Raw genomic sequence first — 144,179 nt, forward strand, 5'->3', positions numbered from 1 at the left:
ATAATGTTTTCTGCCACAAAACATTAGTACTGAGATGTGCTTTTTATTTGGAAACTATCCCACAGAGATATTGGAAGAGGGGGCTGTAGTTGATTTGATTTCATACTTAACAGGGGGCTCGTGTTGCAGTTGAGTTTTAGAAAATCTTTCTCTACCCAAAGTGTCTCCCTTTTGTTCTTGCAGTCTTGTATCACATTACAAGAGGTTTTACAACAAAGAAGACATTATGTAATAATGTACCACTTCAAATGAAACGTATTTCATATTCACTCTTCAGTACTATATATCCCTTTCATGTAGTCATATTTCAATAGTCATATTTCAGAGCCATCATAAATAAATTCAGGGTTAGATTGTACCTCTCAAGGTGACTTGTTCAGGATAAAGGCAGTTGTTATTGTGTTTCAGCTCTTTGTAATGCACGTACAAGGCAAGGAGGGCTTTATAAAAAGAAAAATGTTTTAGTTTTGTGCTTTTTCCTCGTAGCAGAAAGTCAGACAAACAGAGAGCTATTGAACTTGTACTTTCTCAAAGAAAACTTGCTGAACAATTGAGGAAGAATACCTTTTTACAAAACCAGTTTGTTTAGATTCCATTTGGTTATGTTTGCTTTTGTTTTTCCCTAACACATTTCACCCCATTAAATTTTTCCTTAGTTTAGTTGAAAATAATTTTTTTTCAGGGTCAGGCTTTTTCCAGTGTTTTTCCAATTTTTTTTTTGCACCTTCAAACTTTTCTGAAAATAATTTGTTTAAAGTCCATTCATTTTGGGTATTGGGGGTTGTTTTCTATTAGATTTTGGTGTTGATTGTTTTCCTGACATGTTTCATTCTAGTGAATTCCTTCTTAGCTTAGTGAAATTAATTTTCCCTTGGATTCAATACAAAACATCATATTTCTTTCTATAAAAGCATGAGAGTTTACAAGAGCATTTCTGAGTCTCCTATCTCCTCTCAAGCCCAAGGAAGATTACAATCAGTGCACCTCTTATTTCTGAGGCACTGAACTCTGGGGAAGAAACATTTTTGTTTACAGAAATTCTGCGTGCAATGGAGAGAAGTCAGGCAGAATACCAGGCAAACCTCAAGTACATAATACCCTTTGCAGATGGTTTGAAGGTATGAAGGCGTAAGCATTTATAATATATGTAAAGCCATAATCCTTTCCTTAGCTTCTCTGAATCATCTGAGAAATTCTGCCTGGTTCCTGTAGGCTGGCTCAGCCGCTGCTCAGGGAGGGGATGCTCAGAGGCTTTTGGAGCTGCAGATGGGTGCAAGGAGCACAGTGAGCCCCCTGCTCCTGCAGGGCAGCAAGGGCAGGGAGGGACTGCCACCTGCCAAGGTGTTTGCTGTCTCCACTTTTTCCCTTGCAAACTGACTTAAGACTGCACAGGACAGGATGCAGGTTGGTGTGACCCATCCTTTTGCAGCAGATGAGAGGGCTTGAGTAAGATAAAATACAGCAATGAAAGTTATCCCAAAAATCCATGGTGGAGAATTACAGTGAGTTTGCTGCCGACAGTGGGAAAACTTATCAAGACATCAAAGAGAACATGCAGTTAAGTCAAGCAGAGGATCCATATCATTAAATGTTTTTTTCCTACAGAAACCAAAATTTACTCAGAAAGGGCCTAGAGACAATTTGAACCCTTATTAATTCCCAGAAAATCCCATGTTAGCAGTCTATAATAAAAATGATGGAATGCATTTGTTATGTCAAGTGTCTTGGAAGCACATTTGGGAATAAAATTCCCTCTAGATGCATCAGATGTAAGCAATCACTTTACCTGGTGTATTTTGGCAAAGTAGCTTACTGTATTTTTTCCATTGAGAAGCAATTGAGATTGTTTAAGTATTGGAAAAATGTGGGAGAAAATCAGAATCGTAACAAGCGTTGAATAGCCCTAAAGGAGCTTCTTGGCTCAGTAAAAGCACAATATTTTTATAAGGGATATTTAACTTAAATTTATTTCAGATATTTCCTACCTCTTCCAACTCGCATGGTGTTTCAAATTATTACTGGAATTTTGTGTGGGAGCAAATATTAATTCTTGCATATTGGACTGATCCCCAGGGAATTCTCTTAAAGTAGATCACATTGTAGCTCTTGATAAAATACAGCTCAGAGTTTTACAATTTCCTTTGCTTCAGTATTTCCATTCCCAGTTCAGTTAGTATGAATTACATGAAAAATAATTTTATCTTGTTTTCCCTTTACTTTGCCTCACAAGAATTCTTCCCACATATTTTGCATGCACAAAGAGCACATCTGTACTTTCTTGTATGAGCAGGAAGACTGAAATTGTCCCATCACTTCCTTCTCTAGAAATAATAGCAAAGAAAGGTCAACCTCAAAGTCTCATTTCCTCAGATACCTTTTCTTAAGCTTGATTTTGAGATCTATGAAGCTTTTGCTAACCCAAGAGGCTCTTCCCTCCAACACTATAAACCTCCTAGGAGCCTGCAATGCAAGCCTGCTGCTTGTATTGCAGCCATGGAAGAGTAATTGCAGGACATTGTGCCACAAATAGAATCCCACAGTTCTGTTACATGTTTGTATTACTAGTAAATTTACCTAGACTGCTTGCTTGAATTTTAGTTGTGTTTTCATTGTCATGAGCATTTTATGTTAATTGGCAAAAGAACATTTCCAGCTCATTGTCTGTAAACACTTAATTGTTTTGTCAGAGTGTTAGGGCTGCTGCACAATACCCAGTCACCATAGCATCTTCAAGATGCTGTGTTTAAAGCCTAGCTGGTAACTTTGCAGTTAATTTTAAGTGAGAATGGTTTGTTTTCCACTAGAGAGGCCTTTGCACAGTCACAGGTAGAGCTGGGGGATGACTAAGCATTAGCTAAGCTCTGTGCTGCCTACTGTAAACAATAAGGGAGCACAAGAAGCCTTTTTTTATCCCAGACACTTTCATTTAGTGCATGAAAACAAGTTTGAGACATATATTAATACCAAGGTAGTGACTTTGCTCTGCAAGAGTTGTCTTTTAAAAGACTTGTTTGTCTCCTATAGTATCCAAGAGTTACTTTTTCCTAAAAGGACATTTCACACTTAGATGTCATTTCAGCCTTGAAGAACTACTACTTAAATCTGCTGAATCCTGGATCATCCCTAAGGGATTTCAGGACACCACATAAAGTCAGCTTTTATAGGTCTTTGATGCTTTATGACTAAGACAGTATTTTGAAGTAGAAAGAATGTCTACAAAGTAGATACAGGGGAAAAAATTAAAAATTATGCTTAGGCAATTCAGAATGGAGAAAGCAACAAGCAAGCACATTAATAATTTGCAGTATTTAATCACATGCTACTGTGTTACTCCTTTTAAAAGAAATTTCCTGAAGGTATTCTCCTTAAAAATTATTGATTTATGTTAGGATGCAGATTATTTAAGAACTCTGCAAAGGAATGAGACACATCAGAGAGATAAAAACATGGATTCTCTGGAAAGGACTTTTGCAAGCGTTATGTATTCAAAGAGGGCTGCAATATATTATCAAAAGAAGTGTTGTGGTATACAAAGTAGTTCGTTATCTTTTGGTAACTCTGTCTTGGCCTGACTGGCCATGATTTTTGTAAGGGATTTCAGAAGTTCTAGTCATGAGCATTTATCACTAATTTATAAATACTTATTTAAAAAAATAAAAACTTCTTTTATGTTTTATGTAGTATGTAGTTTCTACTAGTGAAAAATTATAATTATACCCAGACATCAAATATCTGAGGAATATTTTTCCAGTGTTATTTCCTCACAGAAAACTCTCAGAAATGTAATTTTAAATAGAAGTCTCCTGCAGACAGGAGGGAGTAGGACTTTCTGTGCAAAGGGAAGATTTTGATCTCAGGTGCTTCACAGGAACATTGGAAGAGGACCTGTAAGTGGAAAGGACAAACCCTCCAGCCAGACTTGCACCAAGATGGGATGACATATTCTTCTGCATTTGCAGCAACTAGAGCATGCAGGCATTCCAGAGAAGGACAGGAAGTCAAACAGTGTCAGTATGAGTGAATTTAGGGTACAGGTAACTTCTCTATGTGTGACACAGGGCTTCCAACTCCTGTGGTTTAGAAGAACCACTCAGTGCTGGCAGCTCGATAGTGCTGTGAAGGCTTGTGCTCCTCCTTGCTGCAGCTTGTGCCTTTACCTGAGCTGTCCCTGCTTGTTTCCAGAGCATCAGGGGAGTTGGGACAGCCTGTGGCAGAATTCCCACTATTCTCATTTTGATTGTCATGGCATCAAAAGTGATGAAACATACCTAATCACTAGGCCTTCATATATGCACAGCCTTTTGTTAAAAGAAGAGCTGTCCTATTAATTTGTCTATCATTACATTGGATGTATATGCAAAGAAGAATAAATAATACATGATATGTGCTATAAAACTTTAAAGAGCAGGGCATTCAAATGCCGTTAAGGGTAAGGTAGCAGACCAAATTCTTTGTGTAGTGTGTCTGGGCTAATGAAACACACACCTCATGCAAACTCAGGGATTTATTGTTAGTCCAATTAGAATATTAGAAATCTAATAAAATTTTATATTACCAATCTAGCTACAATTTTGCTAGCACATACAATTGAAATTAGCCAATTGAAAGAATTTCTCATTTAAAATACAATTGTTGAACACAGATTTCCTAGTCTCTTTTACACACACATCTATTATTCTGGGTCAGCATATAGATGGAGTTACTGATAAGCAGAATATAATAGATAATAGGGGAGCTTCGCTGTAGTGTGGATCCAGCATCTGAGCTGCTTCACTGATAGGAAAACGGTGGTTATAGTAGAACTCCTTTCTCATCATTTCTGATTTCACTTGGTGTTATATTTATGTGTTTGCTAATTAACTTACTTGCTCTTTCTTCAATGGTCTGCAAATTCTGTGTTATCATTAGGTTTTAGTATATATGGTGTGTTTTCCATGTCTTAGATACTTGAATTTTGCTGCCTTTGTTACCTCTACAGCCAGTACTACCCTGGCCTGTTGCCCTAAGAGTTCTGATGCCATCCTGCTCTTCAGTTTTAAGGCCCACTCTGCGTCTTGTGCTTGAATTTTTGGAGAGCACTGTTTTTCTTCAAAAGCCTGGAGCTCTTCTTTCCCAGTAATGTAGCATTATATTAGCACAACCCAGTCAAGCACACAGCCTCATTCAAGAGTAACTCAAGGGTTCATGCCACAAAGAGGAATGCTCTATGGGCACAACTATTTGTACACTGATATGTTTTGGTAACTACTTATTATTAAATATCTATTAGTTATGGCAGTATCACTGTTATAGAAAGTGCTTTACCAGAGGAGGGATTTCAGTCACTAGAAATGGAGTAGGAATTTTAAAAAGTTTACAGTGTGTTACTTTTGGTGTTAATAACTTGTCAGTATGAGTTAGTAGCTTCGGGAGCTGAGGGCAGATTTGAACATTTGAACTCAAATCCTTAGTGCACTTTGCACATTGTCAAAATTGTGTAGGATTAACTGTGGAGTAACTCTGTTTGAGTGCATTGCATGTGAAAAATTCATTGGTAGGTAGGACTGGGATGCCGTTTCTAACTCATTGATTCCAGCTTGTTTTTATTATAACCATGATTTAATTCTGGTGACAGACTTAACAGTTGTTTCAATCAATTTATGTTTTGAATATGTACTTACACTACCTTGAGCAGATTGGCAACAGAAAGAGGGCAGACCAACATGCTGAATACCCAGCCCTCTCCCATTCAGGATCAGACATTTTGACAGTTACATAGTTAAAATATTATTTGGAATTCCTTAGTGAAATCTGTGGACTGGCTGCATTAGAATAAAGACCTATAAAAACAAAGCTGATTTTTCAAAAGGGTATTTGAATCTGGCAAGGAGTTCAAAAAGATTTAATTAAAGTTTTAAAGGCATTAAAAGGTACTAAAACTTATAGCAACCGATGGAAAATTAGTGTCGCCAAGATCTCATGGCAGAACATTCCCCTGCTATTCTGAGAAATCAGCTCCGAAAAGTCAACCCTTCTTAAGACCTTCAGGTACCAACCATCAATTCTCTTAGTCCAGCAACCAAATGTTCAGGGTGGTGTTCAAAGCTAAAATTCTGATTGAGAGCCACATTGCAAATTGATCATTAAACCAACATACCTCATCTCCTACCTCCTGTAGTTCTTGAATGAGTGCTAAGTGCTCTTTGCTTTCAACTTGTCTGTTTGACAAATGCAACCATGGTAAATCTAAAGCAACTGCACTTAACCTCTACTTTGCTTGGAATTTTTCACAATTTTTTCAGACTTGTTGAAGACATGGTGTGCTTATAAAGCGTGGTGTAGTTATAAACTACCAGGATGACGAGGCAGGTGAAGTATTCTGTGAGCAGTTGGCTGATGTTTCATGATTGCTAACCCTTTCTCTTTTGGGAGACTTAAGGTGCTGGATGTCTTCTGGAAACTCAACACAGAGGAGAGGAGGCAGCCTGGGAGGTTCCTGGAGTGTGTGGAAGGTAATTTCCTGACACAGGTGGTGAGTTAGCCTGCTGGGGTGGAACCCCATTAGACCTGCTCTTCACAAGCAGAGAGGGGCTGGTGGTTGGGGCTGTATTTGATACAGAGACCATGAAATGAGGGAGTTCTCAGTTCTTGGTGAAGTAAGAAAAGTGGTCAGCAACACCTCTCCATTGGCCTTCCACAGGGTGGTCATTGGCATGTTCATGGTTGAGAGAGTCCCTTGGGAAACAGACCTTAACAACAAAGAGATCCAGGAAGGTGGGACATACTTTCAAAAGTAAATCTTAAAGGTGCAGGAGCAGGCTGTCCCTATGTGCCGAAACATAAACCATCATGGAAGAAGACTGGCCTGGTTGAACAGAGGGCTGCTGCTGTAACTCGATGGGAAATAAAGAGAATTTATGACTTTTGGAAGAAGGGGGAAGGCAACCCAGGAAGAGTACAAGGATGGTGCTAGGTCATGTAGAGGGAAAATTAGAAAGGCGAAAGCTCAACTAGAACTCAATCTGGCTACTGCTGTGAAAGATAATAAAGAATGGTTTTATGAATATATTAATGACAAAAGAAGGGAAAAGGAATATCTACATCTTTTTATTGGATGTGGAGGGCAACATGGTCATCAAAGATGAGGAAAAGGCATGAGGTACTTAGGTACTTCACACCTGTCACCAAGGATGAGGTACTTAATGCCTCCTTTACCTCAGTCTTTAACAGAGAGGCCAGCTATCCTCAGGACAACCAGTCTTCTCCCTTGGTAGACCAGGACAGGCATCCCCTGCAACCCAGGAGGAAGTAGCTAGTGACCTGTTGTTCTACTCAGACACAGATCTGTGGGACTGCATGGAATTCACCTGTGGGTACTGAAGGCACTGGCAATGTGATTTTCTCTTACTCTATAGGAAAATTACTGTTAAAAGCCACCATCACAATTTACAATGTGAGAGTAGTGCTTGTGTGTATAGTTGTGGGGGATAGAATGTAAGAGAATAGTGCAGAAGGCAGTCTCACACCTGAGGAGCTGCAGCTGTACCAATCACCAAAGATTAGGAACAGGCCTGCCCTTAACAGGCCACAGCTGTGTCCAATAAGGAGACGAGTGCTACAAAAGAGTGGGGTAGCTGGGTGAGGAGAGAGATGGAGTTTGTTGGTTGTACTGTGAAGATAAAGGTGTCAGTGCTGTGAGGAGCTGCCTGTGAGAAATCACCGAGGAGGTATGGTAGCCTTGCAGTAAGATGACAACATACAGTAGTTACTTTACTTTTTCAAACCCGTTCATTCTGCTAATGCTCTAGCAGTGCAGTCGTAACTCTGTACTTACAGCTGAGACAACAGGACCACTGCAACAGAGTGCTAGGGCATGTGTGTTAATAAAGAAATGTGGTAGCTTGAATGATTCAGGATAATACATCCATTTAATTTTATATTAGCACTTGGTTACTGAAAAAATTCAGCCTGTTCTCAGGACCATCTTTCAATTTGTAGACATTGATATTACTGAGATCAAGTTATGCCAGCCTGAAGGTAATCTATAACTTGGACTTAAGTACTTTGCTTTCCAAACACACATACCAGTAAACCATAGACGACTTCTGAAAGTGTTACTTTTTTTCCCCTACATGTAGATTAAAAAAGCAAGATTGTTTCAGTATAGTGATTTTTTTTTTACCAGACTGCTTCTCCAAGGAAAATTTGGTGTTATTTCAGGGAGCGTTCTTAGAGGATAAAAGCTTATTGTGCTATCTGGAAAAATCTCCAAACAAAAAAAAAAAAAAAAGCACTGAACACTAACAGATATAAGGTAAGATGACATTAGGTACATCTAATAACACATCCTGCTACTTTATGTTATCCAAACTCTATTTAGATGCAATTAAATCTTTGGATCTATTTTCAATACATTCTTAATCACCAATGGCTTGAACAGGATTATTCCTCATCTGTCCTCAACAGATGCAGTGTGTGAGGTCACAAGTTTTCACATGTTTCAAAGAGTTGCATACTTGTGATTAGGCTGCTTATTGTGAGTCCAATCAAGAAATAGGTGCTCCTGGCTAAGACATTCACATAGGTTCCAGCCAGAATACCTGCTGCTAGCAAAAGTCTTCATCATCCTGAAAATGGAATTTGTTTTCCTTTTTAAAGACAGTTAATTTTTACTCCTATGACAAAATTGTTCTGTGATACCAAATTTGACTGAGGACTACACCATTGCTATTGGAGAGTATTTTGCATTTGCAGTAGGCTCTGGCAATCCCTGCGTTTTGTACAGCCATGATTCACTTTATCTGGGCTTACACATGGACTACTGCTTGGCACAATGTGACTATGACCCAAAGCCAAGAGGTAGCAGGAATGTGTTTTGTCCATTGTTGCAACATGCATGCCTTGGTTCTGGCCAGGATGGGGATAATTTTTTGCAGTAGCTAGGAGAGAATATGGCCAGGGCCCTGATGTGTTTTGAAACCACATCACCTTGCTGCCCTGGGGGAAAGAGACTGTCTTTCCTCCCAGGAGAAGGGGATCCTCCATTTGACTAACCAGCATGGCCATGGAGTGGTCTGGTGTTTGTTTATTGTTGGGAGCTTTTCATGCTCCCAATTGTTTATTTTTCTTACACCTTTTTTCATTGCTATTGTTGCTGTTACTGTTTCCTTTCTCATCTCACTGCTGTTTCCAGTAAATTGCTCTTATCTCAGCCCATGACAGGGGTGGGAAGGGAAGCATTTAGTAAAAATGCTTAGTTGGAGAATACCATTTCTAAACAACAATCATTTATTACAAGGGGCAGATCCTATTTTGTTATAAACCCAGCATGTGGAGCTACAACAACAATGAGCAAAAGATAAGTTTCCCATTCTTGCCATGATTTCCCCAGAGAGCACAGCTGGACTTCAGGTAATGCTCACAACTGGGCTATAAATGTCAAAACCTGGAGGCAGGACTTTATCAGATGACAACACAACAATCTACTGGAAGCAATTTGTGGAACTAGTGAAGCCAAGGAAGGGTCATGATGGACACAGGCTCTGCAGAACAACAACACAGAAAAGACTGACTGCCTTTATACCTTCCTTTCTCTTTTTTTTGTTGTTTTTTTTTTAATAGGATTTTCCATTCAAACCCTACACTTTTAACTAAGTGGACTTTGTACAACTAGCTCAGAAATTTAATGACATATTTTAAGAAATTGTACAAAGTCTTTGATACTACATTGACTACTTTGAGAAATGTCTGGGATGAAAAAGATTCAAGCTGGAAAAATGGAAGTAGGAATATAGTCCTCTGAAAATAATATTTTCATTGCAGAAACAGTGTGGTGCAAGAAGAGCTGCAAATTCTACTGTAAATAGGTATCCAGATTCTGGTATTGATATCCAACTCATATTGATTATGAGTTGGAAGGGGCCCACAAGGATCATCGAGTCCAACTGGCCCTGCAGAGGGCATGCCCAGAAGTTACACCCTGTGCCTGAGAGCGTTCACTCACCAAACACTTCTGGAACTCTGTCAGGCTTGGTGCTGTGACCACTGCCCTGGGAGCCTGTTCCAGAGCACAACCACCCTCTGGGTGAGGAACCTTTTCCTTTATCTAAACTAATTTTCCCCCGGCTCAGCTTCAGGCCATTCCCTTGGGTCATGTCACTGGTCACCAGAGAGGAGATCAGTGCCTGCCCCTCCTCTTCCCCTTGTGAGGAAGCTGTAGATTGCAATGAGGTGTTCCCTCAGTCTCCTCTTCTCCAGGCTGAACAGACCAAGTGACCTCAGCTGTTCCTCATACAGCTTCCCCTCCAGACCCTTCATCATCCTCATGGCCACGTTTTGATGCTCTCTAATAGCTTTATGTCTTTTTTACATTGTGGTGCCCAACACTGCATGCTATGATAAAGATATATGGAAGACAGGTCATGGCAATTCCTCAGCTCTGGGACACTGGCAAACTGCACAAATGGAAGCTTCTGCTCACCACCTGTCATAAGCCTGTGGCACACTGAGACTGACAGCTATTAACATACTGCAGCCTTTGCAATACTTCCTAAAAAAGTCAAGGTGGGTCTCTGGGTGGATGATATTTTTCCAGAAGCTAAGGAGAATTTAATGGGGAGAAAAAAAAAAGATTAGTACTTTAGAAGAAAGAATTTAAAGTAAAGGAGATAAGAAACAAAATAAATGAGAAAATTAAATTACATATTATTTTATTAAATCAGACAAAATAAAGCTGTTTTACATGGCTAATACAGTGTGATCACTGAGGTGAATCTTTGCAAAAACATGCAATGCTTTTAACAACTATTAGGGAAATCAAAGACTCTGACATACAGAGTATCATTTGCAACATAGCTGAAGCAGAAGATAACTATCACCAGTCTTGTCAGTGGTATTATTTTAGGAGATACTTTCAAGAGAATGGTTGATTTACTCCAGAAAAGGATCATTCTTCAGAATAGTCATCAATGATGCAAATCAAAGCAGTTGTTTCATCAGTCTCCAATCAAAAGGGTGAGTTGGCATTGATAATCATAACTGATAATGTCCTTCCTGAGAGCATATGATAAACCACAGGATAATGTGTCCACTTTCAAAAATAGTTGATTTCTCTGTTATTCACTAGAATTATCTCTGCACAGCAACATTTTTGTCATGCTAGAATGATGAATTTTCATCACATGCAAATGCTAGAATATGCAAGTCAGTGATTAAAGACAACCACAGAAAAAAGAGTTTGTCTAGGAGCAACAGACCTAAGACTAAGGGTCTTCTACTCCTATTTTCTGGTATTGTTTGAGAGGGAAAACTATTCTTCTCTGGGACATGTTTAAAAAATATAAAAATCAAAGCACTTTCATCATACTGATGATGCAATGAAGTAGTTTTGAAAACATACCATGAAATATGTACTTAAAATTTTGCCAGACTTGTGCATTATGACACAGTGTAACATGTATGTATTCTTTAGCCTCCATGCTATACCAATGCTGTTAAATGTCTGTATGTTTGATATTGTCCACAAATGATTTTTTATAATCAACAGTATTTACCTTACACAATCTAGTGAGGATCAGTCATAATACACTATTTTTCTCTCAATAATTAAACTAGGGAGGAATGCTGGTTTTACAGGAATGCTGATGTATTCTGACATGATCCTACAAATGTAAATAAATCTATTTACCTGGCAGCTGAATTTACACCAAGGTATATTGTAGGGCAGTTCTATCTGATTATGTAGTGAATATCCAATAACAATTAAAATAATTTGAAGCTCAGACAGATCTCTGCTTTTTTCTCTTCTAAGCACAGGAGATACTTATGACTGTGATGTATTCAACTGGGTTATTAAACATTTGTTTCATAAAGTGTAGTATAGTAAACAATAACTGGAAGATGGAAGAGGAATCTTAAGAAAAATGGAGATGCAAAAGGATAAATTTAGTGAAACTTTAGAGAATGTTAAAGGAACAAAATACAATCTATTATACCAAAAAGCAATCTCTAAATATCTGAGACTTTTGTTACAATTGAGAGACCTAGAAGTCAATTAATAGCAATTGTAGAAGTTCAGCAAGTGACATAATATATTGCAGGCAGAGTGTTAATGTTCTGGACAGAATTACTTTGCTCTTCCTTTAGATTTGCTATGGGATACTGTTACCAAGAGTTTAAATTGTCATTCTGGAGAAAATGTTTTCCAATTATCAGACAGACCAGCCTTCTGAAGAGACCTTTTTATCTCTTGTGCTTTGCAGATTAAAAAATTTCTTATACACTAAGGAGGATTACTCAGGATAGGGTCTACTGAAAAGCCACTTTCAACTTTCAACAAAGGCTGGGGCAAGTATCAACTGAATCTTTTTGAAACTGGAAAAAGTACAGACCACAGTCTTTGCCTGCCCCATTATTTTTCATTTTCACATGTTTTTGTCCTCCTGATCTGGCTGGAACAGTAAGTGCTCACAGTAGTCGGGTAGAACAGCTGCCCTGTTAGCCTCTAACAAAATAAGACCAGACAGATAATCAAATAGTATTCTCCCTAGAGCATCCTATAAACCATGAAATTATTCTTATTCTTAACCATTTGAAGGGAGTTTTTGTCCTGGATAGAGACAAAAGAAATCAGCAAAAAGAAAAGATTTCTTTGCTATGGGGTTTTGAAGTATGGGTGAACATACACCAAACATACACTGGCATGCTGCTTTGCCATGATTCATGCCAGGGTGCTAGTCCTCTAATAATTTACTGTGCCTTTGGCCACACTGGCAAATACTGGAGTGAAATAGAACAGATCTTCAGAGACAGTCCACTGTACTGAGAACCCAGCAGCCACAGTGTGGTTTGGAGGGGATTTACTTTAGCCTAGTGCCAAGCTAGTTCCCTAGACAGATGATCCATTACTGTGCTGGAGCACAGTACATTCCAGCAGCCCTGGTAAGCATATTCAGAAAGTGCTGCAAGCACCTTCACGTACCTCATGGCCCACTTTAAATTGAATGCTCCTCATTTGCACTGCAGTGCCAATGTAAACTGTGCACTCCTTGTACATTTGTGCCACTGGGGTCCTCTGGTTGAACTGTGTCACTTCCTGACATGGAAAAGTGAGCACAGATTGAAGATGAGTTTGAATAGTTCCCACCTCCTGCACATGACTTTGGGGTATCCAAGCTGGATTTAACTTCCTCAATTAACTAGAGTGCACCTTGATGTGCAAGTCCCCTGAAAGACTCATTGCCTTGTCTGCATCATACATGTGCCTCACACTTGGAAGCACCCCTCTTCCCACTGGTCACCATATTCCCTATCAAAGTTGGCTTCTTTTGAGGATGTGTTTTGACAGATGGTAAATCCAGGCTCCCGAAAAATCCAGGTCCTAGTCTCTGTTTACTGGGAAATTGTCTGATAGGAGAAGGAGAAGCAAAGTTAAAAATGTGCTCTTAGGGTGGAGAAGAGTTAAGGATTGTGGACTTAGGCCTTGTAAAACAGGAAAGAACAAAAAGTATTTATTTGCTGTTTGTTGGCTTGTGTTGAGAATACTTGAAGGTCTAGTGAAAGGCAATGACAAAAGTAATAGACCGGGGAATGTTTGTGGTTTGAAGTTATCTTTCTGTACCTTGCCACTCCAGTCTAGTCACCACAGATCTGTTTACACTTCAATTTGTTTTTCGTTTCATCTTAACTTAAATGGAGAGGAAGTGTAGCATGCTAAATGTAAAGGAATATCATCTTACATACTGCAACACTTTCCCTTCCCCAGATGCAAAGATAGGCGCTATCTTCTTTCTTCATCAGTTCTTCTCTACTTGAGATTACTTCTCCTGCTTAATTTTTAAGTGTAACTGAAGATGTGTGCGTTCTTAATCATTTTAATGAGTAATTTGAGTGAGTAAAATCAATGTATCAGAATCAAAATCATTGAGTTAAATCAATCTATCAGAGATTATATCCTAATTAAAATAGTATTTAGTTATGAAAAGTGAGAATTTTATAATTTATTTTCTATTAAGATGTTGACTGTTTCACTGAAAGCAATTATTTTGTGGTTCAGATCACAATATGCGAGCTGCACTGAAGTTACATTTCTGCATCTTTCTCTTCTCCTCCTGGGGATATCCACCACCATCAAGTCTAAAGGCTCCTTTTAAAAAGGCCTATACCAAAATGTTTTCATTAGTTTTCTTTATTTTTTGAGGTGTTCTTTGCATTTATTGTAGTGCTAGGCTATTATGCTGTTTAAGATAGCTCATTAAGTTTACATTGGAGTAAGCATTCAGGTAGGATTAACCATGATGATGCATATTTAAAACCACATTTTCTGAACTTCCCTAAGAAGAGTGGAACTGTTTTCATTTGGGTTGCAGGTTTTCAATACCATGCACTTGACTCTGTTCTTATGTTTGTGCTTACTCAAATGCAAGCACACAAATTATATGTGTGTACATTTTGAAATTGTCCCTGCCCATGACAGGGAGACTGAACTAGATTACTTTTAAAGGTCTCTTACAACCTAAAGTATTCTCTGACACTATAAAACTAAGGTGTGAGGTGTGTTGTCCTTTTTTTTTAAGTTTTTCTAAGCCTTCTGATGTTTACCTTCCTGTAATGAACTTTTTATAACTTTATGCACTTTATGTAAATAACTTATTGTTTTGCATTCTTTTATGGAGGAAGAAAAATTTGATGGACTGTTGGTTTGTCCAGTGTCATTGGAGAGGTGGCACTGTCATACTCCAATCCATGATCACTTTTGGAAATCTGTAAACGTTGGAGTCAGAAATTAAACACTGTCTTTTTTACCTTGGAGAGTTGCTTATCTGCATTGTTTTATTTCATGTCCTACAGTGACAGAGGTGCACAAAGGAAATTGTTTTGTGAATACACAGTTAAGGTCTGCATATGCAATTTCATCAAAATATTGTTATGTAAACCTGGCCTTTTAAAGACATGACTGCAGTGGTCCTTGAGCTCCTGTTGTTCTGTGTGCTTTTTTTTGGTGGAGGACAGAACACCACAATAATTTGTTCTTCCGTCTCCACGCGCTGGATTCCTTTGCTTTCAGCAAGTAAGTGCTCCTTACAAAACCACATGAGAGCCATTACCTTCCCTCAAGCACAGTGAATGAAGATGGGCCACCCACTAAGTCTAGGTTTTCAGAGCTCTTATGCACTCAATATGGTATGCAGGCACACAAATCATGCATCAATTCTCATATGCTCCTCTCCGTATATCAGGATAGATGTTTCTCTCTATCCAAGAGAAATTCAGCAGATGTAGGATGTCAGCTCAGTAAAATTACATGTTGAGTGTTTTTAAGTTCCTCTGTGGTCCTGAGCAATTGAATTGTGAAGAATCAAAATGCTCTTCAATGCTAAGTGTGAAGCCTCCCAGGTGAAAAATACAGTGATATTTGCTTTTTATATATTATTGTGGAAGAGTTTTTCTCCTCCTTCTATTTGGACTTCAGCTTTAATAACGAAAATTCTTTCTCATGTCCTTTTAGATGAATCACAGATTTTAGGTACCTTGTGGTTGAGTAAGTGGCTTCCAGACTGGAAATCCAGTGTTTGTGCTAAGTGCCTTTGCTCCTTTTATAGTGCATGAGCTTAGGTGTATTATTATGGAATCCAAATCAATAATTACACGTTTAAGAAATTAGGGAACTAGTGATCTAGCCTGGCTGTGTTTTAGAGGTCTTTTACATTGGATTATCCTATCTTGCACTCCTTAAATCTGAAGTGTAGAGAAATTTTTCTAGCGAGTTTGGGCAGAGTTTAGTTGCTGAGCTGCTCAAATTAGAGCTCCTCCTGTTTGTATGGGTATTCCTCTACAGTCCTAGAGAAATTTCAGTTAATTATGAATATATGTCCTTAGATTTTCTACTACTAGGCAGCAGCAGAGCTGACATGTGGCATTTAGGTACTTACAATCTTTACCAAATTCAACCCATGAATTATTTTTGTTTTTCCATTTGCCAGCATGTTATCACTTCCCATTTTATAACTGATAATTCTATACTGTGATGATTTAACAATGTATTCACTTTTTTTTTTCTATAGACTTCACCAATCTGAAACTTTCATCAGAGAATTTTTTCTCTTTGAAACCATTAGTTCAATAAGTAATCAGTTGAATACAATAGTCTCAAGACCAGACCTGTAAGAACTCAACTTTTTAACATGGAAAGTTAATTGCTGACAGTAGTCTCAAGCAGTTTCTGAAAGATGGCCTTACTTTCCTACTGACCCCAGAACTATGCATCTTCTTTAACAAATTCCTGATAGACCTGAAATGGTTTTGAAAGACAGTGAATTATGAAGCTCTGTTCCTCTATTGATAGATTCATTAAATATGACTGAAGAAGATAGAGATGTGATTTTCCATTGCAGAACCTATTCTGGTTTGTTCCTCCTTAGTAATAGTAGTGATGTGAATCCTGCAGTTTTGCTTAACTTTGCTTAATTTGATGATTTTGAAATGATGCCTAGCAGGTCTGAAGAGACATGATTAACTTGTTTCTTCATCTTGGTTGTTTGCTTTTTTTTTAAAGATAGTCTTCTTACTTCCAGCATCAGAAGGTGTTTTTAACTGAGAATTTAAATACTGTTGTTGGTTTGCTGTGCTAGTAAAACCCAGGAGAAATATCTGCAGGTCTTAGTAATAACTCACTATCTTTTAGTGTTTTGTCCTGTATCAATATCTCCTTCTTTTGACACCCAACTAGGTGATATCTCCAGCTTTTCTTTGATATTCTCTTTTCTATTTTGCAGTTTTAAAATTCATTTATTGCTTCTTTTATTTTCTTCAGGAACACAGACAATCTGAGTTGATTTCTTTCCCTTCAGGTTTTCTTCTGATGGTGAAAGTTTTTTTTGTTATTTTCTGTTCCCCAATTGCTTTTCAAAACTTTTATACCTATTTCTCATCTAGTATTTTACTTAATTATGGAATAATTTCTTCTCTAGTTTTTAGAGGGATGGATTTCTATTTACATGAAAGTACAAGAAAAATTCAGATTTGGGACTACCTGAAACCAGCTTGTCCAGATGTCATCCTTAGTTTTGTCTCATTTGAGAAATAGCATTGGTGCTGCTTTTATTTTAATTTTTTTTTAACAGTACTTCTATATGCCTTAGTGTTCTCAACCCTGAAATCAAATGAAAAATTCCATTTTCTCACTATTCATGCTACATGTTATTTTAGCTGTTATCTTCCACCTCTTTCACTGTTAGCAAGCTGCTGGATCTTCACAGGGGTGAAATTAAGTTTTTAAGCAGATGCTCCAAACTGCTCATGTAGAAAGAAGATGTCTTGGAATCCTGTAAGTATGTTTAAACTTCTTATGTAAAATTTTTGCAGCAGTTACTTTAATTGCATGTTTTTCAGGGGCAGGGTGGAATTTTATAGACTGGTAAAGAGCTTTAATGATTCCAAAAACATCAGAATGCAAAGACATAAGCAATTACTGCATATTTTGCAAAATGTAGTCAATTTGACAGATAAATTTATAATAAACGTAAGGACCATGGCCATTTTCAGGGCAGAGGGACTTCCCAGAGAGAAAGGGACTTGGGTGTGCTCATTGTCTTGCTGAGAGGGACAGCAATCCTGCTTCTTGGAGCTAGTGCCACCAGCTGCAGCAGCGGAGCTGCTTCTGCACTTACTCTGTAATAAATGCATATGCTCTGAGCTCATGCCTTTGCCATCATGCTAGGATGCTGCCTGCTGTGTTAATCCACCAGTAAAGAGACCTCAGGTCATGCAATAATATGTGCCTTTACCGTCTGCCAGTACCCCCAGGACTGGCTATTAATTTTCAAGTTGTTGAATTTTCATTTAATGTACTGCAGCTCTCTGAAGCATGGTGAGTTTCTTTAACCATTAAAGCTGTAAGCTGTATATATAAAATAACAAGCAGATGATGATGTGTAAAGAAGACATAACACTGCCTTTCATAGGAAGAACCACTGGATGGGGGATTATTTACATTTCAGTACAAAGGACAAATTATTTACATTTCTGTACATTGACTCAAAGGATGATCATAATGATGGCTGTAAAACGGTTTGCTACTTCCACCGAGAACTCGGTGCGCAGGTTACTCCGTAAGTGCCCTGTAGAGAGCTGCGAACAAGGGCATCGCCGGGGACGGTGATTTGGGTTGGTGACAGCCTGAAGCCGAGAGGAGGAATACGCGTTATCCAGGCGCTGGTCCCGCCGGGACGTGCCCACTCGCCCCTACCGCCGGTCAAAGCCTGCGGGCGCGGAACCTGCGCTCTCTGCCGCGGCGCTTTTCTGCCTGGGGTTCGGGGGCGTGTGTGCGGGTTCAGGGGCGTGTGTGCGGGCTTGCTGGGAGCACGTCTGGCTGCCTTCCCGCCTACGTCTCCGGAGGGAGACCGGGAGGAGGAAGCAGCCGAGAGGAGACACGAAGGAATAAAGAAGAAACCCCCCGTAATACCCTTGCGGTTTGCATGCCCCGGCGCATTTCGCAGCGCAGCGCCTCCCGCCCGTCCCCGCGGGGCGCTCCGCGGCCGCGCAGAGCCGCCCGCAGCCGCCGAGCCTGCGCGCCCCTCCCGCGCTGCCCCTGCGCGCCCGGCACGCCTCCAGCGCGGCTCTCGGGACTGCGGCTGCAGGGCTGCGCTCCCTCTCCTGGGGACCAACGAGGGGATGGCGGATGCCCCCTTCCCGCTAGGGCCGCCCCCCGCAAATCTCCATCGTGCCAGACGTGGAGGCGCGCAGTCCCCGCGGGTGTCCCTGCACGTCCCCCGGGGTCTCAGCTCCCGGCTGCGGGTCTCCGCTAGGCAGGGAGGACCGAACCGGCTGCCCCTCGGAGAGTCGCCCTCAGAATACCTTCAAAAATAGAAATATTTAAATGTATATGTGTAGCTTTAAGCATGCATTTAACATTTTGTACATTTTGCCTATTTATATTTACATGTATATGTACATACGTAAGGTCTATTTCATTTCCCTCTTTGGAGAAAAATACCAAATCAATGCCACCCTTTCTCGCATGCATGTTTCCCTTCTAGTAAAGGAGGCTCCACCTCTGCTAGGGATTGATTCGTCCAGCAGTTTTTAGGATAATTTATGAAGCAACCTGATGAGCCTATTGGGCGAGTTGCTCGGTCCTTGCAGAGTGGGTTTCTACCTGTTTGGGTGTTTTATTTTATTTTTTTTCCCCCTTCCCTTCCCCTCCCCTCCCTGCCGTGTGTCGGGGGGTGGTGGGATCGGTAGGGTCGCAATTTCCCAGGCTCTCCGGAGAAAACTCGGGCAGGGGAGAGCTCCTTCTCGCTCATGGATGCGTGGGGGGGCCCCGCGCCCCGCTGGATCCGCCGCCGCGGGGCCCGGCTGCTGCTGCTGCTGCTGACCGTGCGCCTGGGCAGCGGGTGAGTACGGCGGGAGCCGCGCTGCCCCCGCCCGCCGGGACCGCTACCTGCGCATCGCGCCCCACCTGAGCCGGGGGCTCCGGGCGGGGGCAGGGGCGGGAGGGGCGGCGTGTTGTGCCGCCAAACTTCAACCAAAACCGTGTCGGTGCTGCCGCTGTGGCTCCCGCGGGCGGCTGCGGCGGGAGGCGGCTCCGGCAAAGTAAAACTTCAGCCGCATCCCACTTGTTCGCTGGGCGGGTTGGTGACTGCAGGCTCGGCTCGGCGCTGGAAGAGTCCTCCCGTGCCGAGGGCGGCCCGGAGCCCCGAGCTCTCCGCGCGGTGCCGCCCGTTCCCGCCGGCGGCTGCGGGGAGAGGGCCCGGGAGCGCGGCCAGCGCTGCCGCTCCTGCGGCTGCTGGTGCGGGGCGGCCGCGGAACCCGTGGGGGGCACCCAGCCCGGCAATGGGACCCGTGCGGGGCACCCGGCCCGGCAATGGGACCCGTGCGGGGCACCCACAGCAGCAATGGGACCCGTGCGGAGCACCCACAGCAGCAATGGGACCCGTGCGGGGCACCCGGCCCGGCAGTGGGACCCGTGCGGGGCACCCGGCCCGGCAATGGGACCCGTGCGGAGCACCCACAGCAGCACCCACAGCAGCAATGGGACCCGTGCGGGGCACCCACAGCAGCAATGGGACCCGTGCGGGGCACCCAGCGCGGCACCGGCTCCTGCCGCTGGGAGAATGATCGGGCTCACATGTGGAATGGAGCAGGGCAGCTGCTCAAGTCCCCGAAGTTGGAAGGTGCGTTTTGAGGGAGAGTTAGAAAATTGAGCTGGAGACCTCTGAAGAAACAACAGTTTGGTACAGCTGTGTACATGTGTTATTAGTACCCATAACAACGAAGAGGAATGTGATAATTCAACTCCATTGATGATGCAGTACTAATGTGAACAATTCCACAGGTTACACTCATAAAAATCACAAAACAGCACTTCAGGTATAAATAAAGGGTATTTGACTGTTGCTCAGTGTGTGTTTCTTTTAAATGAAAGATGAAGTTATCATTCTAGAGGATATAAAAATATGTAAAGGCTAGCAAAAAAGAGGAAAAAAGGGAAAAAATCTATTAAACATTTTTAAAGTCCATCTAGACCCCTTCACCACACTGAATGATGTGTGAGGTATGTTGATCTCATCGCATCTCTCATCTTCAGAAGGCTGCTGTGTTATCCTAGTAGAAAAACCCCTGATTATACTTTTCTCAACCTGTGTCTTTTAAAACCTTGATAAATTATGGAAATGTTTTTCAAAGGCATTGATGAAAATGATACCAGTGCAGCTGTGCGTCTTCAGAATGTTTCTTAATGATCATAGTGTACCTCAGGTGTGAAAGAAATTATCAAGTGGTTTGAGAGAAAAGAATATGCATGCTAATTTATCAGTTCAAAGACTTTGTAACAAAGGAGGAGAACTAGCCAAAAAAAAAAAATTATTTTGCTTTGCTTGTCAAACTGTGGTTGGGATTATAAAATTGGGTGTAGATTACCATGGATGCATCTCATTAGCATTATAATCTATATATAAGTTGATAAGAAGTGAGAAAAAGAGGTAACTTACATGCATTGTTTTTTTCTGTGTTCCAGGACATCTCAGATAGAGGGAACCTTTGGTATGAATATCTGTGTATCTGAATCAACTGTTTTCAGCCTCGACTTTTTTTTTCAGAGGCTACATGGAAAAATGGTGTTTGAAAGATTTCTCCCCCCTCCTTTTTTTCCCTTTTAAGTGACCTCAAATGGACATGTGTTGCAGATCATGGTTCTCTGGTATGTAGTGCACTGCAATTCATGGACCTTTGGCACTCTTTAAAGTCTGCTACAAAGTAGGATGGAAATACTATTTTTCTGCTTCTTTGGATGCCTCTCTATAGTTTCAGCCCAAGATTTTCCTTGAAGCTCAAACTAAAACACAGGAGTAATGCTTTTTCTCAATAGTAAACCAGGCTGCACGAACTTTGCCAGTTTTTCTAAAACTATCTTGCAGGAGCCAGTCTGCCTTTCCAACAGATATTTTTAAAAGGATGCAAATTGCATCATTTTTAGTACACATACTCTTTGTGCTGAGTATGAATAAAGTTGCTTCAGCTGCAACAAATGGAGCTAAAGCCTAAGCAAAGGCACTGGAAGTTGAGCCCAACCAAGAGTTTATTCTATTAAGATACTGCCCCAAAAGCTGTTCCATGACATTACACCAAACTTCCCACACCACAGTGTGGGAACTCTTTCCCATGAAGAAGTTGTTTACCTCCAGTTCCTCACCCTCAGCACTAACAGATCAGAATGACCAATGCACTTGATTTAATTCCAGGGGTCCATATTTTGAAGGACTACTTTTGTCAATTGGAGATGTCTCTTCTGTAGCAGAATTGGGCTGTGAGCCTTTCTACAAAATATGTGCAGGGAAAGAATACTTACCCAGCAGTTACTGCAGTCCTCAATGTCTGACAAACCCATTTTTCTTGTTGAATTCAAATAAACAGATAATTGATAGGCAGAGCATAAGAACTGACAATATAATTAATGTTATTTTCTCAGTTCCACCCATACAAGTACACCATAACTGTAACTTTTCTTCCAATTTATACTTCTTTAAATGGTATGTGCTGGTCAGCATGCCTAAAGGTATATTTTAAGCTTAACTTAATTTTGGACATATCTTCCTTTCAATTTGTAATCTGATGTTTTAAAAGCAATTATAAATGCTCTATTGAAATGCAACTGTCAGCAAGTACAAATGTCAAGTGATATTTTCTTTTCAAAGTATCTGTTAGGAAAATATATGATACAGCCTAGGTATTTCTCTCATATAAATTCCTGGATCAGAGTTAAGCCTGTCATAACAATGTTGGTTTCTTAGTGCTTGATAATAGTGATTTACTGTTTCATTTGAACATCTGTGATGTTTATTCATTATTATCCTCACTCTTATGTGCTTTGTTCATGATGTGACAACAAAGAACTTGTTATTCAGCAGTCCCAGATTTAAAATACAGTTTATTTTATTGAAAGTTTGTTAATATTTTCTTTTGTTGGTATAAAGTTTAAAGAGACCTAAATATTGAGAAATACTTACAGTCTTTGCACATAATCTTCTTACAGTGGTTTCAAGGAAACCTTCAAACTATGTCAAACTGTTAAGTAAAGAAAAGGATCTCATCAAATTGAAACAAATTTTCATTTATTCTTAACTTTCTGTTTGTTAAATCTGCCTGATGTTAAAAAAGGCACCTTTGCTGCAAATTCAAGCCTTTTTGAGCTGGACAGAAAAGTTTACAGGTGAGCACTTGTTGAGCCTGTTCTTTTTCTGAATACAGAAGTCTATCCACAGAGCAGATTACAAGGGGATCATGAGAATAGTGAGGTGTTTTTTTTCTTTGAAGCTCTAGACAGATTGTATTAATCTGGTTAAAACAGAACACCTAATACGTAGGACCACTTAAATGGACTAGGTATATGCACTGTTTGAAAGTGAGTTGCTTTGGTTTGGGCTGTCATACATGTATTATAAACTAAAAGAGTCATATGTCTTGAATTCACAGAAAACCAAAAGTGATTGTCTCAAACCCCTTTTTTGTAGTACCATTTATGGTAGAAGAGAGTAGCACTTTTTGAATTACCTGCATAACTTTCTTGCACTGCACACTGAATTGGTCATGTGCATGAGTAAAATAACAATATCATAACTTAGCTGGTAAAGAGCAGCAGAGACAAGTACAAATTACAAATGACTGTAACACACTGACAGGAACCTTTAAAGGTTGGTGGATGACAATGACACTAACTTTTATTTCTTAACAATTTCTCTGAATAGTAATAATTTGTACAGAGTAATTCAGATGCAACTGAATTAATCTGAAGATGACACAAAAGTCCAGATTTTGAATTTTTCCACATGCAAACATTACTTAAGACTGAAAATAATGTGGTGAGTTCAGTGGCCTACAGGCCTATGTAAAAAATTGATTTATATATATATATATATATATATATATATATATATATATATATATTTATTTATTTATTTATTTATAAAACTAAAATGGTAAATCATGGAGCAACACTGAACTAATAGAGGTAACTAGAGAGATTAGGAAGGTCATCGGAGTTCATTAGAACAGAACTTATTTTAAAGAAGAGGGCAATTTCAGTTATATGGATATGATGGTAATAAATAGTTTCTAAAATATGCTTTAATTGGGGATTTTCCAGTCAGTAGGATCTGTTAGGATAATCTGGTCTTATATAAGAATGTATAAGAGGCTAAACAAAACTGGAGAATTTACCCTGGTGCCTCTATTAGGTCTGCTCCTTCAGTTTAATTAAGTCCCTGCTTACAGACTTGGTGAGGAGGCATCTGATGAAATATTACACAGTATTTCTAATCTGAGGTTTCTCTGGCTTCCAAGCCAGTGGATCTCCTGTTCCCAGTGTAACCTGCTACACCTGACTTAGCCACTGGGTTACCATGTCCATCTCTTTGTGGGGAAATCCACATCTTCTTTTATACTTCTGGTTCTGCAGGGTAGCCTCAAGGCATAGACCAATGGCTGCAGCTGCTCTTCAGGAGCAGAGTGTGATCTGCATCCATCTGCTCTTTGACAAGATTACCAGTCATCAAAGCTCCTCCTTGTTCTGATTGCCTCTGCCAAGTTTTGCCCTGACAAGAACTCAGAGCATCTCAAGTGAATCTTGAAAATTCCTAAAGGAATCAGTATTTTGGTCAGAAAACATCCTGGTGTCTTTCTCTTTCCAGACTAGTCTTCCATAATATGTTGGAGAAACCTCCTCACCTTAGAAGCTCCAGTGTGGTTAGATTCCAAGGAGTTGTTGCACGATGAATGATCTAGTTCAAAATGAAACTTGTGTACAAATGTGTCACAATTGGAGACACTCTGCAGTGTGGAAATGTCCACTGAATTGGGTTTAGCCATGCTGCAGTCATATGAATTAATCTTTGAAGCACATCCCTGGTAGGTGTAGTTTAAGAGATGACTTGATAGCCACTTACATTCTTCTCTCACATGAGTAAACTGAGATACCTGCATTTCTTCAGAAAATATTTAATTATTTGCTTGACCACTTTTAAGCGCTTTCCATTTTTTTGTCTGAAGAAGAGATACACACAGAATATTGCTTCACTGCTGCTTCATACTGCTCAGATCCTGTCTCACAGGATTAGCTCCAATATTGTTCAGGTGTAACTCATGTTCTTTTGCCTTGGTTGTCAAATCCTTTTCTGTGTCACTGCATTCGTGTCTGGTAAGGTGGGAATGGCTAATTCTGTGTTTCTAAATTTATATGCTGCAATTTTTCTTTGTTTTAAGGAAGACAGACAGTGGATAGGAAAAATCTGAGGTAGAACAAAGGGGATACATCCTCTTTGGATTAAATTATTTGATGTCTCAAATAGATTGTTAGTCCTTTCCTTTAGTATGGTTATCTTCTTGTTTAAGGCAGTGTACCATGAGGGATTAAGTGTTATTATTAGTAGTGTAATGCAGTATTATTGTCCAATTTTTCTTTCTAAATAAAGTTTGACTGGATAGAATTTATACTAGTAAAAAAATGTAGCATTCAGTGTCCATTTAGGTGGTAAACTGTCAATGTAAGTCACGAATTTTTTTTTATTTCATTGTCCAATGTTAAATTTGCATGACAGAATAAATTATGTGCATATTTTTTTTTTTAATAAAGTGTCCTCACTGTTTTCTCTGGAGGAGAACAGTTCTTAATATCATCACCATACAGCCATTGGATATGGATTGGGTTGTGTTAGACCTGCTGCAGGTGACCTATGGACCTGTACCTTAGGTTCTTTGCCAGTGAGAGCCATACAGCTGATGGCCTGTGGGTTGTGTCCAGCAGGGGACAACTCCGACTACCATAAATTTTAGTTACCATCTAACAAGAGGTGTAATTCTTCTGTTTGAAAGAGATGTGTAATGTAATGCACAACATCAGAGAAGACAATTTTGTGCATAGAGACAGCAAGCTTTTGATTACATGGTTTAGGTATTTCCATTAGTCCTTACAGAGTATATTCATCTCTCTATACAATTATTCATTAACTTAACTGACCTTTGGATTAGTCTATAATTTCCTAATTTTACACTAAAATTTCAGTAGAGCCTATAAATTATATTTCTAGTGGGTACATGTTGTCATTGCCTAGTTATTGTAGTTGCATGGCTTTTTCTGTAATTTCAAGCTGAATTTACTTATATGCTGCAATTACAGTGTGCAATTCAATGCAAGTCTCTGGTTCTGTTGCTGCTTCAGTCCATGCATATTTATTTGGCTCTTGTGGGAGGAGGATGGCACCTGCTCACATGTGTAGCACAATTTGGAACTATTTCACAGAAGTTTGGTTTTGTGAAGGGTTGTAGTGGATTTCTTGTCACCTGAAGATTTTGCAGGAAATATATGATGAATTGTGTTAGATCAAATATTCAAATGGATGTGCTGAAATACCATCAGCTTAAATGACTGAAAAAACCTTATAAAGGATTGCTCATTTGATATATTTTTTGAGATGCTGGTGATATCTTAAGGTAGAAAATTGACTTTGCAATTTGGTGAATTTTATAGTTAGTGTGGGATTTCATTTAATTAGGTTAACATCTTTTTTTGAGGTTATAGTTCTCAGCATTCATTTATCAAAAGTTTGTTTTAAGTTTAGTTTAACTATGGAAAGTGTATCTTAGATCAAAGCACTTAGCCCATCAACAGTGTATTTGCTCATTTTGAATTTGATGGCAATTAACCTTTCATGAGTCAAGTGTAGATAATGTGTGAATGGTGTGCTGATGTGTGACACATGGATTTATGTGTTCCTGTCTTTGTGTCTTAGTGTGGTGATCAGTCTGAAACTTCCAGGAGATCTGGTACTGCCATGGTTAGTACGTGTTTCACATAACCAGTGATGTTATCAACACTGGGTCCTTCCTTAGCACTTTGGGGATATTTTGACCTTTATATAATACCTGTTGTCCCTCTTCAGTTATATCTACTTGTCCTGGGTTGACTATATGATGCTTTTATCCCCAGTCGTCTCATTCTGTTTATGTTGAATAATAAGTTTTGCACCTTTAAGAGTATTCCAGAGAGTGAAGGGTGGGGAGAGAAGAAGTGCGCAGTTTGTGTTCAGACACTGCACTCCACTCCCCCACATTCCTCCTCCTGGACTCCTCCATGGATAGACAGCAGGACAGACCTCTCCTTTGCTTTTAGTTAGTGTTAGCTAGCTGAGGCAAAGAAGTTCCCTGGACTGTGTTTTTTTTTATTTTCTTTGGACCTCTTGAAACCTGCTCTGGACTGAACACCCGGGAGAGCACCGGAGCTCACATCTCTGGCCCACCAGGCCAGGCCTGGCCTGCGACAATTCCAGCACCAGAGGGACTGATCAGAGACTGAGTGAGCTGCAACCCAGGGACGGGGTTTTCTCAGTTTGTCATCTCTTTTCGAGTGGCAAGGGGTCTCATTGTTTGATATTGTTTTGGTTTTATTGTTTAATAACTAGTTTTTTTCCACCTTTCTCCAAGGAGGTATTTTTTCCCTCCCGGACCAGTGGGGGGCAGGGGCCGATTGGATCTCTTTTTCCCACTGGAGCTCCTTTGAGGGATTCTTCCCCAAATTTGCTCTAAACCTGGACACTACTTAGGTTCTATAATTTGCTTTGGTTATCCTCGTACTTTCTTTTCAAGTCTTCATTTGTTTCCTGCTGCTTTGTCTAGATGAACAGTGCACTATGGGTGTTTACATTCTGGTTATTTGATTGCGTGCTTTGGCCAAAACCCACAAAGAAGGTAAAACTTGCCGACTGAGAAAACAAGATTCCACCTCAAGTCCTGTGTTCAGTTCCAGGCCCCTTCATTATCAGAAAAAAGGTGAGGTGTTGGAGTGTGTCCTAAGTAGGGCAATGGAGCTGGTGAAAGATCTAGAGGTTAAGTCCTGTGAGGAGTGGCTGAGGGAGCTGGGGTTGTTTAGCCTGGAGAAAAGGAGGCTCAGGGGGCCCTTATCACTCACTCTCTACAACTGCCTGAAAGGAAGTTGTAAAGGTGGGGTCAACCTCTTCTCTGAGGCAAATAGAGACAGGACAAGAGGAAATGGCCTCAGGCTGTGACAGGGGATGTTCAAGTCGGACATTGGGATGCATTTGTTCCCAGAAAGCATTGGAGGGGGCTGAGCTGGATCATGGTAGAGTCACTATCCCTGGAGGTGTTCAAGAAACAACTCTGTGGCACTTGATGCCGTAGTCTGGTTGACAAGGTGATGATCAGTCAAAGGTTGGACTTGATGATCTCAGAGGTCTTTTCCAAACTAAATGGTTCCATGATTCTGTGAAAAGACATCATACAACATGTTCTTCAAGTTTGTAATCAGAAGACAAAATAATTGCTGCAAGGGAAGAGAAGTGAGAACTGTGCCCTGTTTCCTCCTTTGTCTGGGGTGGAGCAAGAACTCCTCAGAGCATCAGGAATAATGATTTTAGCATAATGTTTCTTAAAGACATTTTTTTCCATTTTGAAATATTACTATTTTACCAAATTTGTATGTTTGCAGACAGGGCTGCTGTTCTGAGAGAGCAGGAGAGCCGGGGTTAATGTGTTGACAGGAACATTATAAAAGTCATCAAGGATGAGTTCTAAAATCCTGCACCTGAATGGAAAATCCCCCTCAGCAGGACTGGAGCTAGCTAGCTGGGGAGCAGCTCTTCCAGAAGGACCTGGAGTTGCTGTTGGAGAGCATGGCACCTTGGCACAGCAGACTCCTGGGCTGTGGGATCAGGTACACATTCAGGAAGGTGTGGAAATTGACTGTCTCCCTCTGCTCAACCCTTGTGAAACTGCATGTCGATACTGCATCCAGTTCAGGGCTTAAACTGGAGGGAGCTCAGGAGAGGATACCAAGCTGGTCAAGCAGGAACACCTGTCCCTAAGAGGCAAGGGCTGATCTGACTGGAGAAAAGATAACTTTTTTGATGTGGATTCAGCATCAGTCCCCAGCATTTACTGGGAGGCAATCCAGAAAACAGAGGTTGGCACTTCCTAGTGGTGCATGGTAAGAAAATGAGAAACAATGGTGATGAATTGCAACAGGGAAATCTCAACTAGATATAAAGAAAAAATTACTAGCAAGATAATTAAACAGCAGAACAAGATATCCAGTGAAGGTTTGGGATGTCTTTCCATGGAATTTTATATACCAGCTGGATTAGGCAAGCACCCTAGTCTAAATTCAGATTTGGCCCTTTGACTAGAAGTAAACTTCTTAAGATTCCTTCTAAATTTTATGTGAAAACTAGTAATTTCTCTGGAAAATTGCAGAAATCAGCTTGCATTTTTTGTTTTGTTTTGCTCTGTGTGCAAAATCCTTGCTCTCTATTGTGTGGCACAAAAAGAGAATTGTAGAAACAAGTGGTTTTCTGCCTCAGGTCTCCACAACTGAGGATTTTTGTCATCACATATGGAGATAAAGACATGGTCAAAGTAAGATTGCTATATTAATCAAGCTGAATATGTTTGAGAATCCAGCAGCTCTGAAGTGGTACAGAGAATTACCTGTACTTGGCTACAGAGATGTGAGAAAAATTGTCAATTGATTTCTGGGCTGCAGCTTGATAGGAGTAGAGGCAGCACTTGTACTGGTCTGACCATATCGGTCTTTGGATGAACTTTCAAGGAGATAAACTTTGTATTATGTTAGAAGACTGATGGATAAAGAATATCTGAGATACTTTGGGTCTTTATGACAATTTAGTGAGATCTCTCAAATCCATTTGAATTAATAGCATTTGACCAGTGTTATTTCAAACAGCATGCAGCATTATGTGAAAATTGACTTGGAGAAGAGCAATTTGTGTGGATCTCAGAACAAAATTGTTCTCTCAGAAGATAGCTTTAATAGTATCTGTTGCTCCTCTTGTTAAAAATCCACGTTTCTATAAATATTTTTGTCAGATTGTACCTTTATTCAGTGCTCAGAGTTAAGTCTGGTTGTATTGTTCAGTAATTTTGAATTAGTTTTTGATATGTAAGTGTCACAAAGATGTTGAAGATTTTATGAGAAATGTGATAATGCTTTTAAGTGAAGGTATCACTGAGATTAAAATTAGTTGGACTGAAGTTATTATGTGTTGGAGAAAATGTTTAATAATATCTCTGAGATGTGCTTCAAAGATGTAATGACTCAAACGATCTTAATCATCCAGTACTTGTGATATGTATGAAGATATCACAAGGTTAATACTCTGAGCACTCAGATACATAGGCAGCACTTTTTTACAGGGAGTGAACACCAGAGGTGCATGTTTTTATTCTGTTATTGCTATGATTGTTCATTCTTTTTGCAAAAAAGCTTATTTAATACCAAGTGAACTTCCCTATGTAGCTTATACTTCTAATCTAGTGTTCAAATATTTCTGTGTAGGAATTCCGAATATTTTTTTCCACACTTTTCCCTGATAATTAATGTCCAAATTAATCCCTTTACTAAACAACAAAGAAGAAGAACGGAAAGAAGAAGCAGGACAGAAAATTATAAACAGCCAGACAAATATGAAATAAAACAAATAGCACAAGGGACTATGTGTATTCAGAAGAAGAATCAACCTAACAGTATGTGGTAGGTGTACTGGAGAAAAGATATAGGGAATAAGCAAAACATACTTCAGTGGGAGAGAGAAATACATTTTGACACACGAAAGGATATGGCCAAGTCTAGCAAGGCAAAAAGGGGGGGAAATTGGTGAAAACGTTGGAGATGGAATAGATGGGGGGAAAAGAGATTTTTGTCAAGAGAATGTCTAAACCACTTGGGGAAGGATAAAGAGGAAGGACTTTAATATCAGTGGCTGTATATCCCACAGGATTACCAGGAGTAAATAGTGCTTTTTCCAAAAAAGCCTATTTTCAATAGCTGTATTTTTTTTGCTTGCAGTTACTTTTATTTTCCCAGAAAATTTCTGTGACACATAAACCATATCAGTGAAGATGCTGATGATGAAATGCAAGAGTTCACTTCCACAGAATTGTAACGGAACGGATGACTATGAAGTCAGCCATAAAGTCTGAAAGATAAGTCTTGAGAGATGAGCCTTGAGAGTGAATGCTTTATACCATTCACTACTGACAGCTAGCAGTGATAGTGAGCTTCCAAGTCTTTTCTAGAAAAATGAAATTGAGTTCTATTTTATGAGTCATGATTATGTGGCCCTAATTATTTTTTCTATTTGAGAGTAGTATTTGCATACCTGAAGGAGTGCCGCTAAATTCTCAGCTTCTGAGGATACTATGAGTCTATCTGACATCCATCCATGTTTTATCTTAAGAAGATACAAGAACATATGCAAATATATAATTTAAATTTCTGACATGAGAGTAATTATTCATTCCACATTGAAGTTGCATTTTTCTCTGTATTTAAGGAACTTTGCTCTGCTTCAGGCATTTCTTAAACTTATCAACCTGCCAGAGTTCCGATTTTCATCTACGCCTGGTCCTATGCCCTGGTCATTCACATGGCACAATTAAGTACTTACATTTGTGTCTTCTGAGCTAGAATCATCACCAGCCTCTTTACAAATGTCTGACTCTGGACATAGGTGTGTCAGTGACCACGTTTAGCTTTTCAGCAGAGCTTTAGGTCTTTTTTCATGTGTGGAATTTGGCTAGTTCAGGTGAGCTCTGACTTCACATTGATGGGGCCATGAAATAAATACACTTTACCACATACCAGCATACAGTGCTTGGTGTTCTGGAGCAAGCTAGTGTCTGGTTAGATGATCTGTTGGAAAACTTCCCTGGGAACCTTACCTGTCTTGACTGACTTGTTATGAAGGCCAGTATTATTGTTTACAAAGTAATCTGTAGTATTAACACTTCAAGAAATTTTTTTTTGTTTGTTTTTTGGGGTTTTTTAAGTAATACAAAATAAAGGTTAAATTGCACTATATTTAGACAAAGGATGTATCCTGGGGAGCACAGCCAGTGAATAACAGCTGTCTTATGTCATATTTCATCATTTAGGTAAGTGTTACTGTGCCCTACCCCTGTGTTGGTGAAACTCCTGAAGCAACTGAAGATCCTCACGTAAATGAAGTAACTCAACTAACCTTACTGTTTTCATTCACATATGTAAGGCAACAAGGAAAGAAGTGTATTTGTTTTAGCTCTCTCAGCATGGAAATTATCTGAAACACTCACTTTCCTCCTTATTTATTTATTAAATAATCATCAGAGTATTTCTTGTACGGAAGGATCACTATCTCCAAATAGACGAGGCCCCTGTGAAGGTTGTCTAAACCTCACAGATACCAAGAGCTTGACTGAGTTGCTTCTGCACAAACTTAAAGCTTCAGCAGAGATAACTCAGATTCCTTGACAAGTGTCTACTTTTCCAGAGGCCTACAGGTTCCCTATAAATCAGCCCATCTTGGAAGACTGGATATCCTTCTGTGTGCTGGATAGGAATAGGAGCCTGGGAATGGACAACTAAATTGATGCTTAGCTATATTTAAATTCTCTCACTTATGCCATACATGTACTTCTGTGCGTAATACTTTGACATGCATGATGCAAGGAGCAGTCAGAACAGTTTCCCTATATTAGTTTTTCTTCCAGTTCATTGCATAACTTGACAGATGTTAATTGCAGCACAAAGGTCACCTGACTGATTTTTCTCGTATTTAAAGGAGAACAAAAACCTATGATATTAGTGTCTGAAGAGAAGCACGTTGCCTGATGTTGAAAAGACTTATTTAGTCTTTAGTCACTTGTGCCCAGAGATTTATTAGTCATGGTAATGTCTCCAATTAGTTGAAGGACAGAGAGCAAAATGGGGGCACTTTTTGCCTAATTGCTGGTAGCTGTGTACATGCAGTTTACTGTTGAGTTTATGAGGGTAGCTGAAGTGTTGTAACAACAAACATCTTGAGAGGTGAGGTCTCTTTCTTATTTATAAAATCATTAAAATCAGAATTAGCACCTGCATTATTAGACATAAAGTAGCACTGTGCCATGGAACAGAAATGTTTCAATGTTTGATGATGTATTTTTGTTCTAAATCATAATCTCTCTAGACATTCTGAAAAAGATAGTGAGTGAACTTAGCTGGAACAAATACATTTTACACTAAATGGAGAGATGATCAAGTATTATGTTCTGTGTATAGTGAAATAACCTTTAGATGAACTTGGAAAGGAAAAGAATTCCTCTTTAATTAAGTTTGCCTTTCTTCTTGGGGTTGTGAAAGAGACAGGATAGTGCTACCATTAAAATGGGAGTGGAGTTAATTGGCATTAATCTTCATGGGTTTTTCAGATTTATTTTAATGGCAAAGAAGTAAAAAGGTCCTCTGCCCAAGTTAACTGTCATTAAATAATTGAATGGCATACCTGAATTTAACATTTTATTTTCTGCTTTAGAATGAAGTTTGCTGCCTTCTGTTTTTCCTTCTATCCATTCCAAATCCTGGAGAAAATGCTGGAGATACACAAAAACTTGGTAAAAGATTAATAGTTTTGACCCATCTTGTTTTCTAAAGTGAAAGTTTCTTTATAGCACATGGCCTAGCAAGGTCAATTAAGTGATAATACCATCTCAACTGATCCTGCAGACTTTTTACATCTGAAGGGATTTCTATCTTTAAAACAAACTAATTAAAATCTCTTTAGCATGACAAATGTTTAGCATGACAAATCTGTTTAGCATATTGGTAATTCAGATTGCTGGAGATGAATATGGACACAGTGCCTGTCCTGTTGCCTTCACATGACTAGGTGCTCTTTTGAGGGAGCTTTGTTCAACTCCCCCCAAACCGACTGGGTTGACAATTCAAGTTGGCAGGTGGTGTGCTCTGTTTCACTGAAGGGTTTACAAAAGACTTTCTGTAGATTCTGGTCACTTCCTCCTTCCATCCAGTGTCATTCATTCTTACCACAGTCTTGTTGCTGCATGTCAGTGGCTGTGATTTAGGAATCAGAACTGTAGAACCGGGTTCCATCAGCATTTCAGAGATATTACAGTCTCTACTGCACACTTGGTGACCTTGGGCACATGTTAAGGACAAGTTTAAAAGATGGTAGTCAGGTAGTGAGATGGGTTAATCTCAGTCAAGCACCTCTGAAAAGGCTGGTAAGAGAGGAATAGAGTGAGAATAGCTGTTTTCACCTTGAAGAACAGCAATAATTCAGGTATTCTACATTTGGTTACATTATTATCTGATTCATGTTGGTTTCTTTGCCGTTTTACCAAATGGGTTCGTGAGTCACAAGCTCTTGTTGGCCTTGTGTACTAGTGTAGAAAACAATTGTTTATTTTTGTGCAGTTGGCACTTTTTTCAGTGTACAGTATTTCGAAGATAAAATCAATTAGTTCTGTGTAAATAGTCAGAAATGCGCATTTTAAACCAATACTTGTCAGACACCAAGTAAAGAAATGTTGCCTCTAATAAAACTGTCTTCTTATATGGATTTATTTACTGGTGCCTGGAAAATCGCTCAGATGTTGGGATGGAATTTTTCCCTTTCCTGTGGAATTGCATTAATAGCTTTCTGTAAGCTGTCATTGTATACCTATTCGTAGTTCAGAGTTTTAAAATTGGAGGAGGACCAGAGATACTCCAATTAAGTAAGACAAAAAGTGAAAAAATGAAAAGTGAAAATCTGAAATCTGTTTTTATTTGCATTGTTTCTTCTTGTTAATTTCCAGTTTATTTAAATATATTAAATTATAGAAAAGAGCCAAGTGGAGATCAGGTTGCTCAGAGAGTTGTGCAGCTTCCATTTTTGAGTGTCTGCAATAGCCAACCTGATCAAGCCATGAGCAACATGCTGTGACCTCAGAGCAAGCCCTGCTTTGAGCAGGAGGCTGGACTAGAGAGACCTCTCATGATCTCTTTCTGACGTGATTTGTCCTGTGAATCTATAAATAAAATTAAGGACTCTTTGAAATGTCAAGATATTCAAGTGACTGTGAGTTGAGGTGTTGTGGTTGTAACTCCTATTTGGTTTAGGTGGTCATGGCATGACCTCTTGTACTTTCCATTTTGGCTGTTCTTAATAGCATTGTGGAAAAAACTTTAAAGAAGAACAAAGTAGAGTCATAATCACTTCAGATTTTCTGCAAATAATTGGGCTGACCCAGAGAATCAGGTGCCCTGTATATGTAAGGAACTCTATTAATTTCACTATACTTTCTACTGTTTATGGGATGGAAGACAAAAAAAGAAGGTCAGTTTTGTGGCGGTTATGTGTCTTTCCTTAGAGAGCTAGTTATAAATTAACTTTTAACTCCTCATCATCTTAATGCCTCTGGGAAAAGTCTGGGATTGCCTTTTCACTCTGAGCAACTGTAAGCTAATTTATAAAGTAATTAGATGCCAAAAAGTGCAAGCAGATCATAAATAGATATAATAATAATAAAAAAAAAGCTGTATGGCAACAATGCATGAAAGAAACAGGTAGCTCTGAGGGAGAAAGAGTGTACATTTATGAAACTTAACTTCCTAGTTTTAGTGCTCCCATTAGTGGGATCCTGCTAATGGGAAACGTTAAATATTTAATATCTGACATTTCTCTATGTAGTGCAGTAAAGATTAAGTATTTTATGGTGCATTTCAATTTAAAAGAATGAAAGCACTTTTCAGGCTGTTACAGGGAAGCTGTCAGTGAGCCTTGTATTTAGACTGCGTATTACTTTCTGCTATAATAGACTCTTTCAACTTGTTTGCAGCAAGCTAGGTATGAAAGCTCTGATATCTGAACAGTGCTTTTTGTTCATCCTCTGCAAACCTATTGAGCTGTGGCAAGGTTTCCTTTCCCAAATTAAGCAGGCATGCCAAAACCACTGAGAGTTTCCACGGCCATGACAGTTTTGATTTTCAGTGAGACTTGCTAGTGCTATCCAAGAGGTGATGCAAGGCCTTTCTATTACAGACTGGTTTGAGGCATTTCCACAAAGGGCTGCAATAAAAGGCAGGCATGCCTTATCTCACTCTGTCCTTTCCTGACTTTTTCTGTCCTTTCTTCACATGGAACATACTGGTGGTCTTCTTTCCTGTGGTAAATTTGCTGAAAATTTCCGCTCTGTGTTTCGAGGGCAGCATATGTCCGTGTAATTTAGAAGCCCTTAATAAAGCAGTAACATTTTTAATTTTGGTATACAATGGGAATTGTAGCAAGGATAGTAATTCAATTCTTTTCTTTTACTGGAATATTGTGCTTGTGTTAACATTGGATCTGATTTATAGGGGCTGCATATTTTCTGTAATTGCTAGCCAGTGCCCATTTGTGAAGGTAAGTTGTGTGACTGTTAGTAACTGCTGTCAGTCTCAAGCAGTTTGCTTGACCTCAAGCCCATAGCATTTCCTTGAAATAAACTAGATGAGTAATAGAGATAGCAGTTTTTAGCACTGGAGGAATATTGAAGTCCATACTCATTTGATTGAAATGGAAAGAAAACTACTTTCATGCATTCTTTGACCTTTTGGTGATATCTGAGTGAATTTGCAGATACAACCAAGGTAATGCAATTTTTTTTAATGATCTAGGGATTCACTATCTATTGCTGCTTATCTAATTAAAAGATAGGTAATAAATGAATATGTAATTATTTTCCTTGTACAATTGTTTCATCTTGATAAAATAGGTAGCTAATAAATGATCTGAAAATGGAGTACCATTCCTTTGAGTTAACTATACCATGTATACATTCAGAGATGTAATTGGCATATGTCTGCAGCTTCTGCTTCTCCTAATGCTTAGTTGTAGCACATGGATGTAATGTTTGCTTGCTTAAAATGTGAATGGAGTTTAATCAGAATGCAAGTCTTATTTTTTTACATCATATAACAGAGTCTACTAGGAAGGAGATTCTGTTGATGCTTTTTAAAATAGCATACAATAGATATGCTATTATGAAGATTAAGCATCTCTTAGAAATATCAGCAGCATTGCTTGAGAAAGAAATGCATGTAGGGAAAAGCTTTGGAATTATACTTTTGTTTTAAAACAGGAAAAGGCTGACAGTAAGCTGATGGCTGCTGCTGCCTTTGTGGGTTTGACTCATGGCTTGAGTTTTTCTATATGGGTGATGTGTGGATGCCTCTATTAACACTTACACTCTCCACCATCGTAAAACAAAATGTTGGTAAATATTTATATATATATATATTGTAAATAAGGGCCTGCTTCTTTCTTCTGGCACGAGAATGCATTTATGTTTGCACAAACTATTCTAAATGGTGTTCAATATTTTTATCTCTTTCTTCTCCAACTCTTGTGTATTCAGTTTCACCGTGACTTGTGTTTTTCCCAATTTTGATTTCCTTTTTTTTTTTTTAATCACACATAGAGCTGATAAAGCAGATGATGAGGATGATGAAGATCTAATGGTGAATAAAACATGGGTCCTTGCACCAAAGATTCATGGTGGTGATGTAACTCACATCCTGGACTCCTTACTTCAAGGATATGACAATAAGCTTCGGCCAGATATTGGGGGTAAGCTCATAAAATGATTCGGTTTACTAGAAAATGTGAACTAGAGATGGTGTGCATTTTGTCAAAGATGGCAAAACTATGCTTGTTGCAATATTTAAAACTCAATATAGCAAGCTAAATATAAGAGTAATAAAATGCAGTCATTTTTCTGGAACTAGTAAAAAATTGTTCTATGCAAGATAAGACCTCATCTTCTATTTATAATATTTTTTTCTTATGGAAGGTACTAGTTTTGGGGGACAGTGAGCAATCTGTAATTAATCACTGAAAAGCAATTATAATTTTCTTTGTTTAACAAAGATCTTCTGTCAGAAAGAACTACAGATATAAACCAGCCATGGCCATTTCAAGAATTGATCTTAAGTCTTTAGGACTTCATTAAAGCATTATCCCTAGAAATTTTATTCTTACTCTGTGAAATTCGTTGTGTCTATTTTGAGCAAATATAGCTCAACTCAATTGTCTTCTTCCCTTAGCTAAGATTTTGAAAAAAAACCCAGGAGTCTAAAAATATAACTTAGCACCCATTTTTAAGTGGAATATAGGAAGGAAAACTGCATTGCTATAGATCAAACTTTGCAGCTATATGAAGGCAATTTTGTCTTTCAATAGTCAAAGCATCAATTTTCATATAACTATTAAGCAAAAATATTTGGAAGAATCATGTTTTGAAAACATGTAGTACATGAAACCTTGCCAGCTCCTTGCATGCAGGATCAAATAAAAAAGCAATATATTTTCTCTGAGTTTGTTTCCTGAAATGTGAAGGAAGAGGTGGAGGACATAAGTATTTGTGATGTACCTGGCACTCCTTATCAAAGGAATGCCATGTAAGTCTGTAAGCTGTTTATACTTTAAACAACAATCTAGACCTGTTTCATTTATGTAGGGGAAGAAAAAGACACAATCTCAAATTATGCATCTTCCTTTGAAAGCTTCTGACAAATTGTTTTCTTTCCCAAACTTATTAGTTCTGTTTTTGTTATCTTAGAGGTGTTGAAAGGCAATAATTCTCTCCCTGTCATAATATAATCGCATATGAATCTCATAAAGTTTGGTTTGAGTCTTTTCCTTCATGTTCATTTAATTGAATTACTAAAAACATTTAGGCAACACGAAAAGTCCTCCAGCATGTTTTTCCTTAAATTCTCAATGTGTGACAAATGTATAGCTTACTGTTGGTTTTCCCCATTTGATGCAACAGACAGAAAAGTGAGTGTGAGGAAATAAATTGTCTCTTCTAGGATTCCTTCTAATGATTAGCTTGTAGGTGGGGATGAAAGAAAAGAGAATTCTCTTTCTCTTCTCTCCCCATAAAACTTACAAGTAAATGGAACAAATACAGAGGAGGAATTTATTCTGACATGTCAAATGCATTTAGATGGGCATGGAAGAATTTTGATGTTATTCTTAACTTTATTTTCATGGCTATGTTCTGAGTCTTCATAGGACAAGAATTGTCTTTCTGCGAGTAACTCAATGTGCAGCTTCTTGGATTCAAAATATCAGTTCCCAAAAGAAGACACTTAGTTCTAACTTCTCTCTCATAAATGTACCTCTTCTCAAAAGTTCTGTACCTATATGACATTGCTATCTGGGCCCTGCATCCATCCACTATACTAGAACATAAAGTTCATGAATAATCAGCCAGAGTAATGAAAAAAGGAAACATTTGGGGGTATTTGAAGAAATGTTAAGCATGATTCTGCCACAAGGAAGAAATTTTGGACAACATAAGATGAAATTTCTGACTTCAGTTGAAAGCTCTGCATTCTGTCCAGTTGTTTGGAAACTGAAGCAGATATTTGACAGACAGAAAAACAAAATCAGACTATAGTTTATTCATCTTAATCTGCTTCAAGTATGTGGATAAAATCTGGTGTCAGATTCCTTTCTTCAGAGTGTATGTCAGTTCTTGTACAACAAGGTTATTGAACTGGAATTTTCATTATCTTTCAAAACATTAGAATCCCACTGAACGTTCTTATGATTGAATTACAAAGCTCATTTACAATAGCAACATTTTTTTTGTTTTGAACTTGGATTTTTGGGTTTGAATCCCAGGGCAGAATTTAGTTTTCTTCCTGGTGTTGACACAGAATTTCAGCATCTCGCAGTGAGATAAGAGTTTCATTGTTAAACATGCAGTTAGTTGAGGGACATGCTAAAGGAGAGCCAAATGAAAATTGGCGTTTTGGACGCAATACTGAAATTTAATAGGGGAAAACCATTCTGTAATTTTCTGCTTGTCTCATTCAAATAACTATGAGTTGTAGTAATTTCTTCTACCCTTTGCTATGTTTAGTAATCTTACTAGCCTTTAATTCAAGTTATGTAGTAGGCTTGAAGTGTTTGGAGCATAAATGTTCTATCATTCTTCTACTCAGTATGAAGTAATAGTAGTTATCAGATAAAGTCTCCTATCTGTGGTATAAATATGTTTAATTACAGATACAATATTGGAGTGTTGATATACTAATGAAGCAGTATTATTCTCACTGTAACATTACCTTCTGGGTGCATGATTTTATAACCATACTGTTTCAGCTCTAGCCCTGCATCAACGTCACTATTGTTTTTGAACTTTCCTTTTTAAAGGAAAGAATTCTGGCTTCTCAATTTTTTACCCCTCTCATCCTAGGGGCACTGATCTATTAATATTAGCCTATCAATGTACAGATAATTTTTTCCAGCAGTGATGCGTATATGTGTGAAATACAACTGCACTATCTGAAATATTAATTAAAAATAGGAAACAGTCATCACATATCTACAACTTTAGTGAGTGTTTTCATTAACAGTTTAAGACAACTCATCATTGATGGAAATCTTATGAATTTGGGATAATTGTGAGGGAATTTAAGGATAAATGCTCATGGATGTAGAAAAATTGGATACCTAGAGAAATGTGGATCGTCGTTATTGCCCCATAAGCAGAACACGGGTAAATAATTACATCTCTCAAGTGCACTAATATGAATAGTCATGTTCTAAGAGACATCAGGAATACATGGAAAATACAGGGCTTTCAAACTGAAGTGCTAATTCTCAAAAAATAAATGTATTAGAAAGTATTCTGTTGAACAGGTGCTCCTAGTGTAGCAGTGATGAAAGTATGAAATAAGCAGAAAAGTAATAAGCTCAAAATGATGCCTAAAGATTTTTATATATTTTTCATATATTTGTAACTTTGCAGACTGTTAATGCATAGTTATAAGTTTTAGTACTTTTCCTGACTTCTCCCATCTTTCAACAAACTCTTAGTAATACATTCTTGGAATTCTGTTTATTAGTCTAGCAAGGACACTTTGTTTTGCACCATACATTGTAGATACAATAATGTAGAGGGTTAAAAGATCAAGGAGCTCCAATGGGGCAGGACCTGGGGGAAATTACCTAGCCAACTGTGCTTCTAATTAGACAATATTTCTCAGATATACTAGTTAAATAACCTTATAAAAATTGTAGAAATACTGTAGCACATGTGCATATTGCCATATTGTGCCACTGTGAATGCTTTGCATTAAGGACTTGCTTTTGCATTCTCATTATAACACTCTTTGGAAAGTTTTTTAATTTTATTCCAGACAGCAAAACAAGCAGGAAAATACCAAGGAAAGTTAGAGAGAGATGTATTTTTAGAATATTTTCCAAGAATTGAAGAAAATCAAAATACAAGAGCAAAATGTAGAAGCACATATTCAGGGAATGTTGAAGGTATTGGACGTGTGCACTGCATAGAAAATCATGGAAATTATAAAAATGGTGGGGTAGGAGTATCTGCAAAAGATGAATTTCTTTTAAGTAGAAGTATAAAAAGTTTAGAGAACAGAGCTCTGCCTTCATCAAAATCACTTTGAAAAAATTCTTCAGAGGTTGACCTGGAAGCCTGCTGTAGACACTTGAGACTAAATTTTCAATATAAGTAGCCATTTAAGTAATAATCTTAGATAGCTGATTCTTAGAATTGTATTGTTCCATTAAAAGCTATTACAAATTGAAGGACTCTGTTATTTCTGCATAGGGTACCCACCGAATTTATTTGCTGAATAAATACCTTATCACTATAGGGGATGCTTCTTTAGGCAAGTATTGAGGAGTTACAGAAAACATGCTCAAAGAAAATAAGCCAGGATGAAGTTACAAAAGTGGTCTTAGTTAAAGAGCATAAGAAGTATTAATTAAAAACAAAAGTGATGTGACTTAAACCTTCATTAGAAAATGAGGGAATTGTGGTAAACTATGGGGTTAGTGAATTTAGGTGGACTACCATGCTCTAGGTTAATGTATTGAATGGATTGGAGGAGTGAAAATAGCAGAATTAAGGAATAAAAAGTGCAATGTTCTAGACTTTTACAATAATGATTATTATTTGTGTCAGGAAATAGATGTTTATAGAATGAGAATAGCTGATAAGAAAAGCTCTTAAGTGTAGCAAGAAGAGATATATCAAATATTAAAAGCTGAAAATTGAGCCCGCAAAAGTATAGGCTAAAAACCAGGCACTTTAAATATCAGGGTCAATTACTAAAATAATTTGTCAATTATTGAGATAGATCTTTATTGCTATGATTTTTCTTATGAGGAATAAACATTTTCCAAAACTTTTTAAACCCAGAAGAAGTTTAGTCTAGTGAAAAAAAAAGTCAAAGCAGGAAATCAGAAAGTGAGTATATCTCTCTAGACTGGGCTTGCCAAACAGGTTCCCTGTGTGCTGCAGCTGCATTAGAAGCTGACCTTATGTTCGGCTGCTCCTTTGTGCTCTTCTTTCTCTGTCTCCCCCTTCCTCTTGAATATGCACTCTCACCTTCTTGCTTTACTCTAGCCTGCATCATACTGTCTTTCAGTTTAAATATTTAAAGTGTTCAAGCCCTTTCTCCCCTTGTTTAGAACACTGCTGCTCTGCACTTCATGCAGGATGTGTTAAATAGCCTTCTTCTTACTTGTGTTTTCAGGGCTGATAGCAAGTTTTAGAGTAAAATAGGAAGCAGCCAGGGTCAGAAAATCTTCTCAATTTGTTCTTCTCAAAGTATCAAGAAGGTATTTTCCTTCAGCATTTGTCATTTTTATGAACTGTTACCACATCTAGTTCAAGAACACAAGAAGTATTAGTTAATCCTTCTAAATCAGAAGTACATTTCTCTGTACCATAAGAAGAACTAAGGTAACAAAATAAGCTTCTTCCAATCCTCAAATTGAGTTTCTCTCTCTGGATCATTTATGTCAATTAAAATAATTTTAACAGAGGCAGATTTTTAAACTGTTCTCTGGCTCTTAATACTTCTTATAATCTTACTCAGAGCAGTATGGAAAAGGCAAAATTAGCTGAGTAGCTCACTACAGGAAACCCCTTGTGGCAGGTGAAGTACTGCACGATGCAAGTTGGAATTTCTTAAAATTGACACAGCCTCCATTAAAAACTGTGTCACTGACAGAGCTTGACATTTAGTTGTTAATAAACATCCCAGTGGCTGGGATATCTATAGTGTGGTCTCATGGGAAATTTTTGATCAAGAATAATGATATTTTGAATTATTTTAGTAATTCATTTCTATAGTAAAGCTGGCAGATGACACAAAGACTGTTGGAAAGGGGGTGGCTGCACCTGCAGAGTATTTAGCTCCTTCAGTATAACTGGAATTGAGAGGGTAAAAAAAGGAGGGGGAGGAGAAGGAATCCTGTGAGTTGTATTTCAATGAAGTATTCAACATTACTTGAGGAATAAGGCAAGATACACTTTGATCCACCTCCTTGTGTTCTGCTCTAGCAGTGGGGCTGCTGTTGTAAAAATAAATAGGATTGAAAATTAAAGGAAGAGGATATCCATTTGCAGAATGTGATATATGTCTAAAGGATTTCATCATACATATGACTAAATACATACATTATGAACTTTCTTCTTACTCTGATATTTCAGTCTGTGTGTATGGGTCCTTGTGTTGTCTCCCTTCCTTTATGAGCTCTGCAGAAATTGGAAACATTTGCAGCTCAGAATCAAAGAATAACAGAATTACAGAATATTTTGAGTTGGAAGGGACCATAAGTATCATTGCAGGAAGTACTTATTTTTTCTCCTAGGAGATAAATTGGTTTCCAGAATCTGTTTAAACTTTCTCTGAAGCATGCTGGGGATGGTATGGTGATCAAGTGACTCTGTGCTCTGTGGTCATACAGAAAATCCTTTGTGCAGCCTCACTAGTGTGTCTTTCTGTCAAGCTTATGTTCACACCATTAACCAGATTTGGAATCAGGGCAAATTTCCTCTCAAGTGAGCTTGGCAGGGAAAAAGTATCTTGGGATATTTAGGAAATGCATCTTGCCTGTCATTGTAGTTGGCAAGGATGTCACTGTTACAGTCTTGCTTTCTGTATGTCCGTTAAAGTTTTCAGATATTAGGTTTATTGTTAAACCCTTGGCTTTTGCTGTATAAAAAAGTTAAATCTGATGACTGAGGCTCCCTCTCCTATGAAATCAAAATGCCTTTTTGTTTGTACCTTCCCATTTTTTTTATCTGCAGCTTGAAAGAGATGCTTCTTTATTGTGCCATACCATAAAAGGACTAGTAGAGCTCTATTATTATTATCCCTCTTCATTCCGTTGGGTACAAGGACATAAATTCTCTTGTGTCCACATTCTGGTTCTGCAGCACAAACCAGAAGATGCTTGGTAAAATGATGAAATTAGAATGCGTCCTCTCCTCTTTCATTTGTGCCCTTTTTTTCTGTATAAACCAGTTAGGAGGAAAAAAATGAGCTATGAGAGCTTCCTGTACTTCAGGTGTGCCTTTTATGGACACTCTTAGACTTTGCATCCTTCTGAAAATGCACAGAGTAAAGAGTATATTCTGAACTGGAATACATTTTTAAAAGTTTTTGGTTTTTTGTTTGCACAGTGAGAGTGTTTTCCCTGTTTTTAAAGAAAAATAATTTTGGTAATGTTTACCTTTTAAATAACTTTAATTGATGAGCTTTCAATTTGGTCTTTTAACCAATGTAATAATCAAGCTGATGAAAGAGCATTAGTAATCCCTATGTGTGCTGTAGCTTTATGACTTGAAGAAGCCTGTGGTGAAAAGTTATTTTTTATCTGTTACATATTCTCAGAAACTGATAGAAGGCACTTCATATTTATTCCTTGCAGCTGATAAACACATTTGTCCCAGACCTCATGGTTTGTTTTATGAAAAGAATGTTCCAAACTTGTTTTCTTTTTAGGACTGCATTTTTATGTTGGAAGAGAGTCTTGGGGTTTTTTATTTAATTTCTTTTCTTTTCTTTGCCTTTTTTATCTATCTTATATTGATCAAAAAGCACAGGTGGAGATTGCATTATGAACTAAAATGTTCAAGTTGATATTTCTAAAAAGTCATATGAAATAAGACAGCCAAGTCATATATGATCCTTCACAAAATGAACAAACCAGAAATTAAATTGTTCTGAATCTAATAAAAAAATACCAGATGCACTGTTTTTAGTTAAATAAATTAAATTGCGCTAACAATGCACAGAATTAATGAAATATGTAATTATTTTGGTTACTATTTTGTTTAGTGAGAACTACGGTGATTGAAACAGATGTCTATGTTAACAGCATTGGTCCAGTTGACCCAATCAATATGGTAAGTTCTGAATATTGACACAAAATATCATCTACATGTTGCTATGGGTTAATATTATGAAATAATTCTAATCTCATTCAAATTTTTCTTTATTTCTTACTATGTATTCTTATGCTGTCGGATATGATTGTAGTTATTGCAGAGATACATTAAGTTGCACTGAAATTTTTGTAGTTTTAAAAATAGTTTTTCTTTTAGAAATGTGAGGTCACACAGAGTCCATTGTATCAGGTCCTTATTTTAGTTTGTGTTGAACATTTCCACAATATTTGTGCATGTCTGGTTTGTCTCTGGCCTGGTTTGATTTCCTGGAGCTACTCTTCAGAGTCTAAGAAAAATAAGAATTGACACAGTATTTGAACAAAAATATTTTTTTGTGATTTTGTGATTTTTTTGTTTGTTTGGTTTTTCTTCAAATTCATAGAAATCAAAATTTGAATTAACTCTTTTGTCCTTCTTTTTCCATTTAGTCTTCTGTATCCTTTTCAACGTGTGTATGTATACATGACTGGTTTCCTAGAAGTTAAGAAATACATCTCACCTAGTTTGTGGTACACCTTTGAGATCTGACCCATCTGTTCAGTACCAACACTGAAGTAACAGCACCTATGAGGAAGTTGGGGATGTAGGATTGTCTTAGTTCTCTTAGGTTGTGTGTTGTATGAAATGGGGGAGGCTTTAGAAACGCCTTTTGGCATGACTTCCATCCAGGACTAAGAAGGGGCCTTGTCTTTGGGTGATTTTGAGTTTACCTCCTTTACTTCCTACCGAATTGCTGACAGTATTGAATTTGCATGACAGAGAAAAGTTTTGTTCAGAGGCTAGAGCATGCCAGTGCAGAGGGCTTCTGAGCATTTCCTGAGAGTGCAGTAGTTCTCAATTATTATTAAGAATCTTGTGGTTTAGACATGTGGGGGTAGAGAACAGCAACTTTCAGTGATGGGAAGCCAAGCAAGAAAATCCAGTGGTACTTTGATACTTTAAACAAGTTTCTGGATCACTAGAGTATTTAGGCTTGTAATACTAAGTCTAAAGATTTTTGAATCTGTCTTTTAGAGCTAGTCTGTGCTATGTATTGTGCAACAGCCATGTAAAATGCAGCTAAGTGCTGTTACATGGCACATTCAGGCCTACCAGGGCATCAAGCCCAGCCAACATGGACTTGTGAAAGTAAGGTCCAGGCTGACCAAACAAATCTCCTTCTATGACAAAGTGACCAGTTTAGTAAATGAGGGAAAGGCTGTGTTCTATCTAGACTTCAGTAAAATATTTGACACCATCTCCCACACCATCTTCCTGGGAAAATTGGCAGCTTCCTGAATGAAAGGAAGATCATGAAGGATGCACTTTGGCCCATACATGAGAATTTGTGAGGTTTTCTAAAGGTTGTGTGGATTCAGTGTGCAAGCAATGGAATTTTTAGAAAGTTAAGTATATATACTTTATGCAATTTGGCTTGATTCTCTTTCAAATGGCAGGAATTCTGTGATCAATTTGTTCATAAGACAGGACAAAAGTACCAACGGGTCTTTGAATATTACCTGTTTTTTATTGTACTGTATCTTCTTTGAGAGAAGTTAGAATTATATTATTTTTCCCAGTGTACATTTTTAGTTCAGTAGGGAAGATGATAGATTCCAATCATTGTGGTGCCTGTCAGCACTGCAAGTGATCATGGTTAATTGGCTTACTCAGATGACTGTTTGAGATTGATGGATGCTGTTCATGTACAGCAGCTGAGTAAATATTTTTTTCAGTAGCCTTGAGCATTGTGGGATTTTTTTATGGAATATACTTAAAAGTCAAACCAAATATTTCTACTAGCATTTCTTGTGTTACCAACTCTAGAAATTGAGTAATACTTCACAAGTACTATTTAATGATTGTTCTCTCTTTTTTTTATTCTCCAAAAAAATTAGCTTTAATTGATTAATCTGGTTCTTGCAGTTTGATTACTGCAATTGGAAAATACCTCTAAGATTTTCTTGTTCAGGGAGAATTGACCAAATACATGCAGTATTCTGCTCATACTGGGACAGCATAGCAGTTCCTTTTCAGCAGCTGGTCCCAATTCCTGTGATCAATTTGAAGAAAATGGTGAGGGGTGAGGGAAAATGCAGTTACTGTACAATTAATGTGCTGAACAGTTACTGTACAGAAAATACAGGTACGGTACTGTACTGTACTCACAAGCGTTGCTGTAGCCTTCTGAAACCAAAGCAGACAACAGACATCTTTTCAGTCCTCACTTTAAACAGCATTCAGTGTTTTTCCTGTTTTCACCTGCAGTTTACCCATTGTCCCTTAATAAGTGTGAAGCCAGGAGAGGTACTGAAAGTTCCACACAAGTCACTAGGAAAATTTATGCTCTTTGCTGCAAAGTATGGCCTTCTATGAGCCATGTAATAGCATTGCTATGTAAGGCTGCAGTCTTTTTGTGCTGTGGTTTGTTCTGAAATCTTAGATTAGTTCATGCTTTAGGAAATACTGGTTTTGTATTGTACCACTGCATCACTTAAGCCACAGCTGGCATGGTGGCAGTAATGATAATAATCAATATAGTAGTGGTAGTACTACTACTACAACTCCTGCTTATTTTTACTTCACTCCTCTGATTTCAGTAGAGTGTGCCAGCATACTGTTTGGAAATACTGTTTGTTTCTTCTCAGATTCATAGCATTCACAGCCAGAGCAATAACCAAACTGCCTCTGAAGTGCCTGAGCTTTCAGACATAAGTGCTCTGTAGTTGCACGGGGCTAATCTGTGATTCTGTAACTTGTTAAAGAAATGGCAGGGGTGCTGAGCTGTGGACATGCATAGGGCCAGACAACAATTCTGAAAAAGCTTCCTTTTTACCTGTGGTCAGTCTGTCAGTGTGTTGTGATAAAGTCTCTTAGTTTCTTGTGTTTGTACCACTTGATCTGTTTAAGTATTGATGTGAATGTATTTCCTACAGCTGTTCCTTTGTTGCTTCTGCACAGTATGTCTTCCACAGTCACCTTTTCTTCTCCTGTGCTGTTTCTTCTTGGAAGTTTCATGCACAAATTTAGACACCTTTCTTTGTCAATAGCCTGTTATTCTCTGTCTCCTTTTGTTCTAAGGAATCTAAATTCTGTCCTGTGTCACTCATATGTGTTCACAGTTGTTTTGTTAGCTCAATATGACTGAATTACAGCTTTAAAGCTTACAAATTTTCACCTCTTATTCACTCTCAGTTGCTGTGAATAATCATTAATTTATGGCATTGAGGACTGGAATCTAAAAATTTTCTATGATGTGATGGGTCTTAGAACCAGGAGTAGTCTCAATTTTGTCTTGCAAATTCTGAATACAAAGGGATTTTATATTTCTTTATTTTTTAACCCATTACATAAAAACTCTTGTCCAAATCCTCATTGTTACGCTACGTATTTCTGTAACCTTTCCAGTTGCAGCTTGGCTCCACTCATTGCATCTAGAGATGTCCTACAGGTAGAATTTTCCACTTTTCCTACTGACTGATCTCTTGTTCAGGTTCTTCTTTTGTCTTCTCTTTCATTGGATTTCACACATAAACTGTTCCCTTTCACTTTCAAGGTACTTCAAAACCTGTCCTCAGCGATTTTTAGTTGTTTTTTTTTCCTCAAGAGGCCATTTCCTGCCTCAGATCTTGCTAGTTTCTGCTCCCATACTTTCAACTTTTTACATCAGTTTCTCCCAAGCTGCCCTTTATGCTTGAAAGAAACTTCCTATAAATGTCTGCAAAGCAACTTCATTGTTTCTCATTTTGTTTCTGTTTAAACTTACTTTTCCTTTTGCTCATTTCCCATTTTTCCCCCTCTGTGAAGGTTACAAAATATCACAAAAAATTCGGCTCATGTTGTGCTAAAGTTGCTGTCTGTAATTATGCCCCCGTTGGCTTTCCAAATCTTGCCTTTTATGTTAAATTCAGGCCATCAGCTGCTTGCAGAGGTTATGTGTCCTGTATAAGCAATATTGAGTGCCTGTATAGTTCAGTTATGATCTGAGATGATCTAAACCAAGAGTAATGTTAGTGTAAGTATTACATAGCACTTCACTGAGAAGGTAAGGGTATTTACTGGTGTTAAAGATAACTCAAACAGCACTTTACTCTTTCTTTTCACCCTAAAGCTGCACAGACTATGTCTCTGTTCTGATGTATAGTTTATCTTTACTTGCTGTGCCCTGATATCCTCTCCAAATACTTTCTGTCTTCTTCAGCTGTGTTGTGTCCTTTGTGTCTGCGGCTAAGACAAGATCCATTTAATTTTTTGTCTGTACCTCTTATCTCTGTGTCAGCTGTAAAATAAATATTTTGAGGAGCATTACACACCTGTTCTTTAATTCCTTATCTGTCTGTCTGTATGGACATACGTTGTGCTGCATTCCAGTTGTGTGAATAATTCTGCTGGCCTGCATTTGAGCTGGGTTTTGGAGAAGAGGCAGAGGGTGTGCTTTGATTGTTGCAGTGGTTGTGATAGGGGTTGTACAACATCTTGTTGTGATAGGGGCTGACCTCAGCAGGGGCTCTTATCACAGGGGTTTCCACGGCTGCCTCAGGGCCACGCACCAAGGAGAGCTGCTGTAATTCACTGGCCCTACAAGGGGGCTGACACTACAGAACCTCCTTCTCTCTAAAGCCAGGCAGATACAGCTGGGTTTCTCTCCTCACGGTGTGTGCTACAGAAAGTTCACTTTGCTGACAGGGGAATGCTCTGGAAGCCTTGTCCTGCAGCAGCACCTGCAAACTGTTTACCAAAGAAAGTAATCCTACCCCTGGAGAGAGCGTTCCTTGTTCCCTTGGCGGCAGGGCTGACTGAACTGACCAAGTTTTTAGGAATGGAATATGCTTTTGCTGTTAAGTGAGTGCAGCTTCACTGCCTGTTGACCTTGGCTTCTATTTTATTCTGGTTTTGCCCGATTTTAAATTTCACTGAGTCTTTCACGTGTGGGTGCTTATTTATACCACCATGGAGAATGCACATTTAAAACACTTTTTCTTGGGCTATATTGAAGTGTGTCATTCACAAGCATACAGAAAATGCTGATTGAGATGTTGCCTTTTTGAATAACACATGGTGTCTCAAGTGTAGAGTTTTATCCCCACAACAGGTTATGTTCTTAAGACCAGTAAGGCCAGTAAGGAAGTAGACACTCCTTTTATGAAGTTCTTCATGCCTATACATGCTCTTATATATTATTTATCTTGTATAGTGTAGCAGATGATTGGTGTTTGAAGGTGATTCCTGCCCCATCAAACAGAAAACCAAATAGATATACTGTATTCCATGTGGGATCATGTATTTTACAGGAGTTGCAGAGTAGAAACCAAGCCACAGATAAGTCTGTTTGCCATCAATGTTGGGGTTTTTAACCATGGCAGGAAAACCATGTACGTTAAAGACCAAACAGTAGGTGTGCAGTTAGCCTTGCTTTGAAAACAGTTGCACCATACTGAATGGTGAAGTATTCCCTTTGCTTATAAAGAGAAATGACAAAACCATGTATGCCTGAGTAATGTAAGGCTTTGCTTTTAAAGTTGCCTGTGAGTCCAGTTTGGGCTAGAGTGTCTCTAATTACAGCAAGGTAAATGTAGCTGCTTACTTTAGAAGGTACAGTCAATGGAGCAGATAAATCACTATTGACAATCTCTAAGCCAAATCCTTAATCCATTTATTCATGTGGTTTTATATATATATATGTATTTACATGTTTGGTGGTTGGTTTCTATTTTTTGGGGGTTTTTTTTTGTTTAGTTGTGTTTTTTTTTTTTTGTTTCAGTTTGGTTTTTTGTTTCAGTTTTTGGGTGTTTTTTGGTAGTTGTTGTCGTTTTTAGTTTTGTTTTGTTCTGAGTTCTCTAGTTTTTTCTAGAGTTTAATGTTTGTTCATGAAAGCTACTGGCTGAAATATTCAATATTCTGTTGAAAAGTAAATCAATTTTTTAAATATAATTTTTACCATGAGAACGTATATAGATTATGTATATAACTTGTCTACTTCCTCTCCTTATGCTTTCTTCAAATGACCAAATCTGATGAACTAAAAAGCGTAGATTTTGCTGTAGTGCTTAAGTTTCTTTTCTAGCTAATCCTTTCACTATTGGCAAGATTTTAATGATAGTTCATAGTCTACTAAACATTGAAATAAGTCTTGCCTTTGTTGTTTGCATCTGTCAATTTGCATGTTCAAAATGAGGACTAGATTAGCACAGATGCCAAATTATGATGTGAAGAGTGAGATTTTTTCCTGAATTGTGACTATGTAGGTCTTGCTGTACTCCCTCACCTTCTGTAGATATGATTTGCCATATTTCCACTTACCCTGTGCATATGTTCTCATAGCATCCTCCAGTGTGATTATCTATACAGTTACAGCAATCTGACTGATTAAAACTCTGGAAGCAGACACAATGCACTTCTGTTCACTGCATGAATTCTGTTCATTGCATGGCTGCAGCATTATTAATGTAATATTACAGGTACGTGTCAGAACCACTGTGGTTTGTTGGATCTGTTAGGTTTCACCCTAAGGTCAGTAAGTTCAGATTGCTTTAGAGACCAAACAAAAATGGTTTAATAAACCAAAAAAATTTTACTTTTTCTTTGATCTCAGCCATGGGGACTAAGTTCTGAAACCATTGTTGGCCCTGAAGCAGCTAAACAAAAACTCTTTAAAGGGCTTTTAAAGTAACCGACCATGCAGAGTAGCCACATTTTCAACATTTTGTTAAGAAAGGTTATACATCAAGGATAGGTTAAGTATTTTAATAAATTACTTTATAGCCCCTTATTGATGTTCAAAGAAATTTGGGTGAGGGAAAAGGTAAAGGTTACAAGTGTTTATTGGCACCACCCTGGGCAGATGAAGATAAATTGACTAATGCTTGATGCTTTATTTTGTGCTTGCCTCTTAGGAAAGCATGTGGTTACTGGTTTTGTTTATGACGTTTTTTGTTTTTAAAATCTTTTCATCGGAGTATTAAATTGGTATTTAGTATTAAATCACATCTCTTATTGTGAAAACATTTAGGCTGGTAGAATGCTTTCTTTAGTTTCTCTTTCTTTTTTTTTTTTTTTTCTGAAAAATTCCCTTCCTCACTGACATTGAATTCCAGTTTAAGAAATTAGAATGCTGAATAGAATGATACAACACCTGACTAAAGTCATATCAAGTTGTTAGTTCAACTGCTTTGAGATGCTCCATATGAAGCAGATTTCAAAATGTGCCATTACAGGAACAGGGAGGTGCCCTTCACACAAAATTTTGGATCTGGTAGAAAAGCTGGGGTGGGTTTCTGAGCAAAGATGAAATGATAGGAATATGGATTTTTTTATTTTTCTATTAAATTCGCTGGTAATTAGCTGTATTGTAAGTCGGTAGTTTGCAAAAAACTTTTTTAATTCTGAGTTTGGTTTTGGAACTCTTCCTTGATTTTCTGTTTCTGAAAACAGAACTAGGCAACTTTCTTCTGTTCTCAGACAAAATGTGTTGCATTTAACATAATCCAGCCAACAATTTAGCTACTTGTTACTTGCCTTCTCCATTATTTTTTTATTCTGGAATATCAAATCAGTTGTTGGACTGTCAGGAAAAATATACAAGATTTCTTTTTTTCTTTTTGCTACGTTTTTTTCCTATCCTTATTGATATTATATTAGAATTTGTGTGCTGCAGTTTATAAAGAGAAACAATTGTATTAGATGATGTCTGCCTCTCTTTCTTTCACAGCTTTCCAGTAAATAAAAAAAGCAATCCACTGACCTTTTTGAAAGTCTGACTAATTGAACCGTTCATGACAATGAAACATATTGAGGATTTTATTTATCCCCCTTCAGTAGCTGTTCCTGCTTTGTTTGAAGTACTTGTTTTTTTATATTAAATGACTATCACTCAGGCCATGAATCTGTTTGTCAGCAGCCACAGTTTGTGCCCTGCCTGGCCCTTTAATGGTAATCTCTGATTAGTCACACTGTTCCCAGCCTTTGGAGTTTGCTAAGATCTTTTAGAGAGGAAAGAGATGGAGGAGGATTGAAGTTATCTGCAAATAATTAGGCAGGTGGGCACTTCATGCCAGCTGTGAATAAAAAGTACTCAGAGATTTAATCAAATGCCAAATAGGAGCCAATATGTGCCATTGTTCTTGGACCCTGTGAGGTTAAATATGAATAAGCTGTGACTAACACAGCCATAGATGGATTCCACTTTATTCTGCATGCCTATTTTGCCATTAGTTTAATTTGAAAGAGAGGATACTAAACCAATTTTTATAGTTGCACAGTGGCATTAAATGTTGAGTTTCATCAAAGACTAGTAGAAGTGATAGGAGTGTTAATTTTAAATTTTGTAAGAAAACAAGGAAAGCAAGATAGTTGGCTAGAAAGATTTGTTGCACTAAAAGAATATTGCATTAATCTCATTGCTGTTATGCTTGCTTATGCAATCTCTGAAAAAAGATAGGGCTTTTATTCATCTTGTTTCAGAAATAAAGTACTCTGAGAAAAGACAGTATGGTGATTTTTCTGCCTTATTAAAAATAACTTTTAGGGACCCAGATTTCCCCTTCTTAAAAGGAAGTAGTAAATATTTTGGGGTAAGAATGTGATCACATGTAAGATGCATTTTGTGAAGAATATGTGCTGCCTCAATATGTGTTATGCACCCTCAGAGAGGTCTTAGGGAGGCATAGGATAAATAGATACACTGAAGAAGTAGGTAGTAATGTCACCAAGGCAGATGGTAGACGTGGAATAAATGTTCTTGGGTGAAATCAGAGCACTGTCTCTGGGTCCCTGCTGAAGAGCAGGGTGAGCTGCTGCTGCCACCCACCATGAGGCTGCAAGTCCATGTCTTTCAGGTGGGATGCATGGTAGGATTATGCCTGTAGTTGGCTGATTCCAGGAGCGGGAGAAGGATGTGTCTGAGTGCAGAAGTGTGAGCTTTTACAAGGAGGACAAGTCTCTTCAGGTGTGTTACAAGAGGCTAGCACTTGGATCTCCTTTGACATTCAGCAAGATGCTTGGAAACAAGACATTACTAATTTTCTGACGTTAAATTATTGTGTACTGGGTTATTTTTGAACAGTTATAAATTTATCATGAAGAATTATTCTTGGTTTTTTTTTTTTTGGTTTTTTTTTTTTTTTTTTTTTTTTTTGGTTGGTTTTTTCTGTTTTTTGTTTTCCCCAAGGATTTTTTAAACAGCTCCTCTAATACATGCTGGTTTAATCTGAGATAGAACTAATTTTCTGCTTAGTAGCTGGCAGAGTGCTGCTGTTTGGAGTTAGCAGGATACAAACCTGCACATTTAAAACTGAAAGGCAAAAGAATACAAGCATCTGAGTCTGCTGAGGCCATTCCCTTGTTCTTTGTGTTCAAAATAATCTTCCTCTTTTAGTCTAATTTATTAGGATGGCTGGTATTCTATAACAAGCTGTGTTTTCTTGCTTGGGTGGATTTGACTATAATGACTTAGATAATTTTTTTTTTTCAAACCAGGCATTGCTACTGTGAAGTGGCTGCAAAGAGTAGCACCTTCAAACTCAGATGGTCTTCACTTTTCATACATTTCATCATGTCTGTTGATTCTGCTCACTTCTTTTTTCATTTCTCCTATTTGTATTGTAAAGGCAATGCATAAATCTTTGTTCATTCTGTCCCATTAAAGCCCATTAAAACACTTGTGCACTGCCTTGGGCTCTCCTTTATACTACAGCAAGACAAGTTTCATTTTCAGTTGTAACTACAAATGAGCACAGAAAGTTGAATTTCAAGGTTAAACAGTTCCAGGGTTTTCACAGGTACCTGGAATTCTGTTTGCAGAAGAAGAAATAAGTCAAGGACTTGTTTTGACCTTCAGAATCTTCCTCTGCTGGCAGTGACTCTCAAGAAATACGCAAAGTTTTAGAACAAAGTCACCTTAAAACTACATTTTTATAGTATTTTTGTTCTCTCTGTCTCTCCACTGTTTGCCTCATGCATTACTTGTTCATAACCTTTGGAAAACACTGAGTTACCAGGTGGTAATTCATCTGCCATACATCACAGAGCAAGAGGAAACCTCCCTCTAGCATATCTGTTTCCTGAATTTGTACTTCTCCCATCTGGAGAGGTGGGAAAATCAAGAGAGATTAAGATAGTCCTGGAATATCTGCCCTGGAACTTCTCAAGGATGAAGTGCCAAATTTCTCAAACTTTCCTAAGAGATGGGTGTTATCAGTTGCTGAAGCTAGTGAGGAATCTGTAACTTATACAGTTGGCCGCTGTGATTGCTTAAAAGGAAAATGAACAAAAAAAATCCACTCCAATCAATAAAGCCTTTAGCTTTCATTTAAAAACAGAATTGATTGACTACACTATGGATTTTTATTGACCAAGTAAACAAGTGCTAACCCCTTTGGCTCAAGCAAGAGTGTGGACACCATCTCTTCCTCGCTTTCTCCTGTCCATTCAACCCATAACTGAGAGGTGAACAACCAGCACCAAGTGTTTCAGCTTGGCCTGCAGCTCTTTCCCTGCAGGGGAGCTGCCCAGTTCTCATTGAAGCCCTCATGGAGCAGCCGTGCAGGAAAGATCACATCTGCTATGGGGTACTGAGAATGTTGCCATTAAGGTCAGAGTATGGTCTGGAGCTCTGACAACACACAGAGCTGCTGAAGTGCAGAAACAACTGGCTGCATTCTTCAAAAAGAAAAATTCTTTTATGCATCTGTATTGATATCCCTCTCAAGTTTTACTGTGTCAAGAATTATTTCATAAGATGGGGTTACCTTTTATCTATTTATTTTGTTTTTCACCTTTCTTTTCTGTCCATAAGTCTACAGAGGAATTTGATTTTCTATTACAGAAGGACCTTCCTTGAGGCTTTAACAAGTAAAGTCGAATTTCTTTAGGGAAATTTCCTTCTTGATTATGATTATGTATACTTTTGTGTGTATGTTGGTAGGTGTACAAGGCAGATGGTAACAGATAGTTCTGCAAACTGGCATGTTTGATTTCCACATATTAATGAATTTCTTCATAATCTGAAATTTCTTGAAAAATGTTAACTTCTGTGTTGAAAAGTTTGGAGGAAAACATAGAAAGCTTGCTTTGTTTGGTTCTTAAAAGTATAGAATATCTCTCTTAACATAGTCTAACCTTGAAGTACTAAGGTTGCCCTTAAATTTCTGTCCAGGGCCCCCAGAGGTGATTGCAGTATGCGGGAACCTCCAAGTTACACTCCCATCACATACCTTCTTCCTGAAGTAATCAGTGTGTGTCAGGGGAGAGGAGGTAGCGACAGAAGGCTGTGTGCATCTTTTGTCTCTCATTCTGGGTTCACTGGCTGCTGTCTGCTATGCAAATGGTAATACAAAAGAGAATAGAGCAAGTGGCTTCGGATTTGTATATGAGTCAGGAAACAGTTGGCTTGCAGACATTGGGAAACGTAAACATAGATATGGTTGTTTCTCTGTTTTTAGGAATACACTATAGATATAATTTTTGCCCAGACTTGGTATGACAGTCGTCTAAAATTTAACAGCTCAATGAAGGTGCTTATGCTTAATAGCAATATGGTTGGAAAAATCTGGATTCCAGACACTTTCTTCCGGAACTCAAGGAAATCTGATGCTCACTGGATTACAACTCCAAACCGTTTGCTTCGAATCTGGAGCGATGGAAGAGTATTGTACACTCTAAGGTGGGTTTTTATTATTTGGGTAGAAAAATAATCAAAACATATTCCTTTTATGATCAGGAATATGAAAATAATGAATATGAATCAAATTCCTGCCATCTCTTTTGTTATGGACAATAGGAATTTGCAAGGAATTGATTAAACAAGGAAAAAAAAAGATCATTTGATAATGAAAAAATTAAATTAAGAGTATTGAAATATAATGCGGAGATTATTGACTAAGGACAAGTGAAGGTAATATCAAATTTTGATCTCATTTAGGTACAGGCAAGATTTAAAAAAGGATGCTACATAGTATATAGCATCTAGGCGGTCTGTCACTAATATATTGCAGATAAATTATTTTTGGTTGAAATACTTTAAAATCTAATTTCCACCAAATGATATTCTGTAAATAAAATATTAAATGCTTCAAATAATGTTTGATTGAAAGTTTGATTAAAGATAAGGCCCCAGCCCTGTATGTACTACTTAACATATGTACGCTTGTAAGCAATTAAAATCAGCAGATCTATTCATCCAGAATAGGCATAAACAAACATGTTGGTGATAATTCTACTTGGCAAATGGGAGATACTTGTGCTTCTTTTAACCTTAAGGTTATCTGTACTGCTTTTTGAGTCACTTTTCAAACAGTTTGTGAAAGGCTGTAGTCTACAGAAAGTATTTTAGGGTCATCTCTGTCATATTTTCTAAATATGCTGAACAAATCCTATAATAAGTCAGGGGCTGATCAAGAAGTAGTCTATGCAGAGGATGCCATAAATATGATTTTGCTCTTAAGAGTTTGTTTATTTAGTTATCTATTTAAAACAGAAAGTGGCACTTTACTTTCTTCTCAATCATTTATGCTCTGTTCATATGCAGTATATGTTGTATGAACAATGTATAAATTTCTCATGTATCAAATGTAAGAATTAGAATGCATTACAAGGATTCTCTTCACTTAATTTTTTCTTATTGTACTTATTTGGGAGCATACAGACATCCCTGAAGAGCACTTTTTAAATGGTTTATTATGCCAGTTGGTGTTTATAAAAGTCTCTAGAGAGCCTCTTCTGTTGACATGCTTTTTTTTTTCTTTTTCTAATTGGCAATTGTAGAGTCATACTTGGACTTTACCCTTCCATTGTCCATTCATTTTCAATGAAAAAAATTCTTCTAAAGAGATTCAAAGTAAAAAATCATGTGAGCCCTCAAAGAGCAATAGGTTAGAATTATTGTGTCAGAGCATGAGAAATAAAGTGCAATGAGCTGGTAACAGAACAGCAGAACACACTGTTACCCTGCACTGCAACACACAAACATCCGTATGGGTGAAGATACGGCCTGAATTTGACCTAAGGTAAAACAACATTTGAGAGCTTCATATCTGGCTTGTTAAGGAACAATAATAGGATCTGACAGTTCTCCAGGTCCGTGGGCTGTCCTGTATCACCACTCTTTCCTTGTTGGTAATTAAGGGGGCAGATGTGGTGAAAATATGAACCAGCCTTACTGAATCTCCTCTGAGGGTGTCCCATGGTCTGTCCATTGCACCATCTGTGATTCCAGATCTAGTTGTGGTGCTTTGAACACAAGGCTCAGCTTGTTTTCTTTTTCTTTGAGTGTTTAACTATGCAAAAATTGAAAGTGGAAAGTAAAGGCAATAAATGCATAGATCATAGCTGACAAATTTGAAAAGCATCTCCATAGTGATGCAAGTATTCTGCTTGAAAGTGTGGGGAAGGGTCTTTCTTCCTGTCTCTCACAGGTTCCTTGTAAACATTTGGTCAGGTCATAGTGGCAGTTTGTGTAGAATAAATACTTTGTTCAGAGACTTGTAAAACTATCTGGCAGCATGTCTCAGAGCCTTTTCCTATCTCCTGTCTAATATGTAAGCATTGCACACATTAAAGTATGTGAGCATTATGGCAATTTTTAAAGTTGATTTTAGAAGACATTCTGCCTTTCTATACAGTGTTGCCAACAAAGGAGGAGGTATTTTAAATGCAAAGAAGTCAGTTTGAAGTCTAGCCCCTTGCTTTGGCTTACTAGTGAAAGGTAGCAGGACTGGGTTTTGCACTTATTCCTTGCAAGTCATGTGGAAATTCGTGATAGCATTTTCAAAAGCAGAAAGGGATTTAGTCCAGACAGTTATGAGTCCTAAATCAATTCTAAAATGTTTATAAGTTGTAAATTATTTGAATGCCTTATACATTAAATAGGTAGAAACATAGTTTGCTTTTCCTATCCAAATGCTTTTTTCACCAGAGCTGCTTCCATGATTATAGAGCAAGTCCAGTGTGCCCCACAATGTTTCTCTTATGCAAAGCCACCAGATACAATGATGGCAAATGCAATGTGACTTCATAAATGTGTTCTACAAAAACTTCCTTTTTGTGCTATCATAATCTTCTCTCTTTCCCGTCTTCAGACCTTAATTTTTATCCCCTATCTTTTGTAGAGCTGAGAGGTGCCTCAAAATCAATTGAAATTTTGGAAATGGCTTGAAATACCACTTGAAACAACACAGATTCTCAAGTTGCATGCAATAATAATTCCTGTTTTGTTCTTTGGTACTAATACTGGATGTTGTTTTTCTGATACACAGGAGGCTATTCATAATATCCATTAATTGGCATAATTTATTTCAGTGTATGTTATTTACTATGTAGTATAAAGTATCTGAATTCTTGAATATAACCTATTTTCTTCTTCCCCTTCCTTTTCTAATTAGGTTGACAATTAATGCTGAATGTTATCTTCAGCTTCATAATTTTCCTATGGATGAACATTCTTGTCCTCTGGAGTTTTCAAGCTGTACGTGGTAAAATACTTTCATCCTCTTTACATTCAGCTTTATATTTACTTAAATTTTGTCATCAGGAGAGCAAATGTTTCCTTTTTAAAGCCTTGAGGCAAAATAAAGAACCGACCATTCATGTTTTGACTGGATTTATTGTATTATTTAATACACTAATTAATTACTTGAATCACATGTATTTTTTGCAACTTTAAAAATAGTCTTTTTACTTAGGAGTCTAATACAGTGGCTATTACAGTTAATGGAAATGCACTGTCCTGGAAAAACTTTGTTTCCTTATGCCTGCAACTTTGAATTAGTTCCATATGGTGTACTTAAAGGGAAGAATAAGATATGTCTTGTTCAACTTGCTTCTATAAATGCTGAATCAGTAGAAGTCCTTTTCCTTTCAGTGGAACTTAGTTTATATGAGCAAAACCACTACCTTCAGGCTCTATTTTTGATGCAACCTATGTTAAAAAAAATCCTAGAGAATTGTGCTATTATAATCACACAGTCATTAATGTTGGAGAAAAACTACATCAAGTCCAACCTATGACTGAACACCAACATCTCAACTAAACCGTAGCATGAAGTGCCGTGTTCAGTTGTTTCTTGAGCACCTCCAGGGAAGGTGACTCCACCATTTCCCTGGGCAGCCCATTCCAATGCTTCACAACATTTCAGTGAAGAAATTCTTCCAAATATCCAGCCTGAACCTCCCTGATGCAGACATGAGGCCATGTCCTCTCACCCTGTTGCATGGGAGAAGAGGCCAGCTCCTGTATTGCTACAGCCTTCTATCAGGTGGTCTTCCCTAAACAATCAAATTATGTACTAAGAAGTGTACTTTTGAGCTCTTTCTGATAATTTAATGATAATGTAATGACATTTATGTTTTAATAGTGATGATTCTGAGCCAGTTTTTATTATTGGAGTTTGAGAATACCATGTAGATATTTTATAAACATTTGTATTTACACAGTTTTTGGTTGATTGTACATTTACCTCGACTTAAAATTGAGACGATTTATTTTGTGGTTAAATTTTAAGTGGATCAAAAGGAATATAGATGGTCTCAAATCCACTTAATGTACAGCTCTGTTTTAATTTATAAGAAACTTCAGAGATCATCAAATGGGCTTTCTGTGTACATTCTATGGCTTAGTGTTTGATTTTTTTGTTTCATTCTAGATGGATATCCCAGGAATGAAATTGAATACAAATGGAAGAAAACCTCTGTTGAAGTGGCAGATCCAAAATACTGGAGATTGTATCAGTTTGCATTTGTAGGGCTACGAAATACAACTGAAATTTCTCATACCTTGTCTGGTAATGCAAAGTGTTGAGTTTTATTTTGTGAATATCTATTTAGATCCAAACTAACATATGAAGATAAAACTGAAAACCATATTATATATCAGATAAATATATTTTATTATTTTTTTCAATTTTTAGGTGATTATATTATTATGACAATATTCTTTGATCTCAGCAGACGTATGGGATATTTTACTATTCAGACATACATTCCTTGTATACTCACAGTTGTTCTTTCATGGGTGTCATTTTGGATCAATAAGGATGCAGTTCCTGCAAGGACTTCTCTGGGTAAGAATGTCTTTTTTCAGCCTTGAAGGATCTGGTGCTCCTAAAGAAAACAAATGTGTAGCACATTTATTTTCCCACAATTATTCCCCTTCTGATTGTGACCATTGGTCATTCTCTCTTGAACTGCAACATTGGGAGTAGGAGAATCCTGCTGTAGTTGTGTGGCAGAGTTTAAGGAAGCAAAGCTGAGCATGGAAATCATGATCCAAGTTTGTCAGTCTGCTGTTGTTCACATAAATATGTTTTTTCTTCTTTATGTTTTTTTATCATCTCCGAGGACTGCCATGAGGCAATTATTAATCTGACACTTAGCGTCATGGAACAAATTGAAGTCATTACTACATGACCAAAAATGGCAAAAATCTGGTTTAGTTTTTATGTTGCTTTTTTTGTGTTCTTGGCATTGGTTTTTGGTTGGATTTTGTTTGTTTGTTTTGGGGGCTTGTTTGTTTTTGTTTGTTTGGGTTTTTTTTTTTAGTAGAATGATTCAATTATTCTTTTAGACCGAGGACAGAAAACTTGCAACCAAAGTTACACTTCAAGAAGTTAGGTCTATAATTCACAAAAACTCCTGTTTTTACTACAGACAGTCTGAAGTGTTTGCAAGTTCTAATACGAAGATAATTATGTGTTAGTGCCATCTTGGCTGACCTGTTTAGCACAGCATCAGTCTGCTAAGTTTGACTATTTAGGATTCCTGTGCTGCCTTGGAGAAAAGTTGCAGTCCCCACATAAAGCCTAATAAACGGGTACACAGAGTGCACAGGACACAGCTTTGAGCTTAGCAGGGACAGATAGTTGTAGCAGAGCTAGTGACAGCAATCTGACCTATTTTGGGGTCAAGAGCTGAGAGTTCTATCTTAGGAAGTTAGAGATGTGAGTTAATTTTCCTGATCAGCTGTATTGCTGTGAGCACACCATTCCCACCCTACAAGATCATTTGCTACCAGAAGCATGAGCCCACACTTTAACTCCCTGCCTTTCCCACTGAAACTGGACCACCAGCATGCCTGCCAGATTAATGAGTCAAGAGAGAAAGCAAGCAAGAACAAGCATGGCTCAGTAGCCTAATGAAAAGGTAAGGGAAGAAAATCTCAGTCTAGAACTCTATGTTGTTTGAAAGTGCTGAAAAATTTAGTGAAGAGAGTCTAAAGTCTTGAATAAATAAGTGAAAATTGCTTTTGATAGTTTTAAAACTTGATGCAGAAATTTCATCAGATTTCTTTGACTCATTGAACATCTTTGTGGATTCTGTTGGTATCCTTCTAGTTCTGTATCCAGTTTTTTGTTTTCACAAAGTACTTTTTATATGCCATGAAACCGATGTCACAGTTAAGCTGAAGAGTTCAAGCTCTCAGTTCAGCATTACTAGCCTTCATCTACTCGAGATGGAATACAAACTTTTGTAATATGTTATTTACAGCTCCCTGCAGGTAACTCTGAACTCCTTTCTTGTAAACATGTAAAATCCATCACTTGACAGCTTGTAGGATGACTTTTCTTACATGCAAATGTTCTGGAGAAGGAGAAAGAGAGTACCTGTCAAATAGACACGATTCTATGGAAAGAGAAATCAATACAAGAAAGCCAAACCTAAGCCAGGTTTATTATGGCAGGTAGCTGTTTTGCTGTTGAAGGTTTGCTCCCTGTGACAGCCCCCTATGCATTTCACATAGCAGACACGGCTGGAAAAATTTGTCTCTTTTTGTCCTCTCTGAATGGATGTTGGTACAGGGAATGGTGGGTGCCATTTCCCACCTGTAAGGTGTGCTGGGTTCTGGTACACTGAAAAGGCTGGACCTTTTTTTCTCATATCTGTTGGAAGATCCTGGAAGATTGTGGTTTCCCAGAGCAAAAGATTTGGGGTGATTACAGATATTTAAATATTTAGTTATACAGAGGAAATGCCAAATCAGTTTTCAAAAGTATCTGGTGGGAGTGAAGCATTTTTGAAGAACACTGGTTATCTGTTTGCCCCTTTAGGCATATAATTTCATTGGGAAATCTCTTGGAAAAATACTATTGCCTTCCTGCTGCAGGAGCAGTCCATAGTGACCAGTGATTCCATGCTTTGATTTGTGAGCCATAGACAGTTTTTGCCTGCTGTAATGCTTTTTTTTTTGTTTATTTGTTTTGTTTTGGTTGTTTTTGTTTTAGTTTTAAATAATCTTGTGCATGTAAATAACAAATTATTTGTGTGTTCAAGTATTGCTCTTCAAAGGAAAGGTCACACTTAATTTTAGACTACTGTGTAAATGGATTTGCATCTCCCTGAAGCATCAAATATAAGAAGAAAGTGTTAAAACCTTGTAAATGATAAACTAATGAAGAGTAGTACAATTGAGCATATATTTTGAACACATAGTTATTAAGGCCAGTTTGTTCTTTTAATTAGCTTGTATGTAAGAGAATCAGGGGAAACATTTTTTATTACTTAGGACACAGTGTTGAAAGCATATCTGGTAACTTAGACAACGAGACCAGAAAGCTATGAATGTCATCAAATTTGATCTTCTATGTCTTCTTCAGTAGGAGACAATTGGAAACATTATTAATTTTTCGTTTGTTTACCAAAAGCTTGAAATCATTGATACATAATACATCTTTTATTTCTGAATGCATTCCTTTTAACATTTTAATAGCTTGAGCTAAGGGACTTTCTTGTGCCTATAAAGTTTGTGTGCTTATTTGTACCCATTTTTCTACTGTATTTATGTGTACATTTCATGTCAGATTTATAAAACTTCACAAACTTAATCTCATTGTTTGTTCAGTGTGAGCTGAAAATAGGATGGATTTAAAGGGAAGGGGAAATGTGCTGCTTTCTCTATGATCCCAGGGAGGATGCTGCGTCCATAGGGAGGGATTCTTGCCATAGCACCAATGTACATGAATGTAATCAGTGGCGAACCCCCTGGCCCCTCCCGTGGGTCACTCCTTATATGACTCATCAATTAAATAAGAGCTAATATGATTACTTTTTTTGGTGACAATATTATTTGATTACCTATATGTTTCCCTTTTTCTGTCTTTTTTTCTTTCTTTACAGGGATCACAACTGTGCTGACCATGACAACACTGAGTACAATTGCTAGGAAGTCACTCCCAAAAGTTTCCTATGTGACAGCAATGGACCTTTTTGTTTCAGTTTGCTTTATTTTTGTGTTTGCTGCCTTGATGGAATATGGCACCTTACATTACTTTACCAGCAACAGAAAAGGGGTCAAAGGAAAAGAAAAGAAGGCAAAATCAAAGCCATCAGTAAGTTTAGGCAAACAGGAAAAAAAAATACAGAGTGGTTTTTATTGTAGCATTCGATTTGAATGACTGCTTCTTAAGTAGAAAAGCTAATGTTGAAAGATAATTAACACTAATATTTATTTTTTCTTTTTTTTTGCAATTAGGGGCTTGTACTAATTTTATGTAAATACAACTAGTAAGCAAAGGGTTTAGGTGATTTCACATATGTGAATGAGGACACATGAGCCTAAGGCGGAGAGGGGTTTGATATAATATTCCATGTCCTTGATGCTTCTAGAACTGCCCATGAAGTGTGTGCCCACGGAGATGGTTCTGTAGGCACAGGGCTTCTGAAAACAGCCCCTGGCAGACCACAGCTAAAACTGTAGCAGTAAAGATAATGTGCATGGACTGAAGGTATGAGGATTTCTTTGGATCTGCATCAGCTAACTGAAGTCTTACAGAGCTTTGCAAAGGAAAAAATGCTTGTTATTGGCCAGTATTCTGAATCCCACTACAGAAATTCTATCTTAACTCTTTTCTAAATTGGCTTCCATGTTTCTTTCTGGTTAAATTAACCTTCTGCTTTTACAAGTTGATGTTTTTATGGTAAACCTCTACACATCTCAGGATCAAGTATTATTCAATTTTAAGAGTCTTTCTGCTTGTGTAGTAAAAGTGTTGTAATTTCCAAAGAATTTGTTGGAAGTCAGTACAAATACTTAAAGGTAGTCTTTAAAGCAAGAAAACATTGGAGAGAATAAGATGAAGGAAAATGTTATAAAGCCCCTTTCCAAATCATCTCATCAAAAGATGCAGGTGCATATCTGAACCATAATACCAGTTGTCTTTTCTGGATGAAGGCTGAATACCAGCTCTGTATGAGGTGAAACAGAAATCGATAAGAAATTACAGAAGTAATTGCAGGTATGGAAGTGCAGAAATCCTGTTATGAGCCATATCCATTCTGCAGCCTATGTCGGCAAGGACTGGTGCACCCATTCTGAGCAGCCCTGCTGTGGGCCTCTCTTTTATGGGGACACTGAGGCTGTTGGGGCTTGATTGCAGGGAAATGAGAGCCCTTCGGCTTCATTTGGTGAGCTGTTCCAAGGGGATCAGCTGTGTGTTTAGGACAAGGCCAGTGGTGAAGTGTTAATACTTCCCTGTGCTGCCTTGGTCAGATATTACTGTGATCCTCAGGGAATCCTTCACAGTCAGGAAAACTGGAAAATGGAAACCGCAAACCTGCTTCCTGTTAGTGGTAGAAACACATGTGGGAGCAACAGAAGGAGAACACAGGCTTTGGCAAAAGCACAGTTGAGTTTTGAGGGTAAAAGATAAGAGAGCATGTGGGGGCATCCCAGTGTCAGCACAGCAGATTCAATTTCAGGTTGCTGCTGCAGGGAGGTCTCAACAACGCAGGGAGCTGAGTAAGTCTGAGTAGGCATGCACAACGCAGAGAAGGCAGAGATATCAGGATGTACTGCTGTATTCAAACCAGGCAGATATTCAAGATCAGCTGCTGACAAATGGAAAGACACTGAGGCAGTTTGCAAGTATGCTCTATTGAATGAAATAATGCCACTTTGCAGAATCTGTTCACACATCACCCATGTGTGCAATAATCTGCCAAGGGCCTTGAGATTTTCAGTGCATATGAAAATTTTAAATGCAAAATAATGATGAGATAGAAACTATGAAACTTACTGAATAAATAGCTGGAATTTGCACTAATATTAAAATTAGCAATATAATACTAAAATACTGTTCAGTTGTGTTTTACTGGGTTCTTAAACAATGCTTTTTTATTTCTAAGTTGAAAAAAAATCTTTTTGCACAGAGTTTTTTAAACATGTTATGGCCATAAGACCATACAAAATAAAGAGATTACACAAAGAAAGGGAGAATTAAATTTAATGTACCTAGATGCAAGGATTCTAATTTGGTAAAAGCTTTTCTGGTGATGTTTTATAAAAAGTTGTGACTTTTCTTGCTCCAAATAAATGAAGAAGGCATCTAATTAGTTAATAAGTCATACCATGACAAATCCTTTTCTTTTTATTCTTTTTTTTTCTTTTCTTTTTCCCCCTTTATTTTTGTCAAGGACTTCTATTAATTATTTTTGTCTTGTAGTTATGGATATGCAACTCAAAACAACAGTTTAATTTTCAAAGTCAGTTTAATTCTTTCTGAAAACTCACAAGTTATTTTTTCCTTGGGAAACTTGCCTTGCATAGATCTTTTATTTCTACTGCAAAATGCAATAAATGGTTACTATTCCAGGAACTGATGCCAGTAAGCCACAATAAATGATCTTGTGGAAAAAATGGCAAGATTTTGCAAATTATAACATCAGTATTATCTTACAAAATATGTGCTGGCATCATTCAAGAAAGGTAGTATGAATTGGCTTATGCAAATCCACGTTAGTAAGGATAATGAGTTTGGGCAGGAAAGATTAAACTTAATTAGTTATGGATCTTGTTCTGATCATCATTTCACCTGAAATGAGTGTATCACCTGTGCCATGTTCTCCACAGACAATGGCTTTCTTTTGTACTGGTATTAGTGTTATTGCAGAATAATTGGGGTTTGATCCTATCAGACTGTATTATAAATGATCTCATAATACATGCTGTTTTATCTACAATTTCAGTAGGCATATCCATAAAAAGTCAGTGTGTACTTCTATATCTGCATGTTGTGAGTGTTCTGTTGTTTTGGTTTTGGTTTTTTTCAGTTTCTTCCAATTTATATTAAGGCATTGTCTTGTTAGGTGTTGGTCTTTTTTCCTCTTTTCCCTCTCATTGCCTCTTAGACATATTTTATGTATTCCCTGTAGGTAGTTAAGCCTACAGGATGACTGTGTCTGCCTCTCTTAACCCACCTCTTCAAACTTGCAATTCAGCAGCCACCTCCAGTCTGTGCTGGTGATGTGAACAGTGGAGAGCAGTACTGTAATTTTTTCCTTCTCCCATCATGTTTCTGTGTTGAGGATTCCTCTTTTACCCCACTAGTAGAAATAACTCATGCCATAAATCTTACATGGGCAAAACCCACAGTGAGCAGAGCAGAGTAGGTGTGAATCAGAAATAGGCATCTTTCCCTGTTTATCTACAGCAGACTAAAGACTTTTTCTTAATTAAAAAAAAAACCCTGAACCTATTTTTCATGTTTTGTAAAAATAACCCCTCTTTGCAATGCCTCAAATTAGGATGGAGGCATGTAACTCCTGTTTCTTGGTATTGTCAGTATTTTATCATAATTGAAAAGACTAATGAGGTCCTTAAGGATGATAATTAGCTCCCTAGGTCATCATGTATAATCAGTTTTGAAACAGCAGTCTGTGTGAAACTTTCTCTAGTAGAGACACTTATTAAATAAAGCTATTTGAAAACATGGTGGATACTGCTCTGCATTAACACCATCCCTTAGGATATTGGGTAAAGTGCTCCTGAAGCAAAAGAATGTCACCTCAACAATGTATAGAAGTCTGTGTACCGGCCAAAGTAATTCCCGGGAAGTGGGACAACAGGACTTTAAAGCATAACAAGAAACTAAATGATGACTTCCCACTTTCCATATTTTTTTCATGTGTTTCTATTGTCTATCATGTATAATTGGTTAATAATATCCAGTTAGATTTTCTCACTGCTTCCTTTCCTGCTGGTATATCCTTACATAACAAAATATGAAGAATGTGGAAAAGAGAGAACACAATATAAGAGTAGTGTTAATATAACCATTCTCCTTGGTCTGAAGATTTTAGAAAAGATGCCAAATGTGGAGTGGGGTAAGTTGAAAGAATATTATGGAATAGTTTAAAACAGCTGTGAGATCTAGAAAGAGAAGATAAAGGACAGATGAGGAAAGAGAATATATTTTGAAACAATCAGGAAAAGAAGGATGATGCATATAAAACTGTGGAGAAACAAAGAAATAAAAGGGGAAAATGTGGGTTGTGTTAGTGTTGAGTTAAAAGGTGCAAAGGCAAAAGTCACAAGTAAGGGAAGAGCAAACACTATATGTACTAGGCAATTAGCCACCCAGATTTTTTCTATGAGAATTATAACATTTTACACTGAGTTTTTATCAGATACCAGAAGGTTGTTATGACCATAGAAAGTAAAAGTAAGAATTGAGAACTAAATGCACTGGTGACTTGAGTGGCATTCTCCTAAGGAGTCATGTTTTGGATTCTGAAGGTGGGCTGTATTGTTTAGGGATTTAATATCTGAGGGTTGGAGGGCATAGCCTGGCCTACATGTCTCAGTCTGATAAACTACTTCCCCAGAGATGCTGTGGATGCTGTGTAAAACCCTTTAGCTCTTTTTTTTTTTTTTTTTGTGAAAATGTAGCTTCCAGAAACACATCTAGTCTCCTAAGGACCCAAAGGACCCAAAAGATAGGAGGACCATCATTCCTTTGTTAGTGGTGATTATAGCCTGCTTGTGGACTTGGTTGTGACCCAGTTGTCAAGAAGTGACTGACTTCAAAATGTTTGTCTGTGTTTGTAGATGGGATCAGCTAACCCTGTCTGTGTGACTAATTATCTACTATTCCCAAATCCCAGCACAACCCAATTTTCACTGTGGCAGGTGAAAGTAGTTCATGGTCTTTTGCCTGCATGCACTAATTACATATAGCAGTTCATAATTTTCTAAGCTTCCCAAACTGTTTTCTTTACTATGAGAAGTTCTGTATTTTTTAGTGAAGGTGATTTTATTGCTGGGGAAATCCTGTGGAGTTATTTAATGTGAGGATAAAAGCACACAAAACTATATTTCCCTTTTTTTTTTTTTTTTTCTTAAGAAACCACCTGCAATTGCTGTTCGACCTGGATCAACACTAATTCCAATGAATAGCATTAATCATCTCCCTGAACGTGATGATGATTATGGATATGAGTGCCTAGAAGGAAAAGACTGTGCCAGTTTCTTCTGTTGTTTTGAAGACTGCCGCACAGGATCTTGGCGAGAAGGAAGAATACACATCCGGATAGCAAAAATTGACTCCTATTCTCGAATCTTCTTTCCAACTGCCTTTGCATTGTTCAACCTTGTTTACTGGATTGGATATCTTTATCTGTAAATTTCAGAGGTTTGACAAACTCAGAAAAAAAATATTAATTGAATAGTCATTAATACTTTTAACTGAGCAAAGGTTAGAGCTGGTCCAAAATGACTCAAATTGTTTGTATGCTTTAAAAATTTGAAACAATGAAAGGAAATATGATGATGTAGTCTCCCTCTTGTGATCAACTCTAGAACTGATACTGCTATTTTGAAGAGAACATTTTGAAATAAATATCCCTAAGTTTTCTCTTTCCTTAACACACATGCATACATTTTTTTTTCCAGCTCTAAGAAAATGCAGAATCACAGGCTATGCTATTTAACTGAACCAACCTACATAAGCTCTCAGTTTTAATCCTAGATGACAATGCAGAAGGATTTTGTAGCATTTCTTACACCTTTGCAAATAAAGCCTTAATTAAATGGGATTAGTTACTCTCATCCATTTCATCCATAAGGTGATGATTTTGTTAATCCCTGATTTTAAAAAGTTGAAATGTAACATTTCTCTTTTCAATCAGCCATTTTTTCTCTCCAGTATGTTAAAAAGTGTGATTAGATGATAATTAATCAATTCAGATTTATACAGAATGCAGATATAAGATCAGCAAGGAATGGATTTATCAAAACACCCAAGGATAATTCTGAGCTTGTCTTATCCTGACCATGGATAGAGACTTTTGGCTTTCAACCTTAGATTACATTTATATCTGTAATCCATTTCCTGTTACTTCATTGTCTTGAGTTCCCCAAAGTTGTCCAAGAGGTCTATAATTTTCAGAAATTCTTATCCAGCTGCCATTCCCTGCTCATTTCATGGAAAGCAGACTGGTGTTGGCCCAGATTCTGGCCATTAAGCATAATGATCTTCACATACTCAGTGTTGGAGAAAAAGTCATAACTCTACAATTGGAAGAATTTGTATCAGCAGAATTTGGAAGTGCTGTAGCCATTGTACTCAAAGTCACTGTGTTAAATCCCCAGTTCTAAGAGTGCAGTGTGTGATCTGGTCCCCTTTGCACTCAGTGTGGTTTTGTAGATCTGGTTTGTTACTGCACATGCTGCTCACTGAGCCAAAGCCAAGTGGTATGAATGTATTGAATGTGTGGAGTGGGTTGCTGGGTAATCACCTTCGTGATATTTGTTAGTTTCTAATGGAAAAGATGTGTTATGGAGGGAGGGGTGGGGGTTAAAATAATCCTTATTCATTGCTGAACCTTCTCCAAGATGGGATAGATCCCCCCAAAATCATAGGACCAGCTTCCCATCCTTTCCATGGTAGAGCTTTGGTAGAAATCCTTCAGTAGTAGTCATTCTGGACTGACCTCTTGGTATTGACTATTGCTGCCTGGCAGCATTTGGTATCCAATTTCTATTTCTAAAACCATTGTCTTCATTATAGAAAAGTGTAGTATTTCCTCCTTTCTTAAAGACAAATTGGTCTCAAGTGAGTTTGCAAAAATCGCTGTAAAATTAAGATATGCATTAAGTAAAAGTCAGCATTACACAGAAGACCTTACAGATCTTTAAAGAGGATTAATGGGATTAGTATTTGGCTGTAGGTAAGGATGTTAAGTGCTAAAGATAAAGACATGATTAGTAGCTAAGAATAGAAAATGTTCCATTAAGGGGTCCCCCTCTTCCCCCCAATATTTCTGTTGAATATGCTCCCTCCTCTGTATTTCTCAGAAGGGATTACTGTATTTATAGTCTAATTGGTACCAGGCATAGTAAGATATGATAAACAATACACTTTTCAGAGGAAATGTTATTCCAGTGTTCAACCCCAAAGTTTAATAGAGAGTGCGAGATTATGTGCAGTTGTTGTGGAAGGAGGTGTGACAAAAGATCCAGCTTTAATGAAAACTTTATTCCAGTATTTAGCTGATGAAATGTAGGAGTGGTTGAGAGAATCTGAAAGCCCTGATGATGAGGTTGGCTGGCATTATTTGTGGTATGACATTTCTGAGTACCGGCTCTCCTGACTGTTGGACTGAGTGTAGAAGTGCGGCATCATTAATGGCACTGATCTGCTCTAATTTATTGAGCAGGTTTTTTTAGAGTCTAATTTTCATTAAATGTTCAGTCCAAAAGAAACATGTCAGTTTTTATTCCATAATGTAGGTTGATGCTTTTTGACAGCATGCTGAACACTTTCCTCTGTAGGAGGGATGAAGGTGGCTTCAGCAGTATGTTGGATGTGTGCTTGAAAAGCAGTCAGCTTGCTGTACAACGCAAGGCCCAGATTTAGTGAGTTCCTGAGGTTCATTAATTCACCTTTAAACTAAGGAAACTTAAAAGAACTTGGCACTTCACTAGAGGAAATACAAATTTCACAGCCTGCTCTCCTCTGGCTCATCTAGTTAGCTTTTTCTATTCATGTGGTTGTCAGTTGCCAATCAGCCTCCAGTGACTGAATTGGAGAACTGAAAACATTCAGAATTGGCAAGGGATGCATAAGAAGTCTTTCATCTCTAATTTCTATGGAACAATGTAGTGGAGTATTAAACCTATTGAGTGTTATGGCTGTTTGGCTTATGGCTACACTTGCTTCTGTCTGTTGACAAACTATTCTGTGTACTTCATTTGTTTCTGATGAAATAATTTTAGTTTCTCATAGTACTGTGAGTGCAAATAGGAATGAGAATGCAGTGAACTGTTACATGGCATGTAATAAATGTGTTATTTTAGTCCTATGCATTTCTTTCTAATCTGCATGTAAGCACTTGATTCCAAGAAACCTTAAGTGATACTTTAAAAAAATAGCAAGAAACAGACAGTATAATTAATTGGAGTTAGGTGCTGCAATCATTTTTCAAACTTACCTGGATAAAAAATTTGTTTACTCTTAGCTGGGATCATATTTTTTGGGAGTCATATTATTCTGACCATTACTGCATAAGCACACACTTAAACATATTCCTAATTAGTACTGTTATTAGACCAGAATTCAGAAAAGGGAGTTCTTATGTACTGTCATAAAGAGTGATGCTATCACGAATTGATGCCGTTAACACATGCTTAATTTGCACTAATTTCAATAATGAGTGTTCAGTAGCTCAAATAATTGAACATTAAGGATGTGAACCAGAGCCTTTTCAGTAGGAGATTTTCTCATTGAAAAAGAGGGACATAAGAGGAGAATTTGCTGTAAAGGCAGAGGGGGGAAAAAGTCTGGGAAAACTGTTTTATACTGCACCTATCTTTGGCATATCCTGAAATGTATTTCTCAAAAAAGAGACTTTTCCTTGATATTTCTGTATTAGTGTTTACCAGTTTTCTGTTTTAGTGGTGAGTACAGTTCAGTGTGTTATTTTTTAGTAAGGTTCTGTCTATGATTGTAGCTCACTGAACTTCAGTGCATGTCTTCTGTGTCTGAATAAATCTGTTTTATGTAGTGGCAGTGCAACCAAAGCATGAACTCTGGGTAACGTATTTTGTATTCACACGTTGATGTGCTTCAAAGACTTTAACCTTATCCAGTTTTCTGGCATTCAGAGATATAGGATTGTGTTAGACTTTGAAGGAGAGTCACCTCCAACAGTATTTTTAAAACTTTCTGTTCTTTATTTGGTATGGTAGTAAAACATTTGTTTAAAATTGGTATATGAATTGTGCTTTGTAATTTGTGAACACCTTACAATCAAAAGAGAACAGGAGGAGTCTGGATTTAAATATCTATCTGCCTAAAGGAAGATATGTTTCATTTAATTGTATCAGTCATAATTTCTGTCTGCTGTTTCCAAATAGCTGAGAACTAGTGCAAATACATTTTTCTGTTACTATAATTATTTTGGAAAAATTCATTGTAGTTTCTCTCAGTTATAACTTAAATATGATCTTTCATGTTTATGAAATAATTCGATATTTTTAGTCATTATAATAGATACAGAAGATAGAAACTAATATACAATTCCACAGCTGAAAAATCCAAAGCCAGGAATCAGAATTACTGTGCTTCTCTTCCTAAAAAAGCTCAGTGGATGTCCACATGCCTCATGAATGCACTGGAGGGGGAGGCTGACTCACAGGGAGTGGTAGAATAGTCTCCAGACTGTAGAAAAGACTTTTGCATTGGTTCATGCCATGAATTTGCTACAAAAGTGGTTCAAATGAAGGAAAGGAATGGATCTGTCCTCCTTTTTTCATTGATCTCTTATTTCTGCCTCATTTCAGTCACCAACAGCAGTTCAAATGCTCTGTTTGCTGCCAGATGAAACAAAATCAGAAAAATTGTCTTTATTTTACTCTTAGTTGGTTAATATTTCACACAGATGGGTGGGATCATCTGACTGAACACACAAGATTATGACCAAGTTTTTCTCCAAGACAGGTGGTGGGAGTTTGCAGCTGGAGGCTGAAGGATGGCTTGTTGTGATGGGCATTTTTCATTCAGTTGCGAATCTGCACTGAAAACTGGTGGGAGGAGAGGAAACAATGATATGAGGGAAAGATTGATGGTGGCAGTAATCCCAGAATCAAGTTACATGGATCTGAGTGACTTATATTTAGTTCATAGGTTTCTCACTGGTATTCGTGATAATTCCCTTGATTTCTCTGCATCATAATGAAATATTTCTAATGTTTTAAATAAAAAGGAAAATACTGTGTATTTCCTATGCATTAACTACTGACTGAACAGGCAATAGAAAATTATCTTAAGTTAACATTCTGGTGAAATATTGAACAGAAAACAGAGATCAGGTTAAATGAGAAAAAACTTTTTTAATTCTCCATTTATCATTGGAGATAAAACCATGTTTAAAATTACTGAGCATTAATTAATGCAGTAGGCACTGGGAAGGGCCTAGTACCCAGTCTAAACTGCTGCTAGTCCCCTCAAGGGCTAAAACATTTGGGAATAGAAACCTGACTCAGACTGTGCTCAGTTATCATCCCCTATTTCCATCAGGAAGTGAGAAAGATGAATTGTGATTATGCCAGACATGAACTAGGATGGCTGGGGTGCTCCAGGGAGGTTGGTTTCTGGTTAAAAGGAAGGGTCATTTCTGCCTCAGACTGTAATTTGAAACATTCTTCCCTCAGAAGATGCATCTGTGCTGTGACATCCATGATGATGGAAAAGCATCCCTGCATTTAATGTTTATCTTTGCACAAGAGCAGTTTCACTGAATTGACTGTCCTGCTGTGAGGCACTGAGATATTCCCTGTGTGCTATAGAAGAGTTTTGGTGGCACTCCTGGGCAAAATGTTTAAATCTTGTCATGGCGATCAGTCACAGTTGTCTTTTGGATGTTATGATGCCTGTGAAAAGGCAGTAAATGAACTTTTGATTTTACTTACTAGTAGAACTCACTGAAAAAGCCAGAGGGGTAATGAAGGCTTTAGCAGGAATCTCAGATGGCCCTTGGAGAGAGGAGATTGGCTAAAACTGAAGCAGACCAAATGATATAGCCCTTTTTACCATTGATGGGTCCAGTTCACTAGTAATGTGTTGATTCTGAAAAAACTGTGAAAGCTTCATGGTATTTTAAGGGGTAAAAAAAAATCTGTAAAATTCTTATTCCCCTTCTCAGTGAGTAATCTTGCTCTGCCTGCAGATTGTGCTTATAGGACATCAACCTCACTTAGGCTGTGCGAGGAGAGCCATGGGGGATGTAAGACAGAAGACCTGTAAACTGTTCTACCTTTCTCAGCTCCTTTTCTTAGTCAAGAAAAGAGGTTCAGAAGGGTAGGCGTATGGCATGTGCAAATGACAATTTTTCTACTGACAACAGGGCCTGGGTCCCACTGACAGGATCAAGAGGGATGAGACTGCTCACAGTAATAAGGCTTCTCTTTTGTAATTCTTTGTAGTAGCTGCTTTTCCATGCATCACTGCAGGCCTACCTGAGATTCAAAATATTGTTCAGGTTGGAAGTAATTCTTTTATGTATTTCTGGCTTCATACAATGTCTTTATCATCAGGGTTTGAGCATTGTTGAATTCAAAAGGAAAGATTTCCTTCTGAAGTTTCCTTGTCCCGGCATTGCAGATTGGAAATAGCTTCCTGCCAAACACTGGAAAAGTGATTTTCAGTTGATGCTGCTAAGGAGGCAGACTGGTTCTCAGGGGTGGCATTAGAATTCCTATGTCATTTAGACAGGAGAATGTTGAAGGCTGTTAAAAGCAATGACCAGTGCTGCCTCCACAGAGGATGTATTACTTTTGCCAATTTGATATTTAAAAACAAAATCTAAAACTGTTACCGTGGGTGGGAAATGAGGATGAGTCATCATTTTACTACAGATATCTATTCCCTTTGAAATGTTTTCTTCCTTAGGAAGATAGTTTATAGGAGTCCTTTGGCTTGTGAAATATTCAGAAAAAAGGTGATGGTCTCCTTAAAGTCATGTTAGTCCATCTGCCCAATGATGGCCTAAGAGCAGTGGAATTGAATAGTTCAGATTTTCCAAGAAGGATAAATATGGAAATTTGCATATTCGTAGGCTCAGTATTAATATATAATCTATGTTCACACTTCAGTCACTGAAAAAACTCTTAATGGTTTGTGCATATTCAGAGTATCTTTTGTATTTCCCACTGTTGGCCACTACAAACACTTGGACTCTTTGTCGGAACATGAAGAGTTGTGTTATGATATTTTTGATTACAGCTTAAATTGCTATAGAATATACTTAAAAATCTGGTAATGTCATAGTGATTCCTATATTTAAAAAATTGAATATTTTTACTTAATTTAATTAAGCATAATATTGCTATATTTTATATTTCCCTACATTAAAGTTTTATAAACAATTGCAATTTATGGTCTGAACACTAAAGTTACAGAAATATCTTTGAAAAATAACACTTGTTGATTTATGATTTGTCTCAGTATTTGTTATATTGAGGGCCCAGTATTCAAAAGCACCCTTAATCCAAATCTCTGTCTGACATCTATAGTTCAGATAATGTTTCAGTTACTCTGACTTTGCTTCTTACTAATACATCCCTGTTTTTAATTCAATGTTTAAAAAAATCCTAATATTTTTAACTACCTAGGGGAATATTTATACTATGCATTTAATTTGATAGAGTTTTGGCACCAATGGACAATGTTGCAATATTATGCATCAGTGTTCCTTTTAAAGTTATTTATTAATGCCCTTGTGGATAACTTAATATGGAATATAAGATAAATGTTGTAACTCTCTGTGCTGCTTCTAAGGTTTATATATAAAGTACATGATACTGAAGCAAATTTATTATTACATTTCAGTTTTCCTTCAAAAAACATCCTCAGTTGGGGTATTATTCTTCTTCTTCTTATTATTATTATTATCCTGATATTTACAGTTCTGCTTAGTTCTTTGGTACTTTTCTAATTGTCTTGAATGTATTCATCCATTATTAAATTCAATTACCTGGAAACATCAAGGTATGCTCACAGTCTTTCAATGTGATTAAGCCATGACTTCTTCAGCCTCTCTTAAAATGCCATAATTTTTTGTGTGTAATACCAAAACTAAAGCATTTTCAGGTATTAAATTGAGTTTTACTTGCTTCTCAGTTTTGAAAAAGTCTGTCTGCTGGGTTATAATGAAACACTGATAACATCATTTTTATATTTGACAACATTATTATATGATCATGGCTGAACCAGAAGACTTCAGAGTTGATAAAAAGATGATTCTCTTGGCTAAATCCCATTAACAGCTACAATGATGGGTGTTATAGAAATTATAATGGCAGTGGCAACAACATATATATATATATATATATATATATATATATATATATATATATATATATGTATAGACTGGAAATCAAGGTAGGAGAATTTATACATCAGTTTCTGACTGTTATTTTAACAAGATTCCTTCTGCCAATAAAATTTATATTCTAAATGTGACCAAAAAGGTCATTAAAAACCCACTTAAGATTACATTTTGAAAGTAGGAGTGGTTCAGAAGCTTAAAATAATTATAGGGTTTTGTGGATTAATTTTTACTTCTGTTTACTGAAGAAGAAAGAGAGTAGAGATAAGCAATGATATCACTGAAGGTTAATATGAAACTACCATCTATGTGAATAGTATATTTTCATACATATCTGTAGGTAGGAGCAAATGTCCTCATTCTCATCTGCATTTGCAGAGTAGATGGATTCTGCTCTCCATTTTCAGAACTCTGTGGTATCATGGTAAAAGATCAAGCCAGAGTTTTGCAATTTAGTTTACTCTTAATTTTTGGATGCGTTATTGTCTGATGTGCAGTTTAAGACACATGAAAAAAAAAAATCTGCTTTTCAGAAGTTTAGCCCTTTTTAAAAATTATCCCTTGAGCATTCAGTTTCAAGTACTTCAAAAAAAGTAACTAGGCATCACTGAGTGTTTTAAATAAATTAGATTGCTATAGAATAGTGCAGAAAGTTCAATTGTGGTTCAAGGCTAGAATTTTTTAGCCTTTGGGGGAATTTTCTTTTTTTTTTTTATTATTTTCTTGACATGTGGGGAGAGAGGAAAGCAAAGAGACAGATTTCATCCTATGGTTGCTTGCTTTTCGTTTGTTTTCAGCAGCGTAGCTCATGCAGGATGGTATATCAGCTGCTAAAAGCTGATGTTATAGAAGTGCAAATGAGACTTTGAGACTGGTAACAAGAACACAAGTAACAGGCTCAGAAAGGAGGTGCTTGTGGCCCTCATTATCAGAAGGAGCTTGGAGGCACAAGGCTTTGGAAACAGAAATTCGGAAGTAAGGTTATGAGAAAGAGTTGGATTATAAGGACCTCTAGAGAAAAAATCTCGGAAACCTTTTGCCAGAAGACTGACAATGGTTTGAAGGATAGGTTTTATAGTTCATAGCTCTCCTGTGAATGTTAACATCTATTGAATTTTCATATAAATGTTGCACTAGTCCTTGTGCATTGAAAGGAAATGTGTTTGCACCCTGGTGCATGGTTCATACAGGTGTTACTGCAATGTAATCTGTAATCTTCTAAATGTAAAACTCTGAAAGCCATAGTCTTAAAAAATAAATTTGTACCCCACCATTGAATAACATGTGTTCTGTGCAAAATGAATAAATTAGATGTTTGTGCTCTGATGTCTCTTAAATTGATAAGAATCAAGAAAGTTTCAACACTGAATTTTGTAAAGCAGTTGTAATGCATTGTTTATACTGTATCTGCTGTGAAGTTGATTAGTTACACTGTGAAAAAATAAATAGTGCCTGGCTACTTACTTTCTTATGCTATTTATCTTCTATATGCTGTACATTCTTTTCTCTTTAAGACAACGATGACTATGGTAATTCTGGTGAAAATAATTTTACACGCTGCTCTGATATACAGCAATCCTTTATTTGCTTTAAATTTTTCCCTTCTCCTCCCTCATTTCCTGTCCTCTTTCCTTCCTTTGATAATAATGTAGGAACAACAGCAGTCATGCCACAGAAATAAAGCTCTGGGACTAAAATTCCACTTTTATCAGTCGTTTTGTCTGGGACCAGTTTTATAGCTAATAAGTATATCCTGCTTGTAACTGCCAAGAAGAGTGGTCTTTCTTTCCCATTCAGCTCTTTCACTTTGGCCAGCACTGGTGCTTAGCTAATACTACTCTCTTTCCCATTCCAGAATCCCTTGTGGCCATGATAGGTGTCTCCCTCTTCCTTGTTCTTTCATTTTAGGAGAAGTTGTAATGCTCTGTTAGATGTGCTTCAGGTCAAGGAGCAGGGCTCATGCTGAAGCGAATATGCAGGGGAAAATCACTCCTCATTATTTTCCTCAAATACATTCTGTTCTCTGGCCTGACTGTCCCACCAGCCTGTGAGTGTCATCTTCCTCATGTATGCAGTCCCAGGAAATATTTTTAATGTATTCCTAACTGAAAGTGGAAAGGTGATCAAAGAGGGATTCACTCAACGTAAAAACCCTGGGAAATTAGTCAAAGATGTTTAAAGTCTCTGGTAGTTCTGGAAAATGCCACAGATATCTGCAGTCTCTTACATATCCTTTTCAGATTAAATTTAAGGATCCCTACATTTCCTTTAGCATTTAATGTTCTTTTTTCCCTGGTAACTACCTCCAGTATCATGTCATGACAGCTTATTTAAATTATTATCTTTTTCTTTAAGAGTGTTGATGTCCATTATACATGCAGTGGTATTTCATAACAACAAACCTTGGAGTTCAAAATGCTTTGAATGGACTTTTCAGGCCAAAAGAATCAAACCTCTGGCTGCCACAGTACTGTTGATGAATGAAGGAATTGGGCAAAGCCTTTATGTACAGACTTCAAATAAAAATCTGTCATCTGTATTTTTAAGGTAAACATTTTTCAGTATTATTCTCAGTGGGGTGGATTTCAGATATAAATGTCTGTAAGGAGCCAAAATTACTTCATTTCTCATGGAAAAGCCAAAGTTAATTATTTTCTACCAAACTGAGACTACTATGACTTGGGGTGACACAAGCCTTGCTGACTGAAATTACTAAATGTCAGAGGAGAGCCAGAACAAGAAAGTTAATTTTAAGAGTTCCCAACTACTTCATCCTAGTCATATCTAAAATAACCTTTTAGTTTGTAAGAATTAGTAAACAAATGTCATAATAAATAAATATTTCTTAGTAATACCCAATTTTATTATTTGCTAATAGTATCTGCAATTGAAATGAAAGAGTTCTTCTAAAGTGTATATTAGGAACTCAAAGTGTATAAATGAAACCTGTGGATATTAAAAAATTCTTGTTGAAAGAAATAACTGCTACTTTTCAAAGTGGTAGGTAAAGCTGTCTCTGCGTTCTCTCTCATGCCCTAAGGTCCTGCACAGTGGTTTTTCGTGAGGGAGTAACCTGATCCACAAGCCCTGAGACTGCCAACAGAGCTTTTCTTGGTAAGGGTGACGTCTGTGGTGCTCTCACTTGTCTTTTGCAAAGGGGCCTGTGAGCACAGAAGTCCTTCTGCACAGGCCAGTGAGCAGGCAGCACACGGTATCAGTTTTCAGACCCTACTAGCTGGCAACTGAATGTTTTCATGTCTTCACTGCCAGTTCCTCATGGATTGTGTCAGGTCAGGAGCTGCTCTTCTGTTTTCTCATGTGTTCCATCCCACCAGAAACACTTCAGGTTTCTTCATCCTTTCTCCTTGTTTCAAGCTTTGGCTACCATCTTCTCATAACTTTCCTCAGCAAATCTGGTTCTCAGTTCTTTTCCTTACATTATAAATCACTGGTGTTTCCTAAACTTCCACTGTACTGTCCATACTTTTCTGATTTTCTGCACCTTTATTTTCTCATTTTCTGTTATTGCTGGGTTAATTCACACTTTCACAGTGAGAATTGCAGAGGGCGAGAGATGATCACTGTGGAAGTAATGCTGGCATAAGAAATGAGAAATTTCCTCACACACCACCAGCATCAGGCAATGCAGTATATCAGCATCCTGCTGAGTGAAGAACACCTCGGAGATTTTTCTCTGGCCTAAGTCAACAGATAAGAAATAGAAAATAAGCAGTAGATCTTTCTTAACACTCTCCTAAGGATGGCATAAGACAAAAAGAACTAAAAATCCTTAAGAATGATTTTTGTTTATGTTTTTGATTACATGGTCCTGCTGTTGAGGTCAGTGGGCTCTGAGCAGCAGAGCCTCCAAAGGTGCTTGGGAACCTGAATGCTGGGGATTCCTTAAGTTATATTTGGAGGGATAACCTGGCAGAAGTTCAGATACTTTTGTAAGCTTCCTGCCAGCAGCACCTAAAGAAAAGGGGGCACCAACACCTCAGCAGTGACCTTATTTCCCTTCTCCTAATTGTTATTTTTCATAGACACCCCTACTAGAAGATCTGGGGGTTCAGAGTATGAATCAATGTTTAGATATGAGCCTTAAGACTTGGAATTCAAAGTTGTCCTTTTCCTGTACTGACACTGAATCTGCAAGACTCAAATATTTCCTCTTTTATTTGAGAGAAATAATTTTGTATGTCTCAGGTTATATCTATAGGATGTCAATAATGCTACTCATAAAGCTGTTAAAAGTAACATTGACTAAATGAATGCAAAGCACTCTTTTTTTGTAAAGAACTTGTCAGAAAACTAGAACAAATTATGTTTGTGAACTTAAATTCTGAGAAAGAAACATATGCGTCCCCTTAGTCAGAAGTATACTGATTAAGCAGATGGGTGATATTTCTGTGCCTGGAACTTTCCTAAGGTAAATAAATCAGTAATTAATGAAGAAAAATTCTGAGAATTTAGCAATCAGGGTTCCCCTCAGGAAGTAATAAGGAGCAGAGCTATCTGTCTAGTAAATTCTGAATCTGAAAACTCCTTGGAAAGAGGTGTGAAACTAAGAACTCTGATATCTTTCTGTTATTAGTGATAATACACAGGAGCATTTTTATCCTGCTTATCTGTTTCCTGTTTTGGGTCTGTTGCTGATAACAAAGCATGCTATCTTAATAATGGGCTTATTTGTGGTTTGTCCTATAGGCAGTATTGGAAGACTCTAAGACCTTCATAGTTGCAGTAAATTAAGCAAGTACATCTAGGTTTGAATGAGTGGGGAAAAAAAAAATCTGTCAGCCAATAAATAAAGTTAATAGCAAAGTTTAGTTGCTCTAGTGAGATTGCTGATCTGATTTTATTGAAAAGTTGACAGGATCAGAGTCTCAGTGTAAGGCAGCATTGCTCCTCTGCAATCAATAGAACTGATTTGCAGCTGCAGCTGCAGGACCAAAATTATTTTATAACTAAGAGCTGTATGTTCTGATGTGACTGAGAAGTATAACCAGTGTTTTGCACCAAAGTATTTGGTCTGGAATTGCAGCCTTCTCAGCACATAGGTCACAGTGAGATCACATGGTCATCATTCAGACTGTCAATGAGCATCCAGCACTGTTCCCATCAGAAGCTGCTACTTATTCCATGCAGTCAGTTGCACTGAGTACATAGATTTGTGGTCTAACAACAGAGTCATCTCTGCTGAGAAATGAGTTTGATTCCCTATATTTGGAATTTCTACAGCAACATGCAAAAGGGCTTTGAAATATAATTTACTAAAATATTTTCACCATGTAGCATTTGTTGGGCTAGAGATTTTTCGCTGCCTTCTGATAACACAGAGTGCTTTAAAATTCTAACATAATTATCTAACTAAATGGGAAAATACTGTTAGAGACAACCTTCACATTTCCCAGCAGCAACAATGAAGATAAATGTGAGTGTGTTATCACCACAGCATTCCAAAAAACACATTAAGGGAAGTGATACATCAAAGCTGACGTGTCCTACAGACTGCCAGGGATTAGTGGTCAATAACTGGGCAGCAGGGCCAGAAGAGTGCAGGCAGCCATGGCTGGTGCCCTTGCTGTCAGAAGCAGTGCCCTGTAACAAAGGCAGCAGTTAGAAACTTGCAAAAACTTGGAAGTTGTGCAGATGTTAAAAGTTGTGTTTCTGGACCGTTGCCATGTATGGCTATGGGTCCCACCTCAAGCCACGTGCTGTCATGTCCCTGAGAGGAGGAGCCCTGTGGGGGGAAGGTGACCCTGGGCACCCACAGAGGCTTCCCCTCTCAACTCTCCTGGGAAAAATCACTGTTCTCTACTGCCTATACCTGGGTGATCCTTCAGCCCTTTGGGTGAAGCAATCAGATCTTGGAGCCCTGTGCATGTATGTGTGTGTGTGTATATGTTTTCTTGTCCATGTGGTAACAATATTCCGGATGGGTACACCCAACTTCTGACCTGTTAAATTACATTGCAGTGTCTCTGTTGGTGACACCCTCTGTGTTTGTTAGTTTTGGGAGCTGGCTTTAACTGCACACTTGACTTTTTCTCTCTGTGAGGTTGTTTTTATGTGCTTTAGTGACAACTCTGTGGCCTTTATGTCCTAAAGCATTTCAGATTGCTCCTCTCCAGGAGAAAACCTCTTACTATCTTTGTTTAACACAAAGCCAGTACCGTGCTTCAGAAACAAAGTAGGAACCACTTTATGATAAAGATCATTGGTGTAATTTCCACTTTTTGCAACATCCCAGTGCTTAAAATGGGCTTAATAAAAAGAGGAGCAGTTTCTTGTGTGGACAGGATAAGGGGCAATAGTTTTTAACTGGAAGAGAGCAGATTTATATTGGATGTTAGGATGAAATTCTTTACTCAGAGGATGGTGAGGTATTGCATTATTGCTCCAGTCTCATTTCTCCTGTGAGAAAGGCAGTGGTGCTGTCTACTTAGAGACTAATGGCTCACTGTCAGGAAGAAGAGTATTATCTTTCTTCCCCCACGCCAACCACACAATCCATATCACCTTTTCTTCAGTGCTAGTTGCTGCAGTACTTCAGAATGAAACTAGAAATGAGTATCTGAGAGAATACCTATATTCTTCTTTCTTGGTGAAAAATTTGTACAGGTAATTTGGCAGAATACTTCTGGCCAGTGCTATCAGAGAACACAAAATCATGTATTTTACCTTTCTCCAGGGCAAGTTGGGTTTTTACTTAGGAGTTTTCCTCCGTTTTACCAGCAGTGCTGTTTCTTCTCTTAGTGTTTTATCTTGCTTGTCACCATTTCACTTTCAGACTGCTACTCTTGAAATACCAATCAGACAGGTTCACAACTGCACATCTTAAATGGATTACAGCAGAAGAGTAAATGAAAATTTCTGTATTCAAGGCCTTTCCCACCCTTAGAGCCTCTGGACCTCACAGAGGAAGCAGAAATCTTACACCAAGCAGAGATTAACCTTTATTTGCTTTGTATTTCTAAACTGTTTTGTGTTCTCAATTAAAAATATTCCCTTTGAAGGCTTTCCCTTGTGAAACGGATTATTGCTTGCCTGAGAAATAATAATTGGCTGATAATTTAGCCTGAAAATAAAAAAAGCACTAGTTCATAATTCATAATACAGCGAGGAAATTATAGTTGTCTGTGAGGTAATCCAAAACTGCTTTCTAATAGCCATTATTCCCTCTGGAAAAAGCTGTACAAAGGCCAGGTTTTACCTGGAGACACCTTCATTGGGAGATGGAAGGTGAGGGCTCCTCCTTGCTCCTTTTTCTACCCAGACAAAGCCTTCCAAGAATAGTCTCTTCACAGTTTCCTTCTACAGTGTAATTTCCTAGAAAGAGGAAGCAACAGAAGGCAGGAAGATTGAGATCCAAGCACTGAAGGAGGTAAACAAAACTTTAAATGTCAGAGGAAGACACTATACCTTTCAGTGAACCCTCAGATGACGTATCACCCAGAGTGATGGTGAATAAAGTTAAATCCAGTTGGCAGTGGGTCACTCGTGCTGTTCCCCAAGGCTGTACAGAGGGGTCTGGACAGGCTGGATTGGTGGGCCAAAGCCAATGGCATGAGGTTGAAGAAGGCCAAGTGCCAGGTCCTGCGCTTGGTTTACAACCCCGTGCAGTGCTACAGGCTGGGGGAAGAGTGTCAGGAAAGCTGCCCAGCAGAAAAGGACCTGGGGGTGCTGGTGAGAGGGGCTGAACTTGAGCCAGATGTGCCCAGGTGGCCGAGCAAACCAATGGCACCCTGGCCTGTGTCAGCAACAGTGTGGCCAGCAGGAGCAGGGCAGGCATTCTGTACTCAGCACTGGTGAAGCCACACCTCAAATCCTGTGTCCAGTTCTGGGCCTGTCAGTACAAAAAACACATTGTGGTGCTGGATCATGTCCAGAGAAGGGCAACAAGGGTGGTGAAGGGGTTGGAGCACAAGTCTTTTGAGGAAGCCTGAGAGAACCAGGGGTATTTAGCCTGGAGAAGGGAGGATTGAGGGGAACCTTATCACTTTCTACAGCTCCCTGAAAGGAGATTGTAGCCAATCTGGAGGGCAGGCAGTTCTTCCACATATTAAGTAGGAGGACAGGGAGAAATTGTCCCAGGTTGCACCATGGGAGGTTCAGATTAGATATTAGGAAAAACTTCTTAATAGAGATGTTTGTCAAGCATTGGAGCAGTCTGCCCAGGGAAGAACTTGAGTCACCATTCCTGAAAGTATTTAAAAGATGTGTAGAAGCGACACTTGATGACATGGTTTAATGGTGAATGTAGTGGGTTGATCTTGGCTGGATGAAATGCCTTGTGCCTCTGTGGGGAACTAAGCTCACCCAAAATTAACAGGGCTTTTTTGAGCTGCACTTCTAGACACTGATTTAGCCTAAGCCTGGTGCAAGAACATCTGTAGAACTAATTAGAAAGAACAATCCATTCTGTATGACCTGAATTAAACTTTCAGCTGGGTTAAGTCTTGTTCCCTGTTGCTACAAAGTCTATGGCTTGAACAGAAGATAAGAAATAATGGAGTCAGGAGGAACTATTTTGGACATTATAGAGCTTACTTTGAACTTAAATTGAATTGCAGTCTCTTTGTAGGTGCTAGATGATTTTTTTAAATTCTGTGGTTCACAAACAGAATAATAGAAGTATGGAAATAGAAAATAATTATTAAGGAAAACTTCCTTTACAATTGAAACTATGCTGTTTGGATAATCTTGTGTACAGTCCTGCTGAAGATTACCAAGCTTGTTTACCTTGAGTCTTGGTCATATTATAGATTGTTTCAACCTTTGGAAGTGTAGAGAAGTTAATTAAACAGAAACCTGAAGGGAAAGAATCTCAACTGCTGTTGAGATTTATCTTTGGCAAGATAGTATATGAAATTCTATTGAAAATGCCTTTACAATTAAATTTTTAATTCCAACAGTAGATGATCTGTTTGTAGGTTACAGCTGCTTGGGACTGCCTCTACACAGTAGACAGGACAACTGAGTCATACTTTTACTGAAGTAGCCCCTGGCCTGCAAAAGATGTTTCTAAAGCAGAGTGCCATCCAGAGGGAATTTGGTATGCGTTCTAGCTTTTCTTTGGGCTGTGCTAGAATAACAATCTTGTTCTTTCTGAGGTAGATAGAAGAACGTGCTGTACATCTAGAAACAGGAACTTAAGAGAACTTCTACAATCTCATTATGAGGGTACTGGACTTTAGCAGTTTGTACCCATATTTCTCTTAGGAGTTTTTAATGAGACTGAAGCTGGAAACAAAAAAAACACATAAATTTAGGCCTTTAACATTGTGACATTTACACAAGTGAATCAAGCTGTGAGGATATAGTTTTGGAAAACAAAGGCTCTTGTCATTGCAGCATGGCCAGCCTTTGTTATTGATCTGCAGAACAGCCTTCCTGACATGCTATTTCTGTTACTTGTATAGTGGAAATTCTAGCAAGCCCCTTTGAAATGCCTTTGTTTTGTTGTGCTGAACTATCTGGTTATTCTTAGATGACAGGTAAAATGACCCCCTCTGTTTCCAGTGCTTCTGGAAAAAATGATTGTGTCTGTAGTGGGTTAGCTTTCGCCAGCAGCTAAATTTTCACCCAGCTGCTTTTCAGGCTGTGTTCCTCAGCTGCTGGAGGACAGAGAAAATAGGGACGAGAGGGGTGAGACTATTCCAGGGCCAAGATCCCTTGCCAGTTACCACCACAAACAAAACTAACTAGACCTGGGGAAAATTAACTTATCACAAATTTAAATAGATATCAAATTACTGATTTGGGTAGGAGGAAATGAAACAACAAACATTAAACTAATAATACCTGTCCTTCCTCCTTTTCCAGGCCACCCCCCACTCCATTTTTCCTCTGCTCTGGCTTTCTCTCTTCGAGGCCTGCAGTTTTTAACGAGTATCTTCTTCACCATGGAGCATCTTCTCCTTTTCTTCTGGTCTTGTTTCACTCCTATCTATGCTGCTCCTCTGCCCATGTGCTGTTTTCTGCCTTTTAAAAAATACGTTTTCACAGAAATGCCGCTGCCTTGTCTTGTGGGCTCAGCTCTGACCTGTGGAGGGTCTATTGAACTCTCTTCTCTTCCCAGTGGGCAATCTTTCACCAATTCCTAGACAGGCCTGAAAATTACTTTGAGAAGTAAACTTTGTGAAGGTATTTTGAAACATTTTATTTTGTATTGTGAAGCAGTCATGACTGTACTGAGAAGGACCCAAGGATAGCTGTAGAAACTGTACATTCCTCATCATGGGAGGTTAAAAATCAGCAATTTATTTTAATGAATGACAGTTACAGTCTGAAAGTATAGTTTTTAATCACAATACAGAATATTTTCACTGATTCTCAGTGATTTAAAGCATTTATTTAAATCAGTGATGAATTATAAACTCTGCAAGTATAACTCAGAGTTTAGAGGTAAATTCTGACAGTCAGTAAGCTGCAATCTTGTGGCCAATTTATAAAATCTTTTCATACTATTAGATAATTCTAAGTGTTTGAACAATGTTAAAAACACCCATTATCATATTAATAGTTGTTTTTAATGTTGTTCAGGCATTTGGAATCTACTGCTAGCAAAACTTTGCAATGAAGTCTGGTAACTAACTAAATTTTCCTTTGGCAAGAAGAATATAATCTATTCCACCTAAATAGTTTTTCAGACTACATTGTTTTGATTTTTCCCTGTAGATGCATGGTACTTATTCTGTTTTATCCAAGAATAACATCTTTCATGAGACTGAATATTTACTGTTTGAAGTTCTAGCCCCCTTGATAATATTTGCTAGTATTATTAAAACATAAATGCAAAATTGCTGCTGTTCAGAGTACACCAGCGGGGAAAGGCCAGACTGTTGATCAGCCTGATGCAGAGACATGCTGACAGCAGAATATTTATTTACCATTTCTAATTCTGAGTCTGCCCCAAAAAGTGTCATTTGTTTTTAGCAGTGATTCCAGCTGGCATTTGCATCGCATTGCATTATGTTATGGTCTGGAGAAATACTGAGCTTTGTAGGTACAGCACACAATTTAAAACAGCAGCTCCAAATGAAAGGCATGACTAAGAAAAGGCCCTTGAGGTTTAGCACAGCTGTTGGAGAAAAGATGAATGGAATTTTGTCTAGAAAGACTGGAAGACACCATTTCAGAAAGATAAGTGGTCTCATCAAGTCAACTAGAGCCCAGAGCTACTTTCTGAGGTGCTCAAGTTGATTAAATCTGCCTGAGAGTTTTTTACATGCATGCAAAATGGTTATTTCTTGAAATCCCTGCTAGTGCAATTATAAAAATGGTCTCAGATGAACGAGCACCATTTTTTTGTAGTTTGCTATTCCTTCTTTCAGCCATAAATCAGACCAAACCCCAAAATACTACCCACTGAACTCCCAGCTAACCTCTAACCAGACTTCCATATTCTGCTTTGCATTCGTCTCAACAATCCAGTAGCAGGTAAAAATTAAAAATTCTTTTTTCCTTCAATGCCTTGCTCCTTTATTTCTATGGAAGCTTGCCATCTTCCAGCTGGCCTTATACAGAGCAGACCTTGTTTTTATTCTTTGCCCCCATGTTTACCCTTGGGAAGTTATTTAAGAATCTCTAACAAGAGCTGTAGGAACCCCAAAGTAGTGGTGTGTGCCACATAATGTTACTCAATGGTAGAAATGTGCTTACAAATGTACTCAGAAATGTGTAAGTTTAGTGATTTTTGGTCGGAAAAAAAAAAATCCAACTCAGCTCAACGGACAAAAGTTTATATTCAGCAACAATTTAGGCATGGGCTAAATCTGCTGCTTCAGAGCTTTGTATTTAAGGTTATGTCAGATAAGCAAGAACTACACATACACATATTGAAACTCATGTGACAAACTGAGGAACATGGAATAGGCTTTCCACCTCCTGAGCATCTTCAGCTGATGACCCAGCTGCAGAGATGGGTGGGCTGAAGGCAGTGTGCTTTGCCTTTTTAGATACTACTGTCACCACCTCTGATCATCAGTAGTTCTTTGTCAACCTCGTTCTGAAGATGACCTGACCAAAATAAGTCAGAATAGTGTTTCTACAGCTGAACTTCACAGCAGAAGGTTTGAATGTGAAATAGAGGTTCCTTCCTCTCTAGTTTCTCCTTTTCCTTCCCCAGACACATTTTTTTTTTCTGTCTCCATCTCCATTTGCATTCTGCTGACTAGCAGACTGAGTTTGTTTAACAAAAATGCTTTTACTCTTCTGATTGGAAAGGTGGCAGAAAGAGCTGTCTTTCACTGGCACAAGTTTGCCAGTTCTTGGCAAGGCTTACAGGATCAGGGACCAGACACTACAAAGGATTAAAATTCCTAAAGCAGGATTCATGCAGGCATTTAGTGATGAAATCCAAAACTGTGACCTCAAATTGTATCTCCTTAATCTTGAAGCTGTCTGAAATCACTGACTTAATTTCTGTCAGTTCAAAATCTATTCTTAGACTGATGATATATGTGTGCAGCTCCACAAATTTTGTTCCCAGATACATTTTCAAAAAACATAATGTCAGAGGACCACAGTATTTCACACAGCAGAAAGGTACTTTTTCTGGTTTTCACCTCTGGTTCTCTATTGCTCTGACCTACATATGTAATGCCATCAGATAATACTGCCTAATTATATTTAGGAAAGGAGCATCAGGGGAGACTTGGTGATACTGGAGAGTCCTAAAACTATATTTCCATTTCAGGAGGTGTAATTTATGTTGATTTGAGAGTCCTAGAGATTAAAGGTAACAAGAATAGAGTAAGGACTCTAAAAAATAGTGATGAAAGTGTTCTCTTCAGCCATTTAAAGTGCTGTGGGCTAGGTCAGCATACTGGGCTTGAAACCTAGTCTGTTCTTAAGTGTTTTTACATTTCAGTTGTCTTTGCCACTCCTACAGTGCCCACAACTTGGCTGTGGACTTGGGACTGCAAAGCTTGTTTCAAAAGCTTGAAAGTTCTCTGCAATAACTTTAATTTTGGAATACAGTTACCTGAAATTTGTTGGCATGATGAAGCTCAGAGTCAGACTGTTGAGAAGAGAGTGTTTCTGGCTGATATAAAATGCAGCTGTATTTATCTCCCCTCAGCTGTGAATTCCCTTTGCCTATCACAAGTTTAGGAGGGCGAAACTACTCTCTGTCTCTGATTATGCAGAAACATCTTTGCTGCAACTGAGCTGCAAAGACCAATTGGTTCCACAGAGATTCATTTGTGTCTATGTAGCAGCATACAGATAAAGACAACTGATAGAAAAAAAGACAAGAGATGCTATTTAAATGAATATTTCTGTGTACTTGCTTATTCTCAACTATTAAAAATAATAATTAGAAGATTGTTACTGCTGGAATGACAATGGTATTGTAATATAATATTCCCAGTGATCTTACACCAGTACATTTCCTTTCACCTCAATTAGGTACCATGGAAAAACTGGAGAAGAAGAATGTTTAGCAATGTGATACAAGTCAAAAAATAATACATTCTCAGACATTGTTAGCTCAGACTAAAGCCTGACTAAAAAAGGAAAAACTGTATTTATTTGGAAAATGACAGTAGATAATAATGAATTCTCACTAAAGAAAAGACCGCAGTTAAAACTTGGACCTTGGTTTCAAATTTTCTGGCAAATTATTTTGAGCCAGTTCACAGCTAATTGTAAAGAAGAAAAACTTCTAAAACACCCTATTAATTAGAAAATTTGGAAAAGCAGGAAAAAAAACTTTTAAATCTTGTATTAAAGTTCAGATTAAAGGAAAATTATTATTGTGTGTTCTGGGGGGTGGGGGATTGTGTTTATTTTTGGTGGGCCTTGTTTTGTCTTGTTTTCTTTTTACTACCAATGTTTCCTGCAAAGAAACTCAAGCTTTATGGAAATTTTGTCATATGTGAAAGCATTTTTTCACCAATAGAATCAGTATTCCAGCCTTCTGGTAAAATGATCATGGCTTTGACCATTGATGGTGTTAAATTCAGTATAGAGTAAACATCATCTCTTCACTGAATCTGGTGATGGAGGACCAGACCGATCAAAACTGATTGGAGATTTGGCCAGCTGACTCCATCCTGTAGTGAATAATGGGATTTTTCATTGTTTCCTGTGACTATCAACACTTCTACTTCTAATGGTTTCATCAGATAAGTATGAAACTTTTACAGTTTATCTTGGAGTTCTTAGTGAGTACTCTTATATTGGTACCTATTTAGAACTTCTCCTCTGTAGTTTGTATATATGTGACAAAGTAACATGACATGTGAAGGAAAGAAAGAATAGGAAGTCCTGTAAAATTGTGTATGCTTCATTGGTGGCTGTAGAATAAAGATATAAAATAGTAAGAAGAATTTGTGACTTTTACTATCTACTATTTGGTATAAAAATGCATGTTCTAAATTTACTTTAAAACAGGAGCAGAGCCTTTCATTTTAGAAAGGCAAATATTTTGTCTGCAAAACAGACAAAAGTTCCTAAGTTTCTAAATTCAGCACCTTAATTTCTTTGCTCCATGACATTTGCAAAGAGCAAGTGGTAGACTTGTTAATAAGCTCTAATAATTTATTATGGTTGAAATTACTTTATTTAACACCTCAGCACTGAGAAATCTAGTAAAAGAAAGGAAAAAAACCTTTCAGTGCTGCTCAGAATGAGCAGAATTCATTTGGTATGTGGCAAGTATTATGCTATGGTACTTACACTTTGAAATTGAATCAGCTCTTATTCTCCTGCAGAATCTTACTTGAAATTCAGATGCTTGGAAAGATGGTCAGGAGAAACAGAGTAACACAGATTTGTGCCTGTCATTCTACACTTGTTCCAGAAGTAGTGGTTACTGGGCAGCTGAGTTAACAGTAGAATAAAACCACAGTTTTCAGAAAGAGTTCTGAGTAGGATGTCTTTAAAGCTCTAGTCACATTACTGAAAGAACAGTGAAACTGAAAGCTGTCCTTAGATGTTATTAACAGCATTTTTTAAACTAATTTTTAATCTTTGATGTCATTTCAGTTCACTATTGACCATGAACTTACTGATGCATTGTTTGAAGAAAGTTCTGTGTCTTGGGGAAGAGGGGTAGAAGGTGTATTGTTTAGGTTCTTTGTGAGAAGAGCAGTGGCCTGGTTCTGTACTCCCAGTGTGCAGCCACCCAGATGTGAAGTCAGTGTTGGTTTTCTTTGTTCCTTTTCAGAATTTATAGACTGCTATCAGTTGAGATGGGCAGATTGTGCATGCTGGGTGGCATATCTTATCCTGTATCACATGTAACTCCAGGCTCTAGGCTTGCTAGAAAAATGGCCTAGAGCATGTAAAAAGCCAACTCATGGATGAATGACAGCTGGCTAAAGCTGAACCCAGATGAGTTTAGATTTGTTTTGAATTTGTGCCCTAGTTTTGTTTTCTACTTGGATTCTTCATCAACACTAAGCTTTCCCCTGTAGATACTAGAGCAATGCTCAGTTCTTCTCATTCTTATGAGGAAAGCAATCCTCAGCTGTTTATACATGAACCTGCTGCTGGTTGCACTGCAACAATAAGCTGTGTCTGAAGTCCTGTGTGCTTTCAAAATTCTAGTGCAGAGCCCTGGAATGAATATTCTCAGAAACAAAAGACTTAGACTATTTTTCACAGTACTTCCTCTTTTTCGCATCTATTGAGAAAACATTTTCTCAGGCATAAAGGTCAGTATCAAATCTAGGCTGCTTACAGTGGAGGGAGTCTTCTCAGAGGAGATGGAATAGAAAGAAAATGTCTATAACTTTATGATGCCAACCGTCCTCTACTTTGCTTTGTCAGGTCCAGTTCATTAAAGCAATGTTTTCATTGTGATCTATGTGAGTCAACAAATCTTGGTACCAGTAAAACACAGTATTCATCTATTCCCCTCAGCAGTACTGCAATGCTTATTTATGACCAATCAGACTGCTCTGCAGAAGGTACATTCATGCCAATTACATGCTGCCCATTGCATGAAATGCCTAATTAAAGTTTCCTGTATTGATATCAGTCTGATGGAAGTCAGCTTGCTAGCAAACACTTAGTCAGAGGCAGGCTAAGACCTATGTAAGTACCAGGAGATGTCTGAAACATATTTTTCTCTGACACAGTTTGCATTAAGCCACTCTGTAAGCCACAAATCCAAAGAGAAAAGCATAATCTCTTGATATCTTGGGTTTTGTTGCTAGTTTTCCTAGGTTTCCTTGTAATTTAAGAATTTCATGTTTTGTTGTTAATATTTTGACTTGGCTGATAGAAAAACAATTGGCAATTTACATTCAGTTACATTATAATTATGATCAATATAAGCATAAACATGTTTGGTGTCATACCTATGAAAAAGACAGGAGTGACCCTGTGCAAGTGAAACTGACTCTCTGTTGCTGTGCACTCTAGAACTGGACAGCATTTTTGAAGGTGAGCTACTCCAGATACATATCATTAATGTGGCAATAGGTGAAACATTGAGAAATTTTAAAATTTTTCTGGATTTTATAAGGGATAAAGAGCTATTTTCTTTAAAGTTCTTATTCTTTTAGACTTAAATATTACACTTTTAAATGTAGCTTATATAGCTACAGATGTGGTTCGTCCTGATAAGGCCAGATGAACATCAATTGAAATAATTTGCCTTTGTTAAGTGAGCATATCCCATTGATTACGCAGCAACAATTATGTGGTACAAGGAGGGACAATTAAACTCTGTAGATTTAAACTATTTTATTATATTGAACTATATTATGTGGTTTGTGGAAAGAACATGACACATTTAGCGTAGTAATAACAATTTTCCAACTCACAAGTCATTTAAATGGAGATGGATCTAATAATAGTCAGCAAAAGTGGCTTTCCTAAAGCTCATACTCCATTTTCAGTCTCACTGCCTGGAGGTTATGAGGGATGGCATTTCAACATCCTTTTTCATGGCCTTTTCAGGAATGAGGTTGCATCTCATTAAGATAACTAGAATATGCTGCAATGAGTAGATTATGGTCATTTCTGGGAGGCTGCAGGTATGGAGAGGTCCTCGCTTCTTACTGAGAAGCTGAAAATAGGGAAACTTGGCTTTTCTTTACATTTCATTACCATCCTGACAAAAAAGAGTACACCTGTCTGCATCATATGCAAAGATTATGGGCAACTTTTAATGTTTTCATTAATACCTTATAAATACAGGAAAAACCCCCACAAAGAATAAGCACGAAGACAGCTGAGGAAACTAGAAAAAACAATGAAAACCACACTGGGATTCAGGGGTTCATTGCCCTTTATGGTGAGGTCTTGAAAAGCTGTTCTCCTAGGTTATTTGCATGGATCACAAAGTAAGGAAATAACTGGAGTGATGGTTTATGGTCCAAGTTTTCAGCCAGGACAGGGTTATTTTTTTGCAGCAGATGTGAAGGGGTGTGGCCAGGATCCTGATGTTATTGGATACAACCTCACATCATTGCCAGGGTGGGGGAAAGAGATTCTTGAAGCAGGGGAGAAGGTCATTCCTTCAGGTGGAGAAAACATGGGGAGAGAGAGCCCCCTACCATGTTTACCCCTGATTTACCCCCCTGATTTACCCCTTTAATTTGAAAAAGGGAGATGAAACTCTACAACACAAGAGAATAAGTTTGTACCTAACAGCAGAAGATTGGAACTGAGCTTGCAAAAATGGGTATTTGTTTATTTTGGGGGGCTTTTTGTATAATTTGTTTCTTTGTCTTACACATTTTGTTATTAATATTTTCGCTGTTACTGTTCATTTTCTTATCTTATTGCTGTTTCCAATAACTTGTTCTTATCTGAACCCATGATCTTTGCCTTTTGTGCTTCCAGTTGGAGGGGGAAGGAGAAGTGAGTGGAGGTTATAGTGTGAGTACTAAATTGGAGAATATCACTACAAAACCATGACATCCAGTCATTGAAAATACATAGAAATCAGAAGTTTGGAATAAACAGAATTGAACTTCCAAGGAATGGCTATCAGTTTCATTAAAGTTACAACTGTGTTTAGACCTACCTGACTTCCTGACTTGTGAGCAGTGTGGTAATTGTTTGCAGTATGTTAATTTTAAAAGGAAAAGAGCACTAGGATTCATTTTTTTTTATGTAGCACAAAAATGGGCCATGGAGGAATTGTTTCCAACTGCTCAAGACTTGTAAAGGAGGGGAACTTTTCCAACAATAAATCGGACTTCTTTTTATCTTTCTATAGGGAGAAACCAAGAATTTCTGAAGTGTTGCTCTTTGGTACCTGCTGAGACACCAAACTCTGTTGTTCAGATTATTGCAGCAAGGACATAGATTGTCATTATGTACAAAATATAAACCATCTTTTTATCCTTATCCTCTCCCTTCACAACTCTATGGACATATCTAAGCATTATGCATTCACAAGACGTCTTTAGATGTTGTCTTGAAAAGGAAAGAAATCATAGATAAATCGAAACTTTTTATAAAAGCAAACGCAAATTTTTCTTCCTAGTACTTTGGAAATGTTCTTCTCTTGTTGAAAGACACAAGGCTAGTGAATACAAAATGACCTTTCTTTTATGAACCTCTGTAAGGGGGATTTGAAACCTAAGATAAAAATGTTTCATTCAGATTCTTCATGTTAGAGGTAATCTTCACAGAGATATAGTTTACTTTTTACTTCTGAGGTAGAAGCTGTATAGTCCCTTGGAAAAAATAATTAGTGCATTCACTTAACAGCATCCACTTATTCTACTCTAGAAATGCAGATTTTTCTCAAACAATATTTTTCTCACAAGCAATCATGGTAGGTTTTTACTCTAGGTAAAAACATATGCTTTCTTTATTAATTATGAAGGGGAAACAAATGATAATATTAATTATCTGCTTTGCTAGAAAATGGCTGTCCCTAGAAAGCTAAATCACCCAATCTGATTGCAATAATTAATTTCATCATGATAGACGCAGCACTTGAATTTCATTAGACTATGCATTATGTATTATCTAGAACACTATAAAAATTAAATATGCAGAGAATTTGATTTTTAAAAATAAATAGGTCTATAAACATATTTATATCAATAAGCCATACAGGAAAGAAAATGATAAAATTGTTTTCCCTCATGAGTTGAAACAAAATGCATTAGTTTTTTTCCCTTTAAGATTTTTTTTCTATTTTCTTTTTGTTGTGTGAACCCTGCTGAAGGTTGATGTACCTTATTTATCCCTTCAAGCTGAAAAACTGATATGAAACACTACAGCGGAAGAGAATAGGTTTGTACCTAAGAACAGATGACTGGAATTGAGCTTGAAAAGATTTTCAATGCCTCCTTGCCTAAATTTGTACTAAATAAAAAAAAAAGGCTTTCAAAACCCAAAAAGCCAAGATTCCATTGCAGTGATATTTTTGTCTACAGATTTTTACAAGCTACCATAGTAGCAGAAATATTTTTACTTGGCTTAAATAGCAGCTGTAGTTCTTCATATCAGGCAGAACAGGTGCCAGTTCAGTTCAAGGAAACCTTGGGGTTAAAAGATCTCACTGGAGGTAAAATAATGGATATAGGGGAAAATATAGGTTGTGTAAGGCTACGTCTCCATTAACAAGTGGTTTAGGTTAACAGAAGTGGTCTGAGAAGCATTTGTCCCTGAGGGCCTAATCATACATATCCTAATCATATTGGAGGTGATACAAAGTAGATCTTGTCTCATATGCTCCTGAAATCTATTTTCCAGTTTGGAAAAGAAGAGCATTGAAGCCACTTTCATGCCTCTCCACAGTGCTCACCAAGGTGCAGTAGGTGGTAGTAAGCACAGGGTTCAATTCCAAAGTGCTGTCCTCAAATTCTCTAAAATGCTAATATAGACGCTTACTTATTGTTTCATCTTGTAGTGTGTGCTGACTAGACCTTGTTAATGATGCTCTGTAAAACTGGGACATGTGGGTGTTAATTTACCATAAAAAAATCTGCTGATCCTTTCATAACTTTATGAGAAGGCAAAAAAAGAACCACCTAAAATTAAAGGTTCAGTTTTTCTCTTTAAAAGGTTAATTTATTGTGCAACTTCCAAAGATAAAAAATAAAGTGATTTGAAATCTATCCTTATATTTTGAAGATTTAATGAACTTATCACTGGCAATCAAAGGCAATCTATAGTCTGTCGCTCCAGTAAACCCACTATTTGTGAATCTGTGTTTCCTATTGAACTCATAATTTAAGTGTTGAAATAGAGAACTGTGCTATTTCTGAACGACACCAGACTTACAGCAGATCCCACACTATTTGTGCACCTGAGATCCTATTGAATGTGAACAGAACTGTTGGTGCTGAATTTTTCCAATCAGAAATGAAGCCTAGCTGCACCCAGCCCCTCTGATCTCTGAGGACTAGCTGGGAAGTAAGATAGTTTATTTTCTGCCAAGTTTCTGTACCCTAAACAAAACAGTATGCTGAATCATCTGGACTCTCAGGATGTCATTAACCTGTTAAAGGTCTTCTATAGACAAGACATACAGGTTTTAAAGGCTGGCTTTTTCTCCTTTCTCCTCCTACTAGAAAGCCCCGAAAAGTTTGCGTCTTGAATTTTTTACTTCATTCTAGGCAAAGTAGCATGCCTTCTAAAGCCACTGGCAAATGCCAAAAGTTGATTTTTAGATGTGGGGTTTTGACTAAAAAAAGTTCTGAAAATAAAAGGCTTTTCATTTCTTGGAAAAAGCTACATCCTTCCAAGTTAAATACAAACCTTGGGCTCATATGCTTGAGTCGGTGCCAGTCCCATTCCCTATGGTGCCTCCAGAGGCCTTGTCTATACCCAGAAAGATCAGCTGGCAATTAAAAGGAAGCAAACAAACCAAGAGTACACATTTCATACCCAGAGTATGAAAAATGTTGTACATAACTTTAGTTGAAAACTGTTTCAAACTTCATTTTTTTCACAGAGGCTGTCTTGGCAAGTAGACTCAGAAAAAGGTATGTTAAAGAATTTTCAAGCACAAAACAAAAGGTATATATGGTGTTTTATACATTGAAAACTTAGCAAAACATTCTCAAAAAATAACAGAATTAAAGCTTCATTAATATTTATATGGATTCTTGGTGCAATGTTACCATTTAATTGGCAACATTAGTATACACTTTTTCTATTGTTTTCAATGACTGTATGAGAAACAAGACTACTGACTATACTAAATATAAGGCATAATGTTTTGATAAACTAGGTGTTTCTTCAAAAGAAAGCTAAATTTGGTGTGTTTCCAGTCCACATTAAATTCCAGCAAGCTGGCTAAGTGGGAATTCCACATCATCTTTTGGGTGATGTGGAAATTGTAAAGTTTACCATAACTTTGGAGTATGGCTGATATCATTAGGGGCTGGAACATCTCTCCCTTGAGGAGAGTCTGAGAGAGCTGGGACTGTTTAGCCACAACAGAGTGGGCTGGAACTAGAATATATTTAGTGTACCTTCCAGCTCTAGACAGCCTACGAATCTCTGGTTCTATGGTTCTATGATGTGTAAGAGCTGGAACTAGCTGAGGCCACAGTCAACGTGCAAGGTTTGTTTGCTGTCCCTGTGTCACCAATTGTGACACAGTGGAACTCACCACAGGCTCCAGCAGAGCCTGCTGCCTGTGGCTTACGAGCAGGTCCCTGGAATGCCGGCATGGATGCGCAGCACTCTCTGAAGGGGCTCGCTTTGCTGTTAACGACATCAGGGCACTTAGGATCATGAGCAATTGCCTTCCTTCTCTGGTTGCCTCGTTGCCTGGAATAATCGTCATTTGTGGCCTGATTGCTTTGTTCTGCATTGTGATTTTCGACACCACACCTGCTCGTGGGCAAACGAGAACTGTTAAGTTCAGGGAACCAGAAAAGATTGAGTGTGGTATCTGTAATGCAATTGCCAAACCAAATGCACCTCAAGAAGACGCTGAATTTGATTCAGATGGTTTGGTATTCAAGGTGGAGAAGGAGATCAGTCCTGACTCCATTGTGGTGAGTAGCAGGATTTTTATTATTACTATTTTATCTTTGCCATCATAATGATCAATTTTCTTTTATTTGATTGTTGCTGTTCCATGCTCAGTTTAAAGTGGAATTTAACTCTATTTTTAATTCATCTTGATATGTAGGAAAACCAAGGGGATCCCTTTACAGAAAGTAGTGGAAATTAATAATATTAATGTAAGTTATTTGTAAAAACTATGAGCTGATATTGAGAACTACATAAAGGTGTCATATACTGTTTATAGATTAAGCCTTTGCCAATAGTTCATTAGCTTTGAATTCAAAATTAGTATTTGTACGTCTCTGAATATGAAGGCAGGCCTGAAAAGTCAGATTGTGTGTTTAAAGGAAATGTATTTATAGCAGATGAAAACAGTCAGTGCTAGTCTCTTGTATTTCTATATGCATATATACATACACTTACAAATTTATACGTGTGTATTTATATGTTAGAACATGGGTATTTAGATATATAATTTAATATATTTTTAATGCTTGAGGAGATAAGTTTATCTGATCCTTCTAAGCATCCTTCCATAAATTAGCCATATTTTTCATCCTTTTATTCTAGTTGTTCTCTGTATGTGACTAGTTTATGGCCGGGGAAAAAAAAGTATGCTGATGTTTGTATTGTCAATATTTTGTTCAAATTTGTATTGTCAACAGTACAAATATTTTTTAAAAAAAGGGTACTATTTATGTTTATGGAAAAGTCTACAGCTTTTTCAATGCAAATTCATTTGGACATCATCCATCTGGCACCATAGGTTGTATCATCTGTTGCTCTGGTTCCTTCTTGCTCAGAGTTCCATATAATGGAAAGAATGCGAATCTGTAAATATTTACATATACATACATATGCACAGACATATATATATGCATATACATAATAGTATATAGATAGGTAGATATACTATACATATATAGTATATATGTATAGTGTGTATATATATACATATATGTAGTAGGTACTGGGGTCCAGCAGTACTGGTCAATTTTTGAACATCACTGTTTTAGTGATGTTAGGGCACAGGACACAGAGGAGCAGGCAATTCCCAAAGGTTGCAAGTCAAGCAGACGAGGCAGAAGGCATTACTGATGGCACAGAAGCCGCTGTTTCGTACTGGTTTCAGAGGTGGTTGCATTCTGCCATGTGCATAATGAAGCTGTCTTATCTTAATGGTCTAACAGTGTGTAAACTTTGAATAGCTATCATTTGTAGGTAATGGTGTTTTCTATAATGATGCACTGTAAAAGATAATGATGAAGTTAAATCTTTTCACTTTTAGAACCATTTGTGTTAATGTAAGTCCTTTAGACAAACAATAGAAATACTGTTTCTGGTCCATTTGAAACTGCTGAGTACGTTACGAAAATGAATAGGAGAAAATTAGTCAGCAACAGTAGATGGTAACTTTGCAAAACAATCTGAATTTTCTGTATTTATATTGCACAGAACTCTGTAGATAAAAGAAGGGGGAAATAGCCTGGCATAATGAAAGTGGGAATAGCTTGTTTAGTGGTACACATTGCCTAAACATTTTCCTGAGAACTGCAGAGCCTACAAGAGCTCCTTCTGGTCTTTATAGGTTTTTTGTATGTGCGAAACCAGATATGATAGAAATCCAGTTGTGGATTGGCTTTTTAGATGCTAGCACAGTATTAATTAAAGAAGGTAGAATATCTTTGAGCCAGTGATCAATCTGACATATTTTAGTTAAAAATAATTGAGGTAGGAAATGTAACTGCTGTTATAGTTACTTACCAGGCATTTGCCCACCTTTATAGAAATGAATGCTATTATTTTCTTTTCATTAGAACTGTAAATATGACTATGTTTTGAGAATCAGTATTGAATATCAGTAATGCTCTTTTTCTGGGCCATTACTATCCAAATACTGAAATGAACTTCTTTTTTACTAAGACCTTAGATTTAATTAACCTAAGTTCATTTTTTTTCATTTCTAAAGTGCCTGGAGGTCTTTCCAAAAGAGCGGTTTGTGCCTGGCAGCAAGGTATGGCAAGTACAACTGATGACTGATGGAAGACAGAAGTTCAGATGAGAAAAGTTATGTTTTGACTTTCCACTACTTGCAGAATACTTTATGGATCTCTCTGGAGATAATTTCTGGCAGTTCCCAGAAGAGAGGTGATGTGAGATTTACCACCACCAGTAAGAACAGAAAGTCCAAGTAGGCAGCAAAAGCTAAGCCAAGAAGGCAGCAAAAGGGAAGTTAAAAAGAGAGAATCTACCCTATTTTCAGTTTGGCAACTTGCCCTTCTACAACCTTTAGTGCAAAGAACCTTCTCTCCTTTGTCACCTAAGAGCTATGCTTTGCGGGTGTGTTTCTCTGTGCTTCATTAAAAATTCACTGTGTTTAACACTCATACTAGATGTTTGGGCTTATTTATAGCTTTTTATATTTAAATGTGATACACTCACATTGTTGGTGTAATTGAAAACCAAATTCATTATTTTAACTACAGTACAGAGAAAACTATGTGGAAGTAAATTATTTTATTTAACTTTTCCTTTTAAGAACTAGAAATACTGATAAAAAAAAGGATTTTCTCTTAGTGTTAAGAAATCAAAGTCTCCTTCTATTAATTGATGTCTGGACAAAAATTCTAATCTTGACAAATTAGAAGGCTGGGAATTCATCAGCATGTGAAGTCTAACAAGGGCAAGTGCCAGATCCTGCACCTGGCATGGGGCAACCTGGGGTGTGCATAAAGACTGGGGAATGAGAGGCTGGAAAGCAGCACTGCAGGAAGGGACCTGGGAGCCGTGGTTGATGGCAAGCTGAACATGGGTCAGCAGTGCCCTGGCAGCCAGGAGGGACAGCCCTGTCCTGGGAGGCGTCAGGCACAGCATCACCAGGCAGGCAAGGGAGGGGATTGTCCTGCTCTGCTCTGGGCTGGGGCAGCCTCACCTCGAGTCCTGGGGGCAGTTTTGGGCACCATAATATAAAATAGTCAAAATGGTATTAGGGAGCATCCATAGGAGGGCAACAAAGATAGTGAAGAGTCTGAAGAGAAAGCCACATGAGGAGTGGCTCAGGTCACTTGGATTTTTCAGTCTGGGGAAGAGGATACTGAGAATTAATTTTACAACTTCCTCACTGGGGGAAGCAAAGGCACTGAATTTTCCTGTCTGGTGACCAGGATCCCTCAGGATCTGAGGGAACAACATGAAGCTGAGCCAGGGGTCATATAAGTTGGATATGAAGAAAAGGTTCTTCACCCAAAGGGTGAAGATCTCTCAGTTGAGCTCTGGAACAGACTCCCCAGCAAAGTGGTCACAGCACCAAGCCTGCCAGACTTGAGAAGCATTTGGACAGTGTTCTCAGGTACATGATGTGACCCTTGGAGTTGTCCTTTACAGGGCCAGGATTTGAATTATGATGATTCTTTTGAGTTCCTTCCAACTCAGGATATTCTATTATTCATGTAATATACACATACGTTAGCTCTGGGTTTTTCTCACTGTAGCAGGATTATATTTCTTTGGTGACAGATAGACATCCAAGGAGTGTATGCATGCTGTTTGCTGTGGAGTAGCACTATCTTTTATTCTATTATCAGGACCCATAAAATTTTTACAAAACTAAATGTTAATGTATCTTAAAAAAGTAGTTTTTTTCTTTGAGTTTTTTTTAAGTATCACATAAGGATTTTCACCAAGTTTAAATGGTTCTTGTATGAGCTTTCAGATTCCAACTTTTGCAAAAGGAAAAATCCATGCCAGGAACATGAAAGGATTCTTGATTAAAAATCTCATTTTAAAAATGCAGGTCTTCTCAGATGTCTGGGAAAGATACTATTACAGTTCTTTTTTTTTTTTTTTTTCCAATAATCCCTGGGGAAATGCTAATCCAGATTGATTGCTAGGTTATTTAAGTTCCTGAGCTATTAAAATAGTGTAGAATATATACTGCTCTGCAATTATATTCACATTTTTTCCCTTTAAATTTAAATAGTTTTCAAATATTAAGTATTGATACTGAACTACTGAATGAATTAATAGCAAAATAATGAATTACTTTGTTCCTCTAGAAAGATTTTGAAACTCAGTGAAGATCATGTATGCAAAAGTTTAAACAAGTATTTAAAAATCATTAAAATCAGTACACACCATTTTTAAAAATTATCCTTTTCAGTCTCAGAGAGAAGTTCAATGAGGAATTTCGGATTGCATTCTTTCATTGTTATGTTTGATCCAAGCTATCAAGCCTTCTTAGACATGTGGTGACTACCTTGTCAACACTTTACCACCTCTCTTTTCCGTAGCTGGAGAAATACTGCTTTGAACGTCTTCCCCCCAGTGCCCCAACCTACTCAGTTTCAGTAATTCACTTCTCTTCCAGCAACCTTTAGATTCCTGACAGGTGTCTTGGTATGTCATTATCTTTAAATTCCTCCTTTTCCATTTCTTTCGTTTCCATTTCTTACTCTTTGCCAGAAACTGTCAAGAAAAATAAATTGTCCAATAATAGAATCATAAAATTGCTAAGTTTGGTGAAGACCTCTAAGATAACTTAGTCCAACATTAACCTCATGCTACCTGTTCCTAAGCACCACATTATTATTGTCATTAAAGTTTTGCACTTGGTATGCTGCAAAAGCTCAAATTTTTTTTTTTTGGTGGTTGGTTGGTGGTTTGTTTGTTTGTTTTAGTTTGTGGTGTTTGACTTTTTTTCCCTAAGATATCTTTACTTAGGTATGCAAAAGTTTTGAAACTTTCTGAGCTGCACACAGACTTCAGTACAACACTTGTCTCAGAAGTATAAAATATAGTAGGTAAAACACCTTCTTAAATCTTTTTATGTGAAAAAATGAATCCCATGCTGACTCCGTAATTGCTTTTGTGAACTTAAAAGTATTTTTGGGGGGAGGTGGGTGGAAATGTGAAGAGATGAGAGGTGGTTGTCAGTTCTAGCAATGAATGATCAAAAACTCTTTCCCACTGAAAGATAAGGAAGAGGTGATGCTGTCTCATCCATTGTGCTGTCTGACACACTAACCTGATTTGCTCGTGACTAACAGTGCAGCAATAGAAAATTAATCACTGGTAGCTGAATATCCTGTTCATTCATCAAGATGTGGTATGCAGAGACAGACATTTTGGACTGTTTACTGTCTAGGAATAATAATATCTTAGAAAAAATAGTACTTTTTACCGCAATTCTAGTATAGTTACCCAATATTAAAAAAATAATAATGATAAGTGTTGGTTAACCATGTTTGGAAATGGCCCCAGGGAAAATGTAAGCTAGTCTTTAAGGACTCTTCTTTCAAGAACAAAGATTACAATGTTTTTAAAGCAACCTATTTTGCTCTGGTAATGTGTCAATGTTTCCCTCAGAGACTTCATGCCTCACTTTGCTTTCTTTCTCATTCATCCAGTAAACGTAGAGATGAGCATATAATGATGTATATATTATACATATACATAAATAAATAATTACATACGTCATAAAGCCTTTTATAAGAATCTGAAAATACCTTGATGTGGGTAATTTTAATAATTTTACGGAAGTTACACCACCTTCCTCTCTGATTATGAGTGATAATTTTTGTTGTTACAATAGATTAAAATATTGAAGAGGTTGATCTAATGAAAAAGAAACAGTAATTGAATTCTAGATGGGATCTGATGTGTTAAATATCAGACAACTAATTCATAATGTCTAAGACCAACACTAGTAATAGAAAGAAAAATCACTGAAAAGAAATTAACCTGTGATAAGAGAGCAAAACTGGGTCTATTGCTTTACGAACTTCTCGGAACTGGCACATCCGAATTTAGCCTCATTTACTATATCTGATCCACAGAAAAATATTCTTAATCATATGTGTGTTTAATTAGAATCAAATAGTTTCAGAGAGGTTTCAGCTTGGCAAGTTTGCAGAACACAGGACTTGGACTTTTACTCCTATCACAGGATATGAAACCTTAGCTCTGACTTGGCTCATACACAATGCAAAAACTGCCCTCTTTCCCCTTTGTCCCTTACTTACTGTCCTCAAGCTTGATAGCTGAAACTTTGCCAGGATGCTACCAATCTGTGCAGCTCTAAAAGGAACAGCAAGATTATTTACAACCTAAATGGCAAGTTTCACCAGGACAAAGCCACTATCAGGGCTGTTAGAACTTGAAAGCTTTGGTTTCCCTACAAAGTGTGTATTTCATTATTTTACAGACGACTTTCTTCTTATCTTTCTCTGATCAATATTTTGTCTTATTCTCAAAAAATTTAAAAATTGAGAAAAGAACTTTAAATTTTTTTTGTTATTGTTTTAATCTTTAATAACTTCACTATTGTCAGTTGAGTTTTTTTAGTGCTCTTTCTTACAAGAAAACATAAACAACTTAGATAAATTTTTTACTTTGACCTTTATAATTTATTTTTAAGGCTTACAGGTGCCACAGAGAGGTACATGTTATGTTGACTCCCTTGAAGGCAGGGTGGCCCTGCAGAGAATATCCTGTGCAGTCTAAGAGCTGGATTCAATGATCCCTGTGGGTCCCTTCCAACTCAGCACATTCGACCATTCTGTGATTAACCCCTGGCACAGTGCATTATCTCTCCTATTAGACAGCTGAAGGATGGTTCAGTAAAATTAACTAGCAGCAATTACACAGTCATGATATGGATTTGGGCAGTCAAAGCATTTGAGTGGGATCACTTCATAAACTTTTTCTCATCACTCATCTGCATTTTTGCTCAATTCATTAAATATCACATAATTTTACTCTTTCATGGAAAAATAGTTTCATCTGAATTCACCCGAATTATTTTGTTAATGTGCTTCCTGTCAAATGAGTTGAAAAAAATGTAGAATCTCCTTCTATATCTCTGGAATTTGTAAATCTCGAATGGATATTAAAGATACTAAAGAACTTTGATAATGCAGGAACACTACTGATTTACTGCTATCACTTTTTCTTTGTCCCAGTCATTTTTATTCCATTTCTCTGTATCCTTCCCTAAGTCTCAGAAAGTAAGATGGTAGAAGGTGCAACCTTCAAGAGACATGTCTCTGAAACATTCAGCCATTCAGCTTCTCTCCCACTGTGGCTCTTCTGGAATAAATTAGGTGAGTTCACGTCTTCTTAGGTCTGTTACCTCACTTCATTTTAAGGTGATTTGATAGATCTACTACTGTCCTACCTGGGGCAGGTAGGATGTTGGTGATCCTCAAGGAACCTGGTACCCTCCAGGATTCCAGGACTTCCCGGGTATCACAAGGGCAGGACTGGACATTAGCATACAAGAAAATAACATCACATAGAAATTTTATTGTTATGGTGCTCCTAACAGAGATTGTCAGTTAAAATGTTTCTGTTATTAGTTATCCCAAAACAAAACTTTGGGGTGTAGAAAACTTGACATTTTGAATAGGGTATTGTTCCCAAGTTTTGGTATCAGACTCACTTATGTGCTGAGAGCACTGGCAACACTTAAAGAAAATATTCATTCCAGTTATTTTTTTCATTCTGGAGTGCAGCATTCAGAGTTGTAACATGTAATTTCATTTTGAAACTTGACTATCAAACTCTGAGATCTGAATTTTTTGTTTGTGATAACTAAGGTTGGCAAATTGCACATTAATTCAGCTTTCACAGTTATTCACACCTTGGGTAAAGATCAAATCATGTTGTTCTTACAAAACCTGTAAAAAAATAACTTTCTAGTTTTTCAATTTTAACAAAACCTATAAGAGACAGCGATATTAATTGCAATAGAATATACAGAATAAGTAGAATAAAATTTTCCTACTGCTTCTTGAATTTGTTGAATGGAATTATCCTTTGTTTGAAAAAAACAATGAGATGCAAAACACATCACAGCTCTCCCCATGGATATGCTTTTGGCCAGTGCCTTTTCTTTTTCAGTCATACGTCGGAGTCTGCCTTAGGGTTTGATTAACAATGACTTATAGGAGTTTGCAAGGTGAAAAGAAAACTCTTTCACTTATTGAACTTAATGGGTACTTTTTGCCAGAGTTAAAGAAGTTTTTAAAAACATCTTTCCTTCTGTAAAGTTTTAGTTGTTTCCGTCCACAACACAAACCTGGCTGAAAAACATAATTATGAGTAAGGTACCACTGTGCAGTTTTTTGATTCTGCACTATGGTATTTTTAAATGATAGTTCAAACTAATACTGGAGTTATTTTTAGTTAAATATCTTCCTTTGGTGCGTCACACTATTATAAGTAACATTAATATTCAAACGTAATGCATTATATTTAATTCTACTACAGGGATAAAACATTATAAAGACTGAGTTAAAAAGGGTTGCCACTTGTCCTGCTCTGTGCTGCTGTGAGTGCATTTTCAAGTACATGGGTGTACAGTGACCCACATATCCTTGCATGTGTTCACTGGGATTCCAGTCAGGGAAAATTACCTTTACATTGCCATTGGGGAAATTGAAGTAAAAAGCACTGTGACACAATGAATATAGCACAACAGAATTTAATTTTGAATGTTTGTCTAACCTTTGTTACATTTCCATTAAAAAACAAACAAAAGGAAAATAACCCCCCAAAACCACCAGGAGCTGTCCTCACACAAAGAGGACAGAGTGTGGACATTGCCAGCCACCATGGAAGCAATTGAAAGCAGGCATTTTAATAGGATGCTGGAAGAGCTGTGCTCAAAACTAAAAGTAGTTTTGGGCTGCAGTTTCATCTGGCTTAATTTTGAATGCATTTTTGAGAGAAAGGAAACATTTTTTTAAGCTTGGCAGCTGTCATGAGGCTCACATGTGGCTGCTGACTGATCTGAGGAAGATGAAAATTCGTAGATATGGTACATCATTAGGAATGACAGTGAGTCAGTCTGTAAGCTCTGGTTTCTGGCCACTTAACATTTGAGGCAGAATTCTTATTCTTTCTCTCAGAAAACATAATTTATCATCCCATTTTTTTAAAGTTTTTTTGCATAAAATAAGTACAAGCAAAGTGTACATTGTTAAGAGCAAGCCAATTCAGAACTTAGAATTTTTCAGCTCATAGAACTGAGTGATAAAAGCAAGTTAAATTAAGCAGAAAATGCTGCTAATAATTTGGGCCATGTAGACTTGATAAAATTAATAAAGTTGAAATAATCTGAAAGCCTTTAGATCCTGAGCAGGAGCTTTATTTTCCCCATGAAAAGCCATTGTTTCCCTTAAATGTAGTTAACCTTACTCGATCACATTTGGTTGCAGCTTAGTTACACCACTAACATTAACTTGTGAACATCTGGAACAATTATTCCTTCTTTTTGGCTGATCACAGTGGGTAGCACAAACTGAAGGGAGGTGTTACTAAGGACACCAAGCAGTATTGATTATGTACTCTACATATGATTCCAGAAGCATGTGGGAGGACTTCATTGCCATAGTCTTCTACTGCAATAAGCAAACAGAATTTAGATTTCATTGTTGGCAAGGGAATTAGCTGGAAATGTAAAACCCACTAGGCTGTAAGAAGGCTATTAGTAATCTAAAGTGAAATCCTGGTATTAATTTAATTAAAATATTTTATCCTACTGTTCTAATCTAAGGTACTCCTTTATCTTAGATAATGTGCATTGTTCTGAATATCTGCCTCTCCCACACTCTTCCCTTTACAAAAAGACAATGATAAAGATAGGGAAAGTTCAGAGAAGGACAAAAATCAATTCAGAGGATGACCAAATATATGGAATACATTTCTACGAGGAATAGGTTGGAAATGTAGGATCTCTTGCTTAGAAAAGAAATAGTGTAAGAAACTACATAATGACCTGTAAAAACATACACATCATGGCAAAGATGCAGCTCAAAATTTCTTCTGGTAAAAGACCAAGGAGCCAGATGAAACTGTTGAGAGTCGTTTGCAAGAGGAACTAAAGGAAGTGATTCTGTCCATGATAGGTAGGTGAGCTACAGAGCTCCATGACATGACATGAGGTGACTGTTAAATGGGTGCAAAAAGACATTGGGCAAATCAATGAAATCCAAAAATACTATAAAATTCAAGCATAGATATTTTCAGAGTAAGTACCTGAGCTGAAAATATTGGAGCCTGTGAGAGAGTTCTGGGAAAGCATTGCTGCCCACTTGGCTGGTCCTATTTTCCCCTGACCACTATGTTTGGTAAGAAATATTAAGCAGAGGGACTTTGCTTGGATGCAGAAAGTCATTCCCATTTCAAAATATTATTCCTTTTGCAATAAGTATTTTGGGACTAGAAAACTATAAAAAAACCACTACAATCATAGAATATCCTGAGTTGAAAGGTCCCAAAAGGATCATCAAAGTCCAGCTGCTGGTCCTGCACAGGACATTGACAAGAAACACACCATGTGCCTGAGAGCATTGTCCGAACACTTGCCCTGATCCAGGCTTGGTGCTTTAACCACTTCCCTGGGGAGCCTGTTCCATTTCTCAACACCCTGTGGGCCAAGAACCTTCTCCTAATATCCAACCTAAGCCTCCCTTGACACAAATTTGGGTCAATCCTTCAGGTCCTGTCACCGATCACTACAGAAAGAGATCAGTGTCTGCCCCTCCTCTCCCCCTCATGAGGACATTGTAGGCAGCAATGAGATATCACCTCAGCCTCCTCTTCTACAGGATGAGCAGGCCAAGCGACCTCAGCTTCCCCTCAAGGCTTTCAGCACCCTTGTTGTCCTCCTTAGGATGCTCTCTGATTGTTGAATATCTTTCTGATATTGTGCTGACCACAACTGCACACAATATTCAAGGGGAGGCTGCCCCTTGCAGAGCAGAGCAGAGCAGAGGAGGACAATCCCCTCCCCAGGACAGGGTTGGCCCTCCTGGCTGCTGGGGCACTGCTGACTCATGTTCAGCTTGCCTTAGACCAGGACACCCAGGTCCCTTCCTGAGACTAGGAAAAACAAAGCTCTGGGAACACTGCCTCAGTACTCCTGTAAGGTTGCCAGGTTACCATGTGCTTCGTTATCTGCACACAGACACACTTGCACTTGTGCAAGAGAGGGGAAAATTGATCATCAGACTTGAAATGCTAATCCAACAGCTTTCCAAAGTACAATTGAGCAGCAATTATTATTAATTTAATACTCCAGGTAAATTAAAGGACTGTGAACTGAGTCAGTATCACAATTTTTTGTGCTTTATTAGTAATGAGGAGCAAGTTTAAATCAAATGTATAAGGCTTAAATATGGCATTGTTTTCTGAGACATCTCAGCTTAGGACATCACTGGAAAAAGAATTGTTGAGAGAAGTTGTCCACTCATTATTACTGAAGAATCAAAACCTCCATTTCATGTATCCACCTGATACCTTCTTCCCCACCTCTACCATGTGCTGTCTTTGAGACTTTAAAGGACAAATTTTCTTTTCAGAATGTTCTCTGACTCAGAGAGTGCCTGCTAGGTCACACAACCAGCCTGGGTAACATGCTGAAAGAAATGTGGGGGTTTTTTCCCCTTGAAATCTTCACAGCATTCCAGAACACAGAGTATAATTCATTCTTCACTTTGCAAATTTTAATTAGACAGGCCCTTGCTATCTAATGATGAGTTTTACTCTTCCTGCTACAATTCATCCTTGCTGATGCCTTGCATTCATGGAAATCTCATTATAAGCCTTCTATGTTTCACATCTGGTTAGCTGCCATGATGCAAGCCCCAGCTAGGCACCAGAGCTGCTCCCCACACTCTCCTTCCCTGGTGGGATGGGGAGTAGAATCAAAAAGAACATACAAACTATAGGTTAAGAACAATTTAATAATTGAGATAAAATAAAAAAAACCAGCAACAATTATAATAAAAAGGGAGATAACACACACACACACACACACACACAAAAAGAGAGATAAATAAACTCCAAGAGAGACAAGCCTTACACATATAATCAACCAGCACCTGGAGACTGATGCCAGGTCCATCCCAAGCACTGATCAATCAGTAGTTCCTGGCCATTCTTCACAGTTTATATATTAAACATTACATTCTCTGGCATGGAATATCTCTTTGGCCAGTTTGGGTCATCTGTACTGTCCGTGTTCCCTCCCAGCTTCTTGTCCACCTGCTCATTGCAGAACATGGGAAAAGTCCTGGACTTAGAGCAAGCACTACTTAGCAACAACAAAGCATAAGTGTGTCATCATTAACCTATACTAAATCCAAAACATAGCCATGTACCAGCCACTAGAACAAACCCTTAATTCCAGGTGAAACCAGGACATTAACTCAAAGCAACAAGAAAAAAATTCAGCTTTGGATGTGAGTGTAAATTCTGAAAATTTGGGCACATTTAGAAGCAATGTCATTTCAAATGAGAGCATGCAGATCAACATCTCACTGCAACAAAAGAATCTCTTCTTGAAGATGTGGAGTTGATTTCAGAAATGAAGATTTTGGCATTAAGAAGAAGCTATTCATTTCAGGCTGACTACAATAAATTGGTTCAGAATGAGCATTTATTACTTCTGGGAATAGGAAGCACTTTGTATTTATACAAGGCCTGAATGAATGCTTCTCCCTTCCTGAAGACACAGCACCAAAAGAAAAAAATAAGTTAAAGCAAGAAACTCACTGTTCTCTTTTTGCCAAGGATTTGTGACTGATTACAAGTAATACCTTGTTCAGATTCTCTTGCAGCCTGGAATGCCTTCCAGGATGAAGCAAGTATATGCAAGAAGAAAGGCAGGGGGCATCATGTGCCAATCATTCTGGCTGACACAGCAACTTCATGGCAACTTCTCCCAGTGCATTTTCCATTATAGGTATCTGAAAAGGCAGAGGAAAGGTATCCAAGCACTGTGAAAATGAGAACACTGGGGACATCTGTGATTCCAGTTCTCTGTGAGTTTTGTGTGCATTTGTACTCCCAAGTAACTGTCTAACAAACCTGATGTAAATTAATTTTTCACTCACTAAAATGCTGGTGTAATACTGAAAGGATGGCAATTCAGAGACCATATCTATCTTGTTTTCACTCAGCTATCTCCTGATTAGTGCTTTTGTACTCTTCCTCCTTTCATGATTAACAAACATATGTTTTTGTTTCAGGGTGTTATCTCCTGGGGAAAGAAAGCGACGTTACTATTAGGAGACATTTCGCAAAGTGGAAAAAAAAAAGTTCTGATAATCTAGAAGAAAAATAAAATATACCTGGCATGCCTTGCTACATACAGAAATAGGATTGCACTGGGTACTTTTGAGTATCTGCAAATTGCAAATAATACTGGAAGTTTTACCTAGGAAACCTAGTGTGCATATATACATAAAGATATCCTTCTGTAGCAGCTGCTGGAATGGGTGGAAAGTATATTAGTTTTACATTCCAATGAGATTATTTATCGGAATTTTCAGTACTGCTTGTGGATCAGTTGTATGTAAAATATTTAGATTTGTTACTTTAGGGTGTTAAATTTTTAATACAATGTATCAGTTGCCAAGGATTTTATGCTATTTCAGTGGTGATTGAACATTACTTGAGATAATAATCTCTAATTTTGAGGCTGACTTGAAGTAAATATTTCTGTACTGGTTCATTTTATATGGACTATTAAAGAGGAGAAAGCACAGTTTTGTGGTTTTTTAAATAGAAACATTGCAATCTTAACTAACATAGCTTTAATAATGTTGCCATGGTAATGCTTAAAGATTGCATTTGCTTTTATCTTGCACATTCTAATTCAGAAGTCAGTGGGGATGTCTCTAAGCTTATCAAGTTTTTTAAAGATCAGACCTGGATCTATAAGTTCGAATTAAAGCCCCTGTCAATGACAACTATAATGGGTCACCTTATTTTCTTCTGCTTTCTCTTTCCTTCATCCCTTTAGAGAATTCATGAAAAGTTTCACACTGTAATAGCCTTGTAAGGCTAGTACAATTAAAGTTATCATCTAACAAATCTGTCATGTATAAATTAGCTTGAATAGCAGCTGTATAATTTAAAGAAAATTCACTATTTAGATCAGAAGTCTTATATATAATGAATTAGAATTACATTCAGTTTCTTTAAACTACTGGAATTTATTGATTTTGCTAATCCATCTGATTATACATATAATTTCTTGTTAATGAATATTGCTAAAGTTTAATAGTAATTCAAATAAGATACAGTGATCTTTAATCTAAGATATAAACCTGTTTGTGCAGGTTTGAGTTTCCCTGCATAGGCTTTGAAATGTTCTGATAAAATTTGTCAAGCATTCTTCACACTTTTGGAGAATTAAAAATCCAAAATCACATCTACAGCTGGCAGTACTGACCCCTGAGATACAGCAGGAATCTCAGGCCTCCAGCTGGACACTGTGGCTGAACACAACCCTCTGGGACCTGCCACTCAGCTGTTTCTCCGTCCACTGCCCTGCCCACTCATTCAGCCTGCACTTCCTGAGTTTGCTCATGAGCGTGTCGTGGGAAACAGCACCAAAAGCTGTGTTGAAATCAAAGTTAACATTGTCCTCATCACCTTGCAGCCATCCCAGGAGATTGCATAGGTCAAACAATATCTCACCTTGCTGAATCCATGTTGACTACTCCTGTTAACCTTTTCCTCAATAACATCCAGAATGAGCAGCTGTTCCACCCTTCACCAGGGATTGAGGTGAGGATCACTGTCCTGTAGTTTCTGGGATCCTCCTTTCTGCCCTTTTGAAGACTGAACTGACATTGGCTTTCCTACAGTTCTCAGGCACCTTTGCAGCTTTCCATGACCTTTCAAACATGATGGAGAGTGGCTTATTAATAGCACCCATGCATGTGTTCCATCAAGGCCCATGGATTTGCCACTATCATGTTTGCCTAATTGATCTCCAGCCCTATCCTACTCTACAAAGGGAAACTCTTCCTTCCTCCAGAGGTTCCTGGTTTCATAGAGCAGGGATTCTTGAGGTCCAGACTTAGTGGTAAAGGCTCAGACTAGGAAGGCATTCAGTAACCACCTTCTCTGTGTCCATTGTCACCAGGACACCAACTTCATTCAGCAGTGGGCTGACATTTTCTCTAGTATTTCCTTTTCTTACCAATACAGTTGAATAAATCCTTCTGGTTGTCCTTGACATCCCTTGCCAGTTTTCATTCCAAATGGATCTTATCCTTCTTTGTCCCATCCCTGCATACTCTGACAACATCCCTATATTTCTTCAAAGTGGCCTGTACCTTTTTCCACATTCTGTATGCCTTCTTCTGTTGGAGTTTTTCCAGAGTCATCTTTCTCATCTATGCAGGACTCCTGACCCCTGAGTTCTTACTTACAGAAATACACAGATACTGAGCTTGGAGGAAGTGAAGCCTGAATATTAATTAGCTCTCTTCCAGAGCCCAAACCTGTGAAATTTCTCCAAGTAGGATCATCAAGAAAATAAAGTTATCTCTCCTGAAGTCTGGGGTTGTAATCCTACTTACTGCCTTCTTGCATGCAGGATCCTGAACACCACCATCAAGTGTCACTGGGACCAGGACTGCCTTCAACCTTCACATCCAAAATCAGTCCTTATTTGTTGGTACAAGGTCATATTAAGTTCAGATGGCTAGTAAAAATGTATTAGCAAATCCAGGATTGCCTCGTGTAAATACTTGTCATGAACTACAGGTGTCTTTTGGTGATTACTGCCTCTGTGGCTAGCACTACAGAACAACAGGAACCTTCGAGGTTTTCTTAAAAATGAACTCTTCTAATTGAGATTTTCTGACTAAGTATTTCTACTGATTGATTTTGAGTAACTGCTGCTTTTTCTACATTGGCCAAGGTCGAGACTATATGCCTGAGTATAAGAAAGTGGTGTTTCTTGGAAGCTAAAAATATGAGTATAAATTTCAGAGGTACCCAGGTGACTTACAGTTTGTGTTCACAGACAGTTAATCCACAGAAAATGAGGGAAATAATTTATAGCACCACTTTCTTTCTGGGCACATCAGAAAAGCACTTGTAGATTGGTCTCACAAAGGTTAGCTTTAGCTGAGCAAGGTTAATTTCCCAAGGCTTCTCTAAACTCGGAGGAAGGAGATATCTTAATCTAGAGTGGGACTCAGCCTGGGACGCCTCATCACAAAATGACATATTCCAGTATTGGTGTTAGAATGAAGAAATTACTGAGGTGTAATCAAGATGCACTAATTGGGCCATGAAGGAAAGTATTTACAAATCTATGATTTATTTTCATCCAAAAAGGCTAATTCTTACTTAAAACTATCTCTGGAAATTCAAGTTGACATATTTTTCACTGATTATGCAGGAGATTTTGTATGGTGTTTTCACTGAGAAACTCTGACAGGCAATACTCAAGTTTCTCCTTCACTATTGGGATTACTTGTAAAATATAGATGCTCCAGTTTCCACTCTTCACTTCTTCTAGGAAGAATGTACTATTCCTACTATACCAAGTTCAATCATGACTTTGTCACTGTAAGAGACTGAAATGTTAATGGTCAATGACTCGATCAGCCATTTGCAAGAGCAGCAGGTGCTGTGCTGAGGATGAGCACAGTAACAGCCCAGGTGCAGAGGTGTGAGCTCCACAGATTAACCATGGCAAAACAACTTTTGTTTAGCAGAAGCTAGGTTTTGAGGTAGGTAAGGGAAAAGGCTCATAAGAAGCAGATCCTGCAGGGTGAGATGGTGCTTTTCACCATGCCAGTGTCCCTTACACAAGTGGCTCAGCTGTAAAACTCTTCTCCCTGCCTCACACTGTCAGCTGGGGAAGGCATTGGCACAGTGTTCATCCCTTCTGCTGGGGCATAACTGGTTCAGCTACACTGACGTGAGAGGCAGCTGTAGTTATCACATTTTGATCTCTCATATACCATCAAAGATCCCCCAAAGCATGCTCAAACTGAATTCTGGGGGCTATCCATGGTCCACACAGCTACAGTGTTGCAAAAGACAGTGTAGAAATTCTCCCTCAGGGGAGGTGCCTGTGTGTTTTCACATAGCCTGAGCATATATTATTTTATTTGTGTTTCACAGGCTTTCCCTGTGGCCAATGGATCAAGACTGCAACCACCACTTTTGACCAACAGACACGGAAATTGAAATAATCAAGTCTTGTCACTATCCCCTGAGTGGTGACATCTTTCCACTTTTATCCTTTTCTTTCTATTTTTCTTTCTTGTTTTGTTTTCCTTACACATTTTCTCAAGTAGGCTTTTATATTATTATATTACTATAAATAGTAATAACCATAATGGCTACCTACCTCCTTTCCATTGCAACCAAATTGTTCTAAAATTAACCCTACACATATACATATTTATAAACATTGATCATTTACTGTTGTTTCACTCTAATCTGCTCCAAGGGAAAAAAATGATTTACAAGAACCTGAGTCACTCTGGCCTTCAGGTGCACTTCTGTAATGGTCAGAAATAAAAAAATAGAAAGAAACATAGATATAATCCTGTAAAAAGAAGACACAGTTACCCATCACATCTGTAAAAGCAGAAACCTTGCTGCTTGGAAACACACAGATGAATAAATGACTGGGGATACTTACATTGCCAGCAGCTGAATTTATTGTGAACTTTGTCAGCGTAAATGTCGTTCATGTCTCAAATGGCCTTGGCAATTAAATCAATTATAAAATATGCAGCAACTGTTAAAATGCCTAATTTTCAACATTTTGTGTTAAGTATAATGTTAAAAATCAATGTTTCTATCCCATGAAGTCCTTTAGAAGGACAGGTGCCTTCTATCATTAGTTCTGCAATGAGTTTCTTTTTTCTTCCTTTGAAAGTGGCTATACATCCAGTTCTCCAGTGAACAATCACTAGCTTGATCAGCACAAAAAATATTTTTGAAACCTTAATGTATTCTGCCCTTTCTGACAGCATAAATGTTAGCAGCTACAATTAGAGATAACAACAAAAAATAAGGTAGCAAAACCACTGCTCACATATCCCTACTCAAATGAAACTTATTTCAAGAAACAAGCCCAGAATGTCTTATATCCTAAGTAAACCCAAGCTGGGTGACAATTAATGTTTTGTCAAACCATAAAGAAATAACAGAAACACATCTTTATTTTCTCCCATCTGTATGAAAAAGTTACAGCTATGTGATTAGAAGCTGTAACAACAGATATCTGTGGACATTTGACATTAAGAGACACTTAACAAACAGCTTATTAAAGCATTTTTGCTAAGATGGATAAAGGCAAAGGCATTCATAATTAAGGCAACTGTTGTCCTTAATTATCCTCTAGCTGCTTGTGTGCTAGATGTCCTGAGAGACAAGAATCTAAAGATAGGTCATGTCAGATAGGCATATTACTCAGAAGAATACATTTAAAATTCATTGTTCCTTACCTTTGTACAAACTAAAGGATATTCCAGTTTGGGCTAATTCTAGAAGACAGATATGTAGGGACCTTTTGCTTTTTTTGCAGGAATGTAACATACAGGTCAGTAAGAAATGGGCTTCTCCCATCACTGTCAAGTCGTATGGTGACTTCTACATTTAAAGCAGTGGTAAGCTCCCTAAGCAGAATAACTTTCCTCAAAATGTCATTATTTTCAAAGTGGATCTGATCTTCTTGTCAAGCACAAGAGCATTACAGATTGATGGCATTTAAAATACAAATGGGAGAAAGGTTTGTGTCTGTTCTTTGGAAAAATTAACCCCTTATCACCCTCCCCCAAAGAACTAGTGAATGCCCTCCAAGTATGCTCTGCTAATCTCCCCAGTTTGAGATGCACAGGGACTTAAAATACCTAAATCTAGAAGAATAAGGAGGTTGTTATGCAGCTGATCTCCAGGTATCCCTTTCCTGTGCCCATTAACTGGTTTGGCTACTATTTAACTTCCAGAAAGCCAATCTTAATGGGAAACAATCAAGACAGAAATAGGAAATCTATCACTTCCTCTGATAATTGTTTTTCCACTCATTAATCAGTATTAAAACTCTGTGTGTTTGCATATTGGATTTGTCTGGTTTTAGCTTCCAGACATTGGGGTTTGCCTTTCTTTCTCTTATAACTCACCAAGTGTCTTAACAGAGATTTTCTCTGTAGGACATTGTGAAGCCACTCACATTAACTCTCATTAACTTTCTTTTGCATAAACCATAATGATTGAATTATTTCTATCTCCCTCAGGATGACATTTTCTTTAGCCTTTGAATACTTTTCTGCACCTATTGTGATTTCTCAGTACTGTTTTTGTGTAGCATGAACCCCTATTGCTACTCATTATGCTTGTGTTGATCTTTTCATTACTTAAGAAGTGAAAATCTCTTTGCTGTTGTTGCTTTGTAATCCCAGTTATATTTCTTCTTTCAAAACCATTTAAAGATGTGTTTAAAGCATATGGTTTTACATTTTATCAGTACATATTCAGCATTTCATATTTTCTATGTGTAGTTTTGTCAGTAGCTGAAAAAAATGCATTCAATGTGGTTGAACCTTGTTTATCACTGTAGGAATATTGCCCTGTCCTTTGTACTTTGTCCCTACCACTATTTATGATGTGACCACCCTTTGTGTTACCTGCACAGTTTATATGTAATAACTGTTCTGTTAATTCACTGAGTGTACTTCAAAGGCACTAGAATACCTTTGTGTTGTGCCCTTCTGTCTCACAATTAATTAATATTTCTCCACAGCTGTCAGGTACATGTTTCCTAATCATTTATGTGCTTTCACAAATCTGTGCAGCACTAAAATTTTAGTTGAAACACTGAACTATTAGGTTCATATTTATAAAGGTGAAGCATCTACAATAGATAAAATAATTTGTTTGGAAGTTTTGTGTTTTCAAGACTTCTGTCTTTCCTCTTTCCCCATTGGCATAACTCTCTAAGCCACCCCTTTCTTCCTCTGTCCCTTCCTGTATCTCTTTTGGCTGATCCTGGCAGCAAAAACTCACACAGGTACCAGGCTAATGATGGTAAGAGCCATTCCACCTCTATCAGACAGAAGTGCTCTTCCATTCTGTTAGTCTGCTTTTATTTAGATATCTAATGATAAAGAAAACAGTTCCTCCTTTCCTTTAGTAAGCTTGTACTAATCATGCTTGCTTTTCTGTAAAACCAGATGAAAGAAGGTGGGCCCTCTGCTTTTCTTTGTCTCTGTCCCTAGGCAGTCCCCAACAGACTTCTGTCCTCTTCATGAGCTTCAAAGGCTGCTTCTCTTTCACGTTAAAATATTTTGTCTAGCTCCTCAAATTTTCCTTCCACAACACTCTCATTATCTTCCTTCTTTCAGCATCTCCCATTACACCTTTTTCTGTTCCCTTAGATTTCTCAGTAGGCTAGACATAAATGCTTCCCTCAGCAGGATTTGGGGTAGATGTTCCTCCCTGTGTCCACACATTTACTGCTCCAAATGATGAGTTGATTTCTCATCTAGGAAAGTAAAGTTAAAAGCCCTACAATGAGTAATGCCCTACTCCCATCAGCCTCCACTAATAAATCACAATTTCCTTTTGGTGAGGTTGAGGAAATGGGAGACAGCCCTGCAGATGGGAGAAATCTGTGACTACTGCATTCAGCAGGTAATTATTACCGAGCTCAAAGTCACTTTAATGCTTTTTCTTACCCATCTGAGATTAATTAGTTTATTACAGTGATCCAGGAAGGTTCTAGCAGAAGAATGTATTTTTCTTATCTGCAAAAATGCTGAAGAAGATGATTTCTGATATGTCTCCTTTGTTCTCGCTCATTCTTTCTTCACTGCTAATACCTTCAGCTAATTCCTTTCTTCTTTTACCTCAGGAAGGCTAGAGTGGGGAAAAACAGAGGGAACAGACTGTTTAGTAACTCCAGATCAGAAAATGCAAGAACACATTTAAGAGTTTTATGTGTTTGCACATATTTGGCCCCATTTCCTTATGAAATTTCCTTTACTTGGGGCAGTCAGTGACTTCCTAAATTCACCACAAAATTTGATTTGGATCTTGGTTAAACTGAGCTAAACAAGAATTGCGTTTCATGGCATTAAATTAGGGGAAATTTTGGGTGACTGACGTTACAATTAGACTTTTATACTGTACAACTTCTGATTTTCTGGTAAACTGCTTAGAAGAACTTCCTCTGAATTTCTGTAATCCTGGGAAAATCTGCAGTTGCTACTGAAACGTAATTATTTTGGGAAATTTTACTCTGTGTGTTTGATGTGATATGACTGTTCTGACAACATTCTATTTTGTGTGGGTTCCTTATGACCTTACCCCAGGATACCATGAACCTACGTAACTTTAATTGAATTAACAAACATATCATTCAAACTACTGTTGTGGAAATAAAGTTTCTTTTTTCTCTTGTATTATTTTTCAGTCTATAAGGTTAGAGGGTCCTTTTCTGGAGTAAATAAAGATTCCTAGTGCCAGGCAGGACATCAGTAATTTTGCTACTTGGATGTGTAATGCATTTGAACTGATTTCCAGTAGCCTATATTTGAGTCACTTGTGCTCATGAGCAAAAATTAAATTAAAGCCAAATACTGTGTTCTACAGACCAGCATGATTAAAGGCAATACATATACTCAAAGATATTAATCTTAATATGAAACACAGACTTAATTTCTGTGCTTTTGTTCAAACTTACAATCTTGACATCTCAGGCGTGCCACCAAAACTTGGATGTGCCTTTCAATACCTTTTTCCTCAACAAGTTTTATTTTGGTATCTGAGAATATTTCTGTTCACTCACAGAACTACTCCATTGTGACATCAATGGTATTTTCGTCTCTCCATTCTAAGGCCAGTAGTATTTCTTTAAGTAGTTAGTGACATGTTTTTTTTCCTGCTGGAGAAAAGCCAAGAAGAGTGTTTGCAATGTAGTTTTTCTTCTGAATCACACTTTAGATAAATGCCTAGAATATTATTAAATTTTCTGTGAAGAATAGATTTTCCTTCAAATGTTGAATTCAGTTGTTATGAACTCATTTATGATTAGATTTAATATGTCTAGCACTAAAAAAGTAAAACTCATACAATATGAAAGAAAATAATCTTAATCTGAAGCTTTGCTTTAAGAAAATCAATGTCTAGAAAACTCTCTACCCCTTTATTAAAAAAGAAACATTTTGATACTGCATTTGAGGTAGTATTGGGAATAATATGCTCCAGACAATTTAAGACATTAAAGAAAACCAGGTTAAAAATCAGTATTATTCCACCAATATAAAATTCTTCAACTATGCACCATCATTGTAATAAAACTCGCAGTGTGTAATTCTTAAAACAAGTCCATATTCAGCCTGTGGTCTGAAGTCAAGATTGAAAATATCTTGTAAAGTTGATTAAAAATATATATATATTTTATTTTCTTTATTTTTGTCAAAAACTGTGCCTGAATTTGATTAAAGTATTTGTTTTTCCTCATATTGAGCTAATAAGTTTGGTATCTCAGACCTTGTACACCTCAAAGAGATATTTTCTGATTTTTTTCCATTTTGTAACAATTCATTTCAGGTGATATATTTATGACTACAATATGTATCTTCATTTCTGAGCTGTAATTTGTCATTTTATGAAAGCATTTTTGTCCCAAATTTCATACTCAGCAAGATCAGCTTATCAGGGTTATGAGATTACTTCATTAAAGCTACTTGCTTTCAGAACCTGAAAGTCTCCATCCTTCATAGTTACCTTTAATTTAAAAATTAAAAAAAAAATAGGAAATTCTACTTGGACTCACTTGGTAGTCAAAGTAATTTCTAATAACAGGAAAAACTTTTAATGTTCTTTGATTACAAAGTGCTAGCCATACAGCCTGCCCATTCTGTTCTAGCAGAACCTAAATATTTTCTGCAATTTTCAAAGTTTTTTGATGACTGCGAGAAATTATTGTGCAACAGAAGATCCAGTTTTCAAGAGCAAATTTTAGCTTATGTACAATGAACTTTGCTGTCTTAAGCAGATCGTTACTTGGACAATTAGCTTGAAGCAAAGTAATTCTCCTTTGGCATTGATTTGTGGATAGAACAACCTGCTCACCTCATTTGCAACCAATGACATTCTGCCAAATTTCAAGCCATTTATTTTTAACACACCTTCTCCTAATACAATTACTATGTTGCTACTTTTAAAGTAATCAACCAATCACAGTAATTAATATTATTACTTATTCAGCTGTACATAAATAAAATATGCTGGAAATATTTTCATATTTATGTACTACAACAACAGCAATTACAGGAATTAATTTCTTAATAATTTTTGGGTTTTTTCCACTGATAGGATAAGGGCCATTTCAGAATACACAGCTAAAGTAATGGTACTTCCAAATGTAAAGAGAAAATAAATCTAATCCTCTTTCCTGTGCCTAAGAAGAGCTGAGTTAACATTAACACACAAGCTTTGACTTTTCTGAGCTCTGCAACAGTCTGCTGGAGGTACAGGAGAAAAAGCTTGAGATCCATGCAACAGGCCTAGTTTCTGGAGAAAATCTCACTAAAATTACCATTTTCCCATTAAAAATGTCAGATTCAATAAACAGTTTAACTGATACCAAAACAGTATAGAGAAAATAGCAGTTCTAGGGCTGTGATTCATAAGCAGTCTGGAATCCTCAATTTAAACTATAAAGAGTGATACCTCAGATGAGACTGTATAGTTACTTGCCATGTACAAATGTTGCTCAGGGGAAGTACTAAAAATTAATAAATCAATGGCACTTTTTCCTGGCTGAGGGCCTTCCCTCAGATGAGCAGATTGAGCCAAGCTCAATCTCTTCAAATTCTATTTAATTGTCCATACAAGAGGCTGTTTCAAAGGGAAAAAATCTTCACACTTTAGTATCTTCATTAGGATTTCCATATCCCTAACTTAACTGCTAAGAAATTTTTGAAAAGTTTTGTAATAAGAAAAACCTTCCAACTAAGCCCAGTGGTGGTTTCTGCCAGAGAATGATGAGTTCATAAAGTAACTCTTCTCTTAATAAGGAGGAGGAGGGAAGAGATTTCTCCATAAATCGCTATTGCCATCGATACTTTTATATTTTAATTAAAAACGGTATTGTGGCTCATCAGTTACTAGCGCTATTTGACCTTATGTTTGACACAGAAAGTGGTCCAATGATCATCATACTGTATTTGCTACATCGGGAATTGCTCTGCACAAGACCATGAGTCCCAGTAGCAGTATATTTTGTTAATTGATTTTAGCTGTGCAAAATAGAATATTCTCCAGTGCTATCTGCTCAGACTTTTGGCATCAGGGCAGAATCAGGGCCTTTTATTTTTTTTTTTAACAGGCTCAATAATATAATGAGATTCATGGACAGTATTGCCATATGTCCTGCGGAAGCTAGACTGTGATTCACTGCTGCAATACCTACAAAAATGTCAAAGCAATTTTCTGGAGCTAACTTACTTTCCCCAGAAGACTAAGAACCTGTTCTATTAGGTTCTTTACATCACTTCACAAATCTGAAAACTTTCCAGTGGTGTATTTTTCTCTAACATCTGTCTCAGCGTTTCTTCCTATGTCTCTTCTCTAGGAGAGAGGGAAAAGTGTGGCCAGTGGACTGTTTCTGGGAGCTGGCTTTTTTTACTGTTACTCTAAAGTACCTGTATTCTGTTTCATGTTTCTACATTATTGGAGGCAGGGACAAAATTATCGTTGCATGTAAGATTAAAAAGTGGTGGTATGTTTTTGTTTGATATAGATTTTCTACAGTGTTAGAAAGTATTCCAAGGAAGGAGTCTCCATATATATAGGTGTACTGTACTGCTTCAATTTATCTGACAATCCATTACTATTGGTTATCTCATAACTTTAAACAATCTTGGATTTGTAAGTCATCCTTTAGATGTCATGGGCTCAGATCATTGAATATTCTGATTTGTGTTTTTTATTTTGTTGGTGGATGGATTTGTTTAATGTTAATTATATCAATTGTATGGCAAGTACGAAATTTTACAAGAAGAAAGGGCAAAGAATTCACCCAAACTTTATGCTCTCATTTAAACACTAGTATTGATTCCTGAAGCACATTTAGCACTTTCCCTAATTTTGCTGTGTACTCAGTGTGATCCAAATTAGTGCAGTGTTGATAATTTCACGGGGAACAAAAAAAAAAAAAACAAAAAAACTCCCAAAAATTCCTATAAGAACAAAAGGAAAAAAAAAAAAAGAAAATCACAAATAGAAAAATAGAAGTTTAGTTTGGTCTTATTTCTAATCTTCAAGTCCTGCCATCTTTAAGTTATATATGAGTTGCCTTAAGTGATGTTCAGTAATTAAACTGAGATCCAGGACAGGAATGGGAAATGTAATGTTCAAGTAAAGATAAAATAAAGGAGTAACGTCATTGTTCTTGTAATTTCATTTTATTGACTCCTGCTTTATTTTGCCCTGTAAACCTAAAGCAAAACTTATGGACAAATTTAACTTTTAAAATATTAAAGTCTGTGAGTTTCTGCTCTTCAAGTGACATCATACATGGGAATTTTAAAAAGTGCTTTAACACTCTGCTTGACTGTAAATGTCAGAATGAACTGTGTTGTCACATGATTTAGAGAGGAATGTTTCAGACAGTACAATGAACCAAATTTTCTTAGGATTCATGTCTAAGCCCTCTATGTCCTCACAAAGGCAAACTTTCTTTAGGATCAATCATTCAAAGTAACATAACTGTGAATGTCTCTGCAAGTCCAAGATTTTCAAAATGCTCTCAGTGAAACTAAGGAATTAACTTTCTCAAAAAATATGTTGCTGTGCTAAATCACATGCTAGATGATTCATCTCCAAGACACTACCCAGGGTAGCCAAAAAGAAATAACCAAGTCTAAATGGATCTGAAACACCAGAAACTCAAGCCTGCTTTATAAGGCCACCATATATTAATGGAACTCTGAGGAAATCCAAGGAAACCAAATTCTAAATCTCTTTGGAATCACTCTATTAATTAAAATAGATTACAACTTCAATACCTAAGTCCCCTTTCTTCCTAAAGATAGATTGATCAGGAAATTATGAAGGGTCTCTCAGATTAAAATCACTATAACTCTAGTTAGTTGTAAAGTCTTTGCTTCAGCTCTTGCTTCCATATGGTATTATTTTTGTCTTTTTCTTGGTTAGCTTTTATCTTTTGTACAAAGTAGTTCTGCAGAGCCAGAATTAGGTTAAACCCCATTAATGACGATGTATCTAGTGCAGTTAACCAGTTGGAATGAGTTCAGTGTTGGAACTGTATTTTACAATTGCTAAGAGCTGGCATGCCAGGAATTACTCTCTGTGGAACTGAGATTCTCTTGGCAGCTTGCCCAGGTGCTCCAGCACCTCACTGCAGAAAGAAAACATCTCAGCTTTACACGGATGTTTCCTGTTCATTGTGGGCATGACCACACTGCCCAGAATGGCACTGTATGCAAATGTATTATTTCTGATGTTTTTAAGAGACATTTCTAGGGCTAGCTAAAGCTATCACACTCCTAGGAGAGAAATGCTTTTCTCTTATCCAGTTATCCTGAAATCACTCTTAATTCAAACTGCCTTCAAGGTAATAGGCATCACAAAAATATTAAGATTGCAATAGCTGAATAGATATAGACTTGCTACAAACATTTATAAAAGTCAGAGGTGGAGGAATGAAAATTCTCACTCCTTTATCCATGGGACATCACAAAGTCTTTTCTACTTCCATTTCATTAAGTTTTCTTTTCTTCTGCAGGCCTTAGATCTCTGATTGTGTCCAGTAAGAAATTTCATGAAGTAGGGCAACCCTAAATTTAAAAAAAAAATAAGATCTCATTCTTGAAATCCATTCAGGTAAGTTAATCTTTCTCCATGAAACTTTTTAATTTCTGTCTTATTCACAAGGAACTTTTGTCATTCCTCCCCACTAGTGTCAGTTCTTATCCTCATAGGCTTGAGTATTTTTCTAAAGCCAGATATCGTTTCCTGTGTGTGACTGATGAATGAGCAACCTTTTATCTCAGAAGGGATCAATTCCCTTCTTTGATAACTCTAGATGTATCTTTCTGTGTGAAGTGTCTTTTCTGTTGAATCTTATATTTTATAGTGATCTGTACTTTAATGAAAATACATGACACAGAAATCTAACTGGGTGAATGGATATAGCTCATTAATCAATTTTAATTAAAAACAGGTAATATGGTAGGTAGCCTGTTCAGAATGGCTTGAGGTGATTAATCTGGAAAATTTTCTTCTAAAGCTACTATAAAAGGTCTTTAATCTCTTTGCCATTCCCTCTTTCCACTTACACTCACTAGTACTGGGCTTTTGTGAAGGATAACTGCTACAGAAAAAGCCCTAAATAAGAGATTCCTGGAGATCTGGAGGAAAGGGCTATTTTGGGGGAAAGGAACCTTAGGTAAGGCCTCTCCCTGTGAGCAAAGACTTTGTCTAAGGGTTCTGTCTTCCTTTGTACTTCTCTGTGAGGGGATTCTGCACTGAATTTTGAGTTTGAACACCCAGATCATAATGGAAGTAGCACTGAAATGACACTGGAAGTTCAATTGGTCCAAACTGGAGAATAATTTTCCTTATCCTTGTCTTCATCTGTAGAAATGGATGCAAATTCATAGAAATCCACTCACAAGTTATTGTTTGGGATTGGATGCACTGTTGTTGATCAAGGTCATTTTAAAGAAGCCAGCAAAGAGAGCCTTCATTTGCTCAGCACTGAGGGAATTTAGGGGTCCAGTATTCACATATTCACCAGGAAAAGGCTCTCACATACTCTAACTGGATACTTACAGTTCAAGTGTGAATATAGGAATATATTTGACAAAGTGTTTGATGTCTTGACTGGTATTTTGAAATTTCTCTTTTCCTCATTTCCCATGCATTACAGATTTTAAACTCTGATTTTATATATTGTTTGTTAGGTTGTGGGTTTTTGTGAGATTCTTTTACTCACTAACTTAAAAAGTTGCCATAGTTAAATTGCTTTTTGTTCAGAATTCTCAAATGAGGCCAGGTGCTTGAAAAATAAGCCTCCTACAAAGGATTTAGTTTAATTAACCGAGTCAGATATGAGAACACTGGAGTGATGAAGCCTACTCGTTAAACTGGTGCATCCATTAGCCTACTGGATTTCCAGAAGTCATTTGTGTCCTCAAGAAATTTGTGTCCTGATCACAGATGACTTTGGAAAGGGATACTTGGATTTCAGTTTGCTGTTTTATATGGTAAGAAAATAGATTCTGGTTTTAAAATATATTGAAGGCAACTGGTCCATACTATGGGTAGAAAATCAGTTTGACTTTTCTTGGCACTTGGAGAAGATAGTTTGTAAAACAGTTTTTAAAATAGTTTAGCAATTAAAAGGAAATGGTGCAATTTAAATATATTTTAAATCAATACCAATATGTACCTCTACATTTGATATTTCTATAAAAGTATATCAATAATTATTTTAGGTTTTGTTGGTTTTATTTCCTTGGGCAGGGAGAAGCAGCTTGAGATTTTTGTAATTTTTATAGAGCCAAGCCCTCTGCTTCTGTTTCCTTAGTGAATAATTTCTCCTTGGGAAAAAAAAAAAAAAGATCAGTTTTCTTTAATCAGTTTAGCTGAATTTTATTCCTTTGCCTAGCCTGCCTTGGTATATGTACTATCTCAGTACATAAGTATTAAATATTTTTCTGCTTGCTATTCTCTTACTTGGTATTAAATACGGAATATTTTATTCTAGTCTTTTCTTTTTTACTTTAATCTGTGAACAGACAGCAAGCTGGAATGATTTAAAGTGGACTATGACTTGTGCTGGGAAAGCACCTAAGGAAGGGGAAGCTGCATTCAGTGAAAATTCTCTGTGTCTTACTGATGGAGGCACATCTTATTGGGGCTATCTGGCTCTGATCATTCAAGTGACTGAAACACTAAGCAGTGTTTGAGTAACTTGGTTTCTGGAAAATCAGGTTAATAAGGCTCTGGCATTTGTTCTCTTGCCAGGTGTGAGGGGTTGATTTGCTCTGGATGCCAGGTGTCCACCAAGCTACTCCATCACTTCCCCTTCTCCTGTGGACAGGGGAGAGAAAACAAGATAGAAGACAACTTGTAGGTCAAGAAAGGCAGTTTACTAGAGCAAAAATTGAAAGTTGTACATGCACATGCAAGGAGAAAAAAGTAGAATTCATTCTCTACTTCCCATCCACAAGCAATGCCCAGCAACCTCCCAGGAATCAGGACTTAGGCAAACTCTGCCCCAGCCCCAGTCATGGACAAGGCTGGCCAGGTGCTCACCCTTGTGCTCAGTCATCAGCCCTAGCACGGCTGAGATCCCTCTGGCAGGGCAGGGTCTCCATCACTTCTGATTGAAGTGGTGTTCCCAGCTTCTGAAACCTTTTACCCTTCAGCTTGGGAAGGAAGAGATTTTTCTTACTCTGATAATGCAATATTACATTATACTTTTGTCTGATTTAATTTCTTGCATAATGATGTTTTTTTTAAATCCATATTTGTTGAAGCTTTTAAATAATTTAACATCTTTCTAAATTCACTTTATTATTTTTGCATTCTGTTATCAATTGTTTAGTGAATAAACTTGTAGATATTGTCATGTAATTGATGCCTGCATATACTTTTCATTTTGAAACTCTTCCATGTTTTGATTTGTCAGTAGAGGACTTATTTCCTATGCAGCCATGAAATGCATGATGCCAAGGTTATTCTTTCCACTTGAAAATACCAAGCTTTGATACAGTTCCTGGAGCTAGGAGACTTCTTAATTTTCTTCATGACTGCTCTTTATGTCCCACATCATAACCATAATATGTTTATCTAAGGGCTAATTGGTTTTCACTTTCTCAGCAGCAATGTATGCATTCAACACATAGACCATTTTCTACATAAATTGCTTTAGCAATATTGTGTATTGCTGAGTTACACCAGTATACACTCAAATTCTACATGCCTAGACAAATTGAAACTCTGAGGAAGAAAAATATGTACTTGATCTAGGCATTCTTTATACTTGAAAACTGAAAATGGTTACTCTGGTAAATTTCATTTCCATCTCTGTGTATTTGCTGTATATTGGATGGCATATGCATTCACACACAGAGATCTGCAAACTGAGAGGCGCAGTTTTTACCCCTATTAACATAAAGTTTTAAAGCAGAGGAATCCCAAAGACTAGGACAAAGGATTTTTCTGAATTTGTCGATGGAAACTGAAGAACAGTGAAACTGTTACTTGTTCAACAGTTCTTTAGGACCACAAACACACCATCTACCAGCTTCCTTAGGGTACATCCCTGGAGCTGTACGGGACATGGCAGGAACAGACAAGAGAGATGGTCCTTACACTGTAGTGAGGAATTGAAGTCAGAACAGAAGAATCAAGAAGGGACAGAAAAAGGAGTATTCTGTATTCTGAGTTTTCTACCAGATTTTGAGTTCTCTTGGGTGAAAAGACAGGAAATTACAGTTTGAACTTCCTCAACTGATTTGGGAATTGCCAGGAAAAGAGCTACTGAAGGTGACAAATGTCATTGTAGATTGAAAACTTCGACAGAGGTAGCACCAAATATGTAGCACAAGAGGGCAATTGTATCAAAACAAGAAAACCTTGATTTGAAAAAAAAGGGAAAAAGAAGAAAAAATCTCTGAAAGATCAGAAAAGAAAGAATTTGTGCTGGTGATGAAACTTTTCTGCTGCTGAAGTGTATGCTTGTGACGATGTACTGTCTTCCCCTTCAAGAAATGCACCTTCAAAAAATGCTGCACAAGTTCAAATGAGCATTCGTCTAATACACTGAAAAAAAAGGCAACATGCCCAGCAGCAACGGTATGTTCATAACAGTGCTCATAAGGTTATAAAAGCATTTTATTTCCATACAATTCCTACCAAGAAGCTAATGTTTTCTGAGGGAAGGAACTTAAGCTGGGCGATAGCCTTCTTAGCAGACACTCATAAGACAAAGACTGACCCGGGGTTTCTGTGAAATCTCTGAAACTTTGTGTTGAGGATATTACCCAAAGATGTGTGTGAATACTGCTAAAAGGATAACACATATGTCTCAAGATTTATATGGAGTTGTATTGCACCATTTCTCAATAACAAAATGAAATATATGGCTTATATACTAACAGCCAAAGAAGAATAAAATAAATTTGCATGGAAAGGTAGGTACTAGAATGCGAATTGTCTCCATGGCACTAAAGATTTAGGCTCAAAAGTCTGATTAACAGTAATATTTTATGGATTTAATTATGGATTTAATTTTTAATTATGGATTTAATTTCTAGCAAATAATTTTTCTTCTTGCTGTGGCTTTGTTTTCTGCCAGGTGGTCACTTTCTTAATACATTTGAAGAGTGAAAATAGCTACCTAAGATGTTTAGATAGAAATACACAGTTCTATTAAAGGAAAAAAAATCTCTAGTACACAAAAAAAGGGAACAGATATACAGGAAAAAAAGAGGAAAAAAATTTTAAAACTAAAAAAAATAATTATTTGCTAATAGAAATAAAGTCATTAAAATGAATATTATCTGGTTTAATAAAATTAAATAATCTGCAAAAATGATAATTTAAGCCTTTATCTTGAATTCTGTTCAGCTATAATTGCCAGAGTAAAAAATACAAATCAAACAAACAAACAAAAAAATAGAAGTATTAGCATGAGTCAAGGTTCTTACACACATTATTTTGTTTCTGGAGTGTTTGTGCATATCAATCTGTTATTCCATATTTAAATAGTTCTGTCTTTTTAGTGCTCTATTACTTTTAATCATCATTTAACTTTGTTATCTCTTTTGAACTGAATTATTTTTCCTCCAATGATTAGTAAAAATATATCTGCATTATTCATGGAATTTATTATTTTTTAAAAACTTCCCCGTGTTTAACTCTTGTTTACACACAAACACACTAAAGGTTTTGTCTGAGCTACAGAAATGAACTTTATATCCTAATTTTATAAAGTTCTGGCCTTACCAGCTTTAATAATATTTGTTAAACAATTGCAAAATCTTGTACATCTCCAAATTATCTTTTCAAGATTTCTTCAACTTTCAATCATTTTCCTGTTATTTTCACACCAGAAAATGTACTTTTCATTTAAAGCTGTGTTTACTTGTGGAGAGAAAAAAGTGACTTTACCAAGCAACTTCCTGTTACTTGGAAAATGTGGAAGAAAAGCATCTTTGAAAGACTATTCTGGAAATTTAGCTTTCTTACTAATAAAGATGTTTTTTTCGCTGCCATCACTGTTGCTGTGGTCATGCCATATGAAATACTCCTTTGCTCCTGGATATACAAAGTTTAAGTCCAGGAGATGGCAAATTCATTTTTACAACTATGTCTGGTAATCCAGGTCTTTGCTGGAGGCAGTTGGCTCTGTGGGAATAGAGTCTGTTGTCAAATTGTGTCTTTTCTCAAGTGCTACCATGAAACTGCTCCATACCACTGTAGAATGTTCCATCCTGTCTTCGTTCAGCTCTTCAGGAAGATCTCTCCCTTCACCTCAATCAGCCAAGGTATGAAAATCTCCCCTTCTACTCCCAGGTGGCTTGGAAGCATTATACAATTCTGGTTCCTGTCTAGTGTACAAAACTACTGGAAAGTAATGTTCATGTGCCCATTCCCATATAAAAATCTTGTTGGAGGAATTCTTTGAACTGTACAAAAAGAGGAGCTGCATGGAAGCCATGTGCTGAGCACCGAGGTTCTTATCACACTAGTTTTTGTCATCTCTGTTCCTTTACAAGAATTTAGATATATTGATAGCACTAGCACCACCTGTAAATGACTTATGTTGATTGTTCCTTGCTGAAGATTCTGGAATGGGCAAAATTTCCAGAAGTCTTGGTTTTACAATTTGCAAGTTGTCATGTGGGGTTTTCTTCTGAATGTAAGAAACAGAGGATGGTAAAAATGGAAATACTTGCTAAAAAGTAGTCTTACTTTAAATTAGTGCCTCAAGGATCAGAAGAGCTCTTAAAAATGTGAAGATTGACTATTGTTGTTTTTCCTCTGTTTGGCTAACTAGCACTCTGTTATATTTAATGTTTTTCCCAGCTGTAAGATGAGGTAACTCCTCCTCATGTCCATGTTATCCGTAGCACCTCAGGTTGCATCTCAGTGATTCCTCCTGACAACACACATCAACTCTTTGGTGATGTAAACCTTCTCTGAAAATGTTAGATCTTTCCTGCTGGATCTTTCCTGGTGCACTATGCTGCCCATGCTTTGTGTGTTAAATAACCTGTCACCTTTTGGTGCTGATTGTTCACAGCTGTATTCCTTAATTATAGCCTATGCTGCTGTAGTTTCAATGATAAAAACAACAGAGAATAAATTGTCTCATAGCAATTTTGTCCAGCTAATGGCCAAATGTGTAGCTAAATTAAATTTCTCCAGCAAAAGCAAATAAGTAAACAAATAATCTAACAAAACCTATCAAATGTAATAATGATGTTAGAATGGGAACTTAATTAGCTTCTATGTTATAACCATGATGCCAGACTGGGTCACACTGATTATTCATTTATAAATCTTTCAACTATAGTATAGAAAAGCAAATACCACCACCCTCAGTTCCTGTGACCCAGAAGAAGAATCCAGACCAGAAACATCCAAGAGCATGAGTGTATTTTCAACACAATTCTTAATGGAGAGGAGCTTCAGTTTTCACAGGAGTTCTTGACTTTATATAGAATACTGGCATGGAATCTAGTGGAAGAAAAAAAAGTCATTGTTCCCTAATGACTCCCTGTACAGAAGCTTTGTATCCTCACTCTGTCTATTAATTTAGAATAGCATAATACTAGCCCATAATAGCAGAATACTAGCCCATAATGCACTGTAGCAGAATAGCATAATACTAGCCCATAATGCACTGTATGGTTGCTGTTAAAAATGTTTACTGCTTAGAACAAGAAGTACCTTCTTGCACAGTTTGGTGTTGATGCCCTGTCAGAGATCTGCTAAAAGTCTTTTGTTTGGTTATTAGGCAGATTGTTGGTTTGCCTTTCCAATCTACTCTTGAACCTCACTAGATATTTTCTGCAAAATAAATGCACCTTTAAATAATTTGAAGCATGAGACTCCTGTACCTTCTCACAGCTCGACTTGCTAGGAAATGGTAAAAAAAAAGATGGCAATATGTTTCTGTTACAACAAGGGCTCATTCAGATAATCCCAGTTTCCCTGGAAGATCTATACCTGCATAATTCACAATAATTTATGGGAGTAGTGTCTAGGAAGATGCTAGGGGCTGAATTCTTTGCAGGAGTTTTATTCAGCACCCATAAGTTACAGTTTGCTTTGTAGTATACTGCCTCCTTGATTCTGAAAGCACACCCCTGCTTTCTCCCAACAGAGATCCTCATGTTTCTATATAAAGTTTCTCTGTCTGGGCCCTGTTGAATTTCATCACTCCTCCTGTTGGTCTGTCCAATCTCTACCTTACATTCCTTCCCTTTCCATCAAGACAAAAAGGAGATATTTTCCCATCTCTAATGAGCCCTGACCAGAGTGATTATTGATCATAACTGGAGTGTCAGTTTGTTTGTTTTGTGGAGAGGCTCTGACAGATGTTTAGATGATTTGTCAGAAAAGAGTATTTGCACATAGACGTGTGATAATTTCGGCTGCAACAGCTTCACAGTGTTCATGAGAATTTTTAAGTTTTGCATCTGTTCCTCAAATCCTTCCTGAACTCAGAAGGCTTCCACACAAATGTTTGCCACTTCAAAGCTAAGCTCATGCTTAGATGTATTTCCTGTTCAGGTCCTTAGTTAAGATACAGCAAAAGAGTCTAATAAATAAATGGAGCCAGGATGGAGAGTTTTAATCATTTATTGATTGTATGAAGAGAGCTATTTTTCATTGCAATTCTGTGTGCATAAAGCTTTTCTTTAGCAGAGAATGATACTCCTGACAGAGAAATCATTCATTGTTAACTAAACAGAACTTTCAAACTCTAAAATTTACTTGTTGGGGAATCCTTTTCCATTAAGTACTTCTTAATATGTGTGATTTTTCAACAGTCCTTATTCTGGTTTTATTGTTTGCCTTTAAAAAAAAGCATGAAAACATATTGTACTTTGACTTCCAACAAATAATATTATCCAAATTGATATTACAATGTGACCATTTTTATTATTTATTTGAAGATTGAATATAATTGAAACTCAGTAGTATATTTTGTACAATGTCATTATCCACATTAAGTTTTGATATTTAATATGAAAATAAAATCTCAGTTGCTCTCTATAGGCACCTCTGAAATGAACAGTTTGCTTCACGTTACCAAGGAAACAGATTTTTGCAAAGATATAAGGCCACTTTGATGTCATTGTAAACCACTAAAGTGGAAATCTTTAGTGTTTGTCAGCCTCTTGAGAGTAAGCAGTTTGCTCTAATCAAAATGAATATGAAATTATTCTGAGCATGTAGAAATGCAGTATTCTTGAAGCAAGCATGCTCACTAGTAACCACACATCTTTTTTTCAACAATGATTCAGGACCAAAAGAAATCTGATTACTCTTTATTGAAATATACATAGACATGTAACCCTGCATATTCCTGAGCAGTTTTGTTCCTGAAATTTAAATTGGCACAAGTACAACAAGTTGAAAATATATTGTTCAATTCAGCTGCATATTGTGAGTTGCTCAAGGGGATAAAACATGTTTATTTTTGAAACTCACTGACAATAAAATGATTGGAACATGGTGGGGGGGGGGACCCCCTGTGAATAACTCCTGCAGTTCAGGGTTACACTGTGAATTCAGAGAACAAGCCAAATCCCCTTTTGTGAAATGGCCCCACAGGCATTTTGGTTAGGGGATGAAATGACTAAGTCACAAAAATAGTAGAAAAGATCTATGGGGGGAAAAAAAGTCTCATTTGAGATATAAAACCCCATCTCTGTGAATATGGAAGGTCAATTTCTGCTTATCTGTCATTCAGAAGTAAAATACAATAATAATAAACCCCAGACAAAGACAGATAGCTATTTAATGCTTTTCAAAATGATTCTCTGGCTCCAGGAGCTAGAAAGAAGTACCTATGCAAATATGTCAAATCAAAATTTTGTCACTGGAAATATATCAATAGAAATTAAGGAAAATGTGAAAAATTACCATTACACTTAGACACTTCATTGAGACAGAATCTTTTCACTTGACTATGCTGCTCTCAATGGAAACAGCTGGATTCATGATAAGGGGCGGGGGAATGAGAACAACGAAGTTGGAAAGTACTTTTGGGGAATGGGTGAGGGAAAAGGAAAGTAAGAGGAAGAACATGGAAACAAATTGCAAGGGAGAGAGTAGAAACAATGAGGCTATGAATGACATCAGCTACAGAAATCTGGGAGACAAGGCATGCATCCACAGAGGAGATACAGATTAACCAAGCAGAGTAGCAGTGAAGTCAGCTAAAGATACTATCAAGAAGTGGTGGGACTGGAGAGCCCTTGCTGACCACTGGCTGATTGTACGTGTTTGGTTTTTTGCTGTCATGTGCTCTCTTCACTTTCCAACCTCCTTGTTTATTTGTTGGACATCATGTAAGGATAGGACACTGAAGCACTTATCACTTTGTTAAGTATATTCTGCTAAATAAACACCAGATTACTTATGTTTGTTTAGTGGACTGTAGGCCTTTGGTTAGGTAATGCATTTCATCCCTTCAGCACCATCAGGAATGGGGTCATTGTGGCATTATTATCATAGTCTGACCTTACAGATAGATAATGTCAACCTCCATACTGCTTAAATTCCTTAAATTTCTATGAAAACAATATTAAAAACATTTACTACTTCATTTACACATAGTCTGAAACCACAACAATGTTATTGATATGCCCTCATGGTGAGGATAAATCCTTGTGTGTATGTATGTATATATATATATATATATATATATATATATATATATATATATATATATATATGTATAATTCCTTTATATTCTTTCAATTAATTATAGCCTCCTGAAAAGTCCAAATAAATGACTTTTTAATATCTGATTAATTTCTCTTTGTCAGCTGGAACAGCTATCATTTTCTAAAGGTATAATATAAACAACAAAGCCATGAACCTACAAACAGATCTATAAATTTAATATTATCCATACACAATTGCACCTGTATACAGTTTTTCTACAAGACAGAGGGAAAAATTACTGCCCCTCGGTCTGGCACTGATAAAATAGCATTATAAGTACCATGTGTCTGATAAGTCCAGTCAAGAGGTATGAACACCTATGCTAATATACATAGAAAAATCTCTGTTTTGTTAACCAATAAAAATCAGTGCTTCAAGGATAGATATTTATTCTTTATATAAAAACTGGGAGTGAGACATAAATGGCAAAGAAGGAGAATAAATATTCTCTAGGTCAATGGTGACATAAAAATAGGAAGGAACTGTTGATTTAAAAAGATCTTAAGCTGTAAATCAGAAGGATGTTCCAATTATGAAAGAAAAAAAATTTCCAAGCTAGCTTTCCTACAGTCATAGTGGGAGAAAATAGTTTATGATTTTTACAGTTTATCCTTGGTATTTTTCTTATCTGGATTGTGTACAACTGAAAGAAATGCTCTTTGATCTGTGAAATCAACTTTCAGCTTTTTATTTCCCTTTAATATAAGAATCTGATTGGAAGGAGTGCCAGAAAATCCATGGGTGATCGATACCAATCGTGTAAGAAATGCAAGCTTTATAAATACACACACACACAAAGTCTGCAATATCTGCTCCCTGGGCTGCTGCCTAAGCATCAGATACACATAAACTGAGCGGGATACATAGAAATATAAATTCAGTCTTGTAAAGTCACATGAACACCATGAGATTAATATATACTGAATATTAAATGCATAAATATTGGCAGGGGTTTCCCCCAGTTTTAGCTGTTTAAAAATTAGATATCTAGACTAAGTCATGGCTCTCTTTGAGCTCTGTGCAGTCAGCCCAGGCAGCATATACATCCCACCTGCCTTATACACCTATTTCATAGTGAGGTTAATTATTTTCTCTTTATCATAACCACTGCCTTAGTTGGCTGGCTTAAATTAAGCTTGTAATTTTAATTACCATCACAAATCTGCAATTTCCCTTTGGAAACTGTAAAAGGAATTTTTGCATATCCCACACAGAATTTAATGACAATAGTTTATTTTTAGTAATGGTTACTCTACTAGGTGTTCAGATAATATGCACAGTGGGGCACAGTGAATGAGATGAAAGAAAATTTCTGTAGAGAATTAGAGATTCCAGCTGAACAGGATAATGAGGGCACTGACCTACCATTCCACTCTACCTGGTGCAGGCAGCAGGTTGGCAACATCCAGGGATCAGCTGAAAACTTCCTGCTAATAAAGATGCAGGCCAGCCCAAATCCCTAAATAGCTTCCCCCAGGTCAGCCTACACCTCTGATGAGTGGAGTCTCTTGTGCCATGACGTGCATCACATGCATCTGGGCCAAGGAACAGCTGTTGGAAGAACTTTCCCCAGCTGGAATGACAACGCAGATCTAAAGTTCATGCTTCCAGCTAATGCTGGGGGAAGGAGGGCACAGTGCAAGGAGCAATTCTTACAGCTCTGCCTCTATTCTGACAATAAAACCACTGCCAGCCAGAGATGATACCTGTGCACAAAACTATGACACAAGCTATTTCATACTGATATGGTATAAAGATCCTTTTCCTCTTGGCTAATACAGTCAGTGTATTCTATAGGGGAATACTGGTGATAATAAAGGGAAAACAGCTCTTGACAGGGCTTGTTTGCAGAAGAATTCCAGTCATATATGTGTCATTCACCAACCAGTACTTTTTGTTAAATATATATTGCAAACAGCATTCAGCTTGCAGCTTGCACAGAGGTAAGTCCTAGCTCTACCACACCATCCGCTGCAATGAAATTCCAGAATTCAAAAGTATTTCTTAACCATCAACACTAAAGTCTGTGAATTTTAAATACAGAAAACAATGACAATGCCAAGGTTCCTGCAGATTTAATGACTCAATTATTCTCTATCTAGTAGTGTACTTTGCTTTTAATGTTATTGGGGTATGAAATATTTTTAACAGATAAGTTGTTCCACAAGACAGACTTTCCTAGCTGGGAAAAAAAACAAAGCAAAGAATCTCAGTAATGTACCAGCAGGGCATCATGCCAGCAATTTTGATTTTTTCAGGGAAAAAGAAAAAAGAAGAAAGAGAAAAATGTCAGGGGAGAATGGCAAAATTATACTGGAAGTAGGAAGTAATATGCATTATATTTAACAAGCAAACTTTGTGCTGAAAGATTATTGTACAGAATGTCATGCAGCATAAATCACATGACATTAAGAAATGGAATAACTGAAAGACCATAAGTTTTAATAAGGATTAGTAGTAGTACCAGGAAATTTGAATAGAGTAATAATAAAAATGCAGTGCCTTTTGCATGAAGATTTTTGTGCCAACAAGAATTTCTGATACAAACCTCATCATAGGAAAACCTCTTCATATCAATATCACATAAAAGAGAGAATTTAATGTGACTAGTGACAAACTTGAAACTGCTGGTACAATGAGGACCAGAAAGGAAAAATTTAATCATAGAAATCCAGTGACACACAGTGCGAACAGAGAAGTATAAATGATACAGCTATGGAGACAAACTAGCCAGGAATAAAGATAAGCTAAAAAGACACAGCAGGTTCTTATGACAGTTATATGGTTTCATCTTCTTCTATTGAAGGACTAGAAAGCAATAAGAATGAAAAAAACAAAACAAGAAGATTTTCTTAAAAGATTTTAAGCTTTGTAAATTAATAATTTTATGGAGCAACATTCTGGAGAAACAAATTACTATATCTGAGGATTAAGGATATCCCTTCCAATCACACATTTGTATTTTGAGGAAGTTGGAAAATATATTCTTGTATGTCAAAGATGACTGTGTCTTTATTCAGCAATATGTGAACTGCACCTGGAGAATGCTGTGAATATTTTAAGGTACCTGAGTGTCACAGACATCTTTTGTGAAAAATCCTTTCTTTAGGATTTTTCCCCCTTCTGAGAAGCTGTGGCCTCAGCAACAAAATGTAAGCAATGGTTATCTGCTGCTGTGGAATGCAACAGGTGCACCCGTGATTGGTCTTGGGTGAATGTTTGGATTTACTGAGCACTCACGGCAGAGCTGGGTCTCACTCTGTGCTAAGACACAGACCTTTGTTTATTCATTCTTTTTCTATTCTTAGCTTAGCAAGCTTCTGAGAACTTTTCTCTCTATTCCTATTAGCATAGTAATAATGTAATATATAGCATAAAATAATACATCAAGCCTTCTGAACATGAGGTCAACATTCTCGCCTCTCTCTTCACCCTGAAAAACCCTTGCAAGCCCTGTAACACCTGAGAATGAATCAAAGACAATTTACATGCCTAGTTATCCAAAATGAGATAATAGAAACCTTGGGAACAAATTGCAACAATTATTTTTGAAAATATTCCTAGGACATGGTCTATTTCTGCTGTAGTATATGAAGCAAGAGATTCCTACAACAAAAAACCCAGCCCTGCCTGGCCAGAAGCCTTCTCATTTCAGATGAACTCTCATCAACATCTGCAGGTAAGCTTAGACTTGTAAGGATGCTCAGGATGTAATAAACAATAGAGAAAGGAGGAACTGGGGCTATGGAACAGCAGCTGATTTTAGCTGCCTCCATGGTGTTTCAACTTCATAAAAAATCCTCAATCTTCTTGAAAGATTAGATGTTTCAGCAACAAAGGTCAGGCTTTTATTAAAATCACATATAATTCACAGTCCAGTTGAATTGTAAAAACTACAACCTGTCTTGAAAAATTAGTAATTGAGCTATTGAGAATGCTTGGATAATTCAGGAAAAGTTCACCAAGTAATAAATATAGAGATACCTCTAAGTCAAGTTTGGTAAAGATGGGGTTCTTTCAGTATAAGTTATTTTACAAAGGTCAGCATTTGACAAGGATTTGAAGTAAAAGACTAAAATCTTAATAGCCTTATAACATAACCCACTGTGGTAGAAGGCACACATTCCAAATTTTCAGAAGTGCAGTCCATTACTTTGCCTATAGAGAGATCACTGATTTGAGCACAGAAGGACACTAAACTATTAGAGAATGTCCATAGGAGAGCAATAAAAACGGTGAAGGGCCTTGAGGGGAAATAGTATGAGGAGCAGCTGAGGTCACTTGGTCTGTCCAGCCTGGAGAAGAGGAGGCTGGGGGGGACCTCACTGCAGTTACACCTTCCTCATGAGGGGGAGAGGAGGGGCAGGCACTGATCTCTTCTCTGTGGTGACCAGTGATGGGACCCGAGAAAATGGTTTCACTTTGTGTCAGGGGAAGTTTGGGTTGGATATTAGATAAAGGTTCTTGCCCCAGAGGGTGTTGGGCACTGGAACAGGCTCCCCGGGGAAGTGGTCACTGCACCAAGCCTGCCTGAGTGCAAGAAGTGTTTGGACAATGCTCTCAGGCTCATGGTGTCATTCTTGGAGATGGTCTTGTGCAGGGCCAAGAGTTGGACTTGAAGGTCCTTGTGGGTCTCTTCTAACTCAGCTTAATCTGTGATCTCAAGGTTTGGCAATTCAACAACTACACCAGGGCCCTGAGGGCACTAAAGGTGATGGCTCTCATTCGGCTGCCCAGAGGCCTCCCCACACCCTGCTAGTGGCCATATCGTGTCCAGCCCGAGGCCTGACCTTCCTCTTAGAATAGCTGAATACCATCCTCATGGTCCTACTTCCTTTGCTCCTGGTTGGGCTCCTTGTTTGTATGCTGAACCAGTATATTGCCACATCTAGGACTAGAGAGAGCTCCTCACCCACAGTCAGCCCTGCTGTCTCAGCACAGCCTGAACTCAGGTCCCAGATCCCAGCCTGGAGGAAGCAGCTGGCTCTTGTTTCTCCCTGTGCTGTAGCACACCAGTACACCTGAATTAAAATAAGAATACCCCAACAAAACAAAAATAAAAAACAAAACAAAGCAAACAAAAAAAAAAAAAAAAAAAAAAAAAAAAAAAAAAACCAAACCAGAAAAACTCAAAAGAAATCAAAGCTAATGCTGCAGTTGTACAGCTTCAACACTTGCTTGTCTCGGAATCTTCAGGGCTGGAAGAGACCTTCAAGTTCATCTAGTCCAACCATTAACCATTAGTACCACCATAACCACCCATAAACCAGATCCCCAAGTTGGAATGCTTGGTGGGACAATCCTGGCTAAAGTTCAAACCAAATTGAAACTGCTGAGTTACAATTTGAATGTTCTGCAAGAAATGTTAATGACAATTTTTCTTTAGAACTGTAATAGTTTTTTTTAGTGTTTTGTTTGTACCTCTGATTTATCTTTGGTTTCTATGCGTGTTAAACCAGCGCCATCCCCAATGCCATAGTGAAATGTTATTTTATATTTAAAACAATCCTGTGAATGCAACAGTGGCAAAATCTATAAATTTTCTCTTCCTTCTATAACTCTCACAGGCCTGCTAGTGAAGGGTATATGAGTTGAGTACCTGTGTCATGAGGTTGAGTCCAAACATTTGAAAGTCTGAAGATTTTACAGAATGTAGTGCCTTTAATAACAGCACTGGAAAGGTTTCAGTCATTCATCAGAGAGTTTTGGTATTGGATACTGAGGAATTGTTTAAAAAAAAGACACAGTGAGAAATACTGGGCAGGTGATAGCAAGATAACAGGTGATAAAAGCAGAGTTACCTTTGTGAAATTAGTGTCAACAACTGTCTTAGTAAATCATGCTCATGCCCCATTTTGAAGTGTGTGGGGACAAACTGGTTGAACTGTGCAGTATAAATATCATGGTGGGAAGTCAGGGGAAAATTCACTCTGAGCAATGGGGGAACATACCCTTTATATCTCTTCAGTCTTTTTCTCATCACAATATAGCCTTGGTTCCTAGTTTGTTCCTAACACTTATCAGAGTTAATTGTGCACCTACAGAATGAATGGGTGCTAATAAGGACTAGCAATAAAGTCTCTGATAGACATAGTCACCTCTCATCACTGACCTCTTGATTTGTTTCGAAGTTGGCTGTTCTGAGCTGACCCATCCTGCTAGTCAGATTACTGTGTTAGGTCATTGTTGATGTGAATAGTAACTAACTAAAAGTTAATAGGGGCATCAGGAGGACTTCCCCATAAGTGAATACTAACTTTGTTCTTTGTTATTGTTTGTTAGTTTGTTTGGGTTTTTTATTATTATTATCATTGTTGTTGTTGTTTTTCCTGACACACTCAGGACATCTGGCATTGTCCTTTAAATTACTGCAGTGCATGAAAGTGCAAATAACTGAAATACAGATTCATCAGCAAAGCCAGAGTAGAAGGTGAATTAAACTAAAGATTTTGTGCAAGTGCATTTTCTGGGCATTTTTCCTGGTAGGCAGTGAGGTGGCAGTTTGTTTTCACTAATCTTATTACTCATCAATTCTCATGTCTCTAGCAGGAAGACAAGTGAATTGTAGCTGATTTATAGATCTTTAGAGAGGCCTGAAGGTGCAACCTTTAATTTCTTTTCAGGTTCAGACATTATCTTACAGCTTTGAAATGGTTACTGCTGCTGCCTAAAAGACTTTAAACAAATATGCTGACTTCCTAGATAAGTCCACTGCTGTTTTGAAGCACATTGTTTCCATGTCAAACTGTTATCTGTTATTAGAGTAATAGGAGGAAATAGAAAAAAATAACTGCAAATTTTGGAAGCTGTCAAATACATGCCATCATTAATTTTGATTTATTTACTTTTATTCCGGAAGCATCTCGGTAAACAGTAGGAAGGAGAAGTCAGAAAAATGTCAGGTCCTATCAAAAAAAAAAGAGAAGATAATTAAACAGGAGGAAGGAGATGAAAACAGCAATTTAAATGCCAGTACAAGTGACAAGCTTGTTAACCTGCTCAGTCCATGACAAATAAGAACAATTGAGATAGGTGTTGCAATGGAGGTGGAAGAAACTCAATCAAGTTTTAAGCAAAATACAGAGAATAAATCTTTACATCTGCAAGTAATACTGGAGCTCTTCTGTGCTCTGTCTACCAATGTGACTGCAATACACATGTGCACCCTTGGATGAAACACTTCAGAGAGCAGTGTTTAATGGTAGTCTAATCCAGCTTTCTGGAGAGGCCTTGCTTGGCTCTTTTTCACTTCTAGGTTTAAATAGCTGTACTCCTTACAATGTTAAAGCCAGCTGATTGAAAAGTAATTTCAGGTAGGACTACTGAACTGTTGTAACAGAAAAATATTTATTAAAGGATTCCTATTAGAAGTATTTGCAAGGAAGTTCCCTTTTAAACTTTAGAAGGGACAAATATTTCAGACAAATATTAACTATTGCTTATAAACAAAATAGTATAGAAGTGGGAGGAAGAAGCAGAATACCTTCCTCTATCTCATTAGTAGAAGTACACCTTAGAAGTTCACGTTTTTTTACTGTCCTTTCAAAAAGTTATAAGTGAGCTGAAAAAGCACTTCTAAAGGGTCTGTGAACATGTCTCTGTGAACGGTAAGGCAAAAATTATAAGAACTATTTAACATTTAATATAAAGGTTAAGCATTAAAAAAGGTAAAATGTGCCTGTATTATAGCTCAATAGTAATGTGTTAAAGGAGACTGCTGAAATTGGTTTTTCATTACAAAGAAAATAAAAATTTCAGACCTAGTACTGCCCCCAAAACATTTGCCTCAATATGAGCCTTTCCATTAATTTCAATGGGAATTGGACTTATCCTTCTACTCTCAAGGCCAAGCAATGATACCAGTCAGTCTTTAAAACCATGATTTACTCTAAAAGCAGCCTGCAGAATGTCACCAATGAAACATTCCTTTGTGCTCAGAATATTGTGTCTTTTCAGAATATACAGAATTTGCAGTCAGAATCAGCATTGGACTCATGCTTGTGTTAATGCTACTCACTTCTAAAGATGTCAGCTTTTAATGGGCTAGAGTATGCCACTGAAATGGGCAGCCAGACTCCCTGGTTGTAAGTTAGGATAACATCTGTCTTTTCAACTTGCTTTGGCAAAGAAAGCGTGCACAATTTTTTGTTATTCCAAAAGCCCTTGAAGCATGAAGAACACAAAGTTCCAGTGAACTGGAACTTCTTCCTTCTACTGATGCTGTGAATAGTTGATTTATTTTCTTTTCTTATCTTTTTTCCCCTCTATCATTCCCTTATGCTTTTTTCCTGTCTTTGGCACTTTTGGTGAAGCTTTTCTCACAGAATCACAGAACAAGCTGGTTTGGAAGGGACCCTCAGGAAATACTGAATGCAACTCTTAGTGCTACACAGCACTGTCCCTAAGAGTCACACCATGTGCCTGAGACTATTGTCCAAACACCTCTTGAACTCTGTCAGTCTTGGTGCTGTGACCACTTCCCTGGGAATGCAGGGCCCAACTACCCTCTAGGGGAAGAACATTTTTTTGATATCCAACCCAAACCTCCCCTGACACAAATTCAGGCCATTCCCTTGAGTCCTGTCGCTGGCCACTACAGACAGGGATCAGCGCTGGCCCCTCCTTTTCACCTCATGAGAAAGCTGCAACTGCAGTGAGGTCTCTCCTCAGTCTCCTCTTCTACAGCATGAACAGACCAAGGGACCTCAGCTGTTCCTCATGTGGCTTCCCTTCAGGTTCTTCACCATCTTTGCTGCCCTCCTTTCGATGCTCTCTAGTAGTTTAATGCCTTTCTTATACCATGGCTCCCA

The 144,179-nt window shown here is 37.5% G+C and overlaps 1 protein-coding gene across 2 annotated transcripts; it reads left to right on the top strand.

Annotated features, from left to right (window-relative positions):
• Positions 1-19,191: 19,191 nt before the first annotated feature.
• On the top strand, positions 19,192-76,634 carry GABRG1 (gamma-aminobutyric acid type A receptor subunit gamma1). 2 transcript variants are annotated; one of them, XM_058024294.1, is made up of 9 exons: positions 19,192-19,370; positions 36,760-36,908; positions 44,459-44,526; positions 55,986-56,206; positions 58,923-59,005; positions 60,183-60,320; positions 60,447-60,599; positions 63,649-63,860; positions 68,652-76,634. In XM_058024294.1, exons 1-9 carry the CDS (start codon positions 19,279-19,281, stop codon positions 68,928-68,930), a joined length of 1,395 nt encoding a protein of 464 aa, XP_057880277.1. In that variant the 5' UTR covers positions 19,192-19,278; the 3' UTR covers positions 68,931-76,634. The 2 variants fall into 2 exon arrangements, with proteins under 2 accessions (XP_057880277.1, XP_057880278.1); XM_058024295.1 differs by lacking the exon at positions 19,192-19,370 and having other exon boundaries at positions 36,820-36,908; positions 56,048-56,206.
• The last annotated feature ends 67,545 nt before the right edge of the window (positions 76,635-144,179 follow it).

The sequence above is a fragment of the Melospiza georgiana genome, chromosome 5, assembly GCF_028018845.1.
Source record: "Melospiza georgiana isolate bMelGeo1 chromosome 5, bMelGeo1.pri, whole genome shotgun sequence".
Taxonomy (NCBI): Eukaryota; Metazoa; Chordata; class Aves; order Passeriformes; family Passerellidae; genus Melospiza; species Melospiza georgiana.

Coding starts and splice junctions, on each gene's coding strand:
- GABRG1 (XM_058024294.1), top strand. CDS start 19,279: ATGGATGCGTGGGGGGGCCCCGCGCCCCGCTGGATCCGCCGCCGCGGG. Junction 19,371..36,759: donor ACCGTGCGCCTGGGCAGCGG/GTGAGTACGGCG, acceptor AATCACACATAG/AGCTGATAAAGCAGATGATG. Junction 36,909..44,458: donor GCTTCGGCCAGATATTGGGG/GTAAGCTCATAA, acceptor TATTTTGTTTAG/TGAGAACTACGGTGATTGAA.